Source organism: Cibotium barometz, chromosome 7 (assembly GCF_041138505.1).
Source record: "Cibotium barometz isolate CiBa-2024 chromosome 7, ASM4113850v1, whole genome shotgun sequence".
Lineage (NCBI taxonomy): Eukaryota > Viridiplantae > Streptophyta > Polypodiopsida > Cyatheales > Cibotiaceae > Cibotium > Cibotium barometz.
This window is the reverse complement of record NC_141052.1, coordinates 56,865,467-57,009,645: the sequence shown is the minus strand read 5'-3', so window position 1 is coordinate 57,009,645 and position 144,179 is coordinate 56,865,467. Positions and strand designations below refer to the sequence as shown.

General features: G+C 44.4%; 2 protein-coding genes and 3 pseudogenes across 2 annotated transcripts; 2 read left to right on the top strand and 3 right to left on the bottom strand.

Annotated features, from left to right (window-relative positions):
• Positions 1-12,684: 12,684 nt before the first annotated feature.
• Positions 12,685-15,472, bottom strand: DMC1 (DNA repair (Rad51) family protein). Its single transcript, XM_086801028.1, has 14 exons — positions 15,345-15,472; positions 15,145-15,215; positions 14,963-15,054; positions 14,757-14,828; positions 14,633-14,671; positions 14,462-14,519; positions 14,296-14,341; positions 14,163-14,208; positions 13,943-14,004; positions 13,651-13,717; positions 13,464-13,556; positions 13,310-13,378; positions 13,095-13,173; positions 12,685-12,911 (listed from the first exon to the last, which is right to left on the bottom strand). Exons 1-14 carry the CDS (start codon positions 15,362-15,364, stop codon positions 12,685-12,687), a joined length of 1,041 nt encoding a protein of 346 aa, XP_086657154.1. The 5' UTR covers positions 15,365-15,472.
• A 15,784-nt stretch (positions 15,473-31,256) lies between these two features.
• Positions 31,257-39,463, bottom strand: LOC147637232 (uncharacterized; annotated as a pseudogene).
• Positions 39,464-54,793: 15,330 nt separating this feature from the next.
• Positions 54,794-140,068, bottom strand: LOC147637229 (SNF1-related protein kinase catalytic subunit alpha KIN10-like). Its single transcript, XM_086800845.1, has 11 exons — positions 139,812-140,068; positions 138,628-138,994; positions 137,353-137,537; positions 113,381-113,563; positions 113,132-113,263; positions 82,743-82,928; positions 82,534-82,623; positions 82,364-82,447; positions 55,801-55,929; positions 55,264-55,530; positions 54,794-55,167 (listed from the first exon to the last, which is right to left on the bottom strand). Exons 2-11 carry the CDS (start codon positions 138,833-138,835, stop codon positions 55,054-55,056), a joined length of 1,578 nt encoding a protein of 525 aa, XP_086656971.1. The 5' UTR covers positions 138,836-138,994; positions 139,812-140,068; the 3' UTR covers positions 54,794-55,053.
• LOC147637230 (uncharacterized) lies at positions 117,292-125,822 on the top strand (annotated as a pseudogene).
• LOC147637231 (uncharacterized) lies at positions 121,945-123,699 on the top strand (annotated as a pseudogene).
• Positions 140,069-144,179: the final 4,111 nt, after the last annotated feature.

The following is a 144,179-nucleotide window of genomic DNA, read 5'->3' as shown; positions in this document are numbered from 1 at the left end:
GGATCCGCTTTAAAGACAACCTGCTCACAATGCTCTCGGCGCACAAAAGTATCTTGCTGATCAGTCCATACCTTTGTGGAGTCTACTTGGATGAGGCCACTCTTGTCTCTACGTACAGTTGCATGTGGCCCATTCGTGATTACCTTGAACCACTTCACATCAAAGATAAACAACTCAAAACTTCTGAAGCCAACCTTTAATATATCTTGGATGGTTCCAAAGTAATCAAGCATTCCAGTAATTGTGTTATCATCACTTGCACTTGCACGACTTTCTTGAACAAACTGTGCTGTGACACCACAATCAAAGGTTGCTCTTCTTTGGTCTATTCGTTCTACTCGAAAATGACGTCCATGTGACCAAAACGCCCCATATTTGTGATACTACAAATAACACATAAATATTGTTGATGGAGAATCAAACACTGAGACATGTAGAGAAAAAAAAGAGAGACATGTAGAACTTAAACACTTACATGCCAATCGCATCCTTTTGTAAGCTCCTCCTCCTCCTCTGTTATAGTTAAACCAGCACGTTTGGCTTCTTAAATTGTAGCTTCTAGCCATCTACCTGTGGGAAAGTCCGGAAGAGCTTGCATACCTTCTGGATATGGGAGATTTCTTGTAGTGCGATTCTTCTTGTAGTGCGATTCCTTCTGAAACTTAAACGATCTTGTACTCGCTGTCGCTTGAGAGCTTCACATGTCTCAATCCACTTCTCCATTACATGAGAGTTCAAGATGCAAAATTTGTTGATTTTTTTCCTCAAATTGTTATCCATCTTTCTCTTAATGCCTTGGCCTTGAGGTTCCTCACCAATGACTCGCCTGTTAGACTCTTGAGACCATAGTCGAGGTATCTCTGGATCTGAGGAACTTAAATATTCAGTGATGTAAACAAGGGACTCTTGTATCAGCCACCCTTCTGACATACTACCCTCTGGGCGAGCCATTTGGCGAACAAATCCCTTCAATGTCTTTATAAACCTCTCCAAAAAGAACATCCATCTTGAATGGACTGTTCCAGCAACTGCAACCTCATCTACAACATGAACTAGCAGATGCATCTGGATTGTTAATAAACTTGTAGGGAAAAACTTCTCTACCATGCAGACTGCCTCTATGGAGTTTAAACGCGCTGTCTCCAAAGTGTCTCTCTTTATCTCTTTTGAAGAAATCCAGCGCACCAATGTGCCAATCTTATAGATAGTAGCTCTAATGTCTTCAGTGAGGCAATCTTTTATTGCTATGGGTAGCACAAATTGTAGAAACTTGTGCCAATCATGACTCTTGAGACCACTAAGATCATCATCCTTTGTAAATGCACTTTTCAAGCAATGCATATAACCTGTAGGAGTCCGAAACTCTGAAATTTTCCTCTTGACTTGTTGTTCCTCCATCTTACTAAAAACCCATGGGGCTCTTGGAAGTAGCACCTTTCCATTGGGTCTAGTGCGAGCCCACAACTCTTGCATGCAACCAATCTCTTCCAAGTCATCCCTTTGACCTTTAGTCTCCTTTTTTCCTGTCATGGTCTTCCACAGAATGTCAGCTACATTCTTGAAAATATGCATCGGGTCAAGCAAATGGTTTATAAGGAGATCACCCCAATAGGGGAGTTGGTGAAAGATAGAGAGCCTCTTCATCCTAGGACATGCCAACTTGCCACATTCCTCCCATTTGATCTTCCAATCGCTTGCCTTCAATGCACTTGGAGGAGGTCTTCCTAGATTACCATCCCGCAATTCATGATTTTCTGGAAGATACCTAACATGTCCTTGGTAGACATTCTTTCGTAATGCTTTTGAGTATCTTGAATCAAGTCGAGGACCACATACAGGACATGCATTGTAACCCGATATAGACAAACCTGAGCATTCTCCATAGCCAGGCCAATCATGCATTGTCCACATGAGAATACCTTGCACAGTTGTAAGTCTTTGGCTACTCTGCTGCTTTGACATGTCCTTCACTTCAATTCCGTTCCACAAGGTGTGTAACTCATCAATAAGTGGTGCCAAATATACATCCATGTTCTTCACCTTGTACTTTCCTGGAACTATTAATGAGAGCAACAAATGACCTTTCTTTATTGCTAACCATGGCGGAAGATTATAATTCACAAGGCAAACAGGCCATGTGCTCCATGAAGAGCTCCTTAAACCAAAAGGGTTTACACCATCCATTGCTAGGCCAAGACGGAGGTTTCGAGGTTCTTCCTTAAAAGCCGGCCATTTCTCTTCAATGTGTCTCCATGCGGGTGAATCAGCAGGCACACGCATCACTTCATCTGTAGCATGCCATGTCATCAAGCTTGCTATAGATTTGCACCTGAACATGCTTTTTATTCTTGGGATGATTGGAAAGTGCCTGAGAACCTTTATCGGGACAGCTTTCCCCTGAACATCTTCTCTATATCTGTTAGAGCCACAATGGGGACATTCTTGCAAATGCTCATATTCATGGCGGAAGAGGCAACAATCATTGCGACAAGCATGAATATTATTGTAATCCATGCCTATGGATTTCAATAACTTCTTGGCATCTGCACGAGATGGAGGCATCTCGTTGCCAGGGGGCAATATCTGGTCTTTCAAAAGCATGCAAGTATGGCAATATCTGATCGTTACTATTAAGATTTTCTCAAATACAAGTTGATAATTTATCATTTCAACAGTAGGTGTAATCTCCAAAAAAAGTCCTTACTTGAATAGTTCAGTGACACTTGTATTAGACCATCCAAAAATTGACTGCAAATTTAGCATCGTAAGAGATACACGCAATACAGATATGTTGGCACCATTGTATAATGGAAGGCGTGCAAGTTTACGCATGGCCTCTTCCTCTGGTTCATAATTTGACCGTTGAGAATGTCGTGGTTGATGATCTTCATGTTCATGCTCCTCGAAGAGAGCTTCTTGTTGCTCGATGAAGGCATCCAACATTTCTTCCATTGGACCTTCTTCCATTTCCTGACCTTCTTCCATTCCCTCAGGTGCTGTTAATTGAGCTCCATCTGTCACTCCCTCCTGCGATATCCTCATCCTTTGTTGGGGACGAGAATTCACAGGCGCAATGTTATCAAGATGCCGCTGCACACTTGCTTGGTTGTACGATTGAAACCGTAAATTTTGCAAGCGCTCCATTGGAAATATGCCAGCATCATGAACATGCTGGTTGCAAATCCTTCGTTTTCGAAAGATTTGGTACTTACATCGCATGCATGGACACGCTATTCTCTCTTCAAGATTGAGAGGCTCCATCTAGCAGGATAACATGTATATGCAGCTCATTAAATACAAATCATTATGCATTACACAAAGCATTATGTAAACCATAAAACAGGGCTTCTTTTCCCCAGCCGTGAGGGAGATTTTAAAAAATAACATTTAAAGCGTCAAACGGGCTTCTTTTCCCCAGCCGTTGAGGAAGACTTTAAAAATATAAAAAAAAGCGTCAAACGGGCTTCTTTTCCCCAGCCGTTTGAGGGAGATTTTAAAAATAACTTATACATTAGCTTATCTTCTCTCCATACAAAATTAAGAAGGTAATTAGAACAAGGATGGAGAGAGAAGCTATCTCTATTCATAAATAGCTATTTATAAAGGCCTTATGCAAAAATCTATATGCATAGATTCTGTAAATAGAGCCTACACATTGAGCTCTATGCATAGAAGCCTATACCTAAAGCTAGCTGAACGCATAGAGTCTTATGCATAAAGCCTATGGCACATAATGATCTATACATAAGCTTATGTGTAATGCTCTATACGTAAGTCTTATGCAAGCTTTATGAATAAGGTTTATGCAATCGTATGCATAGTAAAGCTTGTAAGCCTTAAGTATAAGCTTGCATAATAAGGTTGCAAGACTTATGCATAAGCTCTATGCATAAGCCATATGCATAAGTCTTATGCATAAGCTCTATGCATAAGCTCTATGCATAAGCCATATGCATAAGTCTTATGCATAAGCTCTATGCATAAGTCTTATGCATACGCTCTATGCATTAGCCATATGCATGTCTTATGCATAAGCTCTATGCAAGACTTATGCATAAGCTCTATGCATAAGTCTTATGCATAAGCTCTATGCTATAAGCCTTATGCACTATGCTAACCCTTAATCCCATCACCCAATGGTGTAATAAACATGATCTTGTTTTACATGGATAAGAGATCTTACCTTGATAACATATATAAACTCTATGAATAAAGAGAATACCTTATGCATAGAAAAACAGAGCATAAGAAATATATGTTATATGTATAAGAAAGTATAAACATTCAAAAAGCTTATGCTCTCCATCCATGCAAGGCACTCTACATCAAAAAAAGCTTTATGCATAAAAACATAATGCATGTGAAGCCTTATGCATAAAGCTCATCCATAAGATTTATACATAAAACATTATGTATTAAGCTTTATGCATAGATCTTAATTCATGCATTCAGCTAGATTCATATAGCTCTATGCATAAACTCTATGTATAGAGCTTGCATAAGCTTACAAGCCCTATGTATAGAGCTTTCATAATCTTACAACCTCTATGTATAAAGCCTATACATAGAGCATATGCATTGAGCTTTTACAAGAAGGCTATGCATAGAGCTCTTCTCTGCAACGCTGCGGAAAACAGAGAAAATACGCTCTCGACTGTAAAAAACTTACGAGCGTCGGTATATGCTTCGGAATATACGTCGGTATATGCTTCGGAATATCCATCGGTATATGCTTCGGAATAAGCGTCGGTATGTGCTTCTGTATACGCGTCGGTATTCGAAAATTTCAAATTACCCCGCCTGACTTGTCTCCTCCAACATTACGACGGGCATACCGACGTTCGACATTTGCGTCGGTATTTTAACGTCGGTATGCCCTCAAGCTCTAGTAGTGTTGCCTATCTGTCGAGCTTGAGCATAGCTCAAGAGCTCCACCGTAGCTGCTCGTCATCGCCATCCTCCCGTACTCATTATCACACCGAGGCGGTTGCTCTAATCCAACGGGTAATGTAAGCTATCTCATGAAGATCTTGTGGGATCTCCGCGAAGAGGATCGCGTTGGTTAGCCTAATCACTCAAGAAAGAGAGAGAGAGGAAGCAAGAGGGAACATGTGATTAGCACTAATCACTCCCAAACTCTAGCCCTAAGCACACCACACATGCTAGATTAGAGTTACATTAGAGAGGGAGAGAGAGAACACTCCACTTCTATTGCACAAATGGGAGAATAAGTTACAAACAAGAGAAATTGGTTTTTATAGTTCCAAGCCTTTTCCCACTAGGCCACCCGGGAGTAAGTGACCTAGGGCATCCAAAACATAGTTACAAGGCTTTTCACTATGGTTTGGCCAACTAACCAAGATTCTCTTGTTTGTTGTCCATCGAAGCTCAATACTTAGGAGCATCTTTAGGGAATTTCCCTCATCAAATGATAGGATTTAAAATATAGCACGGGCACCCATTACATAAGTGTGCGGACATAGTTATTTTAGGAATGTGTTAACCAATATGTGGTTAACACATACATGCATCACCACGTGTCGTAGTCCATGTTGCACTCATGCATTACCAAATTGGCCTTTATTACCATAAAATGGAGCGGCCTTTCTTTAATAATTATGTAACTCACGTCGCCGCCCTATTCTTTTGAATAGAGTGCGCCTTCATCATTATTGTCATTATCATAAAATCATGGGTAAATATTATTCCATTTAGATTATCATTACCATGGTTTAACATTCTTATTATCTATTCTTCATCTTTCGCCTATAATCTTTTATCAGAGTTGTTACCTTTTTGGCTATCTTCATGTTCGCTTTTCTCTCCGCTCTCTTTCCCATTAGTTACCTTCACAACCTTCGTCGCTTTCATAGCCTACTCTATTATCCACACTCAGCAGAGCAACCACGGTAGAATTTGAGAGGCTAACAGCAACCATGGACATCAATGTTAAGAGAAACATGGCATGGTTGGAGAAAGTGGGTCTATTACAGTTTACATCCATGCCATGAAATAAGATTCCACTTGGCCTTGAAGTTTGTAGTCAGTTTGTTGGAGGTGCATTCGGTTTCATGCACAGGGAAGATAAGCGCAGTAAGAAGAATCAATTACAAGGAAATACCACTGTAGAAGAAATACAGGAGGAGCAACAACATACAACTGTCAACCAAGACGCTCTTCTAGATCCAGTTGGTCAATAACAGGGCTCTGTAGAAATCTCTTTTCTAGATACAATAGATGTTATCAATTTGAAAAATATTCAGGGTGCTTGCAAATATGTCTCCCTATGTGCAGACAAAGCTGTTTCTCTTTAGTAGTAGGAAGTAGATGATATCATAGAAGAGCTCTCAAAAAAGAAGGAAGAGTTGCAAATACTTACAACAATCAAACAAAGAGTGCAACTCCTTGAAGTGGAGCAAATACATTTTAGAAGTATTATTGATATGCAAGCCAGGAAGATCTCTCAAATTAAACAGGAAAAATTCCATATGTAGAAGGAGATCAGGATCCTGCACAAAAGAAGTGTATAGAATGTTGAGCTTCAAAGTGACTATCTATTAAGCCAACGTATGCTTTCCATAGAGCAACATGAAGCTTAGGCAAGGGAAGATAGAGCAACTCTGTAGGTGTTACAAAGTAGAATCAGTGCTTTGGAAGCACAAGATAATGCAGAAGTGTACGAGCTATGTGTGAGTGAATTCGATACATATGAAGCTTGCATTTGTGAGCTTATGGATATTCTCTACGTGGGGTACATTCAATAATTCAAGAAGACTATTCAACTGACATGCCATTCACATGTACTCCAACAACAGAACGATGATGAATCCAGAGCAAGCGAATTCGAAGGAGGAGCGGGACCTTCCAGACAAGTTGGACAGAATCAATAGACAGCCTGAGAGACCACTTAAACAACTCAAGAGCAGTTTGTAGGAAAAGGTAAAGGTGATCAAGCTAGTCCATCAGAAGATCCAGCATTGAATGAGCTTAGAATGCAGTATGTTTTGATTCAAGAGCAAGCAAGAGCCTTTCACCATAATGCGGAGCAGTTCAAGAATGAAGCTGAAGCATTAAAGCTGGCGAATCAACAAACTGGAGGAGCATAATGCCCAACTGAAAGATTTGGCAGCTCAAGATTCGACCAAAATTAATAAATTGAAGCAAAAAAATTGCAGGCAATAAGGATACAATGAAAAGAATGGAAGAATACAAGTTAAATCTTCAAAGACTGTAGGATGAGCACAACAAATATGCAAAAGCAAGTGAAGAAAAGATAGGGAGCTCCAGAGATCCATATAGGTGCTAGAGAAGGAGTTACAGAAGTGCTCAATATGCATACTGGAGAGGCAGTGGAAACATTGCAATCTAGTGATTTACCTCTTCCCTCAAATTGGTGGTTGTTGGTGTACAAGAAATAGTGGCACACTTCAGCAAACTTATACAGCCGCCGTTAAGCCAGCAACCACCGGATGACTAGAGCAGAGAAAAAGTGCAGAACGATTTGGAAGATTTAAAGAATTTGCATAGAGGGCTCAGGGACAATCTTTCAAAGGAGCTGTCGTGCGCAACACCAAGGTGCCATTACCTGACTATATGGTCAGAGTAACCAGCCAGAAGCAGAAGAGCAGTCAGAAGATGGAGAGGCGAATCTAGATAATCTGGAACATTCTTTCTTAGATTACTTACAATCTCAATTTCATTCTCATAGGCAAGCACATATTCCATCAGCCCATATTATAGATATAGATTTTAGAAATCCTTTAGGTAGAATCGGATTAGGTTTTCAGGAAGATTTCTTTGAAGAAGTGATAGAATTTGGTTTCACTTTTATTTATCCTCGACATTAAGTGGGTTCAACTTTTGCCAGCAGGGCCCAAATAAGCCATTAGAATTCAACCAACGTACTGAATATATGTGTCGTTTTGTACCACACCTATTAACATCTTAAGGTGCAAAGTGCATTGTTATGTTTTTGCTTATTCATTCATTCAGAGCAGCAGCAATATATGCAGTCTCACTAATGGTTTGCCAATTACCTATTCTTTATTTCTTTGATTGATTGTACTATTATCTTTTAATGTTATGTATCTATTATGCTTTAATATGCATAATTTGCTTATTCATCATTCATTCAGAGCAGCAGTAATATATGTAGATCACTGATGGTTTGCCAATTACATGTTCTTTATTTCTTTGATTGATTGTACGGTTATCTTTTAATGTTATGCATCTATTATGATGTAATATGCGTAATTTTATACGTTGGCTTTTCCGCCAACACTCCTTGTGCGAGGCTTTTGTGACGAAATGATCATGCATGCATTTACACATGTTTATAGTGTTCGTGGTGGGGTTCACATGACTCTACATAGTTGACACATTTTCTAGTGCATCTTAGCTGTTCACACGATTGTAAAAGACTATGCATTTTCCTATGATGGAGATAATGAGAGTGACATGGCACATAGTGATTATGTCCATGTGGATGCTATTGATATAGGTGCCTACAATGATGATGCAAATGGTACTATGATTCCTACAATGATGATGCAGATGTTACTATGATGGATCATCTATGTATAGATGATGTGGATTGTGTTTATGACAACCATCATAGGGTGATGATACTCCTATTGACCTTCCTAGTGATGTCTGTGATGCTTTGATTGCCCATGATTATTTGACAGATAATATGAGCCACGAGGAGAACATGCCAGAGTTGCCTATGCTAGTACATGCTACTCTTCTAGGGATCGTGCATGTTTAGGTAGTCAAGATTTGTCCATGATCACTCATTCTCGCAAGTTCCTTGATGGTATTCACCATGGTGTCATTTATGTATTCAGAGATAGGCCAAGTATCTTACGCGGGAATGGAGATGATTTCACGAAGGTCAAACCTTGTTAGAGAGGTAAGGGTACTCGTTGGAGAGGCAAGGCTACTTATCACGAGGATGATATCACATCTACCTATGTCCTTAATGATGGTGTTAGGGATTTATTTGATGATGTGGACTATAGTTATGTCCGTAGTGATGTTATCAGCAAGGATGTATTTGATGATGTGGACTATGATCATGTACATATTGAGGATGACACACATGTTACTTATATTACTGATGACATTGGTGATTATAGTAGTGCATGTGGTTGATGATGCAGATTATGCTTCTATAGATATGCATGCTTTTGATCATGTTTATGTGGATTTATGAGTGATGAGAACCATGCCTTGATCGAGTCATAGGATGGTTCATGTGTTGATAGTATGGGTTTACCCATGGTTTTGCATGATTTAGATTGTTATGAGGCATTCTTCTTTGATGCCCATATATGTTCTTATGATGATGATCATGTGTATGAGGTATTTGTGTTTGTTCATGGTGGATGCTATTTAGATTAGTTTCGGCTAAATGATGAGGCATGCCATCATAATACATCAGTTTTGATCTAGGCATTAACTTGGATTATGAGGCATTCTTTTGTGATGCTCGTAGATACTTATGCATTGACACAGATATCGTTCGTGGGGCATTTACTTTTGGCATTGGAGGCCATTTGGCGAGTATTATGCTTATTGAATGAAGCACACCATCATGACACATTCATCTTTGATCCGAGCAAATATTCACGTCATGATCTTGGTGGCATGTTTTGGGGATTTTTGCTGGATCGTGGCATCCTTGGTGAGTACCTTTTGATGGTGGGGTGGCGACACTTTGTGTTTGATGTGAGTGGCCATACATTTGTGGCTTAGGGTGCTATGATTTACCCTTTTAATACGTGTGGCATGAGATCTATGGTTATGGTCAAGTGATTACTTGGCTTTCCATTTGATCCGAGAGGAATTTTCTTCATTTGGATTTTGTATACAGCCCCTTATATGCTTTTGTATGCATGACCACCCTTTGAATTTGAGAACAAAATCAATATAGTAGGGGATGGTTTGAAACGTGGTTGTTGATACCACTAGCACATGCACTTACTAGAAGGGAATAGGCACATGGCATGGGCTAGTGGGAATGAGTCCTTAGCATAAGTGACTATATAAGTCATTGATGGTAGGACTATTGTACCTTTTGGACATTTTGGACATATTATACACATTTAGCTTTTGGAGCTATAAGCTTCTTGTAGTACAAGCTTTCATGGCTTTCTTTATGAATCTATGGCAACCAGATAGGCATTGAGGTGCATTGAGGAATCCATCCAATGAGTTCTAGCCTACCCCATGCTACCTTTCTTGCATCACTATATCATTAAGTGTCGTAGTAGTGAGGAAAGGCATGCCTAGTGCTCCAAAAATTTAACCCTCATTGACTCAGCTTCATACATGACATGGACATGATGTTGTGGCATAGAAACATATAAAAGGACTGAACCCCACGCAGGCAACATCATCTAGCCCATCCCAAGGATAATAATTAATGATAATTCTCAAGCTGCTAAGTGTATAATACAAGGTCCATAAGTGAGGAACAAATACTCTTGAACAAGGGACACACAACAAGGAAAATGTTAAGGAAAGTATTACAAGTTCTTCTACATAAGAAAACCCTAAAAGAAAAGAAGGAAGAATGAAAAGGAATAACCATAACAAAGGGAAGGCACATGCATTGCCAAATAAGTCTATAATAGAACCACTCGAACCAAGAACTTCCCAAGATTCTAAGATGGTAAACGAGATCAAAGGGAAAGACCCTACCCGATTATTTTGAGATTGAGGATATTCTAGATTCCTTCACTCAAATTACCTTAGAAGAAGTGTAAGATCCCGAGTCCCTAACCCCTCAACAAGTATAGCCAAATTCTTGTAATATCATTCAATTTTGTAGAGACAGTAATAACTTAGAGAGGAAAAAAAGATTTTTTAATAACTATATGAATTGAAAGTTTCCCTTTTTTGATCCCCAAAAATTCAAAAGGGAAGCAGATTGTAGAACTAGGGCTGAATCAATATCTTTGAAGATTGTGGTGTAAAACAAGTACCACCGATAAGCGGGATTTGATTAGACTAAGCAGATTTGAAATTTTGTAAGCTATTAAACTCTTTGTCAATATAATTAAGAAATGTTTGAGGCTTCCAAACAAAAATATTATATCTACCCTGTAAATAAACTAGGGAGAGAAAAATATTCTAGAGAGAGAATGTGAGTTTTGACAATATGCCTAAACAAGATTCTTTTGTAATTAAGTTTGCAAGTAATAATATTGATTACTCTCCACTTCTTTCTGCAATTTAGTGCTTTGTATATTATATTGATCCTGCTTCAGCTATTGTGTATTCTTAGAGCCCACCCACGTTTGTAAGAGGAAGAAGAAAACTTTAGAACCCAAATTTAATGGAATAGAGTCGCTTGACTACAACATTCTCTATGTAATTGCGCAACTCTAATAAATACATGAAGTAGATGAATCATATGCCTCTTACACTTTACTCAAAGTTTATAAGGATTTCATCAGATGTAATCGGATGAAATGAGGGAGGAAGAAAAACTACGTGAAGTTTCTTTTTCAACAACTCCACATTACTGATGTAATATATTTGCTAACTCTTATTATGGTTGAATGGTTCTGAAATTTTGGAATTCTTAATGATTTGAGTTATGAAAACCATCATAATTCAGTGGAAACTTTCTATACTCATACAAAGATAAAGACGTTTAGAGGATAAAGACGTTTGCAATAATAAGGGAACAATATTGTATTCTTTCTTATGTGTGAGTGGTGGCATTTGGTGTGGTAAATTGGTAATAACCATATGTTGTATGTGCTCGGGGGTTTTGAGAGATTGATCAAGCAAGTTATTAGAGCCTTTCCCACTACCCCTAACATTGATAAATATTTTTGTTGTTGTACCGATGACATTTTCGTGCAGTGGTAGAGAGTCCCAAAGTAATGGGTTTCCGGTCCTCCAGCCAACTCAAAAAAAAAAGTAAAAAAAGTTGTATTCCCATACTAAATAGTTGAGGTAACCTTGAAGAGTATATACTAGAATTGGGTTTCGAGTCCTCCAGCCAACTCAAAAAAAAAGTTGTATTCCCATATTAAATAGTTGAGGTAACCTTGAAGTAGTAAGTATACTAGAATTGAGATGACGAAATTGCATTTAGTGCAAATGGCCTGCCTGTGAGAAAATGGCCTTAGACCTTAGATGTGTACACGTGTCTAGCAAGTCAGATACTACGTCCAATATGCACAGAGAAAACGAAAGCGTGCGATAAACATTATATTTGTATTTGTGTACACATGGAGCGATGCCGAACATAAGAAATCCAGTAATACTGAGCTACACGTTAAGACAGATTAGCTGTCAACCGGCTGAATGAAAGAGGGCATAAAGCCCTGTTTCGCTAAACGAAGCTCTATAGGAAACTTTCACTTGAAAATGTTAGAAAAGCTAGTCGTTTAAGACGTTTAGTGGAGCTCATGTTTTTCACAATGGATGGTTGAAACAGACGGTGGTGCTTAGAAACCGCGGTTGCCGAGGACTCAATCTTTAACATCCATCACGCCTCCTGCTGCAATCTGGAAGACGTGTCCAGCAGAATCAAGGTTTCCAACGTAAAAGGAAAACGGACTGCATTGTTTCATTTGAAGGGGAAAAACATTGCTTTTGTCCTACCTTAATCAACAATGGATGGAAAAACAATACTCTGTCATTAAATCATTCAATTTTCTACACTTATGGAGAAACATTATTCTGATCTAGTGCTCCAACATTTAAACACATATGGAAGGATATTGCCTCTGACTCGGGTAAGTTTGGAGAATCAAAGATTTTGCAGATCCTCTGCTCCCCTTTGCCTTTTCTAAGCATCAGCCTTATAGTGGAAGCATGAGCCAGAACATGACCACCTGCTGGCTTCTTGGGATCGGCCAGAAATGTACCACCTCCAGGATCAGCAATCACTGCGCGGTAATTATGAGCAAACGATTATGTAACGCTTAATTTGTCCCAATATCATGGTCAGTGAACCTTAAGAATGCATGTTTGCCGCCTCTCATGCTGCTGTGATCTTACCAAACCCCCTCAAACCTTGCTGCTGTGATCTTATTCCAGACTCATAAATCCCCTCAAACCTTAATGCATACCTTGATTTGTCATGTACACTGCAACATTGAATTCCTCGGCAATCTTTGTGATCCTCGACAACACTTGACCTAATTTTTGCTGCAAAAGAAGAGATCAAATACAGACATACTTCTGTGAGCATTCCCCGTAAGTGACTGCATTTTCTTCAAGTTAACAGAATCATGAGAACTAATAGCCATTGATCGCGTCCGAGTATTCGCACTCAGCAACATACCTGGCGCTCGGCCAGTTCTCCGCGACCGGTGAAATCTACTCTAAACAAGGCAGTGATGGAATCTATAATCTGCATAAGTTATAGGAAATCCGTCTGTTGATGACCTTTTGGCAAACTTGCGCCGGAAATGAGATTAAGGGGACCAGTGAGATACCAGAAGCCTAAACGGTTCTTCTGACATCTTAGCAGCAAGACCGAGCAGAAGATTGAACTGGTGCTCATGAGTGTATGCGCGTGCGTAAATAATCTGTTGCAAAGGCCACGGCTTAAAGACCAGAGTGAAATCTTTGAATAGCATATAGGGTGAATTTAAAATTCAAAAATCATCTTGCCTAACATACATTATCAAGAACCGCCACCGGATCAAGGCCGAACCTTTCCGCAATGGGAAATATGCGATCTGGTCGGCTGAGTGTAATTTCTTGTCAAGGCCAGATCAAGTCATTGAAATACAGCTAGTAACCCAATACGCAATTCCACAAAATGATATATACACACACACAGCTATTCGACATTTGCCGCCGATGAAGAAAGAAAACATCTGGCGGCGATGGCCATTTTAGAGTTGACGTTAGAAGTCGTTCTGCTGCAAACGTATCAATTAAGAACAAAGCGTGAAAATTAGAAGGATACAAGGTGCCCTCCGTATCGATGTAAGCCACCTTTCCGTTGCCCCCGTGCATAGCTAGAGGAAGCTGCAATGGAATTAAAACTGTCTAGAGTCAAAAAGTGATCTGATTTTGTGAGCCCTGAAGCTGGAAAATGCGAGTCACGGGTACGTTTGAGAAGGAAAGCAGCCTTCATAAGAACACATTAATAAGGAACAGCACCACTAAATATTGACGGAAATAACCTGTGTTGAGACACACAATGTATGAGCCAGTTGCGTTTTCCCCGTCCTGCAAATGATCGCCAGCCAGATCAAAATGCCGAATTGGAAAACCAAAACAAACAGCTTTTGCCAACAACATATCACCGCAGCACACCTGAATTCTCCAAAAGCTTCTGTCAGTGCAAGGGTTTCTATTCCACCTTCATACGCCAAATGCTTTATTTCAGTGAGCATAAAGGCGAAGCAAAGGATGCTTGATTTGGAAAACCGTGCATTATAGAGACAAATTTCCCAAAAAATATATTATAGTTGAATCCTACCACCAAGAACCTCATCCAAAGCTTGGGAACCAGTAGTTATGTGCACAACGGATTTGCGCTGCGAATCAACAGAACATTAGAAGTCGTCATTTTCCTTTCAATCTTTCAGAGAACCAGCAACCTTTGACGTCTTTTAACAGTTCGGCAACGAATTTTAATTAGCACACTTACCCTGTTAAGGATCTCGTTTCCAGTAACATAGCCGAAATGCTGCACATCAAAAATGAAGTTAGCTTAACGCCACTAGCAGCCTCAGATTCTTTTACCATTTAGCAAACAAATCTCGATCACGTACCACCAGCTTCTCTGTTGCTTCCAATATTTTGTCCACTTTGGCTTCGGATAATCCTTTTATGGCGGTAAGGCTCTGCAACTCGAGCTCATAAAGAGTCAAATAGGATGAAGCAAAGCTGGCGCGGATCTTGTGACGGCGCCTTGAAAAGGAGAACCTACGGACAGAAATGGTACAGCAAAAGGCGTTCCTTTTAACTTCAAAGTTACCTTCTTAGTTTGCATTAGCAGTCCGTTGCAGGTGTAAATTCCTGCATCTTGCAGTTTCTTGATGTCGCCTGCGTTGATGCCCTGCGCAGTGACTTTTGAAAGGCCGCAAGTCGTCTGAGTAATGTAAAACGATCCTTTACATCGATTGTGCGTTGCTAAAAGAAAACTGTTATTAAGCTTACGTTTTTCAATTAGCTCGAAGGAGTCCTCCTCCTCATCGGCGTCTAAAGTATCCACCAAGGCGTGGTCGTCTCTGCGCCAAGCAGCACAGCACGATCAGAGCACCATGGATTCATTCGCAGAAAAGAAGCGTGATTATATATCTAGCTATGGAAATTAAAAAGCGCAGCTTTTGATTGCTGAGAAACCACAGAAGCCTTACTTGAACTCCACGAGGTCCATAGCTTATAAAGGCGAAGGATGATTGAAAGCGCAGAAACGAGTTTAGCAAATCTCTCTCACAGAATTGTTAAACCAGATACCAACAGATAGGTGCAAAAATCCAATGCTCTACAAAATTTTGACAAAGTTAGCGAAAGGTAAACTGAATTCCTATGTATCACCATACAAAACTAAACAGAAATTCCGCCATCACCATGCAGCACACTTTAGCCAAAGTCTAAACTGAATTTCTATGTTTTTGTGGAAACGCCATCGTCATACACAAATTGGACAAATGAAGTGAAAGGCGCTAAACTGCGAGTTGCTGTGTTGTTTGAAAGAGGAGATTGAAAGCTGAACTTTCGAATTTCTCTAAGTTAACGCATGCATTTCGCAGAACACACAATCGGAATGGAACATACTCTCAAGAATCGCGCTCTGCAGCAGACGCGGAGTCGTCTCAAACGACTTGCAGAATGCAGAAGGAATGTACTTGAAAGCAGTGAAACTTTGAAATAGTAGATAACGTTCCCTCCAAAAAGAAACACGTGGAAAAGTTTGTTAAAATCAATTTAATGATTTGCCATGCAACTTTAGGCATTTTGGCTTTTTCCAACAATTTAGAACCTGAAAGGATGACAACCTGAAAGGATGACCTGGGAGATGAAAAAATTGGGGAGTAATAACTGAACTCACTACTAGAGGTTTAGGGCATACCGACGCTAGAACACCGACGCAAATGTCGAGTGTCGGTATGTACGTCCTAAACTTGGAGGCAAAAAGTCGGGCGGGTAATTTTCAAAAGTGTGTATACCGACGCATATACCGACGCGTATACCGATGCATATTTCGATGCATATTTCGGCGAATATTCCGACGTAGATACTGACGAATATTTCGACGGATATTCCGACGCAGATACTGACGGATATTCTGACGCAGATACCGACGCCCGTAACTTTTTTACAGCCGAGAACCTATTATTCTCTGTTTTGCAAGGCGTCGAATGTCCAGACAAGGTATGCGTGCATCTCCCTCAAGCGTTGGACGACTTAGAAGAGATAGGTTGCATGCAAGAGTTGTGGGCTCGCACTAGACCCAATGGAAAGGTGCTACTTCCAAGAGCCCCATGGGTTTTTAGTAAGATGGAGGAACAACAAGTGACGAGGACAATTTCAGAGTTTCGGACTCCTACAGGTTGTATGCATTGCTTGAAAAGTGCATTTACAAAGGATGATGATCTTAGTGGCCTCAAGAGTCATGATTGGCACAAGTTTTTACAATTTGTGCTCCCCATAGCAATAAAGGATTGCCTCACTGAAGACATTAGAGCTACTATCTATAAGATTAGCACATTGGTGCATTGGATTTCTTCAAAAGAGATAAAGAGAGACACTTTGGAGACAGTGCATTTAAACTCCATAGAGGCACTCTGCATGGTAGAGAAGTTTTTCCCTACAAGTTTATTAACAATCCAGATGCATCTGCTAGTTTATGTTGTAGATGAGGTTGTAGTTGCTGGAACAGTCCATTCAAGATGGATGTTCTTTTTGGAGAGGTTTATGAAGACATTAAAGGGATTGTAGTTTATGTTGTAGATGAGGTTGTAGTTGCTGGAACAGTCCATTCAAGATGGATGTTCTTTTTGGAGAGGTTTATGAAGACATTAAAGGGATTTGTTCGCCAAATGGCTCGCTCTGAGGGAAGTATGTCAGAAGGGTGGCTGATACAAGAGTCCCTTGTTTACATCACTAAATATTTAAGTTCATCAGATCCAGAGATACCTCGACTATGGTCTCAAGAGTCTAACAGGCGAGTCATTGGTGAGGAACCTCAAGGCCAAGGCATTAAGAGAAAGATGGATAACAATTTGCGAAAAAAATTTAACAAATTTTGCATCTTGAACTCGCATGTAATGGAGAAGTGGATTGAGACATATGAAGCTCTCAAGCGACAGCGAGTACAAGATCATTTAAGTTTAAGAAGGAATCGCACTACAAGAAATCTCCCATATCCAGAAGGTCTGTAAGCTCTTCCGGACTTTCCCACAGGTAGGTGGCTAGAAGCTACAATTTTAGAAGCCAAACGTGCTGGTTTAACTATAACAGAGGAGGAGGAGGAGCTTACAAAAGGATGCGATTGGCATGTAAGTGTTTAAGTTCTACATGTCTCTCTTTTTTTTCTCTACATGTCTCAGTTATTATTTGTCCATCAACAATCTTTATGTGCTATTTGTAGTATCACAAATATGGGGCGTTTTGGTCACATGGACGTCATTTTCGAATAGAACGAATAGACCAAAGAAGAGCAACCTTTGATTGTGGTGTCACAGCACAATTTGTTCACGAAAGTTGAGCAAGTGCAAGTGATGATAACACAATTAGTGGAATGCTTGATTACTTTGGAACCATTCAAGACATATTAAAGGTTGGCTTTAGAAGTTTTGAGTTGTTTATCTTTGATGTGAAGTGGTTCAAGTAATCACAAATGGGCCACATGCAACTGTACGTAGAGACAAGAGTGGCTTCATCCCAAGTGGACTCCACAAAGGTATGGACCGATCAGCAAGATACTTTTGTGCGCCCAGAGCATTGTGAGCAGGTTGTCTTTAAAGCGGATCCAAAAGATCCACGTTGGCTATTTGTGGTTCAAGTCACCCCCCGCAGTAAGCAAATTTGTGAAGAATTAGAGCTACAACAGGGTGATGTGGATTCACAGGGTGGTGGGGAGCAACAAGAATAAGCCGATATCAACAATGAAGAGGAGCAAGCAAATGAAGAGGAGCAACTAGAGCAAGATCCAAATTGCAAACCAATGAAGCTGGAAAACCTCTTGAGGAAGAAGACATAGATGATGAGGACAGCCTTCATCAAGGGACTTTTAATGATAAGGATGCTGAAATGTACATAGAAATAGATCTCTTTGTGGCTACTGATCTTAATTAGGATGATAGAATAGATAATGATTTTTAAAATGATGTATCTTAATGATTATGCAAATAGTTATGACATATTTGTAATGATTTTATGACATTGAAGGTGCAAAGTGATATGGTTTACCATTGTTGTTTAGGGAAGTTAATGTTTGTCATATGGTCCTTTCATTGTTTACCATTGTTAATGTTTACCGTCATAAACACTAGTGCAGGTGCAAAGTGATATGGTTTACCATTGTTGTTTATCATTGTTAATGTTTGTCATATGGTTCTTTCATTGTTTACCATGTAATTTTCATTTCGCACAAGTTTGTCATATGGTTTTTTGTCCAACAGGCCATGGGTGATGACTCACCGCTGCTTAACTACAGTCTTGATTTCTCATTTAACCCTACACCTCAGGGCATGAGTCCCGAGCAGTTATATGGTTTTTTCTCGTCCATGACTCTAGAGCAGAGAGCCATGGTTCAGACTTATTGGGGTTCTGGAGGGTGGTTGTTGCAGGATTCAGGGTGCCCAGTTTTGTCCACTCAAGCACCCTATAAATAGTAAAAAAATAGGTATTTGTTTACCTTTAGTAGTTAATCTCTCCTAGCTAACAAAGGAATTTCCTTTCAAGTTCTTTTGTTGAACATCACATGCAAAGTTTGGAATAAAGTTGCATAATTTGATGAAGCATTAAATAGTCAAAAGTCCTCATTTCTTTAAGTACAACGTCAATGTATACACCCTGTCCCAAATTTGGACGAATTCCATAAAATGCTAATATCTTTTACATACAAACTCATATGAGATTCCCACTTTGGACATTAGATCTTCACATAATATAGAGCTTAACTTGATTTTTTGAGAAAAATTTAAGCTATTTGTCTATTTTCTTTAAATATTTCAAGGTCTTTAAAGTGTTATAATATATGCCACTTTTTGTACCCACAATAACTACCACTTAAAATGCTCAATCTTGTAGATCAAAAGAGTGTTAGATAGTGAGACATTAGTAGAATGTGGTGGCTAGTCAAAATTGCAAATCCAATGGTTAGATTTTTAATGATCTCTTTTCCAAAAGTCTTCCAAGCTATCAGAAGGCTTGTAAATATTAATAATCTATTAATAAAATTACATTTTTGATGTAAATCATCTAAAACTTATAGGGACTAGTGTACTTGTAATGGTGCATCTATGGAAAAAAAATTGGATCACTCTAAGTATGAAAAGATGAAATTTTTATCATTTCAATATATTTTTGATTAATTTTTATTAATTAGACTAATGTATATTAATTTAAGTTATATTGGGTCAATTTGAGTGCATGCGTATGTTCTATTAGTTTCTTGATCTCATTTGAAGTACCCTACCTCTCCAAATTTGCTCTCCAAGCATTGTCCCAGTCCAGCATAAACTGGGCAAAACTGGACACTCTGATCTTGCAACAACCCTGGAGCAGGGACATTTGCCTCACCATCTGGCTTCACGACGGCAATTCCCACACCTGTAGGTATGACAACAGTTCCCACACCTCATACCACACAGCCTTCCACTCCTCTTACAGCTCGATCTACCACCTCTTCACATAGACGTCGCTCACGTAGGGGGAGGTTGTTGTGGTGGTAGTGCCACAGATGCTGTGACACCACCACCACCACGTGAGCGTCGTCCTTCGCTCTCATGTGATGATAGCACACCCATGGGTTCACCTTCCACTCCTTGGGGTGCACATGACCATGACAACAACAAGATATACACAATTAGGGATGGGGCACCTATAATGAATAGTGCAGGGAAGGCAATGAAGACACGAATTCGACAATTGTGCACTATACAGTTTCACAACTCTGTTATGACTTTATGGGATCAGCAAGATAAGGAGAAGAAAAATTATATAAATACAAAGATAAAGTAAGAGTTTCAGCCATCTGACACTATGAATGTCGTCTCTAATGAGTGGATACAATATACAGCTCGCATTTTGATGGGGCATCGTAGGTCTCAGAGGCGAGGGATGCATTTAGAGAGGGGAAAGAGAAACCTATTTGGCTAGATGATAGGGAGTGGGAAGCCATAGCTCAGGAGCTCACAGAGACACCAGAGAGGTTTCAACAACAAAGAGAGGCGGCAAGGATGAGACTCCAAATAGTAGGGGCTTCTTATCTTGGGAGTGGTGGTTACGAAACCATGCGCCATGAATTTGTAAGTATTTGTAGCAATTTTGTTTATCTAAATGTATGTATGTGGGCTAGATGTTGATTTCTAAAAGTTATAATTGTTAATCATTTATGTAGGAGTTGGCCATGAATCGCCCACCAAGTAGGCGAGAAGAGAAGTACGCTCACAAATATGGCCTTGTGGCCTTATTTGAGATGCTTGAAGCAGAAGGAGAGGCCATGAATCGCCCAAGTAGGCGAGAAGAGAAGTACGCTCACAAATATGGCCTTGTGGCCTTATTTGAGATGCTTGAAGCAGAAGGAGAGACTATCAATTGGGAGGTATTACCATAATGTAAGTCCTCTAAACTATTAGAAGGCGAGAAGAGAAGTACGCTTGAAGCAGAAGGAGAGACCATCAATTGGGAGGCATTACCATAATGTAAGTCCTCTAAACTATTAGTATATGATCAAAAGATTAATGATGAGTAATGTTTCTTGTTTATCTGAAAAATAAAAAAACGAGCAGAATGGTGTTGTCTGTTTACTGCTATTGAGTCCTGTTGACCTGCAGACAGCAGGCAGCCTGGCAACACCATTCTGTCCAAAAAAAATTACTGCTATGGTCGTCGGTATATCCGTGTATGCATGCTGGTATATGCACCGGTATACGCGCTGGTATATCTGCCGGTATGTGTGCTGGTATATGCACCGGTATGAGCGTCGGTATGCGCGCCGGTATGAGCGCCCGACGCGAATACCGACGTCGTAGTTTCGGCACAGATACCGGGGTTTATACCGATGACGGGGCCTTTTTAGACCCCGTTTAATGACGTCGGTATAAGCGCCGGTATTAGGCTATCATGTAGTAGTGACTGAGCCTACGTGGATTGTGTACCTCAACATTAGGCGGGACAACTCTCTCAGTTTAGGGTTGCAGGTACCCTTGCAGTGGAGGACATCACGGGCGAGAATGGCAAGGTGAGGCCCCTGAAAAGGCACACCACCCCGTTTGATAGTGGTTATTACTTGCAAACAATACAAATGGAAGGTGCGAACAAGCAAACGTATGCTGACACTGCAGCCCAGGGGAGTAAATCAAGGCCTTGCTTCAAAAGGAGGTCTTCCAAGAGGTAGGGAAAATGGCCTCTAAAATCACAAAAGGTAAGAAAATTTTTAAAACAGGCAGGGAATTATCACTGGGAAAGACTCTTTTTGACATGCATAAAGCCCTCACATGTGGGCTCTTCTTCTATTTCATGGAGAAGCCTCCTACAAATGAAGTATTCATCAGATGGTTTCAAGAGATCTATGGCATAGAATCTAGGCTGGTCAAATTCTACTTTTGCAGGGAAACGCTTCTTTCAAGCCATGGTGGAAACAGAGCAACATAGAGATTACATACTCAATACTGTGGCTGGGTGGATGCATGGTAAGGTGGTACACTTTGGACTAGTAGAAATATGGTTTTTGGGGTGTGGTTTGCAACTAGGAAATGAACTTTGAATTGGAAAAAAAATGAAAATAATTTGAAAAATAAGAAAAGATAATGTACATAACTGAAAAGAGTGGGGGATAACTGAAAGTAGTGGGTAAATTTTTTTTTTTCGCGTGCATTCTCTACGTGCATTGTCTCATTCGAAAAACTCAAGAGTGAGCAGATCTCGTCTCTCTTCCTCTCCCCCACTGATAGCTGCTTGAGAAAATGTCTGCATCTTCAGCGATGGCTAACTTGAAGGGCAGCACCGAAGATACAAAGGTGGCCCTTCTCTCTCTCTCTCTCTCTCTCTCTCTCTCTCTCTCTCTCAAATCGTTCCATCAGCTTGCTAATCGAGCTCAATATATGAGAGAGAAGGAGAGTGTTTTTGCTTGTCTAACCAATGTTTTCTACATGCCAGAAGCAGGTTCCCACCAAGTTTCGCCACGCAAAGTTAGAGACAAAGCCATTGAAAGAATTTTGTAGGACTTCAGAGGATTTTGCCAGAGTGTATGGTCTCAATCGTGAGGGGGAGGATGCAAGGCGTCTAACTCCCAGTGAGGTTCCACCAAAGCATTGGCTAAGAGTGTTTTCAGAGCTCCTCGAGAAAGACAAGAAGGTGATGTTGCGAACGGCAAAGCGTGAGCACTACCTACCCTTGTATACATTATATAATAAGGTTTACCAAACTACACCATCAAACTATTTTGTGGGCCTTTAATTTGCCCAAGGCTACGTCTATGAGGTTTGCACCGGTCCTGTGAAGTGGGCCGTATTTGCTGAGCAGGTTGTTAAGAATACAGGTTGTTAAGAATACAAGTGTCGATGGTAATTGCACAAAAAAAAGAACTCAGTGGATGTGCGAGGCAAGTGTACAGTCGATGTCATCTATGAGCTATGATGTAACACTATCTCAGGACGCATGCATTTCGATGGCACAAGGTAGCCTATATGAGACAGAGGTGGAGGTCTCAAGTCACAGGTGCAAACATTGGTGTAGATGACATTCTACTGAATACCGAGTGCAGCACAAAGAAGCTGCATTGCTGGCTCTTCATACAACGACAATGAAGGTAGAGGATCTTGGATCGCATTGAAGGTGCAATTGAATACCACACCATGATGTGTGGACCCATGAAATAACATGCTCCCTAAAGCACAAGAACAAGCAGAGTGACAGCTTCAAGATAAACTTTGCGTCACTAGAGAAGCTCTAGAAAAAGCAAAGGTATGTATATGTGTTTTCTACATATGAAGAAAGTCCATGCCATGTTCATTACCTCTTTGTCTGTTATTATAGGCTGATTTAGACTATAAGAATGAGGCTGTGGAGAAAGCAGGTGCTAGCAGAGATTTCATGATGGGTGTGAAGTTAGAGAATGCTAGCACGATGATCATTCCACAACCGCGATTCTTCTGCATGAGGATAGTATGCTGATTGTGATGAAAAGTTTCCCATCTTGGGGTCTCGGGTTTGAAGCAGACCAATCTATTGTTGGCTTGTTTATATTACCTTGCAAGCATGTGTACCATGCATTTTTCTACTCTTATGTATGTGTCAAAGGGCAAGTGCATTGCAGTTGGTTGTAGCCAGGCCATACCCAAAGAAGCAAAAAAAAAAGGTGGTAAGGAAACCACTTAGTCATGCCATGCTTGAAAAGAAAGGTAGCAACCTATACTCTTTAATTGGTTTTATTTGATTAGCACTGTAACTGGCATTTGTTAATACCACCTTTAAGCACTTGCTATATGCTAGCCCATTTGAAACCGGTTGAAACCCATTTGCAGTGCTTCCAAGCTATTATAGTGGGTGTCAATCTAGTGATTGAAAACCTCTTGTTATGCTCCAAACATATAAACTGGTTGTCAGCGGACTCAAACCAATAGTCCAAAACCCTTTCAAGTGTCCCATTCTCTTATAAACTTGTCTTCAACTAGTTGCCATTTGTCATACTCTCTCAATCTATAAATCGGCGGTTGTCAACAAGTTGGTAGCCAATTGTTGCCATTTGTCATACTCTCTCAATCTATAAATCGGCGGTTGTCAACAAGTTGGTAGCCAATTGTTGCCATTTGTCATGCTCTCAATTTATAAACTGGTTGTCAACCAGTGGTGGTTATAAACCCTTCCAACCCATAAATTGGTTTCAAAGGGATTCAAGAAAACAAGGTTAAAAACCATTAAAGTGGCCCAATTTATAAATTGGTTTAAAACCAGTTTATAAGTTAACTACCAATGTTTATATAACTAGTTGTCAACTTATAAACTGGTTTTAACCATTGGGTTATAAATCCTCACAACCTATTATATGGTTATCAACCGGTTGGAAACCTGTGGGGTAAAAAACCCTAAGGGGTGCCCCAACTTATAAACTCGGGATCCACCAGTTGGACAACTGGTTGCAAAGCTTTGTGATGTAAATCACATGCTTTGCTCCCAACCTCGAAATTCATAGATGAATTACCATTTGTTGAAGCGATTTGTGTATGTCTTCTTCTAATGATTTGAAAGATGTGCTGCTACTAATGAATTTCAAAATGTGCAGGCTACACTTCAGCACCGTCTTTTAGTAGGCAAGGAGGGACATAAGTAAGACATGAACATGTTGATCTGAGTGAGGTTGTGGAGCATAGGCTTCTCCTTCCTGCAGTAGAGGAAACCCCAGAGCAAATGTCTTGTGTGGAAAGAACGCCTAGTGAGTGTTTTTTGACCTCCATCATCATGTTTTCACATGATGAGACCACGCTATTGATTTAATAAGTGTTATCATTGTTGGCTTGGAAGAAGGGGAGGGTGATGTCAACAAGGAACCAAAGAGCACCACTCGGAGAACTAAGTTGAGTGCGGGAGAGTTGTCACCCGTGAGCCATGATGGAAGAATCTCTCCAAGTGGGCACAATCACACTATCAGCACATAATTGGGGCAAGCATGTACTAATCGCGTGGCTCATTCTAGGACACCAAAGAAAAAGGGTTTTGATGAGTAGGGTGAGCTAAATGTTCAATTGTCACCCGTGAAGCAAGAAGGAAGCTCTCCAAATGGGCAAGCTTGTACTAACCGTGTGACGCATTCTGGGACACCAAAAAGGGAGAGTTCTGATGATCAAGGTGAGCGTTATTTATGAGTCATCTGAAAAGACCTAACCACTATCCCTAATGTTGGCCACTTATATTTTGTTGTTCTTGTAGTTGATGAAGAAGCTTTACCAGATGTGACCTTGCACCAACTAGCAAAGAGGAAGAAGAAGAAGAGAAAGACTAATGTTTTGCTACCCTCAAGGGGTGTGCACGAGTCAAAAGAAGATATTCTGTTGCACGAGAAATCAGCAGCAACTGCAACATCTAGGTCTGTAGAGGGTGAGAAAAGAGAATTCATAGTTAGAGATGAGAAAGCATCATGTGAGAATGATAACAATTTAGTTGGTTGAACCTCAAAACCTAAAGGGCGCAAGCTAAGGCTTGTAGCCATCTGTAATAGAACACTCCTCTTTTTTACTCTGATGATCTCCCAACGATTAATATATTTCAAGGTTCATTTTGCTAGTATCTCTCTACAGTCCTCTTTTGTTATCATCGCTACTCTTTTATAATTCTATCTGTGCGTTGTTTCCTTCTTGTATCCATGTCTATGTTTGTTATGTTGCTCATGAAATTTAGTGCTTTGGGACTATGTATCATGTAGCTTTGATGATTCATTTCTCATGAATATTTGATTGGATGCACGTAAACCTTGTCAAAATGAAGATTTTGATGATTTGAGGTAGTTATGTATGGAAGCTTTAATGATTCATCTACCAAAAAGAATTTTACACCCGTGGGGGTTTGTTAAAAAAACATCCTTACTAATCGTGCTAATTCTCTTTTGAACTCGCTATTCTTAAAAATGGCGACAGAGAACACCTTCTTTGCAAATGAGAACATTAATCCTAAATTGGGGATTCCAATTAACACAACATCGACACATGGAGACACTCAAGTACTCAGTAAAAATAGTAGAAATGACGCACAAGAAGAAGAAGAAGACTTAAAAGAATCTCAATACTTCGAGTCTAATTTATACATACATCTGGTTTTGTTCTGTTTATGATTGTAGCATATACTATATAATCATACACCATACTTTACAATTGATTAGGGTTGGGAGGAAGTGGGCTTGATGAGGAGGTGGGCTTCATCTTCTTTGGTGGTCTTTCTTCTTCTTCGTCTTCTTCTTCAACATCATATGTTGGGAGATCTATTCTTGGCAGTTGCACCTTTAGAGGCAACTGTCCTGGAAGAATACACCGGCTCTTTCTTGTCCTCATTAGATATCTTTTGCCATAAGGAGGAAATGTGTTTGGTTCATTAATTCCTATCGCAAGAGCCTGGGCTGTGTATGACAAGTAGTAGGGGCATCTTAGCACTTGACATCCATGCCCCTGATCAAACACCCACAATGCAAACTGTTTCTCCACCAGAACCACTTTCTCAGCATTCAAAGGCACATCATATCCACCACAAAACCTAGAGAGTACTTTCAATGTGAATAAAGGAAATGTTGCATTGTCTTTTGAGAACTCTTTATGAAATATAATGATCTACGCATCAAAATTGTAATCATCGTGATTTAAGTCAACTTACTATCAATTATGCCATAAAGTGTACGTACCGTTTTGATGATTCAAATGTCTTATATATTCAGCGAGACCAGTATCCTTTCGATGACCTGTTGATTTTAAACTGCTACCACCGGATGATCTTGAGCCTCCTACTCTCTTCAGGAAATCATCATCATATACAAAAACCTACAAAGCAATGTAATATGTTTAATCGACAAAATATACGTAAAACAAATACTAATAGCTTAAGAAATTTTTGATACTGTTACATGTTGATTTTCATCACCCTCAAGCATTTTGCTTGTCCACAAAGGGATCGCAAACTTACTATCTTCATGTACGATAATTGCTATATATTTGCCCATATCTGCCAAACCAAGATGGTCTGTAATTACTCTCCAGCCTCCTCCTCAGAAGGCAATTGGGTTTCATATGTCCTAGCTTCATTGAACATGTCCTTTAATATCTCCTTGTTGCCAGGAAAATACTCGGAGTCCTGGACTGCAGAATCAACTAGGAGGTGTTTATCAATTCCTTGCTCTACCCACCCCATGTCTGCTTCACTATAATTTGCTAAAGCAACCAAGCAGTGGTCTTCACGAATATTAAAATGATGCATATTTCCCATTAATGATACATAATCACATTGGTCTGCCATAGTAAAGCTAGGCAAAGAAGGAAGAGACAAGTCCCCTTGTTCATTCTCATTAGGTAGACTGGCTTCCAATGGCATTATACTCATGGGTGCTGCTGCATCGACACCGACAAGGGATGTACTAGCGAGAAAGGTTTCCTTTTCGGCCTCTGCCCTCTTCACTATTGGATCGATAACCACTTCTTCTTCAACTCCATCATTCTCGATCAGCACTTGATTGCTTGGTGTCTGGGGCTCATAGTCTTCAGTAAAAGGAGATGCAAAAAACAAAGAAATCCATAATTTACTGTATTGGAGAAGGCGACACTTCTTTAAGTGTAATGGGCATTTCTCCTCTATTCTACTGCCACAGTTGGGGATCTTTTCAAGACAATGGTTGAGCCTTCTTTTCATGACTTTGTCTGTTGCAAAATCAGTTGGATGAACATATCGTTCACCATTAGACGTCACGATGTCGCCAAAAATTATCTGTTCATAATCCTGCTCCCAATCACCGAGAACAATCCTAGAAATCTTGACAATGTTCTTAAAAAAAGGAAATTCTGAATTGAACATTAAAGATAATTTAGGAGCATGGTGGTGCGCATTTTTTTTGACATATACAACTTTTCTACACAAGACTCTTCCGCCTCCTCACTCGATTTCAAGAGAATGTCTAACTCAAGAGCCAACAGATGAGTAAAGAAACATTTCAGTCGATTAGGACAAGCACACTTAATATACAAGGGGTCAGTACCAAGCGATAAGGAGTTTAGGTAATGCATGCGAGCATCGTTTTACTTAGTACTGACCACAAAACAAAAGAATACAAAAGGGGGTCAGTATCAAGCGATTAGAGGCTTACGCGATGCCTGCGAGTTCCCTACCGCTTGGTACTGATCCCTTGTGTATAAAAGGATAGACATGGGGGTAAATATAAGGCCATATGGATCATGGGGTCAGTACCAAGCAGTAGGGAGCTTACATGATGTCCACGAGCCCCTTACCCGAACCAGATAACAAAATGAAAGACCCCAAAACAAAAGAAAATAAAAGGGAGTCAGTATCAAGCGATTAGGGGCTTACGCGATGCCTGCGAGTTCCCTACTGCTTGGTACTGACCCCTTGTGTATAAAAGGAGAGATGTGGGGGTAAATACGAGGCCATATGGATCACGGACTCAGTACCAAGTGGTAAGGGGCTTGTGCGATGTCCGCGAGCCCCTTACCACTTCATAGTAACCTAGATAACAAAATGAAAGACCCCAAAACAAAAGAAAACAAAAGGGGGTCAGTATCAAGCGATTAGGGGCTTATGTGATGCATGCGAGTTCCCTACCGCTTGATACTAACCACTTGTGTATAAAAGGAGAGACATGGGGGTAAATACGAGGCCATATGGATCATGGGATCAGTACCAAGCGGTAGGGGGATTACGCGATGTCCACGAGCCCCTTACCACTTCGTACTGGACCAGATAACAAAATGAAAGACCCAAAAACAAAAGAAAACAAAAGAAAACAAAAGAAAACAAAATCAAAGCGATTAGGGGCTTACGCAATGCTTGCGAGTTCCCTACTGCTTGGTAATGACCCCTTGTGTATAAAAGGAGAGACATGGAGGTAAATATGAGACCATATGGATCACAGGGTCAATACCAAGTGGTAGGGGGCCTACGCGATGTCCACGAGCCCCTTATCGCTTCGTACTAACCCATATAACAAAATTAAAGAAAAGGGGGTCAGTAAGAACAAGCTATAAGGCACTACAAGGAAACCTGTTTTAGCAATGGCGATGACAACAGGGGAGCTCAATTCCACGACAATGGCAACAGGGGAGCTCAATTCCACGACAATGGCAAGGCACATGTTATATGATGGCGATGGCGATGGAGATGGCGATGCTGTAGAGGGATGACAAGAAGTTCAGAGAGATCGATGCTAAGGGTTTAGGATGGGCAGAAAGCTCGATGTCCCCAAGGAGATTCGGGCCGTTTTAGACCCACGTGGTGGTCTTAAGGGGTCACACGTGTGGTGTGTCCTATTCATAAGTGGCATTATAAGGTCTCACGCATTTATAAGCCATTTTACCCTTCATATATGGCCAACGAAAAATTGAAGGGTGAATTTTTCAAAATCCCCTTGTAATGCCGAGGTAATGCTTAGGGAAAAAACGGCATAATAGAATTAACCCTCATTAGGAATTTTTTGGACCCAAAAAGGGCCTCCTAAGGATTCCTAATTTTAAGGGATTAGAGCTTAAAAAGCTAGGCTTAAGGGAGACAAAGGCTATGATGACCCCTATTTTTTGCCTTGCCACATCAGCCATACCCCCCTAGTTTCACTTTTTAAAGGGAATATTCTCATACTCTTTCTCTTACTTTTTGACTTTTCTCATACTTTCTCTCTTACTTTTTGAAATTTTTACCTTCACTCTCTACAAATTGAATCTTTCTTGTCAGTTTGAAATCTCCTTTCTCATTAACTCCCACCATATCTCCCTTCAACATCAGCAAAACATTCTCGTATTTAGGTGGGCCCCAAAAAGCGATTTTTTTTTATTTTTTATTTTTTTACATTTTGAGGTGGAAAAAGCACCACCCAACCAATATGTATGATGAAAATAAAATTTTCCCTCCAAAAAGCTTGTAATTCAAGGGTCACGTCAGAAGCTTGTCAAGAGCCCTTGTCAAGAGCCAGTACATCCATAACTAACTGTCAGGTCCCCACAACCCCATAAACATAACTAACTGTCTACATCCATGAGATCCCGAAATTGTGGGGACCCCAAAAATTATTATTTTTTAATTTTTCTCATAAATGTAATTTATTGATGAAAAACTCCATGTTAGTATATTTGTATATCAAAAATATCATTTTCTACTTAGAAAAACGGATTTGTGTTAAACCTGCAAACAGCAAAGTTTTACAGTCTCTCTCACTCACTCCCTCTCTCTCTCTCTCTCTCTCTCTCTCTCTCTCCCTATGAGGTTCTCTCTACTTTAGAGAGTAAGTCCCTATTGACATTTCCCTCTTCCACAATCATATAGATATATTTATTAAAGTAGGATAAACTAATGCTTGTTTTGTTGACCTTTCAGATGTCCTCGAAAGTTTGCATTGGTTGTGAAACACCTATTGTTAGAGCCAAATCTTATTCAGGCCATGAGATATCAAAGGATAAAGGTGCCAATCCAGCGTGCAGATGTCAGCTGTGGATGGAGGACATGCCTTAACGCATTTCTGTTGCTAAATTTTTTTTTAAATATTCCTGATGTAAGTGAAGTTTATAATCTACATCTTCATCATCTAACGTAGCTATGAGGTTTCTGATAAAATATTTTCCTTTGTGTACAGGAACTTAATCTGCACAAACATAAACAATTGCATGTTAAACAATTTAGGATAAAAGTTGTACAAAGAATTATTTTGGTGGTGCATGATCGTGCAGAAAAGGAGATAAGATAGGAGGAGATTCCGCAAGGGAAGCCGAAGAGCGTAGGTGTTAGCAAGAAGAACAATACCAAAGGGAAGTTCAAGCCCACCAAGCTGCTATCGCGAGATGAATATGAGAGGTGCACAGCTAAGGTGGATGAATGGGTAGTATCCAGGAGATAGGTTGAGCTGGAGGCCTAGAGGCAAGAATAAGAGGCTAGCAGGCAAGGAGAGGAAAGATTGCGGGAAGAAATGTCAAGAGCGGGAGAGAGCCTTCATCTAAGGCCAACCCAATCACATACACATTTACATTCATCACAGACACCTCGCCATTGCCCTTGAAATTATCCCATGTATATATACACAAAGTGACAAACATGTAAATTTTTTGGAATATATGCATACATAAGCTGAAATTCCATTGATATTGAATATTTTTATCTCTTTTTTTTTTCATCAGAAACATGTCAAGTATGAACACAAAAATTGAATGGCATACTATTGTACACAGCTTCATGTACCTCAGAGGATAGGACAAACAGATTTTTGTTAAACTGGTTGGGTGTGGGTCCATTGGAAATTTGATTGCTCGTACAAGATGCATCGCTTTCAAGGTCTCCGACTTGTCATCCCACAACTCGTAGGTTTGCTCGTCTTTAGGTGCATAGAAGAACCCTTTCACAATAAAACAACCTCATGCAATGGCATTCCCCCATCCGTCCTTCGTAGGTCCCTTGCAGAGTTCTTTCGTCTTTGTGCATTTCAAGATGTAGAAATCCACATTCTCTGGATTTCCTTTTTCAACTGTCACTGCGAAATTGTCTCCTACAAGAAGGACATCACTAAGGGTATCATGGTGCCCTTCGTAGGTGGCCTCCTCAATGTTTGCGATGTTAACATCAATGTCAACATTGTCTTCTTCTTCAGTGCCATCTACCAATGGTTCAAGGGCAATGTAGTCCCAGCTATGAATATGCATCTACGCCATAAGTGTTCCATACAATTACTATAGTAACATGATAACCGACGCACCCTCAATGCTATTGGATTGTGCTGAGAGTATGCAGAGACTAAATGTAGGGATCTTGTGTTTGTTACAGCCTTGACATTCCATGCCTCATCTCTATCTATATCACCCAACTTTATCTCCCAAAAGACTACTAACGTACCGAGCTTGTGATGCATATGTGGACTCGGCTCCAGTGGGTGAGCATTTCTTGCAAAAACTTTACGACATAGCACCATTAGGCTTGAGTTGTTCATGAGTTAGTGCTCTCTTCAATCACCACAACCCCTGCATCGTCGTGCTCTCCCTTTCCATGACCAGAGCCAAAGAAATTCCAAGTCATTTGCAACCCTGTGATGGTAGTATACCTGGAAACAAAGTAGAAAGGCCTTTTTGCTTTGAATTGAGACGAAGCACCATCAGACCAAGCCAATGACATTGTAGGGGAATACCAAAGGGTAATACCCAATTACAATGTAGCATGAAACAATGTTGCACAAAATGGGTATCATGCTTCTCATCATCAGAGATATAAAAGTGTATCGTTTTGTGGATGTCACCTACAATGCGAAAGTATGTAATATGCACAAATATGGACACTTGGCTTGAATACCAGTGCATTGACTATATCTCATTTTGCTTCTTAAAAGAGTAATTCTCAGAAAAGTCTACAATAGATATTACCACATCTTTGAGAAAATTGGACAAGCATTCTTTGTATTGCTCAGCTTGCCACCTGTACACAAAATTATGTTTGATATGTTAAAAGTACAGCAATGTGATGAGCTATGGTGGATCAAATGCTAGAATCAACATCATTAACAAAGAGATTAGATAATGATTAAGATGTGAGCAATTAACTGATAGCTTAATGAAGGCATGGATAATAAAAACCCAGCAAGTTCTCATTAGGCCAATGCCTCAATTTATAGAGTTTACATCCAAGCATCTAATCCCACTGATTTCTCCTTGATTCTCTCCACCTCTCCTAGAATATCTCCACACTTCCTAAATCTTCTCATGCTACTCTTTATCCTCTCTCAGTAGATTCTTCTCACCTTTTCACAGGTTCTCTCACATTTATAGATTCTCTTTTATAGCCTCTAGTTAAGGGCTTGTTCCTGCACACACCCTATTCACTTGTATATTTCAACACCTCCCCTCAAGTGAATAATCCTAGCACACCTGGACCCTATACCAAGTTTCCCTCTTACTTGATAGTCCACAACCAGTGCCTAGCACACCTCCCCTCAAGTGAACAATTCTAGCACACCTGGACCCTATACCAAGTTTCTCTCTTACTTGATAGTTCGCGACCAGTGCCTCAAGTCCCTAAACTCATAGTCCTTGACACTCTCTCTCTCTATGTGTCCAAGGCTACTACAAGTGCCCGCCGCGACCTTGACTAAAGTGCTCACACATACATCTACCACATGGCTCGGTGGCTCAGAGGTGGTTTTAGGGCAGGTTACATTAGGTTGTGGGGTCTCTCTCTCCCTCTCTCTCTCTCTCTCTCTCAGAGATTTTCACATGGCTCCTCACTCTTTGGAGCCTCACATCTTCTCTTGTCTTCAGTCTTCTTGTCGTGTGGCAGCTTCTCTTCACGCGTCCATGTCTTCCTCTTCTTTCAGTCTTCTTGTTGTGGCAGCTTCTCTTCTCATGTCCATGTCTTCCTTCAATGCTTCCTCTAGCTTTTCTTCTTGGTGTGGATCTTTCTCTTGGAGAGAGATGTTCTTCTTCTTTCATGGCTGGGGCCATGAGCTTGTCTGTTAGTTCTTGCTCCATGTGAGCAACATGTTTTAATGTTTTGTTGACAGTTCTTTTGGGATTTTGATGTTTATCTTGTATCATTATACAATGCAAACCCAAATCTATGCGGGAGGTCTTACCTCTTGCCTTATTTTGGACAAGGACAGTGTCTGATCCCATTTTTACACTGATGTAATGTGCCCAATACATAATGCATATAGCATTCATTCTTGTGCACATTCCCAAATGCAACTCTGGTTGTGAATAATATTGAATTTGAGTGTGATTTGTAGGCACTAACCAAGGGGTGAATGCAAAATGATGATTACCACAAATTTATCAGCATAATTTTATCAGAAATTACATTAAATCAAGGGTAACCAATTTGTACGAAATGGTTGGAGTATCAAACCATCTCCGATTTTCAATCTAAAGTTATAGGGATCTGTATCAGATACTTAATGGTTAATTTGAACCCTTAATTGTACTTAAAAATAGTGATTAGCATTGATTAATCATTGATTAGTAAATTAATCCTTTATTTTGGTGCAAAAAATAGAGTATACGGGGAGCCCAGATCTGAGGCCTTAGAGTTCAAATGAGCTCAAATGATTTCAAGGCCATCAATAGGAATTAGTCTAGTAGAGGATTAAGCCATGAAACACAAGATTTGACCAAATATTGAATGCTTAATCTCTATTTTACCAAAGTCACCTGCTGTTGCAGATTTGATGAAGAGCTTGGATCTCACTGTAGACTTGATCAAATCAAATTCTGACTTCACCACCTTGTAGAGCATGCTTGAAAACCCCTGGAGCCAAGAGGAATTAGATCAATTTGATTTGATGAAGTAGAACTCTCATATTTTCTCCAAAAAAATGGTGCCTGCAAATCAGCGTGGAACTACTGCATTTCTTGGTGGTTTGCGCTTCTGATTAGCTTGGTTGGAGCACCACTGAAGTAGCTATATATGGCTAGAGAGGCTTGAGCTAATGTGGCTCCTGGAGGGAGATCAAGCCCCTCCACTCGCTGGGGGTACATAAGGCTTCTTGAAAATAACTAAAAATTGATTATTTTTTAATTATCTACTAATCCTAATTAACTAGATAATGGGCTCATAAACTTGATGGATTCTAGGCTAGGCTCTGATACCATGTTAAAATTACACCAATGTGATGAGCTATGGTGGATCAAATGCTAGAATCAACATCATTAACAAAGAGATTAGACAATAAGATATAATTGAGCAATTAATTGATAGCTTAATGTAGGCATGGATAATCAAAAACCAGCAAGTTCTCATTAGGCCAATGCCTCAATTTATAGAGTTTACATCCAAGCATCTAATCCCACTGATTTCTCCTTGATTCTCTCCACCTCTCCTAGAATATCTCCACACTTCCTAAATCTTCTCATGCTACCCTTTATTCTCTCTCAGTAGATTCTTCTCACCTTTTCACAGGTTCTCTCACATTTACAGATTCTCTTTTACAGCCTCTAGTTAAGGGCTTGTTCCCGCACACACCCTATTCACTTGTATATTTCAACATGATAAACTTTTCGAGTTGGTCGTTGAACATTTGATTCAATGCCTTGCATGACATTTACTTGTGTATTAACTCTTTCCTCTTCTTTGTCTTGCCATCATCAGTGGTTCCACATTCTATGTCCTGAAAGATCTTCACGACAAGCTGACCAACATATGTAGATTTCGCTAGACAAACTGCTATGTTTTGAGGAACACAGAAAATGCAACTCCCCATCAGACACTTCAAATCATGGACAATAGTACCTTCAACTTTGGGACATAGGATGGACTCCCATGCGCTTGTGATTTTCTTATAGGACTTTTTTGCAACCTTGCACCCACCTGGCTGAGAACCCACATTACAAATGACACAATCACATTGATATGCTTTGCCATGCAACCCAAAAGTAGATCCTCTAATTTGGTTCAAGGCATCTTTTAAGAATGACATCTGAACATGTGTTATACAGCAACAAGTGTATCGATCCTTAAGCTTGTGCACAAATTATGGCTTTAATTTCTCGAAAGCTCATTGATGAACTGGTGCCTATGGATGCATCTCCTTAAACAACAAATATAGTTCAACTTGCAATACAAAACCATCATAGTAGCAAGTTAAACATTTGGTTTGAAAGTAGTTTGTAGTTATAGGTTCCTAGGTGTATGCAGTATGTTCACCAAAACCGGCATCTTATTGGTTTAACACCAATATCATATTATTTCAAAAATGGTGTTGTCTAAAGCAAAGCTGATCTTTACCTTATATCTAATGCATGTTGCATAGAGCTAATGTTCCAAACGGTATACCCGATACAAAAAACTAGTATCATATGGCCACCCCAAGTTCTTCTTCCGGTCTTTACTCGGTATCACACCATTGTTTAACCGATATAATACCGATTGAAAAATTTGCTAAATACAAAGTACATTAGAGGAGACCATGCTCTTAAGCAAGTATGATAGTAGTGTTTAACTGACAGAGTGGTATTTTCCCTATCAATAATGTTAGTTGTATACAGCTATCATTCCACAACTAGTATAATATTGGTTTGGGAGCGGTATGATACTGGTGAAAAGCCTGCTAAGCTTGTTTTTGCTCTAGCCTGTGTATACAACTTGTTTTTGATTAGGTATCTTACTAGTTTAACACCAATATCTTACTAGTTTTACACCAATTTTCTTGGTTTTGTTTATTTCTGCCCCAAGTTGAAAACCGTTTAGAACCATGCCTTGCCTTGTGAGGAAAGATGGTTTCTTTTTATTTGATAGATTTTCTAGTCCTAAAATTCCCCAAGTAGTCCAAGAGCTATAGGTTGACTGACGAAAAATCTGACAGTCAGAGACATAATACACAGACACATGATAAAAGAAGAAAACAACGCACATACGAGGATGATAGAATCATAGAAGAGTAGAGAATTTGGCATTTGTTTGTATACCGGTTGGAAACATCTAATCTAGTATTTGAATCTATATTGAAGGAATATGTAATGTATAAAACCACACCAAATCAGCACAGGTGTTGTAGCATGGGTTGTTTCTGTTACCTAAGATTAATCGAGAAGGTGTATCGAACGACATAAGATTTTCTACGAAGGCGCTTACGACATACATCCTTTTTTTGGGTGAAACACAAGTATGGCTTAACCAAAAATTGAAAACAAGCTCTTTCATCTCATCTCATTGATTATGCCTACTGTATGGGCTTGCCGATGGCATGAAGATAATGGCAAAATACCATCAGCAGAGGTTTGCAAACGCTCTCTAGCTGCATAGAAATTACATGTGTATGTTCAACTGCCTTAAAGCATCTGCAATATTAAGAGAGGATATATTTGTGCCGATGCCATTCATAAGAATAATTAGAATAGACCTTTTAAGAAATAGCTCCTCGGAGTTTCTAGGCACTTTCACTGCTTCAAGTGTATTTCATATGCCCTCTATTAGACTTGTCTGGTTCCATATTGAAAAACTGTTGGAAATTTCCTTCATGGAGCGATGTTGGAGAACCTGAGATAATATATCAAACCTCGTCTTCTCGTCTAGACCCTTGGTCTGCTGATTAAAGTATTGAACAACGTCGTTGCATATTTTTGACGCTTCTGCCCGTTTGCACCATGACTTGCATTGTGCTCCTGTTCTTCTTGTACCTTAGACTTCATCCTTGTGCATTTTTCTTGCTTCCTCTGTGCATGATAATCCTTGATTGCATTGGCAGAAAACTTTATGCATGACTTACAACCCTCTACACAGGCTGAACTTTTACATATGCCTCTAAATGTTTGGGAATCTATGATGGGTGCAAGGTCCATGCGTATGTGTGTGTGTCGGTGTGAAACAATAGTAAGGGGCCTACAATAGGCATAGAGAGAGAGAGAGAGAGAGAGAGAGAGGTAAACAACAAGGCAGCAAAAGGTTTAGGGTACAGAGGAGATGGAAAGAGACATAGTGGGTAAGCGAAGAGAGAGAGAGAGAGAGAGAGAGAGAGAGAGAGAGAGAGAGAGAGAGAGAGAGAGAGATGGGAGAGGTGGCGAAATGAGTGCACCACGAGCTGCTTGTAACTGTTTCTTGTTTTCAAGCTTTTCAAACGTACAAAATGTGGGAGAAAATGAGGGAAAATGGCTTTTCCAAATGTCTAAAAACCAGTTTAAAAGCCATGTCTAGGACATAGGTTTCAAGTCCGCTGCCTTCAACAGTAATGTTATTTTTGTTCTTCCTTGCCACTTGGTCCCCAGGTTTCAAACCTGATGATGTTCTCCAATACTAGTGCCCTGTGTGGGTGGACTTCCCAAGCGTGCCCTACTTTTTTTGGGATCAAACAAAAGATATTGTAGCAGCGTTGGGCAGGGTTTTGCATGTTCCCAAACATGGTGTCCATGAAGGTAGAGCCTCTAGGAAAGCATGTATTCTCTAGGATAGAAGATAGGAATTTGATCTGCATGGATGCCCTGTGGTTATTGAAGTTCACTTCCATCCTTTCCCCCCAGACTCCTATTACAAGTGTAGAGACCTTGGGCATTTTGCTAAGGATTGCCAGGCTGATCGAACCTAAACAGATGGCTGAGAAAAGCCTGGGTAGTGACCCTAACCACAAAAAATCAGGCCTCGATGAAGGCAATAAGCAAATCCCTACTAAATAATAAGGACAACACCTTATAGAAGATCCCTAATGCCCAAGCAGAAGCCTGAGAGAGTTGGTGAGGGTTCCAGCAACTCTGCCAAACATAGAGGCAAAGAATCAGATGATTGGAAGACTCCCACTGAAAAGAGGGCTGAGAAAGGGAAGATTCTGGCACAAAGGGACCCCCTGTAAGAAAGCACTGGAGAAGATGGGATCAAAGAGCAATATCAAAAAGGAAGCTAGGAACAAGGCCAAAGAGTTTGTTGTCCAGTTGGAGGGAGGGAATCAAGACATTATCAAACAACTAGATGGGAACCATTGTTGATGCGTTCTCACAAACCATTAGGGTGGCCTCATGATGGAATATAAGAGGTCTATGCTCTTCTAATAGATAGATGTATGTAAGAAACTTTATCAGAGGAGAGAACCTAGACATCCTCATGCTCCAGGAGACCAAACTGGGAGAAGAGCCTCTAAATATTAGAGGTTATGATTGCATCTCTCTAGCAATTCTAGTAGGGGATTTGGTGGCTGCATGCTACTGGTCAGGAACAAATTCAAAGTGCAAGACATCCACAGGAATCTCTCAGGCAAGCTATTGAAATGCCAGATCAGTTTTGATAACACCCAATTGGTTATGGTATGTGTATATTCCCCCAATCAGAGGCTGAAAGGAGACTTCTGTGGGAAGATATCTCTGCATTAGAATCTGACACACCTTTGCTTTTTGGTGGAGATTGGAATTGTGTAGGTGTAGTTGACAACCCCCATAATGGTACTAGAAATGGAGCTCTATCTAGGAGACTGGACATAATGTATGTGTCAGATCAAGGCTCCTGGCTAGGACATGACACTGAAGGCAGAGTGATGTATGGTCATGTAGTCTCATACCACTTTCCAATCCTTGCAAGCTTTAGATGTAAGGTAGTGAGAAGAACCTGTAGAGGACCCCTAGCCTTGAAATTTAATGTCTCTTTTTTGTAGGACAAGAAATTTTGTGAAAAGATGAAGGAGGTGTGGCTACGTGCTAAGGATGCTTTCCTCTGACCCATATGTGGTCTGGCAGTCAGGTATGCAACAAGCAGTAATTGCTCTTGCTAGAGCAAGAAGGTAAGAAGAGGGATAGAGACAAAAGATATGATGTAAGGCAGAATATGCTCTCAAATGTGCCAGACATATATGCTTTGAAAACAAGCAAGATTGCATCATGATGCAAACTATGAAGGATCTGGAGGATTACATAAAAAGAACAAAACTTCAGAAAGCTAAAGCAACAAGGATACAAACTGGTCTGTATTGGCTTAAACTGGGTGACACTCTTAGTAAGATCTTCTTCAGAGCTCTATGAACCAAGAAGGACCTAGACTTCATAGCAGCAGTTAAAACCCCTGAGGGTAGAGTGACAACCTCAGAAGCAGTTAAAACCCCTGAGGAGGGTAGAGTGACAACCTCAGAAGAAGAGATCAGGAACTCTTTTGTGAACAATCTATCAAGCATAGTGGGCAGCGCTCATACAGTTGGGACTGATTATGAGAGTAAGCTCCATAAGTTTCTAGAGCCTGTGGATAACTCCATTATAGAAGACAAGAGATTGGTGCTTGGTAGACCCTTCTCAGTCAATGAGATTGAGTATGCATAGCTCCCTTAAGCATGTTGAGTGAAATCTAACTAAGCTAAGAACCTCTATAATAAAACAAGGCACTTCCTCTATACAATAATGCTTCGAAAACTAGAATCACACAAAGAAGATATAGCAATAATAATGTAAAACCAAAGGAGTCAGAAAAATTATGTTTGATCCAATGAAAGGCAAAAATAAGCTCACACACTTAACATTAAGGAGGCTAAATAAAGTAAAAGAAAATGTGGAGTGGGAAGGCAAGGTTCAAGAGGCTCAAGTCGTGAAATTCATAAACAAAAAGATATATGATATGTGCCAAGCAATTTCAAGGATTAATTTATCAAAGGAGTCACAAAATTTATGTTTGATCCAATAAAAAGCAAACATAAGCTCACACACTAAACATTAAGGAGGCTAAATAAAGTAAAAGAAAATGTGGAGTGGGAAGCCAAGATTCAAGAGGCTCAAGTCGTGAAATTCATAAACAAAAAGATATATGATATGTGCCAAGCAATTTCAAGGATTACTTTATCAATTATTTATATATATAGCTTATGAAGAACAAGTCTACTACATAGTAGAGGAAAAACTAGGAGTATCCTATGAGATAGACCTCCTAAGGTGGAGGAGGTAAAACTTCATAAACTAGACAAAATCACAAGTCCAATTTTCATTACAAAAGACGAACCTAGGAGAAGAAAAGTTTCTATTGGAGTTATTGCACAAGTACCAAGACTTCTTTTCATGAAAGCACACAACATATAAGGGGTGCCACTTGAAGTTATTAAATATACCACGAATGCATTGCATGAAAGTACACAAGTACCAAGGCTATTTTGCATGAAAGTACACATAAATATAAGGGGTGCCACTTGAAGTTATTAAATATACAATTCTTCTCATAAATGGTGTACAACCATATGACCATTCAAAAGTATGCACAATTTAGAAAGGAAAGAGATTTAAAATCTAATAGATGGTAGATTCATTTATGACATAGAACATACAAAGTGGGTTTTGCATCATAGTGAAAAACAATGGCAAGAGATAAGGGTATGCATTAAGTTGGAAAACATTTATAACCACCAATACAAACACTACCCTCCCCTTGCATAGCAAATGTCTTGGAGAGGGTGGCTAACAAGGAGGTGTACAACTTCCTTAATGGATTTTTTGGGGATGTAATCAAGTACTCATTGATCCCTCATATTAACATAAAATAGACTTTTCCACTAAGTGGGGCATCTATGCACACAAGGTCATGCACTTTGGCTTAACCAATGTCCGCATAACCCTCCAAAAGACTGAAGAGTATGTTTAAGGGTTACCATCAATATTTCCTTGAGGTTTTCCTTGATGATTTATGTATCAATTTGATGAGAAAGTCAAAAAAGATCTAGCAAGCATGAAAATCTTACAAGCCCTCAATTATAATATTTCATGTGCATATTGATGGATCAAGCTATGCTAACAGATGCATGTTGGCACAACCCAAAAAGAACTTTCTTAAAAATTTTGCTAGCTTTTGTAGAAATTGAAGAAATTTTCACAGAGGTAGAGCATTCTACAACACTTGTTGGTTTGTGGATCATCGACAATGGAGCATCTTGACACATGACCAATAAAAAGGGCTAAAATAGATCCCTATACATCCAATAGGGGAGTTTATCCAGTTAGAATGATGCCAAATGCATAGGTACTATTTCTTTTATATCGAGTACCATCAAAAGACATATGTACTATTTATTTTATGTTGAGTAACTATGATACTAATAAGTTATCATCATATGTCCTCTATGTACCGGCTATCAAGCCTAATCTACTCTCCATTGTGACAATAATAGACTATGACCTTAGGAACCACTTAGATTGGGCTAGTGTAGTCACTTGGATGATGCTAGCAACAATGTCATTGGGAGAGATACATAACACAACAATCTATATGAATTGTCAGTCTTTTTTGTCCAAGTCGATTCATGCACTAGCAAGCTATGGCATGAGACATTTGGACACTTGGGTGTGTGGTCTTGAAAGACATGCAAAATTTTAGGATTGTGGCACACATCTATCAACATTTTTAGAGATGCCAAATGCATATAAAGCTTGTATGATGAGGAAGCATCATCAACAAACCCTTTTTGCAGCAAGAGAGTAACAACATAACAAAGTCTTCTCTAGAGTTTGTACTAAAGAGAATTCAAAAGGGGAGAGGGAGAGCTTGAGTTCCTTGTAAGCAAACACACACACAAGAGAGATAGATGTCTAAATTTTCTTCTATCTTCTTCTCTTCTCTATAACTATAAACTAAAGAGATAAGAGTACACTCTATAAAGAAAAGTACTCCTCTACTATAACATAAAATGGTTGGTCCATAGTGTGAACCCAATTATATGAGCTGGCATTATAACTATGCCATACTCTAGTAATCCAAATGTAGTTGTCACATAGCCTATTATCCACTGGTGGCATATCACCCATAACCTCACCAACCATGCCAATGGCATAACTGAGGGAACTATTACCTAGGTAGGTCATTAATGTCCACAGTGTAGTCATTTATATGGTAGTGATGTGTGGACATAGGCTAATAATGGGCTAGGCCACTTTTCCCTCTTTAGGAGGTTTCTCCCGTTGAGCGTATGTACACACTCTTATGAGTGTGTGTAAGTGACCTTATCATGTCACTTCACTTGTACTTCACTCTCATTCTTATCAAATCTACTTTGAGTTTTATGCTTCCATCTATCTCTTCTTGCTTTTTGCATCTGTGTGTGTTACTACTTTGATCTCCACTCCAGCAATTGGTATCAGAACAGGTTCTCTTGGCTCTCACCCCCTTCTCATCTTCTTCTTGAGCTGCTCTTTTGTTTGTCTCAAATTGAACTATCCTCTTAGTTGGAGAAGGTATACCCTATTGTGTGTTTACAACATTTTTGCATATTTTGGACACATTTCAAGGGTTGCTCGCCTGCTTTAAGGGTTTCGCAGGTATCTCAAGGCAGTGCTAATTCAGAGTATTTTTGTTTGATTTTGGGTATTCTTCACAGTAGAAGCAACATTTGGTATGAAAATAGGGCCGTTGTTATCTTCGAGATTATCTTCAACAACTTCAACAACTTCAACATCATCAACATTATCAACGATTTTTGCATTCCTGCTAAGTATCATTTCCACACTCTAAACTCTGCACTCTGTAACTTTTTGTACACTTTACAGGTTTCCTTCCTTATCTCATCAGTGATCTACTAATAGCAACCAATATCGGTTACATTTAGTGGGCATTAATAGTATGTGTAAGCAGTTGGGATATTTGCATTTTGTGTCAGCAGAGTTAGTGTTTTATAAGCTGAATGGCAGGAAGTGATGTATTTGGGATGATTTTCATCTCGCTGAGGATAAGCTTGACATGACCAACTACCCGTTGTGGTTCTATATGATGTTCCAAAGGGATTTGGAATGTTATTATTGGCATTGAGGCATGGAGTGTCTTAACTATCACAATAGCATAGTACAATTACTTTGAATGGTGATATGAGTTCTAATGTAATTGTGGCATTCACCTCTACATCTCCCATAGCGGAACAAGCCACAGGTGGGATGGCAAGGATGCACATACACATGCATTAGTGGCATTTTTAGTGAAAAGGACCATTATTCCTCATATTCACTCATGTAAAACTACAAAGCATACCTGGGATGTGCTTGTTGCACTTTGTTAAGTGCATGACGAGGAACAAAAGGCCTACTTATGCAAGCAACAGTTAGAGTCTGAGCATATGAATGAGGGAGATTTAATGGATTAGTCCCTCACAAGAATTAAAGATCTTAGGGAGTACTTAATCTTGTATTGATGAGGCATATATGAATAGTTATTTGGTGTCTACTATTCTCATAGCTCTATTGGATTCATACCAAGATTTTGCATCTACTTTTGATGAGTTAGTTTGTAGAACTCTTGCAAGAAGAGCAATCTCGGCAAAACTGAACTAGTATGCATGTAAGAGATTAGGCTTTTGCTGCCTATGTCAAATTGATGAATCCAATAATGCAAAGTAGAAGGATTAAGCTTACTATCATACTTCCTGACGAATGTCACCTTCTCGGAGACTATTGTTTCTTTGTACTGATATACACGATAGGTAACATGACATTAATGTCATGGCTTTCAAAATAATGTCCTAGCTGGTTCATGGGGTCTTTTGGCTATCCTTGGGTTTTGGGTATGGAAGGAAAGCACTCAATTTGGCATGGATCATCTTCCTCCTCTACAAGTTCAACTATATGGGCTCTTAGATTCCTGTTCATATAGCTTGATATGTCTCTCACCAAAGTTGACAATTTCCTTGCAAAAAAAGATCTTATCGAGATGACTTGAGGATAAGAACAGTTGTGAGGCCTATTATGTCCTATAGAAAATATTCACACTCACTTAGAACTGGGCTTGGACTTGCAATCATGTAAGGAACGTGCACATTAACTGTTCCTCAGATGTGGTGCCACTTATATGACCAAAATGAACTCATCTCGCTAATCACCTCGGAGAAAATGTTTTGATGACCCATGGAAGGACAACTCTTACCTCTCCTAGTGATTCCTCTATCACTTAATCTAGCATTGTGGGGTCTCGTTGGATTGGTTCTTAAGGCAGAGGATCCCACCTAGATTTTTCTATGATCTCTCACATATTTGATCAGGGCCTTTGGCACACTCTAAGGTTCCCTCACAGTTTTATGATTGGCACTAGAGTAAGGTCTAGGATATGCTTAGGTGTGGACTCAGTGGTTTGTACTTGACCCCACCACTTACTTAAGGATAGACTCTAATTCATCCAACACACCTTCCTTACAAGATCTTGGGTGCTCCTCCTCCCATTCGAGGTTAGGGTTTTATTAGGAAGATTTGTGAAGTCTATGGGCTTCTTTTGTTTGTTGGGAAGAGCTAGTATGAGTAGGAGATCGCTTGATGTTTCTGCAAGGGAGGTAGCTTTGGAACTCTTTTCCGAACCACTTTCAATGGTCATGACGTCGTCATCCTTGACACAACCAATCGTGCATTATTCTTCTGCATACTCATTGATGTTTTCTTCCATTGGACCTCTAGTTTTGGGCCTCTAGTTTTGTGGCTAATACAACCTTTGGATCTTACACCTTTGAGGTGGGAGATTGGTCTTTCTGCTTATTTATAGCCTTTGATGTTCCCTTGGCTATTGCCTTCATCTTGTATCTCATCTTGGCTTACAGCCTTGTGCTGGCATTAAGGGGGATTGTATGAATGAGTCATACTCAACAAGTTTAAGGCTTTGTAAAGGTGGCTAGTAATGCTTCTTATACAACTAGGGGGATTGTTACTTTGTTGGGGAATAGTCACAATCATTATAAGCATGATAATGCTAATAATCCTTATAAGCATGATAATGCTAATAATCCTTATAAGCATGATTGAATCCATGAGCCTCCATAAGGAATGATATTGGGAGTTGGAGTGCCTTGAGGACTCAAAGGATTTGGAGCAAGGTCCTTGTGAGAAGACTCCACAATATGGTATGGGACTTTGCATCAAAAGTGATGCATTAATGGCCTATGTACTATATTATTGAGATCTCTCACTCTTTATTACACCATGGATTCAAACAAGGAGGGATAGTATATGGCTAGAGCTTATTCTAAGTACCCATAGGGATCATCTTGATGCTATTAGTATGGGTCATCTTGTTGCTCATAAGACTTATAACTCTCTTATTCATGGATTTAGGTTTCTGCAGACCAGGCAACAGGTAGAGTCATCCAGTACTGCTACAATTCTTGGAGGAATCAGTTGAGGTTGTAGAATTGGAGGTGGATATGACAAATGTGGGAGTCTATACATATGACAACTATGGTAGCCTACTAGAGGAAGGTATTGGATCTTATGCCGACTGAGGAGTGGCTGGTGAGACTGGTAAAACTAATATTTGTTGTGGTGCAGTAGAGTCTAACCTGTCAAGTTCCCTTGGTACCAATAACGATTTATGTCATGATTCCAATGGAACTGGCCGTGAGCATAATATTGTTACTAAGACTTAGCAACAACAGACACCCCGTGCTTATATGGTTTCAATAAATTTCACACCAAACCATCTCTCTCTATGGGAATAAGTATGGGTGTCCATCTTTAGGAACTGGCTAAGGCTAAGGTTGCCCTTGGTATTTAGCCATGATTATATGGTTTCAACAAATTTCACACCAAACCATCTCTCTCTATGGGAATAAGTATGGGTGTCCGGATCACACCTAGCTAGGCTCATGAATTTTTTTATATGAAATAGGCTCACAGATTTTGATTTTTATAAATAGGCTTACTTAAGTTATGGATTCCAAGTAATGCATGGGACTCTAAACCTATTGGGTAATAATTATACTTAATACTCCAATAGCAAAGGACACAATTTTCCTTATAATTTATTCCTTATACAAATTATATAATAAGAAAATATTTATAGGGCATGAGTAGGTGTGTCCTTATATAAGTCTACAAGGCAGTTTTAATTGGTTAGTGCAATATTAGGTTTACTTACATCTAGACTCATCGCTCACCTCTCTAGACTCACAGCTCTTGTGTGCAAATTCACAGCTCACCTCTCTAGATTTATAGCTCATGTATGCAGATTCACCGATCACACCTACCTCTAGAATCAACTCACAAATGTAGACTCGTGGGTGGCTCATGTCTTCTGGTGGCTCATAGTTCATATCTATTGACTCATGGGTCATCTCTACAGTCTCATGGCTCACGTCTACACACTCACATCTACTAAACTCATGCATGTTTTTCACTTGACTGTGGACTCATGTCTCCCAACCCAAGAGATGGTGTGGCCTAAGTTTTAGATTTTTTCGGTGATTTTTTGGCTTGATTGGAGTGATTAAAGTTCATAATTCTAATTAATAGTATTTGTGTGTTTTTTTATTTATTTTGGTTGATTTTATAAAGCTACTAATTCTGAAAATTACAAAATCCATCAACAAAAATCAACTTTCTCACTCCAAATGGAGCTCAAAGCTTGTGTTTTATGCTAAGCTATTTCTTGACTCAATGAAATAAGATTAAAGCCTTGTGGGCTTTAAAATCATGAAAGTCACCAAGAAAATAAGGGTTTTTTCTTCCAAGATATATAATTAGAATGACCTAATGTATACAAGCTTCAAAACAAAATCAAAAGCAACAAAACTAACACATCCAAAGCTCCAAAACCATATATTTTTTGGAATATGAACTCATAATTAACACCAAGAAATATTAGGTGATCAAAATACTTTGGAATGGATGTAAAAATGGAGCTAATCCCTAGGATAGTCCCCGTCGGTGGTGCTAAATATGTTTAAGAAAAAAGCTTACCTTAGCCTTTGCTGAATAATCAAGTGTTGTTTGGTCTTTGTCTTAAGAGCCAGAAATGTAACTTCCTATACTGGGTGCGCTAGCTCGTCCTTCATGTCCTCACTTTGTTGTCACATGAAAATTCTTTCTTTGCTAAGGGGGTGAGAAAAGAGCTTCAATTACCTTGTTGGACATGAGGAGAAGCTCAAGAGAAGGTTACCCACACTATGGATCAACCACACAAGAGGTGGATAGAGAGAGGAAGAACATGTAGAGAAGGTTACCCACACTATGGATCAATCACACAAGAGGTGGATAGAGAGGAGAAGCACATGTAGAGAAGGTTGCCCACACTATGGATCGATCATACAAGAGGTGGATAGAGAGGACATGAGGAGAAGCTCAGGAGAAGGTTACCCACACTATGGATCAACCACACAAGGGGTGGATAGAGGGGAAGAACATGTAGAGAAGGTTACCCGCACTATGGATCAATCACACAAGAGGTGGATAGAGAGGAGAAGCACATGTAGAGAAGGTTGCCCACACTATGGATCGATCATACAAGAGGTGGATAGAGAGGAGAAGCGCATGTAAGAGAGGTCCTACAATCAAACCTATCTAAGCAAGTATCCATTTAATAGAACATAAATGTAAGCAAGAGTAGATAAGTATTCTATTGTAAGGAAATGAATGCGTATTGCTTAATGTCAAAATTGACTTACATACAAATGATTGGCTTTCTCACTAGTTTGGATAAAACTTAAAAATAGTCTATTGGCACTAGTTCTAGTCTTAGGAAAAAATGTAAATAAAGTTTATCATTTCCCCATTTAGCATTAAGCTCAGGATAAGGCTGCTTTATAAAGTCTAATAGTATCTTACAAAAGATGGGTTTCAATTATACGCAAGTAAGATGGAAAAACTCCTTCAAATACGTGAAACCATATGGACCTGCGAAGTTTAATAGTGGTTCTCTCTCATACGAGGTGGGTAGAGAAGAAGCTAATGAGAGGGAGAAATCTACACTCAAACATATTCAAAAGCAATAAAACCATCAAGCATGCCAACAAAACACAAGCAAGCAAGAGCATAGAAGAGGGAGAGCTCACAAGTATTCTACTACAAGGGAATGAATGTGTATTGCTTAGTGTTAAAATTGACTTATATACAACAACAAATGACTAGCTTTCACACTAGGTCAGATAAAACTTTAAATAGTCCCGAACCACTAGTTATAGTCCTAAGCAAGTATGTACACAAAGTTAGTGACTTCCCTATTTGGCATTAAGCTCAAGATAAAGCCTCTTTATAAAGTCTTAACATCATCTTACAAAAAAGATGGGCTTGGGTGTAAGATGGGCTTGGGTGTAAGATGGCAAAGCGTCTTACAATAGAGGTTAGGTGGGTCAAACCATGTTAACTTATAAAGTGATTTAACATACCCCCTTTCCTGATGGTCCATGTCCTCACATCACCAAGCTTGGGTGGTGAAGATGTTGTCGAGCCTTGAAGCCTTGAAGAGGTGGATGGTCAAAGATATAGTTGGTGAAGAGACCGATCCACATGCTTTGACATGGATTTTGGTTGGCCCAAAGTATGTAGAGACTATAATGTGGGAGTGGAAATGATGCAAGGCCTCATCTTTGAGGTTGTGAGTTGGTTGGGTATGTATAAGGAAAATGGCCCGTGTCTTTGCTTTGCGAAATCATATGCCACACAACCACCTTCATTTGATTGGAAATGTTTGATGGTGGTTAGAATTATTTGGTATGGCACGGTATGATTCCCAAATCTCATGGTGGTATCAGATATTGGGCTACTATGGTGTTGCTTGTGGCATCTTTAGTGGTGAGGTTTTTGTTATGATGGTGAAGATAGTCGAGGAAGAGGTAAATAGTCCAACGAAGACTGTAAGGATTTGTTTACTTCGAAGATATTTGGAGGTCTTGCACAATTGAAGAGAATCTAAGTGATGGGTCATACCATAGACTAGGCTTTCTCCCACCATGCCCCCCCTCCATCCATAGATGTACCTAGACGGATTTTGAGAAGGTATCATGTACATGCTACCTATTGTGAGTTCTTATGTATGCAAGATGTGCCTCTGAAGTGTGAAGCCCTTTTGAGTAATTCGTGCATGGGCTCTGAGGGAAAAAGGTGTGTCCATGTGTGTTCTCCTCCACTAGAAAAATCCAACTCTCTTTTTTTAATTATTTTTTTCACTTTTCTCAACATTTTTTCACTTTGGTTGAGAAAAGATTGAGGAATGTATATGTGAAGATGTTGTCATTTAAGGGTTTGGTTACCAAATAGAGTGGGAATGCAATACCACTTGTGCGTGCATCTTTCAAGGGAATACCACGATCCCCCCATCTAGAGATGTACCTAAGATGGCTGTTGGAGACAAGGCTTGTTGGTGCAATCACACTTTGCACTACTTCGGCTTCAAGCGTGGTACAATGATCTTTGGTTAGTCTCATAGTCTTGGTAAATTGATCAAGGAAAACCATTGTGTACTTCTTTGAAGTGTGTTTGGTTGAGAGGTTGACATTAGTGGTGTATCTGAGCTTGGCGAGACGGATGGCGAGGCATATTCACGTGGCAAGGCTAACTTGGAAAAAAGTTTGGATCAAAGTCATTACCATTGTGTGCCAAATGCAGAGCACTCTTTTGTCACACAAGGCTCCATATTTTGTTAAGCTTTTGTCATCTTCCTTTTTGTTTGATTTTTCCTTGTCTTATTATCTGTATCAGATTCTACGTCAGATGTACCTACTGCACCTGGTTGCACTACCACTGACCACATTCCAAAGGTCTTTAGCAACCAGTACATGCCTCATCATATAGGACCACAATGGGTAGTTAGTCCCACATCAAGTTTGTCCTCAGCACAGCAGACAATATGTTGAATACACACTACTGTCAGCCATGACTTTCTACCAAATGCAAAATCTTTCAACACACTGCAAGTACTCAGTATTCACTGGATGCAATCCTGGATGGCTGCCAAACTGTCTGAATCACCTGCAAAGTGTATGAAAAATAACACAGAGTAGAGAATAGAGTGTTAATGGCAAAAGTATGATGGTCGATGTTGTTGAAGACACTGTAGATGCTGCTGCACACCAAATCTTTGCTGCTACACAGCCCAAACACCCAAAATCAAGCAGAACCAATCCAAAATGACGCCTCTCCAGAACGTCTACAGAAACCTTGCGGTGACCAAAACGCGACCGAAACGCGCTTCAATCACATCGTAGACCTCGAAAATGTTGTATACTTTGTATACAGCACACTACAATATACACCATCTCCTAATAAGAGGGTATCTCAATGGGAGACAGAAAAATAGGGTCGTGAGAGGAGGGAGGCAAACTACTAGATCAAGTGTCAAGGAAGCTAGCTCTGATACCAATTGTTGAAATTAGGGTTAGGTTTCAACAATGCACACACAAGATAGAGAAGCCTGAGAGTACACAAACTCACTAGAATAGAATGAACAAATGTGTGACAGGTACAAAAGATAAGTACACACCCTAAAATGAGTAGATAAGAGGGTGTACATACGTACGGGAAAAAAAACCTCCTAGCGAGGGAAAAAATGCCCCTGCGCTCCTAAGTGTGTTCACACACATCACTACCATATAATGCTACACGCATGAAGTTTAAGGCTTCCGGTTTAGCTTGTGGACTTAATGAGCAAAGCCAAAATCTGCTTGTCCGTCCACGGCAAAAGCTATGACACCACCTATGCCGGCTTCAATGGTGCTTGATTAAACTTTGGCCTTCCAGCTTGTGAGTTAGTGTTGCAGTGTGGCGCATGGGGACGTTGTAGGATCATGGTGGATCCCTTGAGCCACAAAGTTTGTGAGTAGCTCTCTTGGGGGTTTGACACCATAGGTGGCTCATCTTTGATAGGAACAAAGTTAGGTATGACCACTTCACGCGAGCCTGGTGATTCCTCATGTTGCTTGGTGTCCATGAACTCTTTTGAATCCTTCGGAGGTGGTGCGACACATGAGTTAAGGTGGAAGCCACTTCTTCCACATTGACTCATTCCTGCTTAATTTTTAGGGATGGCATCGCAAGCATGGCTTTAGGTCGCCACTCCATCTTTGCTTTGGCATTGGTGGATGGCATGGTTGGCATTGTTGGATGACTTGGTTGTAGACGCTTGTAGTGCATGTTCTTTCAACCTTGGAAATTACATGTAGGGGTTCCCTTCTTCTAGGAGCTCGGATCCAGCAAGGTGTTGACTACTAGGATCAAACTGTGGTTTGGGATTGTCACTTGACTCTCTTTGGTTTAGGAGATCGTGGTACAGCCTTGAGCTTCTAGCATCTTGACGGGGATCCACGGTTGTGGGTAAAACTTTGTTGTTTGAGGCTCGCTTAGCAAATTTCTACAATTAGGCTTCTAGCTAAATGGTCTTTGCTTAACATAGTACCTTCCTTGGCTAGCCAAGGTACTCTTGGGTATCCAGTTCTACATGGTGACCTCCTTAAAGGGGTGTGGTTCTCCGTCTCTGTCATCAAGGTTTTGGGGGTGACCCATGTGTCTTAGCAAGAGGAGTGTTGAGTGTTAGGTGATACCAAAGGTGATGGCCTATAAGACAAGTCTTGGGCTGTTGAAAGGTGCTAATAGGTGTGCTCACCCACCAAAGGTATAGTAATAATCACATCCATTCCCACCTAAGGATGATGCTTTCTTTCATTGTATCTACAAGGGTAACATAAAAACTTGTAAGACACATAATTAGTTCCAATGTAAAATTCTACTTCAAAACAAGTAATGGGTTATAGATTACAAGTTGTTTATTCCAACGAGGGTAGTTGTAGATCGTATGAGGGTGGGCGGCCTAATGAGATCCACGTCTCCCAAAACAATACGTTGTTGTGACTAGCCTCGATGTCAATACAATGCAAGCAACGTAGCTAGGTTGTCTTTCTGGGGGAACTTTAGCTCAAGACAAGGAGATTCCACTATTTTTTTCCCCTATTTCAGCTGCACTGTGAAGGTCAACTTTGTGTACAAGGATTTGTACGCTTGGGGTTCTACGACCTCTTCGAATCCCTTTTTGTTAGTGGACAAATGCCTTGAGGCATGCCCTCTATTTTGCATTGTCTACCTCTCTTTTCTCCTCCTTTTTCTTGTGGATTTGATAGAGCATATTGTGGATGTAAGAGGTTCATAGTAGTATTTCAACTTTCTACCATTGAAATAACCCTGCATCTCAACCCTATCTAAGGTCTCTATCTAAGGAGAAATTTATGTGGCTCGGTAGGGACCTTGGCCTGTGTACTTGGAGTTTCTGTTTAGTGTTCTTGGCATTGTACACGAGTACTATTTCTTCCAATAAGTTGGTCGTCAAACCACTGTGGTGCACCGTAGTTTTTCAAACATCGATAAATCCATAGTTTTATTTCACTTAGTTTCTCTAAGGCAACTAGCCTCTTTGTGAGAGATTTTAAGATTCTCTCACTGCAATTCCAAGGCTTGAAACCAAGTGTTCCATTGCCATGACCGCATCAAGCCGAAATTCAATTTAAAAAAGACATCGAGGCGATGCCAAAGTGCAACTTATGCTCCCATCGCTTCTAGATGTCTCTACTACCTTTGTGAGAACGCTTGACAATGTCTTGTTTGTACTCTTGGCTTAGCCATTCACTTGAGGGTAGTATGCACCACAATGAATTCTGAGCAAAAACTCCACTTCATAAAAAAAAATGTGTCACTATATCTAGCGATGAATACCCAAAGAGAGTAGTCACATTCTCATAAAGGAACTTGGCTCGCATCAGCTTTGTGTAACTTTGGTCTCAGTCTATTTGGCGAAGTAGTTGGTGGCAACTATGATAAAGTGCATGTGGATTCCCTTCACACCTAGGCTAATGGGCCCCACAAAGTCTAAGCCCATTTTTAAAATCGTTGTTCTAAAATTATGGGAGTTAAGAATATACGATCCTTTTCTTAAACCATGACATTCATTGCAGTGCCTACCAAATTATGTTGCATCTTCAAAGAGTGTAGGCCACCATAGTCCGACCAAGAAAACCTTACAAGTTGTCATGTTCCCGACAAAGTGTCCTCTACCGATGCCAGAGTGGGCTTTTGCTCAAGAATAGCAACAAAGCCATCTTCATGGATGGCGCTTCTCATGGTGCCTTCTTGACTCTTCTTGTAAATCATTCCCGCTACTATCGCTTGATAGGGCCACCTTCTTAATGAGATATTTGGTTCTTCCCTTCTTGATGGGACAATTTATTGGAAATCCATTAGCCAAGAAATGGACGATGTCTTCACTTCATTCTAGTACATGGTCAATGTGGAACAATGGAGCATCGAGAAAATCATCTCAATTCCTATATGAAAAGGTGATCAACATGAACATGCATGGACCCCTTTCTCACGACCGATGGTGAAGTCGAACTCCAAAAGAATTGCCGAGTGGTGATGCATCCCATGGTGCAAGGCTTCTTCACTAAATAAAGCAAGGCTTGATGGCAACAGAGAAAACAAATTTTGTAGCCAAGAGATAGCATTTATATTTCTTTACAGCGTACACCGTGGCTAAACCCTCCCTCTTAGTGGTGGTGTAATTACATTCAACATCATTGAGTTGACAGCTAGCAAAGTTCACAAGGAAACCCATGTTATGCTCCCATGGTTGTGGTAACACACATCCAATAACAAATGCTAAAGTATCAATATATACACATGAAAAATCAAATCCCAATTGACAGCTAGCAAAGTCATAGTGAAACCCATGTTATGCTCCATGGTTGTGCTAACATGAACAAATGCTAAAGCATGGATATGCACACAAAAAATCAAATCCTGATTGGGGATCTCAAGATGGGTACGCTTACTAGCCTTCTTTGGCTTTTCGTACACCCGTTGACATTCATCTGTCTATTCAAAGACAATAAGGAGCTTATACAAGGTATACAAGAACATAGATCTTATGTAATACCCTACGTGTCCCATGAATGAAGCTTTTTCTTCGGAGGCTCTCTAACATGCTGCCAGTGTAAGGCAAAGGATAGTGATTGCAAACTGTAGTGACATTAACTTTTTTTAGGTTAATTCAATCTCTAAGCTTGCTATTCTTCTTGGAAACGATCACTATTAGTGACAACCACTCGATGTTCTCAATCTCATACACAAACTCCCGCATCGATGATCTCATCTAGCTATTCTTTGAACATTTTTCCGTACCTGGAACTCATGCGGTACGCTCTCTATTTTCATGGTTTTGCATCTAAAGTTAGAGGGATGGTGTGCCCCACCACTTTCGGAGGAATTCCTTTCATGTCAGTGTACTCCCAAGCAAAAACATCCTAAATTTCTCGGAGAAAGGCTATCAATTCTCCTTGTTGCTCAGGGGTGAGGTCTTTGGCAATGAATACTAACTTAGGTTCTTCACTAGAGCCAAGGACGTTTACTTCTTCGACCTAAGGGGGAGTTTTCTTGCCGAGCTTTTTGGTAGAATGTTCACTCCAAATCCTCCATCCAAGATAACTTGAGATACTACCTACCGCCTTAGCGCTGGGCTTCACCAGGCACCCCAACAATCCTTATCGAGGCCAAGAGTTTGAACCTTGATATCTAATACAATTATATATTACTCTTAAAAAAAACACCTTCAATGAGCTCTAACCCGGGTAGTTGCAAGGCAAGTCCCATGTTCCCTAGCATCATAAGATAGGAATACGAATACCACACCCAAAAAAAAGCACATACGTTAAATGTTTTTTTAAAGACCAAGGAGCAAAATCCGACTGCATGAGTCGTGTTGTTTCAACTAACCTGTGTACATACTCTATTGGGCAATACTGGTAGAACAAAATGATATGTAAAGACATCTCCATATTATGTATGCATGGTCAGAGCATATAAATTGCCTATATGCCACACAGAGCACTTCCGATAGTACACTTTGTGGTTCTCTTTCAAATAAGGGCAATTAAGGGGCACACAAGGCCAAATAAGGGCAACAGATTTACTGCGCATATAAACATTCAAAAAGCAACCAACACGGCTGCCTAGTGATATCATTGGGACAAGACGATTAGCTATTAAGGAATAATCTTTCAACAAGCCATGGTTGTTAGAGTACACGAAGCTCAGCAAGAAAAGATGCACAAAGGTCCAGAAAGAGGAAGTGTGATCCTTCAATCCTTTGCAAGTCAAGCAAGTACTTGTCCTCCTTGGTTTTGTACAGCTGCAGAACCACAAATTTTACACAGCATGTAAAGCCTTTCAATAAGATGTTTTCAAAGCTAAAAAATGAGGCTTTGTCGGGATTTCTCATATATACCTGAACCTCAAACTTGACCACCTCACCATCATCTCTCCTTTTGCCATGATCCATTCCTGCACCCACAAAGTGGTTTCCCTGCAATGCTCTTGGGCCCATTTGAGTGTCTGTAGCACCTTGAAGAGCAAACTGGTCTCGCTTGTCCTTGGGAGGAGGGGGGAGCCAACGGCATTTCATATTGTAATGTCCAATCTTTTTCCAGCAGACAGTCAGCTCTTGCAAGGCCTTCAAAACCTCTGCCATGATCTCCCTTGGATGTGCATGTGACTGGTGAGAGAAAAAAAAAGTCAATACCAGGGTTCAAAGAACTGTTGATAATGATCCACCCACACATAATGGGCATCCTTCCAACATTCTGCATAGATGTGATCAAATTGTCATTTAACCATTGAATGGATCCTAATGTTGGAGTCTCCTCTTTATAATTGGTGTAGATAGTCACAATAAAGCTGCTTATTTCTTACTAATAAAGACTCTAGTAGAAGCACATTTCGGAGCCATCAGCAAAAAGTGGTGCATTATGCTTATAGCTTTTACCTGAAGGCCCAAGGCCCATTTTCTCTCAGCCTGGAATCGAGGTAACCTGTTGCCGATCCAACCACTGTCATGCATTCTCATGGAAATAGAGCCCACCTGATCTACAGCCCTCAATTGTGACCTGTCCACCTGCAAAGAATTGTGATATTCATTATATGACTGTGATTTTCATTATATGACTAAACAAGAGGATATATTCTCTAGAAGGGCCTGCCTTTGTTTTCTTTTTTGTGTTGGGGGGTGGGGCAGGAGACATTAACGTCTACAAAAGACCCGAAGGACCTATGAGACCATGAATAGTACAATAGTACCATGGGTATACAATGCCATGGAAAACCTTAAAAAAGGACGTAAAAACTGAAAACTGAAACATGACTCGTCACTCTACAAGCCTCCTGATGGTAGATGTGGGTATGGTGAGGGCATGTCATGTCATCTGAAAATCTCATGGATCTGTCTCTGTGTGGTGGAGATCCTCGTTGCTCTAGGTCAGGGATGCCTGGCACGTAGGATGGAGTAGGCCTGCCCACTTAGGGCTCCTCTAGGACGCGAATATGGCCCCTGTGTGCAGCTGGTATGAGCTGATGTCGATGCAGCGGTGTCAGCATGGGTGGCTGATGTGGATGCTCATGCCACGAAGAAATCAGTCTCTGCATGTCCTCTTAATACTCCGTTCCTATGTCATCTAAGCTTTATCAGATACATCCCAGAGACATCTCTGGTCCTCATATTGCAACACTCGTGCTAGTGGCCCGAACCCCTCCCGAACGAGGCAATGAAATCTCCCCCGTATCTCATAATACACTAGGCATCTGAACATATAGTGGGCCTCACCCTCTACCTCGATGGTCCCATGAGTAAGGAATGCCTAGCTTCTTTTGGTCACGCCCTTCCAATGGGGTATCAGCTGAGGCAAGGGTTTCCAACTTATGGATTTCAGTGTGAGCTTGGGTGATGAGGACTTCTCAGTGGTGGAGGAGATCTTGATAGGCTACTTCTCAAGTGGCTCCTTTGGTCATGGCTTACTAGTACTCAAGGAATTTGCTGAGGGATTTCATTGCCTCTTCGGTTGCAGCAAGGCACACTCCTTAGGCTGTTGCCAAAGGCATATGGGTGGTTGAAGGTTTCTCCATAGTTGGCCTTAGGGAGGAATGGAAGGGTTGTGGGATGTCTCCCGCTTTTGCCTCTTCGGGGGAGGTTGGGGCTTGGGGTTGTCGAAGAGACATTGTGCATAAGTTGGCAACGAGCTGGGCGAGGCACAAGGGGTGGAAGCTCTATGCCAATGGCATGACAAAGGATCTTTGTGAGCATGTGGATGCAGTGTACCTTGACCGCCGGGTTCTTGCTTGAGCTTTGGAGTTCATTGGTAAAGACTTCGGCCCAATTTGCCGATTAGACAGAAAGCAACTTGACTAAGATAGTGAGGAAAACCCTGTTGTGTCAGCCCCTAACCTTCTGGTGAGTGAGGAAAGTGAGCACATGGGCCCGGGACACCCATTCGGGGACTATGATGCCGTCAAATTTAGCCCCATTAGGATTGAGACTGTCTTTGGTGATCAAGTGCCGAGCCTCGGCCATGGATCCCTTCTCGCTGTGGAATTTCGATGCGGTGGGCTGGGAGATGTAGGGCTTGGTGAGAGGGATCTAGCAATGCGTCCCATCCCACATCTCGACCTCCAAATTGTCCATATTGTGGTAGGACTCAATGTAGTGCAGGGTGAGGGGGAGATCCCGGCTCCATGGTGACTGGTTGCACAAGGCCGTGAGGCCAACCTTGTCAAGGTAAGGGGTTACATCGGGTAGGTAGAAAACAGCATTACACTCTACTGACGGATAAGCGACCCTAAAGAGGTTTTCAAGGGGAGGTTTAACTCGGGCATGAATGAGGATTCCTTGCACTTTGCGAAGCATGTCAGGATCCACGGAGCATGGATCATCCCTAATGGTGAGTGTCATTTCAGTGACTGGATCAGGGAGATCCAGAGGTCGCTTTCTAGGCTACCTATGCAGTGGTGATGATGCGGCTGTGGCTCTGGCAGCCACAGTTTTTGCATGAATGTTCCTTGTGCAAGGGATTAAATCCTTAGTGAGTAAGTGCACAATCATTCTGTGGGAAGTGCCAGGTTAGCCGGGTCGGTGGTGAAATGGCTTTTGTGGGTTAGTTAGGTTCGGGATGGGATTTGGACTCGTCAGGTGGAAGCTCTTGGACTTTCCAGGTGTGCTATTGGAGTAGGTACCTGCAAGCAAATCCAACTATACCATCTCTAGCCTTTGTGGGGAGCACTGTACCCACTTAGTGGGAAAAAGGAGGGTTGAGAAACTTTCTACCTTACTTACCAGTTGTCAGGAAGAGAATAGGACATCTGCATTGCCGCAAGCGGCGCTTGGCGGAATGCTAGTGCTTCCCAGTTGCTTCTCCTCTTGTTTCCGGTTTCTTGCCGATGGCGGTTTACCATGGTGCGAGGGTGTGCAAAGGCAGTGAGAGAGAGAGATGATGAAGCTCAGAGTGTTGCATGACTCAATGATGATTAGATTAATAATGTTGTTGTGAATCCTTCACCAAGTAAAATGCTTTTATAGGCTTATATATAGCCTAATCTTACGACTCAATCACACACCGTAACGAAACATGGCACATGTGCTGATACCACTGCTTCCTACATACAAATGCATAATATCTATAGCCTTTAGAGACTGTTCACAAACATAGGCACACTTACACATGCTACAGGGTGGTTCACACACACAAAGCTCCAAATCCCAACAAAACCCCCTGTCGGAGAAAATGTGGAGAACTGCTTGAGAAAGCCTTTAGTAACAACAGTAATGATGGCCTCCAGACTGCACACTACTAGTGCCAACACCCCAACCTTAGGTCAACAAGGCATGATGAAGGAGCTCCACCACAACTGTAAAACCAAGACCTCTACGTGGAAATAATCCCCCCCATCCTCGTAACTTGCTAGGTGCAATAGCTTGCACTCATGCAAGAGGTGAGAGTATGATATGGAAATGAAACTTTTTATATGATCAAGGCCCTTTTACACACACAGCAAACACACACAAAAATCCGACACAGACTGGATTATTACATCTCATTTTGTGGGACAACCCACGTAGAGAACCCTTGACCCACACAAACTGATTAGAAGCACAATCATAGTCTTTCTGATCAATAGAAAGACCATGTACTGCTACGGTGACTACCATTTCTTGTTCAATCTCTTCTAATTCTTATGCTGGGTTATCTTCTGCCACAAGATGCGCATGATGCTTTTCTTGTTCCTGTTCCATTTTCTAGAAGCATTGAGCTTCTTAATGCTCAAGTCTCTTGCAGTAGTGACACCGTATCTTGCTTAGAGCTTTGTCAAGGTCAGGAACGATATCACTGTTGTTATCTTCTTCCTTCAATCTTCTATCTTTTCTTTGATAAGAACAGCCACTATATCTTCATAAGATGTATTATGGGCTAGTCGAAGAACATATAAATCTGAGAAAAATGTGATACCTTGTGTATGTCTTAAGAAGCACATCTATCTTGTCATTGTCATCAACAACTCCTAAGCTGGAGAGGAGTTGTGTGACTGATCCAATATTTCCCTCATCACTCTCATGCATCTTTAGATAAAAGAATTCTTGCTTTAAAAGTACTTTAAGTTGACAATCTAGATTTTCCATTTTTAGCAGTCACAGAGACAAAATTTTTCTAGACCCTCAGTTTCAGGCTTCCTGACAATGTTCCACAGCCCATCCTTCATAAGCATGCCTTCATAAGCATGAGTTGCATCTTTGTCTGCCATGTCAGGAAGGTGTAGGTGGCTGGCCGATGTGACCAGGAGGGAAAGAAGAGAAAGCCCCACTTCAAGCTGAGAGCAACGCTGCACAATTAGATCGAAAAAAAGCCAAAGCTAGCAACTGCAGCCGAGGCTCAAGAAAGGAGGCCAAATTGAGAGCTGGAGAAGATGATGGTCGGCAAGTAGGGCACAGTTGTACGCGTCTGGCAGACGATCAGAGATGGCAGCGTGGTGGTAGCTTTGATACCAAATGCTGCGTTTAGAGTTAGGGTTTACACAGGCTAAGGTGAATGAAAGACAACCATGGTGCAAGTGTGTGCAAAGGCAATGAGAGAGAGATGACGAAGCTCAGAGTGTTGCACAACTCAATGATGATTAGATTAATAATGATGTTGTGAATCCTTCACCAAGTACAATGCTTTTATAGGCTTACAGCCTTATGTTATGATTCAATCTCACACACTGTAACAGCCACACATGGCACATGTGCTGATATCACTGCTGAAGGAGAGCTACGGGGGCTTCTGGATCACAACCATGGTGATGGTGATGAAGAGAGAGAAATGTAAATTATAGAGAGAGAAAGAGAGAGTACTTGAAACGCTAAAGACGACCAAGACTCGAGATGATTTGATTAATTGATATATCCAAATGAAGTACAAGGCCTTTCCCCATATATAGCCCTTCCAATATGCCAAACCCTTTGACCCTTATTAAATGCAAGCTCATCCACCTATAAGAGATGGTTCACACGTGAATACTCTAAAGCATACTTACAGCCATTAAAGGGGTTGCTCACACACATACAGGCTCCGATATATCCCAACAATCCCCCTTCGGAGAGAATGTGGTGAGACCCGAAAGCAAAAGAAGTTGCTACCACCTACCCCATCCACCCTACCTCACCATCTGCACCTCCCATGCCATGGTAGTAAAGGTAAGACCGAGGTAGCAAGGCTCACACTTAGTCACCCCCTGGCCCCTAACTGGGATAGAGAAAGAAAAAGAAGCAAACACACATAGATACAATCAGAGTTTAGGGGGACTACCCAGGGCAGAGAACCCTTATTTGACACACACATTGATAAAGGCAGTTAGAATGCCCACTCATCGTCTTACCTCATGGAGGGAGACTTGGGGCGTTGAGTCTCCATTAAGAAAAGCCGTCTTAACATCCATTTGATGTATTTCCAAATCAAACTGAGTTGCAAAAGCTAGTAGTACTCGAATGCTTGTACTACGAACTACGGGTGAAAGAATGTCATGATAGTCAATCCCTGCAATTTGTGAGTATCCCTTTGCAACTAAACGAGCTTTGAATTTATCAAAGGTTCCATCTGCCTTTGTTTTAGTCTTGTAAACCCACTTACATTTGATAGGAGTACAATCAGAAGGTAGATTGCAAAGATCCTCATGTGAGGACAGTTATGGAAAGCAAAAGGATTATGGAGTCCTGTGCTACAGATGTTTTCCTAGACTTGGCATCAATGTTGGAAATGAATCCTAGGAAATTGGCTTTTCACTATCTTCTTCAGGAAGGGGATATTGCCCTTTGATGCACAGGGCAAGTATCAAGTAAAGCCGGATCTGGGGTTGGCCGAACCTCATCAGTCATTGGTTGCTAAGGAAGCTTCCATATATTCTTCCCGAAAGAGAAAGATGGCTCCAGGCCCCTGTTCCGGAACTGCCTATTGTTCGAGGTAGAGACATGCATTCTTTTAGGGAGGCGATGGCTCAGAGGCTGTCTTGGAAGGAGCACAATGAACGGAAGATGCAAGATCCGCTGATGGAAGATGGACCTACGGGTTGTTCCAAGCCCGATTGTTTTGGGAGACAATGTTCCTGCCACTAAAAGAACGAACTTTTGGAGGAAATTTAGACACTATTTTGAGTGTCGTGAATTTTGGGTTTTTCTCCTAGATATTTATGGGATTTTGTCCCACAAATTTTGATTGTATATAAATATATTGGCGACAGGCTTTTTATCGAGATAAGTATTTATGTTTAATGCTTTTCTTTTGCCAATATTTGAAATTTTGTACATGTTGAACTCCCTTGCTGACGCAAGTAGAGAGTGTTTCTCATGTCTATCTTGAGATGTGTTTCAAGAAAGTTCTTTTTTGAAAGGAGTTTTCGTTGGAAAACATTCTGATTCTGGAAAAGGCTTCTCTATGGTTTTGATGAATAGTTTATGGTTTTGGTCTTGTGTATTGGAGGCTCCTAGCAATATGGGATGCTACAATTGTCGCCTACACAAGGATCTCATATGGGTAGTATTCTACTGGTATGGGACACTAGAATATGTTGCATATGCGGTTACAAAACTATGAATTATTTATTAGTATCATGGATTGGCTGATTCTAGTCTATGAGCTGTTTTGAAGCCAACATGGCAGGTATTCTGCGCTTGTATGGTTGGTCGAAGATATGCAGGGCTCTCTTGGACAATAGTGTGTCGGTTGAGCTTCCCTAGCTTTTTATGTGAACATGTGCTTCTTTTGGCAATTTTTCGGAGTAGGACTTCTCACATCGAGCAGGCCATGGCACATTCCTATTGCATGTATGTGGATGAATCCCCAGGAAAGACCCTGGTGCTCACTTTGTACTCATGTAAGTTTTCGGAAGGATTGAGGATCCTTGAACATCTAGAAAAGCGGCAACTCTGTCGAGTATTCTATGGTTACAGTGGATTTGGAATTATGGTTTTAATAATCAGATTATGGCAGTCCATTTGCAATACTTGAAGGGTATTTTTCCACTCGTACCAAGTTTATACAGTTGCGGACAACTGTCTTATAAGACGGCGGGGATGGAACCGATCCCGTCAAGTGGGAAGACTCCGTTGGACACCCACACGCTTAATAGCACAACTTTAAAACCACAATTTGAAATGGACAACTTAATTCAACTTGAAATTGAAATGAAAATGAAATGGAAAGATGGACACCAGCACTGGGGCCGGAACGGGCCCACCCCCCCCTCAATATATGATATATTTATTGGGAGTATTTAACAAATACAATGCTCCATGGGTTCTAAGAACCAGATGATGTCCATGTACATATGAAAACAGTACCAAACAAATATGCTCGAAGTCGACGTTCCAAGTAGATACTCCAAGCAGAATGACCACTAGCGTGGTCCAGTCTCTACGGTCCTGTGCTTTCACTCGACTCCGCGGAGAGCGCCTCACTGGTGTTCCGAGACCACGCACAAACAGGCGCTCTCGTACTAACGCCTGGCTCTCCCGATCTCAGCACCTTTGGACCGAGGTTCTCCAATAGAGCTTGGACAACCCGGCACTGAACGGGTGTTGGCCGTATAGGGAGTCGGGAATCCCTTACCAGATTTAAACACAAAATACTTTACTTAAATCTGAAATTCACTTACTTGTGGATGGCTGATAGAGAACCAATACCCATGGTATTTGTGTAGAAGATGTAGCCACCCAGGAGATGTGAAATCCTCTTGTAGTCGCCAGTAGAGAAAATGTGCAACCTCTTTCAAAGTAGGGAAAAGAGAGATAGCCTTAGGAGAGATAACAGCTTGTTGAAGTAGCAGTCGCCTCGTGTGGTGAACCATCAAGACAAGTACCACCGCAAAAGACCACAGCCGCCTGCTGTGAAAGGAGGAGTACCCACTTGCAAGGAGAAGATACCTGGCTGCAGCGTGGGAAGAAGATGGCGTGGAGGAGCAGCCTATTATGAAAGGAGTGGACACACACACAGCTGCCAGCTAGAGAAAAGGGGCAGCCTGCTGGAGAGCAAGTGCAGCCACCTTGTATGGAGAAGGGATACTTGGCTGCAGCCGCCTGTGGGGAGGAGGCACAGCCGCCTGCAGAATAGGTGCAGTCGCCTGTATGGGAGGAGAAGCAGCCGCCTGCAGGAGAGGAGGATGAGGAGGCGCAACCTGAGGAACAGTAATTGCCTGGCTGCAGCCGCCTGGTGATGCAGTCGATAGGGCAGCCAGCCGCCTGGGAAAAGCAAACGTAGGAGGTGGTCGCCGTCTTTGTTTTTACGAAAGAAGCTGGAAGCGGTTCATGCCCACGCTTGAAAGAGAAGGTTTTCTTTTATAAAATTAAAGTGGGGTTCAACCTTAGTGATTTCCACGCTTGTTGCATGTGGGTGATCAGTGTGGGTAGGTGACCATGCCCACCCCTCACACTCACTTAAGTGGGGCTCCCCACCTTGGCCCCTAAGTGGGTGCCCAAAGGGGGTGCCCACTTTTAAATGAATGTGAACACTTAACCTTATAAAACAAAAGGTTAGAAATAAAGTATTAAAAACAACATGTGCGATATACTTACCACCTGTTCACATGCGCCAAAACTCGTCAGAATACAGAGCAGACTTCACGACTCACTGGCAGGCGTCCCCGCTCACTAAGTAACACGTCAAACAGGCAAACACAAAAATACATGTCATGCGAAAACAGTTTCAAACATGCAAATCATGTGTGCATGTGCAAATAGTAACATGGACATATCTCCCGTTCACACAAAAATACATGTCATGCGAAAACAGTTTCAAACATGCAAATCATGTGTGCATGTGCAAATAGTAACATGGACATATCTCCCGTTCATGGAACAAGTACAAAATATCTGTCGGCACAAAACTGGCACGACGTAAAACATAAAAACCTGGTCTTTCTATGGAGTGACAGTCCCATAGGTAAGACAGTTTTCCAGGCACGAGCCTCCCTATGGTGTGACAGTCCCATAGGCAAGACACGGCACGAATACTGGCTCTTCCATGGCGTGACAATCCCATGGGTCGAACACAGTCCAGGTCATACACGGGTGGCACTAGTCTGGCTCCCGTCCATACGACACCATCCTGCTAACACACGGGTGGCACCAGTCTGGCTCCCGTCCATGTCAGCAAAATACTGGCCTCTTCACACGAGACACCGGCCTGGCCTCAAGTGAACGAGACACAAAAACTGGAGATGGACCAAATGGTCTTCAATTGGTGACATCCCCCCGGGCTTCTAAAGAGTTGACCTCAACTGAAAAGCCTCAAGATATGCCTGCAACAACTGCGGGTAATCAACAAAATAATCCTCATTTACCCACTTGGCATCAATAGGCAGATAATTCTTAAACTTCACAAGGTATCTCCGGGAAAGCTTTCCTGCAGGTAGCTTTCGCTCCTTGTGAAAAACAATCTGTTCTGGCTGGAGGATCTCGTCAAGCTCTTCAATCTCTGGCGGATCTTCTATGACAGGCTCATCAGGATCTGGCCCCACATATTTCCGAAATAGACTCACATGAAAAGCATTGTGAATCTTCCATGACTAGGTAAAGCAAGCCTGTAGGACACTTCATTGATCTTGTGAATCACCTTGAAGGGTCCATAATAGCGAGGAGAAAGCTTAGGATATGATCCTTCTCGTCCTGGCCGCTTCCGAAGCCGAGCCTTCTCAAATTTCAGCAATACCCAATCACCTTCTTTGACTTCCATGTCCCTTCTATGCTTGTCAGCAGCCATTTTATGCTTATCCTGAGATCTTGCTATGGCTGTCCGCACCTGACCAAAGGCAACATCTAAGTCACGAACATATTCATCAGCTGCAAAAATCTCATCCTTTGTTCGAAGGATGGGTGGCAATACCACTCTGCCATAGATAATCTCAAACGGAGCCTTGCCCGTGGAAGCATGGATCGTATTGTTGTAGGCAAACTCAACAAGTGGAAGATACTTCTCCCATGCAATCTTTTGATTTGCCACATAACATTTCAACAAATCCAACACGGCTGAATTTGCAGCTTCACTTTGGCCATCCGTTTGGGGATGATAAGCTGATGAAAACTCAAGCTTAGTACCCATATTATCAAATAAAGCCCTCCAAAAGAGGCTTGTAATCCTGGGATCTCTATCCCCAACAATGGATTTAGGCATACCATGATGCTTGAAAATATTAGCAAGAAAAAGCTTTACCATATGATCAGCTTTAATGGTTTTCTTGACGGGCAAGAAATGAGCTTGCTTGCTAAACCTGTCCACAATGGTCCGAATAGCATCATTCCCATGCTGGGATCTAGGCAAATCCATAATAAAATCCATAGTAATGCTTTCCCAAGGTTGCGAGGGAATACGCAATGGCTGAAACAAACCTGGAGGTTTTTGCCTATCAAATTTCACCTTTTGGCAAGTAATACATGCATGCACATAAGCCTCAATGTCTTTACGCATGCTCGGCCAAAAGAAATATCTCTGAATCATGCGAGTAGTGGGCATAATACCTCTATGAGCAGCATATGGTGGAGCGTGACATTCGTCCATAACCTTTGGACGCAAATCCTTCACCACACATAGGCAATTATCCTTCATAAGATAACCCTCGTTGATAACATAAGAGGCATGTGAATGACCAGCCATCAAATCAGTCCATATATGGCAAAAATCAGCATCCAAATGATACAAATCACGCATAGCAAATAAGTCTCCATGAGAGGCCACTGAGACTGCAGCAACATCAGGCCTCCTGGATAGTGCATCGGCCACTACATTTTTCTTTCCTGGAGTATGCACAATCTGAAAATGAAACATGGAAAGAAAGTTTGCCATTCTCATCTGCTTCTCTGAAAGCTTTGTTTGAGATAGAAAGTATCTCAAGCTTTGATGATCTCTCTTGAGTACAAATTCAGCCCCAAGAAGATAATGTTTCCATATCTTTAAGGCGTGAATTACAGCCAAAAGCTCTTTCTCATAGATATCCATATGAAGCTCAGCATCATGCAAACGACGGCTCTCGTATGCAACTGAATGCCCTTCTTGATTTAGGACAGCTCCTATGCAATCACCACAAGCATCACATTCAACCACGAATGACTTGTGCAAGTCAGGGACAATCAAAACGGGTCCACATATGATAGCATGCTTGAGCTGCAAGAAAGCATCCTGTTTCTTTGAAGTCCATTTGAAAGCAGTTTTCTTCTTCGTGAGATCATGTAGAGGAGTGGCAATCATAGCAAAATGCCTTATGAAACGCCTATAGTACGAACATAATCCCAGAAAACTACGTACTTGATGTACGTTTTCCAATTACGAATGGTCTCTATCTTTGTAGGATCCATTGTAACTCCATTCTTAGATACAATGTGTCCCAGATAATGAATCTCTGAAAGGAAAAACTCACTTTTCTTGGCATTGATGAAAAGTTTATGCTTGCGCAACTCTTCGAACACTGTGACCAAATGAGTTCTGTGTTCCTGCTCATTCTTGGAGAAAACCAAGATATCATCAAAGAAGACTCCTGTGAACTTGCGATGGGGTCGGAATATCCTATCCATCATACGATTAAAAGTAGCAGGAGCATTGGTGAGACCAAAAGGCATTACCAAAAATTCATATAATCCGAAGGCTGTCCTGAATGCAGTCTTATGGACATCTTGTGACACCACGCGTATCTGGTGATAACCACTCTTCAAATCAAGTCTGCTAAAGCAAGCCGAACCATCAAGCTTATCCAAAATATCATCAATACGTGGAATTGGGAATCTGTTCTTGATGGTAAGCTTGTTTAAAGCTCTATAGTCCACACACATGCGGAATGATCCGTCCTTCTTTTGAACAAGAAGCACAGGAGAGCAGTAAGGTGAGGAACTGGGCTGAACCAAACCTTTCTCTAAAAGCTCGTTTACCTGCTTCATGATTTCTTCTTGTTGTGCAGCACTCACTCGGTATGCGGGTTTGTTAGGTGGAGAACTACCTGGCACAAGATCTATGCGGTGATCTTCGGGCCTTTGGGGAGGTAATTCACCTGGCAATGAATCAGCAAAACAGTCGTTGAATGCATGAAGAAAATTCAGCCTATCATTAGACATAGCATCCACATTTTGATGATTTGGTACAAGGCTATCACGAACAAAAACCAAGTACGCAGAAAGACTCTTTTTCATTGCTTTATTAATTTGGATGTGTGATACAAGTGGGATGGAATCCCCTTCTTTGCCAGCATCAATAAAATGCATGCGGCCTTTATGCATAAAAGAAATCATATTGGACTTGTAGTCTTTGCGGGGCTCAAGCCTATGGTGCCATGGCTTGCCCAACAATACATCACATCCATTGAGTGGAGCAACTAGAAAATGCTCATTATCAAGGTAGCCCTGGATATGGATGCGCAACTTCCCTATCAATGGGATAACCTGCACCTCTTTACCAATAAATGCAGCTTCGGCTTCAATCTGAGGTCCCATGTTCTCAACCTCAATACCCAATGCAGCTGCCATTTGCATAGAGATGAAGTTATCAGTGGCATAGTCATCAAACATGAATAAGGCGGGCTGATCCTTGATTTGTCCCCAAGCCTTGCAAACCATTCGCTCTTTTGCATCATGACCTGTATTTCCTTGCACATCAGGAACTGCATGTACATTAGCCTTGGTCTGCTTGTCCTCGTGCTTTGGTTTGCGATCTGGGCATTGTCGAAACATGTGGTCTTTGCTACCACAAGAAAAGCATTTTCCATCCTTGGCATATTGCTCTCTTTGCTCCGGGGTTAAGCCGAATTTGTTCTTCCTTGGGCCTTGATCTTTAGATGTGTTATTTTCAACTTTACCACCCTTGTAGGTGTCCCGGAAGTTCTTTTTAGGTGGCTGTCCACCCTTTTGCAGATTTGGGACAGCCTTGTCCTTCCCCTTTGAACCTCCTTGTTCCTGTTTAATCTTGAGCACCAATTGCTCCGTAGCAAGAGCAGAAGCTGTGAGCTGTTGCAAAGTATGTTTCGGTGCAATTCAATGCCCGAACGATATGCTGGTTGTAGTCCAGAGCGAAACTTTCTTTTTCTTTCATCCTCAATGATTTGCATAAAGGGAGTCACTTCCAGCAACACTTTCCAGAACTTGTTAACATACTGTTGCACGCTTTCATTATCTCTTTGCTCCAGCCTGTCCCACTTTTGAGTGAGAGTTTGCTCCGCATTTGGTGGCAAAAACTGAGCATAGAATCTGTCTTTAAATTCCTTCCAAGTGGAAATGGGATCCTTGGTGATCTTTTCAGTGATCCACCAATGAGCAGCAGTCCCTTTCAAAAACATGCTAGCATGGCGTACCTTTGACTTTTCAGTAAAGTCCTCATCGCTAAAAGCAATGTTGAACTGTGCCACAAATGCTAACACTTTAGAAGCATCATGTTCACCATGAAAGACATCAAACTTGACAGATTTGTCACCTGCTTTGAATTCCTTGAGCTTTCTGGCATGAGGCTCATGGCTCTTTTTCTTTTCCCCTTGTCCAACGGGGCAGCCCTATCTGCATGGGCTCCATGGGCCGTCATAGAAGTTTCATGAGGCACGGTGGCATGTGCTCCACGAACTTGATACTCAGATGCATGTGACTTACCTGCATAAGGCAGTGTCTCTCCATGAGACAACTCAGAAGGCAAAATTTTTCTGGAAGCAGACCTGTCACCCTTACCATGAGATACATGTCTTGCATGCACGTGACTTTCATGCCCTCCATGAGCACTGGCATACATATATCTGTCAGGCTTTGTGCCTTGTGGAGAAGATGCATGTCGACTGTCACCTCTTCCTTTTGCATAAAAGATTTCAGCCTTTGAGATGTGGGATCTCCATGCTTTAGACGAGGTGGATTTCTGAATTTCAGCTCTCCGTCATCCCCCTCTTTGATATCACCTTTGCGGAGGAGGTAGGCAAGTGCCAACTCCCTTGGTTTCTTGCCCACTTCCCGTGCCACGGACTCAAAAGTTACATCTACCATTGCATCAGCCTTCCTGGCTTCAATAGCACTTTGCACATGGGGATCTTCATGTAGAAACTTTAACTCTTGCTCTTGAGCCTGCAAAAGTTTTCTCATATGTTCCATTTCGGCCCTTATAGCATCAGGCTCTTGTTCAAGCATAACTGTCTTTCCTGGAGACAGTTGACCCTTTGATTCACTATCATTAACCCTTTCAAGGGGCTTGTGTCTTCCTCGCAGGGCATCAGACCCATGAGAGGCACTAGATGGACCCCTCGAATTAGGCACTTCCAAAGGGTTGCCTTGGCTGTCCATTGTGTTTAAAGTGTGCTAAAAGCGGGATGTCCAGTACACAGGTCGTTTCCCCACTAGGCAGAGGGAAACAACCGTGCTCTGATACCAATGAAACCGATCCCGTCAAGTGGGAAGACTCCGTTGGACACCCACACGCTTAATAGCACAACTTTAAAACCACAATTTGAAATGGACAACTTAATTCAACTTGAAATTGAAATGAAAATGAAATGGAAAGATGGACACCAGCACTGGGGCCGGAACGGGCCCACCCCCCCCTCAATATATGATATATTTATTGGGAGTATTTAACAAATACAATGCTCCATGGGTTCTAAGAACCAGATGATGTCCATGTACATATGAAAACAGTACCAAACAAATATGCTCGAAGTCGACGTTCCAAGTAGATGCTCGAAGCAGAATGACCACTAGCGTGGTCCAGTCTCTACGGTCCTGTGCTTTCACTGGACTCCGCGGAGAGCGCCTCACTGGTGTTCCGAGACCACGCACAAACAGGCGCTCTCGTACTAACGCCTGGCTCTCCCGATCTCAGCACCTTTGGACCGAGGTTCTCCAATAGAGCTTGGACAACCCGGCACCGAACGGGTGTTGGCCGTATAGGGAGTCGGGAATCCCTTACCAGATTTAAACATAAAATACTTTACTTAAATCTGAAATTCACTTACTTGTGGATGGCTGATAGAGAACCAATACCCATGGTATTTGTGTAGAAGATGTAGCCACCCAGGAGATGTGAAATCCTCTTGTAGTCGCCAGTAGAGAAAATGTGCAACCTCTTTCAAAGTAGGGAAAAGAGAGGTAGCCTTAGGAGAGATAACAGCTTGTTGAAGTAGCAGTCGCCTCGTGGTGAACCATCAAGACAAGTACCACCGCAAAAGACCACAGCCGCCTGCTGTGAAAGGAGGAGTACCCACTTGCAAGGAGAAGATACCTGGCTGCAGCGTGGGAAGAAGATGGCGTGGAGGAGCAGCCTGTTATGAAAGGAGTGGAGACACACACAGCTGCCAGCTAGAGAAAAGGGGCAGCCTGCTGGAGAGCAAGTGCAGCCACCTTGTATGGAGAAGGGATACTTGGCTGCAGCCGCCTGTGGGGAGGAGGCACAGCCGCCTGCAGAATAGGTGCAGTCGCCTGTATGGGAGGAGAAGCAGCCGCCTGCAGGAGAGGAGGATGAGGAGGCGCAACCTGAGGAACAGTAATTGCCTGGCTGCAGCCGCCTGGTGATGCAGTCGATAGGGCAGCCAGCCGCCTGGGAAAAGCAAACGTAGGAGGTGGTCGCCGTCTTTGTTTTTACGAAAGAAGCTGGAAGCGGTTCATGCCCACGCTTGAAAGAGAAGGTTTTCTTTTATAAAATTAAAGTGGGGTTCAACCTTAGTGATTTCCACGCTTGTTGCATGTGGGTGATCAGTGTGGGTAGGTGACCATGCCCACCCCTCACACTCACTTAAGTGGGGCTCCCCACCTTGGCCCCTAAGTGGGTGCCCAAAGGGGGTGCCCACTTTTAAATGAATGTGAACACTTAACCTTATAAAACAAAAGATTAGAAATAAAGTATTAAAAACAACATGTGCGATATACTTACCACCTGTTCACATGCGCCAAAACTCGTCAGAATACAGAGCAGACTTCACGACTCACTGGCAGGCGTCCCCGCTCACTAAGTAACACGTCAAACAGGCAAACACAAAAATACATGTCATGCGAAAACAGTTTCAAACATGCAAATCATGTGTGCATGTGCAAATAGTAACATGGACATATCTCCCGTTCATGGAACAAGTACAAAATATCTGTTGGCACAAAACTGGCACGACGTAAAACATAAAAACCTGGTCTTTCTATGGAGTGACAGTCCCATAGGTAAGACACAGTTCCAGGCACGAGCCTCCCTATGGTGTGACAGTCCCATAGGCAAGACACGGCACGAATACTGGCTCTTCCATGGCGTGACAATCCCATGGGTCGAACACAGTCCAGGTCATACACGGGTGGCACCAGTCTGGCTCCCGTCCATGTCAGCAAAATACTGGCCTCTTCACACGAGACACCGGCCTGGCCTCAAGTGAACGAGACGCAAAAACTGGAGATGGACCAAATGGTCGGCCAATTGGTGACAGATGTCACCCTTTGGTCCCTTTCAGTCTTGACCAGTGTTTTGTACACTGGTTGGAGCCAAGGTGTGAACCTGGATTTTCCACAGAAGCAGGGAAGTCACAAGATGGAAAACGCTTGTGTAAAGCCAAGACTTGTTGCAAAACCTGTGTGAAGGTTTATCTGGCATGTCTCTATCTGAAGGCGACTACCAGGACATGAGTTTATAGGATTTTACTCACTCATATGGTTTATAAGGATACTTGTTCACACTTATTTATAAGTGGGTGGACATATGGGAGGGGTGGGGGTGGGGGAGAGGGGGTTGGGACAAGGAGCATATACATGAGGTGGACCTGAATTTTTAAGCCATGTGTGATCACTTCAAGTAAGCGTCCACCTTTGCATGGATCATGCAAGTTTTTATATATATATATGTGTGTGTGTGTGTGTGTGTGTGTGTAGTAGCATACAGCTGGCCAGTAACCCAATATACCATGCTAGAACGAAGCACATTGAGGTGCATCATCACTTTGTGAGGGAGAAGGTTCTAGCAGGTGATGTAGATCTCGGGAGCTTCACCTAAAAATATGTAAGTGCAGCACATGAGTTCATCAGGAGGGGTATATTAATTTAAAAAAGTTACGGAATTACATTTATAGGAGGGGGTTTTTAAGCCAATTTTTTTAAAAAAAAACCGTAAGTGTATATATATATATATATATATATATATATATATATATATATATATATATATATATATATATATAGTAGCATATAGTTGGCCAATAACCCAGTATACCATGCTAGAATGAAGCACATTGATGCATCATCACTTTGTGAGGGAGAAGGTTCTAGCAGGTGATGTAGATCTCGGGGGTTTCACCTAAAAATATGTAAGTGTAGCACGTGAGTTCATCAGGAGGGGTGTATTAATTTAACAAAGTTACAGAATTACATTTATAGGAGGGGGTTTTTAAACCAATTTTGAAAAAAAAACCGTAAGTGTGTGTGTGTGTGTATATAGGCTGTTTAACTCCCAAAAAGAGGAGTTTTATGGTATTTATGGAGGCCACCACTTTTAGCGATGGAAAACAAATGCTTGATATAGAGGAGGTTAACTCTTTTAGGGGTGGCAAGGGGTGGCGGGTAGCAGTGGACAAGCACTGTCCGTATAGCAAGGCAAGAGAGATATTGGGGACTGTTTTGAGAGCTCCTCTGGGGCAGATTTGAGGCTTCGTTATGGGAGCTGTTTTGGCACGGAATTCGGGGCTGGATTTGGCACTGAACCGGGCTGTTGTTCGAGGCTGATTTGCACTGGTTTATGGTGATGATTAGTACCAGATCTTTGAGCAAGTTTTTGCTGAGCTTTGTGGAAAATTCGGTGCAGGACTGCACCCGCATCTTGGTCTGTTTGTATTAGTTTATTTATTGGAATAAAAAAATTCCTAGCTGGGGAAGGCCATTCCGGCTCAGCGATGTGTTCTTTTCACTGTTGTTCATGGTTCTTCCGTTGCGTCCTAAGGATTGTTTCAGTACTGTGTTGTCTATCGGTGTCTCGAGTTTTCCGGGGTATGTTATCATAGGTCTGGATTGGTTTTAGGAGGCCTCTAATGATGCAACAGTCATAGCGAGGAGTTGAAGGTCTGCTTCAGACGCGCTCTAGATTGAGCCCACTTGGCATTATACACAACCTGTGTAGTTGTTTCCCCCTCCCCCTATTGTACAAGATAGCCTTCTCCTCCTAGAGCGGCGAGCCGGAGGAGAAGAGCATCCTCCCCTATAAGCATCTTGAGTCTCGTTTCCCATTTGAGGACGAGTTTGTATGTAGCCATCTTCGTTGTTTTTCTTGGTAACTAAAGAAGGATCTTTTTCCCACAAAAAAAAAGAAGAAGACTCGAGACAGCATCATGAGGAAATGCGTTCATGAAAATGACTTTTTCGTTGTTCTTGAGCAAGCCCAATTTGGCATAGGTGGAGGACACTTTGTCGGGGACACACTGCCCACAAGGTTCTTGAGGCCGGCCTGTGGTGGCAAGCGGTTCTGTGTCTTCTCTCATTGAGGCCGCACGGGAAGCCATAAACCGTGACTCTCAAGTGTACAATAACATTTACCGGGAATGTTTAAAAACCTAAAAACCCAAAACAAAACTAGAAACAACAACAAACGAAAAACACGCACATGCACACTGTCCTACACTTACTTGCACCCACTCTTGCACACTATCCCTTCACATACGCTCGTGCACACCACACTTACGTGTGCACAAACTCTAATACACGGCCGCACGCGCACCCATCACCACACACACACCCACGTCCGCACTTGCACACTCTCTACACGCATACATCCATCACCACATACACAACCATGCCCTCACGTGCACACTATGTACACGCGTGCATCCATAATCACCTGTATCCTCCTCCTGGCACGCACTCACACATGCATATATGCACATGCAAAATCATTGCACAACCCACATATGTGCACACTCTACACACGTGCATTCCTTAAAAAGTCAAAACCTTGGCGTACGCAGAAAACAAAAATACACGCAGCCCCCGCCTCTGGTGCACATGCACGCACACAAAAAAATTACCCCCCTCCCCCTCTTTAAACCCAAAAATCCCCCCTCCTTTTTTAATGTTTACTGCCTTCTTCTTAAAAGTTACCCCCCCATCTTAACGACTTTATTTTATTTTATTTTTTCTAGTTATTTTATCTATATTTTTTATTATTTCTTTTTTCTTCTTTTGCTTTTTTCTTTTTGATTTATTTATATTTACTTTTGGGTTTATATATATATATGTGTGTGTGTGTGTGTGTGTGTGTGTGTGTGTGTGTGTGTGTACACACACACACATATATATACATATAGCCCCCCCTATTTATATATATATTTTTTAAAATTATGAAAAAAAACTCTCTATGGCCACGTGGCCACATGGCTTGGGACTCACCCCGGCCACAAGGGAGCTCCTCCCCCTAGGTGTGGCCCTCTCTAGCCACACAGCCCCCCCCCTTGGGCGACCCCCGCCTCCTTGCCCTGTAGCGCCGTGCACCCGCCTCCACGCCTTGCAGCCACACAATCCCCACCTCCTCACGTCACCCTATCGCCACTTCACGTGCCGCCCCACAGGATCTAATCTGTTACGCCCTTGTCTGATTTGTTGTGCTGCCGCCATATCTACTGTGGCCAAGCTATATATATATGTATATGTAATATATATATATATATATATATATATGTATGTATGTATGTATGTATGTATGTATGTATGTGCAAGAGAGAGAGAGAGAGAGAGAGAGAGAGAGAGAGAAATGAAATGATATATTAACGTCTCTAAAAGGCCATGATGGCCTATGAGACCAATATTGAGAGTACATCTGAAGTTGGTGTCTCATCTAAGAGAACAACCAAATGAAACTGAAAAGTACAATAAACTAACTATCTTACAGTTATAAGAACTATAAGTAAGACTCCTAGATGATACTGAGTAGAAAATACTGGAAAATGCATATCAAGTAGATCCATGTAGGCTGATCAGTTGAAGTGCTGCCCTCTGCTCAAAGCAATTATCTCCGGCATGGTGAAACCGGCCTTCAGAAATTCGACGGGCGGTGAAACAAACACTCGCACAAAAAACACTTCATCACCCATGGGGACCTAGAAAAGGAAACAAACAGGGGGAGCTAGATTACTCCTGCAAATAGTACACGGACACCGATTGGCCCCAAAACGTAGTGGCGCCCCTTGCGGTATTTCTTTATTTGATTACATTTGAGTACAAAGTACAACTCGTCGAATCCTCTACCAACAGGATCCCTCGAAGCTTTCACCCAGGACTTCCAAATAAGACTCTCGCTATTACAGCAAAGCATTCCATAGAGAAGGCACACCTGTACGACACCTCCCTGCTTGAAAAGGTCTTCTCCATCGCTACCATGGATCCCTCAAACCCTTTCCCAAGCAGCAGTAGGGCTGTACCAAACCACATGTCCTTCCTATAGTCACAGCTTGCATGTAACCTCCAGAAAACTAGAACCTGTCCACATGAATTCCAAAGACATGTTTTCCACATGAAACCAAAGACCTGTATCTGATAAACCATAGACCTGTATCCATAAACCACAGGCCTATTTCCTCGATACCAAAGTCCTGTTTCCTCTCGAAAACCAATGTCTTGTTTCCATGACAGATATACCATCCAAGCATGGTTGCCAAAACCTAGAGAGAGAAAGATACATGTCAAGCCATCCCGCAAATTCACATAAGTCCAAGACGAAGAGCAACAACACATCTCTTCCAAGAACATCATCCTGTGCATCTTAGCCTGATCCTCTGTATCCCAATCCCGTAAAACTAGGCCTGCAATCCACTATGAGAGAGAACAAAATCCACGCACCAGGGCCTATAATCCATTGAGAGAGAGAGAGAGAGAGAGAAAGAGAAACTGATCTCTAGTCTCCACCCTTGCTTCCATCTTCGGTCGTGCGCTCCTCTACTCGCAAGAGAAGATGAAAGAGAAGACTACACTCTGAATTTGGCGCCACCTGCAGTCCCTCTTACTCGCCCAGAGAGAGAGAGAGAGAGAGAGAGAGAGAGAGAGAGAGAGAGAAACCTCTCGGCTGTTAGCCCCTCGGTGCCTCCTTCGGCTCACCTCCTTCCAAAAACCAAATGTTCTGTGGCCGCCCTTCCAAAAGAGAGAGAGAGAGACCTGCGCTGGCTGTAGCCCATATGCGCAACCCGTCTGGCGCCCTCTGCTGGCTGCAACCCGCCTGGCTGTAGTCCATGCACAGCCTGCCTAGTGCTCCTTGCTGGCTGCAGCCCGCCTGGCTGTAGACCATGCGCAGCCTGCCTAGCGCCCTCTGCTGGCTGTAGCCCATGAGCAGCAACGCCCACCTGTACCACACGTATGCGCAGCCGCCTGTACCACACATACATGCAGCCGCCTGTACCACACGTTCGCAGCAGCGCCCAGTCACCCATACAGCCGCCTGGTTCAAGGTGATTCACCCGTTTATTTTCCACGTGCGTGTGATCGCTCAAGGTGATGCACCCCCCAAACGCCATGCGCCACCCTTCGCCTTTTTAAAGATGTGATTCCACTTTCTCAAAAATGCCAAAAGCAACTTAGCGGCCTTCAAAAATAATAATATTTTTATCATCAAAGGTTTTAAGACCTTAAAAACTTTAAAATCCTTCTTGTCCCCTTTCACACTTGTGTTGGCCACACATATGGGTTTCCTTTTCATATCCAAACTGCTGCCTGTTCACACTGACCATCCCGTGCCCGTGCCCGTGCCCGTGCCCGTGCCCACCTGCTTGTTCTCCAGAGGGAAAAACATAGGGTCGTAACACATGGGGCTGTCTAGAATGGAGAGGTCACAGAAGTGAGGTAGGCGCCTCCGATGCCGGGCAATAATGGCTTTGATCTGGCGATGGTGAGGATGCCATGGTCGGGATCCTAGTGGGTGTGGTCGACGAGCACCACATAAGACAACAGCTCTATCAATGATGACTCCCTGGGAGCATGGCTGGTGTCTTGATGGCCCGATGGACGAGGTATCGGAGGCGTGTGGGCTGGGTTGCTGGTGCTGGTGCTAGTGCGAAGAAATCTGTCAGGATCCTCTGTCTAGGTACGTCATGGCTTGGTCTCCTATCTGCCAAGAGGGTCTCTCTGTGTCTCCTGAATTCAAGTAGGAACAATCCCAGGCATCTCTGATCCTCAAACTCCATGACCCTGCATAACGGCCCAAAACCCTCCTGGAAGAGGCAGTGATATCTAACGGCCCAAAACCCTCCTGGAAGAGGCAGTGATATCTCCCTTGGATCTCATAATAGACTGTACATCGGCAAATGTAGTGCTCCTCTGACTCTGTCTCCTGGTGGCATAGCTAACAAATGCGGTCATCCGAGATCTGATGCACACATCGCCCAGTCTCAATCCACAGTTGGTGTGATCAGGTCCGGATCTGTCCAATGGCACAACGTATCCCATGTGATAGGTGTACATCCATGTACGCCGGGCAAGTGATAAAACCATCTGGTGAGAGGTGCAAAAAATGGGTCTTGTAATGAGCCATTTTCGTGCCTAAGGGCTCAAGGGGACTAGTCCATGTCCTCTCTGTGTCCACTCTGACGATATCCATCCTAATCGCGCGGTTCTGCTCTGAGCGGGTGAGATCCAAAAATGGACAATCCAAGCTGTACTAAAAGGGTGGGAGTGTCTCTATCCACAAACCATGTTGGTCAAACCATGATCTCATCTGAGCATACCAGCAATGAGTATCTCCATCCTCTGTAAACTGTATGGATGAGGTCAATGCCAATCGGGAGTACCTCTGTTGGGAGAGCTCCCATAGCTGCTATAAAAAGGTAACTGCCTGGAATAGGGCCTCGGCCACTATTGGTGCGGCACCCAGCTCAGCCCGAACAATCTCATGTGGTACCGATGATTTGATCCGAATCATGCACGCAATCATCATAATCAGTTGTCTCTCCATATGTCCATCCCGCATCCGTCCCTCTCTGAGATCTGTGATGTATGTTGGGCCCCCAAATTGGAGCTCCGTGCAGGAGGGTCGGTGTGACAAGTGTATCAAATAGCCACAATTTGAGGCACGGCTCTTGAAACTGTATGTGTGCACACTGCCTCTCAAGTGCCCCCAAGGATGCATGCCCTCCAGCTAATCTAGCTGCTGCTTCCTCCTTGAGAGAGAAAGAAAGAAAGAAAGATATATTAAGCGTCTACTAAAGACCCAATGGGCCTATGAGACCAAAGTGATACAATAATGTCCATGGCATATCTCATCATGGAATGGAAAATAAAACAGAAAGAAAACATAAACATAGCTATCTCACTTGGGTGATACAAAACTGTCCATGGAAACTCATCATGGAAATACTAAGAACATAGAAACATAAGAGCAGCATCAGCTCCGAGTAGATGGTATACCACTCTCCAAAATATCAAGCATGCGGCTAATGAGTATGGCCGAGAGGTCTCCCTCAGCTATGTCACGTGGAAAGGTAGCTCGATGGCGGTGGAGCATGTCTTGGATCTAGAGCTGATGAAGTGATCGTGGCCGACGGGGGGGCCGGGGGGGCCTCCCAACTACCACCATCAAGATGGCAAAGACCGTCATTCCTTTGTACACGACAAGAAACCTGGCATTCATTTCTTCGCTTTCAAAATAGTGCCCTAGCTTGTTCATGGGAGCTTTTGGCTATCCTTTGGTTTTGGTTATGGAGGGAGGGTGCTCAATTCAGGTTAACCTATGTGGGCTTTTAGGTTCCATCGAGTCGGATAAGTCTCTCCATAGTTGGACTTTCTTGCAAAAGTGAACTTATTAGAACTCAGACTTCTGAGGACAAGAAGGTTATGAGGCCTGCTATGTTCCGCAAGCCATATTCGCACTCGCTTGGTTTATTCTCACTCTAGGGTGGATAGCACGTTAAGGCTCCTTGAAGTGGCAATAGATGCTTCTGCCATGGGGACAATTGTCACTCTGTTGGGACAATCCTTGTAAGCATGGTCGAATCCACACTTGTAACATGTGCCTCCATAAGGAATTACGTTAGAGTTTGACATGCGATTCAAAGTGTTTGGAGCACTTAGGGGATTTGGTGCATGGTCTTTATGAGGACACTCCGCAATACAGTGTGGGCCTTTGCATGGGAAGCATTACATTGGTGGCCTACGTACCATATTGTTGAGGTCTCTCGCTCTTTGTTGCACCATGGCTTTGAACAGAGAGGCATAGTCGATGGGTGAAGCATCATTAGGATACACATAGGGATCATACTGTTACTGCTCATATGGGTCTTATTGTTCATAAGACTCATAGCGCTCTTGTCTCTATGGATAGTCACCGAGTACTGTTGTACTGGTGTGGTTCTTGGAGGAACTAGTTGTGGTGGTAGTTGGGTATTGCAACTATGGCAATCTATACATACCTCTTGGTAAGGGGTTTTGAAAGGTAGGCACTAGAGCTTGTGCCTGCTGAAGAGTGACTCGTGGGTCTATGGTCATGGTCAGCTTGGGATAAACCCAACTCAGGATCGGCACCAAAGGTTTAAAACATTAAGGCATCTGGCATGGTTTGACCACTTCTTGAGGGAGCAAACCTTGAAGTTCTCGGTCCTGCTCTCCCGCTCCTTCATTGGAGCTTTGTCCAAAGATAGGGTGGTTTAATGCCCTTTTCATGAAGTTTATGGTGCTCTTTTTGGAGCCAATTGGTGAATATGGAGCTCAGAGAAACGTGGCGGCGGCTCTTTTTTCCAAGTGTTCCTTTGTTCCTCTGCCTTGCTCACGTCTACATTTAGTTGGCTCATTTCTTTCCAAAGCTCCTCACTTTAGGTGGATCCGAAGGAGTTTAGCCTTCTTAATAGAGGAGCACTCTACTGAGTGCAGATCATTTGCTAGGACTGAGGAAGTGTGGTTTGATGCGCCACAGTCAACTTTATTGTTGTTTCCAACAATTGTCCAAATCAAAGGTCTCTAGTGCTCTTGAAGCAGATTTGAAACTGATTTCAGACGTGTCTGTTCTGCTCAAACTATTAAAAAAATTAAGTTTTTTTTGGCGAGGATCGTACCTCTAGACTCACGTGTCCAAGTTCACGTCTACAAGTTCATGTGTCTAGGCTCACATCTATAGGCTCACTTATGAAGGCTCACGCACGGAGGTTCACGCCTTTTTTGTATAAACTAGGCTCGCAGATTTCTGTCCCAATAATTACAAAGGACAAAAAATTTCCTTGGAATTTGTAGTTGGTACAGATTGTATAACAAGAAAATCCTTAAAGGACATGAGTAGGTATGTCCTTACAAGTCTTAAAGGCAGTAATGATTGATTGGTACAATATTACGTATACTTCTCTAGACTCACGTCTCCAAACACATGGCTCACGTGTCCAAGCTCACGGCTCACAACTCACGTGTATTGACTCACATCTTTATTTGTGAAGGCCTATGGACTCATGTCTCCCAACCCGAGAGCGAGTTTGGCCTGGTTTTTGGAGTTTTTTAGGTTTTTTTGGACTTATGGGGAGTGATTAAGGATTTTTACCCTAGTTAATGGTGGTTATGCTAGTATTAAGTTGGTTTATTTTGCATGCTTCTAAGCTACCATTTGAAATAATGCATGAACACAATTTAACTATTCCACTCTACTCCACACCTAATGGAACTTAATGCTTATGTTTTTGGAGTGAAATCCACTCCTCATCACAATTGATAAGCTATTGCTTGATTCAATGCAATGAAATCTAAGCCTTTTGGGCTTCAAAATCATGCAAATCACCAAGAAACCACAGTTTTGCCCTTCCAAGATATGAAACTAGAGGCCTATGAGACCCAAAAATGTTACATAAGAAAACTGAACTTTGAAAAGAAAAGAAAAGCCAGCGTACTACGCTGACCTGCATGTGTACAATGGAGTCGGCATAAAGACCTCATCATGTGTACAATGGAGTCGGCATAAAGACCTCATCATGTGTCGTTCTCCACAGTGATATCATTCAAGGAGGTAATGTACACCACCTAGGTAGGTGGTGTCTTGTGGCGCTCTTTGTGGCATTGAAATATCTCGAGCTCGAAAGATGATGGATGGCATCTCGAGGGGCGAAGGCGCATAGATCCTTGAAGGGATTGTGCCCAATCCCTAGTGACCCGCGAAGAAAGAAAGAAAGTTTACATTAAGGACGTCAAAAGACCCCGAGCGTCTATAAGACTAAAGAGTAATACAATAGCTCCGTGAGATGTTGATCCATAGTATAAATAAATAAAAGACCGAAAAAGAAACTAGCTACTTGTGCTATGAGCAGGTGTCAAAGTAGTGCCGGTAGCTATGTGGCTAACATAAACTGCCAGTATGTACAATGGGGTGGGAAGAATTTATGCCTCGACCAATAATAGTAGCATCCTCCTCCATAACCGAGTGTAGAGCTGTGATGAAGTTTTCATGTGCATCAGTTAATCCCGATGTTCATGGACATGATTATCCTCATTAGCAGGTGTATGGGAAGGTTTGGACCTGATTTTGTAGCCCTGCACCCGCCCAAAAGTGTCCAGAACATGCATTCATGGATGGGATATCTTTTAGGGATAAATCGGAGGCCAAATATGACTTTTTGGACATTATTATGTCGCTCAAAAAGGGGAAACTGACTTGATTATGTTACGACTTCCCACTTGTAGCTTATGTAAGGAGGTTTCAGCCCTCATTCAAGCATCTCACAGGTGTTGGCAAGAACCCTGGCATAGAGGCAGCCCGAGGAAGCTCTAGGCAGGAACGCAAGCATTTGGAGAGCATGACCAAGGTGTGGATCCAGCCGGAATCTTTTGTATGCATCATAGTTCAGCATGCACGAATCGGATCTAAGTTTAGATCCAAGACCATCATTGTACATATTAATAAGTGATACAACAATATACCGAGCCATGTAAAAAGTAATTTGAGAGAAAATAAAAAACGACTATCACTAGTGTGTGTGTATGTGTGTGTGTGTGTGTGTGTGTGTGAGAGAGAGAGAGAGGGAGAGAGAGAGAGAGAGAGAGAGAGTGTGCATTTGCAGACGGTAAAAGTATCTTCTTCTGGGAGAATTCATTTGCAGACAAGAGATTAAAGTAAAAGTAAATGACTTACCCCTGCTTCTACCAAATCACCTGCCAAATAGCCATTGGAAGCGCGGCGCCGATTGTCCAGGATCAGATAGTATGTGACTGTTGCCTGTACACAGTAAGAGAGGTAGTTAGAGGCAATCACGTTGCCATAGGTATTGTTTGACTCCATTGGAATGACCTGTAGCAATTTACCTTATTTTGCACTCTATTTTGCAAGGAGTTCACGAGCTGGTTTCTGTCAAACCCAAGATTTACAACTTCATGTAGAATGTCTTCGTCTATCTGTAAGGATGTTCAAACAGGAGAGAAGCTAAGACCTCAAACTGCCAAGGCAAAGCATGGTTCACAAACTCGTGACAAGAGATGGCAAACCAAGACAAGGGAAGATGATAACAACGAACCCTCTTTGCTTGTTGAGTTGTATCTAGAGGAGGAACAGCAAGGTAGCGGGGAAGATGAAACTGGAACCAAGGATGCTGCTTTATTTCAGGAATTGTGTATCGTTTCATAGGATCCACAAGAAGCATTCGAGGGATCAAATCCCTTGCACCAGCAGACAAGTGGCTTGGAAGGGTGTATATGCCACCCTGAAAAAGAAGATACAATGACAATAAAAAGTTCAGTATTTGAACTGATTTGCAAAAACACTTGTTTATACTCGTACTAAAGTCCCCCACTACCATTTCCCCTCCCGAGCCCCACCGCCCCCCACCCCCCCCCAAAAAAACCCACGCCCCCCTTTTTTTCATGTCTGTCCCTGAGCCTCCTCCCCCCTTGCAAGCTTCTTTCTGCCAACTGTCTCCTCTTGCGCAGTCCCCATCCTGCTCTTTCACAGCCCATTTGCCCCTTCTCAATGCCTTCACCCTTTGCTCCCTCTCCCGCAGGGCTGTATTTTTTGCTTCTCACGTCCTCACCTTTCCCCTTTTTTTCCCGCCCTTTGTAGCTTTGCCACCACCTTTGTTCTTTGAGGGTGGACTTCCCCTCCCCCCCTCTCTCATTATACACTAGTGATAGTCATTTTTCCTTTTCTCTCAGTTACTTTTTCCATGGCTCAATACATCTATCTATGGTATCATTGTATCATTTATGGCCTCCTAGACCCTTGAGGTCTTTTATAGACATTAATATTACTTTCTTTCTTTCTCACTTACTGTCTCCTTCAGCCCCTCCTTGTCACCTCCCACCTGCTGTTTCGCCATTGCTAGTGGTGTTTCTCAATTCAATATTTGCAAGAAGCCCCTGGTCCCTTGTACCAGCAGACAACTGGATTTGGAAGGGTGTATATTCCACCCTCAAAAAGAAGATCCAATGACAAAAAAAGGTCAGTATCTGAACTGATTTGCAAAAGCACTCGTTTATACTCCTACAGACGGTACGAGCTGAAGTGCCCCTCTACAGTTCCCACCTTCTGTTGTTTCATCATTGTTATTTGCATTTCTGAATTTAATACTTGCATGAAGCCCCTTGTCACCATTTGGTCCCTCACCCGTCTCGACCAGTGTTTTATACACTAGGTGGAACCAAGGTGTGAACGGGGATTTTTCCACAGAAGCAGCAAAGCCACAGGATGGAAAACGCCTGTGTAAAGCCAAGTCTGGTCGTACAACGTGTGTGTAGGCTTATTTGGCATATTTCTGTTTGAAGGCGGTTTACAGGACATGAGTTTACAGGATTTTACTCACTTTTATGGTTTATAAGGATACATGTTCACACTTATAAGTGGGTGGACATGTGGGGTTTTGGTCAAGGAAAATATATATATATGAGGTGGACCTAATCTTTTAAACCAAGTGTGAACACTTTAAGTGGGCACCTATTTTTTTAACTCCCAAAAAGTGTGAACACTTTAAGTGGGCACCTATTTTTTTAACTCCCAAAAAGAGAAGTTTTTGGTATTTTTGGAGGGGCTGCCGGGGTTGGACTTTATGAAAGGGGAAGTGATGAGCAGATAAGTGGAGGAGGCAACTAGCTCTATTGGGTTCTCTCCCTCTCCTTCTCTCCTGAGCGTTGTCCGTACATCAAGGCGGGCAGCAGTTCCTTCTCTCCTAGGCGAGAGTAGACGGGCAGGCTTTCCTCTAGTTTCGTTGAACATACAGGACCTTTACCAGCAGATGCGCTGGCCGTACAGGTTCTGTTTGCTCCCTCTTCACCCAGTCTTCAGCAGGGGGGCAGCATGCAGACTCTCTTCTCTTTTGCTGGCCGTACACAGCAGAAGGGGCTGCAAGTGACACAACATACTCTCTCCTCTCCCTCTACACTGGTCGTACAGAGATTCAGCCGCTGACAGGGCCTGTCCGTACAGTCATACAGGGACAGTACAGGTCACACGTGTGGAGCTTAACCGGCCAGCCTTGAGGGCAGATTTGGACCAGATTTTGAGGACAATTTTTGAGGGCTGTTTTTGAACTATCTTTGCACAGATCTTGGGAGATCTTTGTGGACCGTGGACTTGTCAAAGTACTGTGTCAGGCCGTACAGTGGTATAGTGGCCAGGCGGGACTTCTCTCCCTTTTTACTCAGGTTGTACAGTGGTACAGCATCTGGGCCAAATCAGGGACTATTTTTGGAGAGACAAGCTAGCTGTTTGAGAGCCTCTTCAAGGCTGATTTGGCACAGAGTTCGGCCTTGGGTTTGACACCAACCCGGGCTGTTGATTCGTATTGGCTCTTGGAGCAGATTGTGCTTTCATTCCTGTGCAAGTGTTTGCTGAGGAAACTTGTGGAAAGATCTAGTGTTGTTCACACCCGCACCTTGGTATTTTTTTTTTCGAGAAAAGATCCTTTCATTAGTTATATAAAAACGCCCGTAGGGCTACAAAAGATCTCTCCTGCTCATAAGAGAAACAGAGCAGTGAATACAGCAAGGCAGCCCGGGAGACTCTCCCTAGGTGCTGCAAAATACAAGCATCAGTACTAAGGACTGAGGGGCTAAATCATACAATAGGGGCGGGGAATAGCCAAACAGGTGGCCTATAATGCCAACGGGGGGATCCCGTGTGTAAGGTGTAGAAGGGGCCGCTGCGCCAAGTGGTGTGAAAGGCCTGGCGCCGCAAAATCGCCTCGTCCGAGTCGCCCCTAATGCGGTCGTACTGTCCTCGCAGGGTGTGGATCAACTCCTGCCAAACCCCCCGTACAGTCTCTGCTGGTGGCTCCAGTCTCCCCTCAAAGGCCGTGAAACACCGGGCCCTCCAGGTGAACCAGATGGTGAGGCTGCTGAGGAGCTCCCATCGTAAATCCCTCTCCTGTGTCCAGCTGGCGGACGAGAAATCCGGTGCCGGAACCAGGCGAGGCTGGCCCCTAATGAATCTGATGGCCTGACTGTCCTGCTCCATCTCATAGCCCATAGCAGGCCCTGACGAAGTCGACCAAGCAGCGGCACCCCACGTAAACATAGAGGGGGGCCAGAATACGCAGCATCCGCAGCCAAATCTGCCGCGCCTGAGGGCAATCCCAAGGGCAATGTCTCTGTGTCTCCATAGGGTGGCCGCCTCGGACGCAGGCCGCCGGAAGACTGCTGTAAACAAGCCAGGTGCCAATTGCTGAGCCCCTGTGGGCGACCAGCCACTGGAAAGTCGAGATCCTGCGGGCTTGTCGACTAGCCCAGAGCCGAGCCCAGAAATCCTCCAAGAACTCCTGTGAGAGTCCCTGTAGCCGCCAATGCCCCGCTGCAGCTGGAGAGACCATCCTCCTCGCCGTCAAAATATGCCTCCCCAGCCGAACAGTATACTGGAAAAAGGTGATCTCTGTGGCCTCAAGGGATGCATAAGGATCATGCCACTCGTACTCCCCCGGGTCCCACTGTAACCGGGCCAAGGGGCGCGCTGCATATGCCCATATGCGCCAATCCGGGAGCACATCAGCAGGGTCAGGGTCAATATGCCACTTCCGAGAAGCGGCGGCCACTACCCGTATCCTCTGAAAGGTGCACTCTGCAACCAAAGGCGACTCCACCTCCACTCTCTGAAGTATGCCCTCATCCTGAATCTCATAGTAGAGGCATCTGCCATCCTCAGTGCAAGCTCTGACAGCAATCAGGATCTCCAACTGAGTAAAGGCTCCCATCCACCGTGGGGCCACTGGCTCGAAAGGCGTGAACCACTCCTCTGTGAGTGCCTCCTGAATATCATCCCTCATAATCAACCCCCCTCTGAAGTGACTCAGCCTCTCCACCTGGATCTCCTCTGGGAGACTGCAGAAGGCCTGCCAGTCTCCAAAACTGCGTGCTGGGCCTGCCGCTAAAGGTCCCCAGGCTAGACGAGGCCGAGAACCCAGCATATGACCCTGCTCTGTGCGAACCGCTGGGCTCCAGATGAGCGGCTGTCTGGCCCGCTCCTCAACACAAGGAGGAGGTCGCTGAGAGAGCCCCGGTCTCAGCAGCTCCCAAGCTCTCAGGATACTCAAAGCAAATCTGTCCTCCCATCCTCTACTGAGGCCTGTCCTCCTCATCTCTATGAAGATCCAGCGAATCTCTGGTGCCCAAGTGTCCCCTGCTGGGGGAGCCCGAGCCTGCAGCCGCTACAAGAGAAGCTCTTTCCAAGGCTCAGCGCCTCGAAGCAGCCCCCGAACAATAAGCTTCCCCAATAAGGCTCTACTCTGATCGACTGGATCTATAATGCCCAAGCCTCCCTGAGCCAGCGGAAGTGTAATAACTGCCCATGCAACCTTTGCCCGGGCTGGCTGACCGTCCCGCCCAGACCAAAGAAAGTTCCTGATCAGCCTCTGTACCTGGCTGATGCAAGAGCTCGAGAAGATCCAGCAAGACGTAATGTACCACATGGTCGCTAACAGCACCTGATTTGCCACCACCACCCTCCTAGCCAAGGATAGTCGGGCTGTACTCCAATACAAAAGCTTCTTCCGAATGCTCAGAAGAAGCGGGGCAATCTGCTGCTCAGGTGACAAATCTAGTCCAATCTGGCATCCCAAATACCGCACTGCTGTGCCAGGAGGAATCCATCTAAAACCGGGGTCCGGGCTCCATGCCGGAGTGGGAGCACTACTGATCCAAAAGGCCACTGTCTTGCGCCAATTGATCAATGCTCCCGAAGCTGCACTAAAAACCTGGAGCGACTGCTCTGCCCGAAGAAGATTGGCCTCATGGCCATGCAAAAATAAGCCCGTGTCGTCTGCAAACTCAGCATCAAGCAGGTCCTCCCCCCGGACTGGGAGCTGGAGTCCTCTCAAACCAACCTCCTCTGCCATCAAATACATGCTCATAGCCTCCGCAAAGAAGAGAAAAAGAAAAGGGGCGAGGGGACACCCCTGTCGGACTGATCTGGTCAGCTCAAAACTCGGCCCCCGTCCTCCTGCAATCAACACCTGGCTACGAGCTGTGGAGTATAGAGCCGCCACCCCTCTGATCCATCCTGGCTCAAAGCCCAGGCGAAGCATAGTGCCCTCTAAGAAACCCCAATCAACTCTATCGTATGCCTTCTCAAAATCGAGAAGCATCACGACCAAGTCTTCGCCAAGAAATCTAGCTCGGGCCGTCGCCTCCCAGAAAGTAAAGATGTTGTCAAGGATACTGTGCTCCTTGACGAATCCTGTCTGGGTAGCATGAATCAACTCCCCCAAAAAGGGCTAGATCCTCAAACTCAAGGCCTTTGCTAAGACCTTGTAGACAGTGTTGAGAATCGTAATAGGCCTCCAATGCCGAATATCATCTGATACTCCCTCCCCCTTGGGGATAAGAAAGATCAAGCCCTCTGAAAAGCTCTGTGGCATCACCCCAGTGTCCAAAACATACTGAAAGCCCCTGCGGAGGCCTGGCCCCAAAAGGTCCCAATAGCGCATAAAAAAGGCCGGCGTCAGTCCGTCCTCCCCTGGGCAACTATGTTGTGGCAGGACCCTCAAGGCCTCGGCAAGCTCAATCTCTGAAAGAGGCGCACCAAGAACTGTACGCATACGATCTGTGACCCGCCTCTGCACATGGGCCCACACAGTCTGTCTGCAAGCATCTCTATCCTCAGTGGCTGGCTCCGCTGAAAGCAGGTCTCTATAAAATGCAGTGGCAATGGCTCTGATCTCCCCGGGCTCAGTAGCTACCGATCCATCCGGTCTACCAAGCTGACGGACTCCTGCCCGAGCATGGCAGGGTCCAGTGATCTCAACAAACTCCCCAGTCACTCTATCACCAAGCTGCGTCCACTGAGAGGCCTGACGACGATAGTAAAACTCATGTCTCTGCTCCTCTGCCTCTCTAACCTCCTGGCGTGCCTGGCTCAGCTGTGACGCCAACCACTCACATGCAGGCTGCTGCTCCTGAAGGCGCTGTAGCGAAGCAAGGCTGCGTCTCAGCCGATGCTCCCGCTCGCGAATCTCTCCCAGCCGTGTCAAAGCTGCAGCGTGCAGAAAACAGCTAAGCTCGATGAGTCCCTGGGCACACTGGCCTGCTGCATCCTGGTCAGAGCACTGACTATCATGCCAGATTCTCTCAATGTCCTCAGCGAGACTGGGATCTGTAAGTACCCTCTTTGGGATCCTCAACTGCAAGCTGGGCTCCCGTGTCCTCTCCTCCAATGTCAGGATAACTGGCGCATGATCTGAAAATGAGGTGCCAGCGAGAATGCCGACGGAGCCCCCTCGCTCCCCTAACCAGTCGCCCACATAAAAGCGATCAATCCGTGATAGATTAGTCCCTCCCTGTCGGCGATCCGACCGAGAGAAACTAAGACTGTCCTAAGAGCGGGAGAAGGCCCCATGCTGCCATGCATCAGTGATCCTCAGTGACATGCAAAACCGGTCCCAAGCTGCAAGCTCTGTGCCGTGCACTGTAACATGACTGCCTCCCACCCTATCGGCCGGGTCCTCAAGCATGTTGAAGTCTCCCCCGACACACCAATGTGCGGCCTCTGGCAATGCATCCGTAACCTGGGTCCAAAACTCTGCTCTAGCACTAGCATGATTAGGCGCATAGACGTTGAGCACGCCCAATAGCTCATCATGAATCCTCAGAATGACATACTGTGCTCTACCAGGCACAATGATCCCTCGATCCACAATGGCCTGCCGCCATACATCTGCAATGACCATGCATACTCCTCCCTGTCCACCCAAAGGACCAAACCCTGCAGACCAAAAGGTATCCCATCTACCAGGCATCACCGAACCATATCTCCGGATCCTGCTCTCACCCAAGTGGTGCTCCTGCATCATCAAAATATCAATGCTGCCACCAACCAGGCATCTCTGAAGCTCCTGCCTCAAGCAACCACGATAGCGTATAAAATGTGCTCCGCCCAGGCCCTGTACATTCCATGAGATGATCCTCATGGATGACCTGTTGAGGTGGATGCTGTCTCAGCCGTACGGCGGGCCTTCGCAAGCGGCTTGGATGGAGAGTAGTCCCCATCCGAGCGGCTGCGAATCTGCCCACCCGGTGTACTGCAAGAATCACGGATCAGGCGCCAGTGGCTGTGGCCCATGGCGACTGCCTCTCGCTCTGACAGAGCAACCTCGTGTATACATACATATCCAGGGTCGCGTGCTGAGTCTGCCACTATACGCACGACCAAATGACAAATCCCTGAGGCATCCACATTCCCGGGATCCAAGAAAAAATGAGCCAACTCCCATAGCCGGCCTATCACATCTGTCACCTCCAGATCGCTCACATGATGAGAAAACTCAACTGCCTGAGTCTTCAAAGTGCTAAGAGCGAGCTCTAGAGTCCACTCCCGATCGCAAGGGCCACATAGAGGGAACGAGAAGGCCACCGCTGAATCAAGTGCCTCCTCCCCGCGGGCCGGAGGTATCACTACATGAACTCGGATGGGTGCTGGCTCATGGGGGCCCTCTGCTCCAAAAAGCCGAGTGAAGGCGTAATCAAAAGCCTCCGATCGCTGTCTAACACCGAGGCGACTCAGCCGACTGCGGATAGATGATATCCGTGAAGCCCGAATCGGCATGGTAGGTCTCCTCTGTGGTGCTCGATCGAGGTCGGTGCTCAGCGCCCTCCGGACTGCGGGCGAACGCCAGGGGACTGCCAGGGCCTCCCGGGAAGGCGAGGCGGGTGGGGGGGGAGGAGGGGGGGGCGAGGGGGGTGGAGAGGGAGCCGCTGCCGAAACCAGAGCGGGGACGGGAGGAGGCGAAGGTGGAAGCGAGGCGGTGGGAGGGGACGGGGGTGGGGGTGGTGAAGGAGGGGGTGCTGGCATCTCCTGGTCCTCAGCCGTCGCCGCAGGGGTCTCCTCCTGGAGGGGAGCAAAGCTGTTCCTCACGGGAACCCAGTGAGGCTAAGACTGTGGCTGCTGCTGCACAGCGGTCTCTGGGCGTGCTGCTGTGGCTGTCTCCCTCGGCGGCGCCCCTGTCCAGGCTGCCACTCCGAGGTCTCTGTGGCCTGAGCAGGTGTCCCGGAGGCAGCCTGCCGTGCCGCATCTGTGGGCGGGCCATCAGGGGCCTGCTGCTGTGGTGAGGGTCGAGGTCTCCTGCGAGGGCAGGCCTTGGCCAGATGACCGACCTGCCTGCAAATGAAGCATTGGTTCGGGAGCCCCGAGAACTCCACTCTCTGATCAATTCATCCCCCCCCTATCCTAGGTAGCTGAATGACCTTAGGAAGGGAGGAGATGTCAGACACCAAAACTCTGACGGAAGGTAGCCCAGCTGCTCTGGCCACCACTGAAGCTGCTGTGGGGCCAGTCTCTAGTACCGAGCCCACCAATGCTCCTAGCCGAGAGAGGAGCGGAAGATACTCCCGGCGGAGTCCAGGGAAGCAAACTGTAACATGAAAAAGGCGTTCTCCCTACTCAACCGCTGCTGGGTCAAAGCCATGCTGCCAAGGTCTGAAGAAAGCCCGAGCACCCCTGATGTCAAGGGGACTCATGGCAAGGACCTTGGCCACGCTCTGGGCGGTCTCGAACTCGATCTGATAATGTCCACGGCCCAGTAGCTGTACGTCCAGGATCTTGCCCACATCTACAAGAAGGCGGGCCTGGAGAAGATCCCGGATCTCCCCTCTGCTGGGGCGAGTGCCGACTATACGGCAGATGGTGGAATGAGCCTGGAGGCGTTCCACCTCTGCGGTGAGGCTCGCTTCCTCTTCCGGCGAAAGAGAAATCCTGATGGGGGTGTCCTCAGGGGCGGGCGAGGGGGCTGCGGATGAGTCCCTCTGAGGCGGGGCGGGAGGAGCCTCCATCAGAGTCTGAAGCTAAGGCGAAGGCGAGGCGAAAGCGGAGATCCTGCAAGAAACGAGCTGCACACAGAGAGGCGGAAGACGAAGGCCGGAGAACCCCCTGGGGGCGGAAGTCAGCAAGAAAGGGGAGGGGGGGGGGGTGAAGTGGCGAAGGAGAAGCCCTAGGGGGGGGGGGGGGGGGGGCGGAAGCTGCGCGCAAGAGGGGCGGGGAGGAGAAATGCTGGCGGAGGGGGGGGTCGGGGCGCTGCAGAGGGGAGGTGGGCGCGAAGAAGGGGGGGGGCGCTGCAGAGGGGAGGTGGGTGCGAAGAAGGGGGGGGCGCGAAGGCGAGGAGGGGCGGCGGGCAATGCAGCGAGGGAGGGGGGCGCAGCAGCGAAAGCAGGCGGAGGGGGCAAAAGGAGGGGCGGCGGGCAGAGCAGCGTGGGAGGGGGGCGTAGAAGCGACAGCAGGCGGGGGGGGCAAGAGAAGGCGCGAGGAACGAGGGGGGCGTGGGGGACAAGCAGGCAGGTAGGCGGGGGGCGCAGGTGTGCAGGAAGCGCAAGCAGGGATGGGCGGGAGCTTCCCGCACCTTGGTATTTTGTAAAGCTTCTCAATCAATAAAGAAGTTCCTATGGGGGGGCAGCCGTTCCGGCTCAGTGTTGTGTTCCTTTTAGCATAGTATATGGTTATTTCCACTACGTTTTCACATCTTTGTTTGGTATTTGAAGTGTTTGACCATCGCACCAGGTTCCCGTCCGGTTTCACCCCTGGTCTCCCTGTTGCCGCCATCTCCTTGGAGGATTCCATGGCAGCCTCTCCATCTTCCCCTACCAAGGCAGTCCTCAATTGCCCTTTTATAGAAGGGGACGTTCAGCTCTTGAGATTCAGTTGCCTCTTTGGAGACTACCACTCTTATCTACAGGTTCATCAATAGCAAAGCTGCTTGAGGAGGCCACACTAAAAGGTGAGCAAAGCTGGATCTCCAACATCTAGTTCCTCAACAACAGGTACAGGGTAGACTTCGACTCACCGCTCTTGCCAACAAAGTACTGAAGCCCCATCACAATATGCAGTGCAGCACGTGCATACTTCACTAGATGGAACCATGGCTTTTCACACGACTCTAAGCTATTCGCTTCTATGGTTGGCTTTTCGAGTGACCATTTGACTCCAAGGCCTCCCAAAGGAATACTTGGAGATTCTCTCAATGATTGGGTGGCATCTTGGACAATTGAGACCCCTTAGATGACGTTAGTCATTGTGGCACCGCCTGTTCGACTCCCATCCCCTTGGCTCATCATTCCCTCACTAAAGAACCTCTCTCAACACCTTTTGATTCATCCCCTCAATTGGTCCCAAGTGCGTTCTTGGTCCCAATGCTGCTCCATCGGCGGGCCTGAGCCTTAGTGTAAATAATGGCCGCATGGCAAGTGGTTGGCAGCGTTATGGCTCACCCTAACCCCCCTTGAAACACATCCAACAAGAGATTACCCGGTGAACCGCAACTGTGGTGAGCATCTTTCCAATGGTCGGGCTCGTAACCCTTGAGGTCTCCAAGCTCTACAACTCCTTCAGAAGCAATTCCACCGCACCTCCCGTGAGCGTTGTCACACCGTCGTGTTGCACTACAGGTACTCGTCCCTCCTCTCACCTCACATCACTCACACACACTGAAACCGGCCTCTGGTAGAAACCAAAGTGCGGTAGACTAGCAGTCACCTATCCAATTGTAGTCCAGACAATTAAACAAATAAACCAGAGCTAGAGTGCTCCAAAACAAAAAGGAGAACGACACCTGTTGGCCCCAAAGCTTGGCGCCCCTTTCGGTATTTCTTATTAAATTTCAATGGAAAAGCTTAACAGAGTACAACAAAGCCAGTCAAGGAAAAGAAACCTGCATGTCCAATCTGCCTCAAGACCTCTTAGCATAGAGGATACACATACAGATCTGTGTCCCACAAAAGCAACACACTGTTGTCTCCTCTAATCAACCAAGACAATGCAACAAGGAAGCCTTGAGCACGCATCTGGCTGTTCCATGATCGTAGCCTCAAACTCAGCCAAAGAACAAATCCACCATCTAACTCTGTTTCCACCCTTCAAACTGCCACACCCCTCCTCTCACAAAGGGCCAAAAGAAACAACTCTGAAGCAGTCGTAAGCCAGTGGAGAGAGAGAGAGAGAGAGAGAGAGAGAAAGATATTTAGCGGGTACACTGCTGTCCCTCAGTCCAATCCTCCTCAAAAACACCAGCCCTGAGAGTATAGAGTATGCTGTCCTGAATTGCAGCCACCCGCCTTTGCCCTCCAGAGCTCACACGAGGGGAAGAGAAAGAAGAGAGAAAGAAGAGAGAGAAAGAAAGAAAGATTTTATTAACGTCTTCCAAAAGACCGAACTCGGCCTATGAGACAAATCAGTGTACCTGTGTGGGGTATCCTTTGTCATCCCAACAAAATGAAAAAGTACTGAACTAAAAAGCTGAATCTGGGTGTGCAATAAGTACAATGAGTGGGGGGGGAGGGGATGGAGCTCTACTACTAGGAGAATGCAAAGCTATATGCATGGAGTATACAATCATGATATGCAACCTAGCTAGCTCCATCCTGTACCATATTGGGGGTATAAAATGGTATACATCAATGAAGGGGGTGTCCACAGCCCCCTGATAAACATGCCTGGATCTGCTCTGAAGCGAGTCAATCCCTCCGCACCCTCTCTGTGAAACTGAGCTCTGATCTCTGTCATCTCTCTCTGGTATAAACGTGGTGTCCGAAAGCCAGGTGTCCAGCCTCTCCCTAAACTTATCCATAAGAAAGTTTTAAGTCCCTAAGGCCCTTTTAAGTTTATTAAAACTTATCCCTAGGGGCCACTTATGCTTAGGGACCACCCAAGGTTAAAACATTATAAATATTAAATCCCTTGGTCCCCCTTCACACTTGGGAATGTCCACACATGTTACCATTTGTCAAGGCACCCAAGTATGAATCGTGAAATATTTATCTTGCTCACCGACCACCATGCCCACACTTGTGCTGTACCAATTTCACAGGGTCAAGACATACCCCCCTCTTGAAAAATGGCAAGCGTCCTCGATTGCAATCTAGTAATACAACAAGACATCCAAAGTGAAAAGTACAATATGGCAAGATCAACGTCCCAATCTCTCTAAGCCATGCATATGTAGCAACATTCACTGCAAACCCATGGTGGAGTAATAGTCCAAGTTGTATACCACTATGAACCACAACATCCAATGTGACTAGTACACATATATCATAGAAGTCCCATAAAAAGATGTACTGTCAGCCATCAGTACCTTCGGGTGAGACAAAAGCTGCACCAAGCGACCTCTAGATGTCATCTGAGCCTCTCTGTATCAAGGGAGCGGAGGTGCTACCCCCCTCTTGAGCATCAGGCAATGCTCCAGACCCATGCCTGGATCTTATCCTTTGTGTGCAAAATAGGTGGTACCTTCTTCCCTCCTTCCACAATCTCAAAAGGTGCCTTGCCCGTCGAGGTATGAACGGTGTTGTTATAAGCAAACTCCACCAAAGGAAGATACTTTTCCCATTGTTGCTTATGTTCTGACACATAACACTTAAGAAGATCTAACACTGTGGAATTAGCCTCTTCCGATTGACCATCTGTTTGTGGATGAAACGATGATGAAAACTTGAGAGTTGAACCCATGTTGTCAAACAACCCTCTCCAAAATAATCTCGTCATCCATGGATCACGGTTACTAATGATAGACGAAGGCATGCCATGATACTTGAAGATGTTCACCATGAACAACTTCACCATGTGATCAACTTTGATCGTCTTATGCACGGGAATGAAATGAGCCTGCTTACTGAACCTGCATATGATAGTCCAAATGCCATCATTCCCCGTTTGCTTCCTTGGAAGATCAAATATAAAATCCATAGCAATGCTCTCCCATGGTCTATCTGGAATAGGTAAAGGCTGAAGTAACCCTCGTGTCTTCTGACGGTCAAACTTCACCTTCTGACATACGATGCATTGCCTAACAAAAGCATCAACATCTCTTCTCAAGGTTGGCCAATAAAAGAAAGCCTCAACTGCCTTTACCGTGGCGTCAATACCTCTATGACCTGCATACGGTGGAGCATGACTTTCAATCATAACCTTGAGTCGTAATTGCCTGGTAACACAAAGTCTACCATGCATCGACAAAAAGCCATCCCTGAGAGTATAATGATCATGCCGCTCACCCTCAGACATCTAATCATAGACCCTTCCAAAATCCTCATCCTGGGCATACTGCTCTTTCATCTCATCAAGCTCATGATGATAAGCAAGTGAAACTGCTGAGACCTGTGGCTTGCGTAACAAAGTATCTGCCACAACATTCTTTTTGCCTTCCACATGTACAATCTGAAAGTGGAACATAGACAAAAAGTTGGCCCATCTCATATGCTTCTCAAAAAGTTTAGTTTGCATGAGGAAATAACGCAAGGTCTGATGATCTGTCTGCACAGTGAAATCAGCCCCAAGCAAATAGTGTTTCCATGTAGAAAGAGCATGAATTATAGCCAACATCTCTTTCTCATAAACCTGTAAATGCTTCTCGGCATTTTGTAATATACGACTCTCATAGGCTATCACATGTCCTTCCTGCATGAGAACTGCCCCTATGTTGTTCCCACATGCATCGCACTGGACAACAAAAGCCTTTCGGAGATCTGGTAATACCAATACGGGATCTAAAGTAAGCTTTTCTTTAAGCTTTTTAAAGGCTGCAATTTCTCGATCAGCCCATCGAAACGGAGTTCCCTTCTTAGTTAAAGCATGAAGGGGCGAAGCAATCTCAGCAAAATACCATATGTACCATATTTGGTGGGGTACTCCCTGGAATTAGATCAATAGCATGATCTTCTGGCCTTTCCGGAGAAAGTTCTCCTGGCAATGACTCGGAAAAACAATCCTGGAACTCACGTAAGAAATCAGTCCTGTCTTTATCTAACATAGACAAGTTAGATTTAGACTCATCATCTTTTGCATCCTTTACAAAAACCAAGTACGCGGAAAGATGCTTTTTCATTACTGATGAAATGGCCGAAGCTGATACAATAGGAACAGATTCCCCTTTAAGCTTTACATCCAAAATATGCTTTTTTCCTCTATGAGTCAAACTAATCTTCCTGTTGTACGTATCCACCACCGCATGTACTCTATGATGGCACCATGGAATACCCAACAAAACATCACACCCATCAAGTGGCATGATAAAGAACTCCTCACTGTCCACATAACCCTGCACATGAAGCCTGAGCTTCCCAATAATAGGGATAACGGGTTCTGCATACCCACGACAAGCCATATTAGCCTCATACAAAGGCCCCATCTCCTCTGCGCGGATCCCCAATCGGCCAGCCAAATCCGGTGAGATAAAGTTGGCTCTAGAACCTGTGTCAAAGAAAATCAAGGCATTCTGATCTCTCACTTTGCCCCATGCCCTGCACAACTCAGTCTCTTCACCACCTGGCTATTCCCCAACAAGATCAGGAACTATTCCTGTAGAAGGCTTTGGTTTAGTTCTTTTGGGACTTACGCTTGGGACACTTAAGACATATGTCCCTCCTCAGTACAGAAAAAGCACTTCCTAGCATCCATCAAAGCCTGTCTCTCCTCAGGAGTTCTTTTGGGCATCGGTAACTTCTTATACCGCTTCTCTGTAGACCCTTTTGCATCACGCGAAGCATGCCCTGACTTTTCAGATTTCTTGCTTGAGCTTTTACTTCCTTTAAATCTAGATGAGACTCCATTGAGTAACGCATTTGCCGTCATAGCATTCTCTATCATCTGCGACATATTTGTTACTCGAGTCTTTATGCAATAGTCACGCACTTCCTTGGGCAGGCCACAACCATACTTCTCGACCTGCTCAGACAAAGGCACTGCACGATAAGAAGTAACTGGGAGTAAAGCTTCCCAAAACTTCTTATTATAATCCTCAAGATTTTCACACTTCGATGCATCCAACTTGTGCCATGCTGTCATTACATCCACCTCAAAAGTAGATGTGAGCCACATGGAAGAGAACACCTGTTTAAACTATATCCAAGTAGATGGTGCTATGCCCTACAAAAGAAGAGTGGACCACCACTGCAATGCATTGCCCTTGAGAAAAGTCACAGCTTTTCTCACCTTAGAGGATTCCGTGTAATTTCCACCAAAAAAGTAGCATCAAACTGCTGTAAAAAGGTAAGTGCCTTTAGCTTGTCTTTGGCCCCGCTGAACGTGTCAAATTTCACTACAGCTCCCCCTTCCTTATAATCCTTCGCCTTACCCATAGGCGTTAGATTATCGTAAGGAAGTGGCTTCACAAGATTGCTACCCCCAGCATTCATGCCCATCATAGGGTCAACATTGCCAATTCCCACACCTGGCATACCATACATTCCTGCTGATCCCCCCATGTTTCCAAACATACCACTATGCAAACCGGGCTGCATGCCCCCATACATGTTTCCTTGCATTCTGGGGTGCATACCACCATACATATTCACCTGCATACCAAGCTGAAAATTAGCTCCAAAATTCCCTTGCATTCCCATGCCTCCCTGAGGGTATCCCCCAGTCATTGATTGGAACACGAAACCACCGCCAAAATAGCCTGGATGCATAGACTGTTGCGGAATAGGTGGCTGTCCGAAAAAGGAACTCTGTGGGTTCGCACCAAAAGTGTTCTGCATGTTGGGAAACAGTCCAAAAGCAGGATCCTGTGGGAAGGCACCACTATTAACCTGAGGTGGGTTCCTAGAATGTTCATTCTTCTTCTTCTTCTTAGGTTCAGAAGGGGCTCTCATAAATTCAGCAAACTTCTCACTTTGTGTGAGCTGCATAAACACATCCACTACGCCTGCCAAGCGAGCTTTAAACTGGGCATCATCTTCCTCTTGACTTGGCATGTCTTCTGGCTGCGTTACATCCTCATAACGTGCATCTTCTGCAGCCTATTCTCTTGCAAGAATATCCTCAGATTCATTTCTCTTCGCAGAGGTCTCTTGCTCTTCCTCTTCATCATAAAAATAGTCATCTTCTGAGTCTGACATGTTGCTGAAATTTTCAGCAATGGCTTTCCTCGAGACAACCACGAGCTCACCCCCTTAAAGAAAGTTGATGATGGGTCCCGGCAACGGAACCTTGAAACCGGCCTCTGGTAGAAACCAAAGTGTGGTAGACTAGCAGTCACCTATCCAATTGTAGTCCAGACAATTAAACAAATAAACCAAAGCTAGAGTGCTCCAAAACAAAAAGGAGAACCACACCTGTTGGCCCCAAAGCTTGGCACCCCTTTCAGTATTTCTTTATTCAATTTCAATGGAAAAGCTTAACTAAGTACAACAAAGCCAGTCAAGGAAAAGAAACCTGCATGTCCAATCTGGCAACCCTCAAGACCTCTTAGCATAGAGGATACACATACAGATTTGTGTCCCACAAAAGCAACGCATTGCTGTCTCGTCTAATCAACCAAGACAATGCAACAAGGAAGCCTTGAGCACGCATCTGGCTATTCCATGATCGTAGCCTCAAACTCAGCCAAAGAACAAATCCACCATCTAACTCTGTTTCCACCCTTCAAATTGCCACACCCCTCCTCTCACAAAGGGCCAAAAGAAACAACTCTGAAGCAGTCATAAGCCAGTGGAGAGAGAGAGAGAGAAATGAAATGAAATGAAATGTTATATTAACGTCTTCAAAAGGCCATAATGACCTATGAGAGAGAGAAAGGTATTCAGCGGGTACACTCCTGTCCCTCAGTCCAATCCTCCTCAAAAACACCAGCCCTGAAGGCTGAGAGTATAGAGTATGCTGTCCTGAATTGCAGCCACCCGCCTTTGCCCTCCAGAGCTCACACGAGGGGAAGAGAAAGAAGACAGACAGAGAGAGAGAAAGATTCAAATTGCGCCTGCTGACCTGTCAACCGCCTCTCTCTTGTCTTTGTACCCACTGTCCTGTAGCCGCTTGTACCAGTTGCCTTGCACCAGCTGTCCTGCACAGACTTGCACCAGCCAACTTGCGCCAGCTGTCCTGTACAGACCTGCACCAGCCGACCTGTACAGACCTGCACCAGCCGACCTGCGCCAGCTACCCTGTAGAACCGACCTGTACCAGTTGCCCTGCAGCCGCCTGCGCCAAATAACCTGCAGGCAGCCGCCTGTATGAATCGCCGCCTGTACCAGCTGGCCTGCACCGACCTGCACCAGCTGTCTTGTACCAGCCGACCTGTACCAATCCCTTCAGGCGACCTCATGCTTCCTCTCCACGCAGCCAGCCGCCTTCCCCTTTCCCAAAAGCAAGAGAGAGAAGGGGAGAGAGGCGTGTACCTCCAAAAATGGAGTAGCCTCTCCCCAAACTTATCCATAAGAAATTTTTAAGGCCCTTTTAAGTTTATTAAAACTTATCCCTAGAGGCCACTTATACCTAGGTACCACCCAAGGTTAAAACATTATAAATATTAAATCCCTTGGTCCCCCTTCACACTTGGGAATGTCCACACATGTTACCATTTGTCCGGGCATGCAAGTATGAATCGTGAAATATTTATCTTGCTCACCGACCACCATGCCCACACTTGTGTTGTACCAATTTCACAGGGTCATGACACACACTGACTAGCATGAATTAGAGAGAGAGATTAGCAAGAGGATTAGCAAGAGCAAGACTCAATTCCACAATGGGAGAGTATGTTGTATTATGAGAGAAATTCACTTATATACATGGCCATAAGTGTTCACACGCACTTAAACTATGGCCGACCGGGCACTTTAGGCTCATAAGAGGCCTAATGCTATTACAATGACCTGCTGTCTATCTTCAGGGAGGTGAGGAGAACCTCCGCCGCTTCGCCTTAGCCATGGACAGGTTTTGCAGAGCTTCGGGCGCTTTGATCAACTGGCACAAGTCGTGTGGGCTGTGGGTCAGCTCTATGCCCCCCCCGACTTGGAGGCCAGTTGACGGTTTTCAGTGGCTGCCCCCTGGCACTACAGTGCGTTATTTGGGATGTTATGTGGGCATTGACATATCTCCGGAGCAGCAGATAGCCCCCCTTCTTCTGAGCATTCGGAAGAAGCTTCTGTATTGGAGTACCGCTCGTTTATCTCTGGCTGGCCGAGTAGTTGTGGCCAACCAGGTTTTGCTTGCTACTATGTGGTACATCACTTCCTGCTGGGCCTTCTCTCAGGCATGCATTGGCCAGGTGCAACGGCTCATCAGGAACTTTCTTTGGTCCGGTGGCGACGGGCGGCCCGCCAGGGCCAAGGTGGCATGGGCGGTGATCACTCAGCCGAGGGAGAGAGGCGGCCTGGGCATTGTTGATCCTATTTGCCAAAGCCGAGCATTGCTTGGCAAGTTGGTAGTTCGTGGCCTCCTGCCAGGCGCTGAGCCGTGGAAGGAGTTTCTTGTTTCCAGGATGCTCAGCCGCACCCCCTCTCTTAGCGGCCCCTGGACCCCCAGCATTAGGTGGATCTTTACAGAGCAGCGATCCAGAGGAGTGGGCCTTGGCTTCGAGGAGCGTTTTGCAGCTAGCCTTCTGAGGGCCTGGTCGCATCTGAGGCCGTCACTCTTTCAGACTCCTCCGGGCACCGATGAGGAGCGCCTGAGGCAGCCATTGATCTGGAACCCCTTGATTCGACTTCCCAGTGGCCATATGGTTGGATCGCGGTCTCACGTGTCGTGGGGCCCTTTGAGCTCCGGCCCAGCCCAGTCCCTGGACGACTGGATATGTTTTCAGCAGGCTGCCTCTAGAGGCCCAGGAGAGGAGACTCAGTGGGATGAGGGGCAGAGAGTTGATGAGACAGGACATTGAGGCGGCCATCCCCCGGGAGTGGCGGACCCCATTACAGGACCCTCCACCTCCACAGTGGATGGGTGTCTTTACTCGGCATGAGATCCTTCTAGCGGTCTGCGGCACAGCGGAGAGAGTCGCCCCACTCACTTTCGAGGTGGGAGAGGGTGGCCAGCTTCAGAGGACACGACTAGATTTGGATGGGCTCCAGGGTTGTATTCTTCAGAGGGTGCGGGTGGTCGGCTTTCATCAGAGACAGTGGCATGTAGACCCCTCACCGGCCTCGATAGGAGAGGACTGTTCTTGGAGATTATGGGCTTGGGACAGCAGGCCTCTTATTCGCCTTCAGTGGGATCCAGGTGAGTGGTTTTGGCGAGATCCCTACTTGGCCCCTACCAGCCCAGGCATCCCCTTTTTTCAGTACACAGCGAGGCTGGGGCGGCGGATTCAGAGGCACAGGATAGCGAGCACCCCGCCGGCGGCCGAGCATTGGCGGCGACAGGGGCTCTCCCCTGCCTTTCTTAGGGACTTCTGGCAGCGCCTGTGGGCCAGCTTCCGGCCCCGGAAGGTGACGCTTTTTCTCTGGCTCACAGCGCATAGAGGACTGGCTGTGGGGGCATGGCTAGCTTTTGGCAGACACCCAGCGTCCTGCCCTCGGTGCGGCCATGCACAGGAGTCGCAGCGGCACTGCTTATGGGATTGCCCACAGGCTCAGCAGGTCTGGCAGCGCGCTCTCAGGATGGTTTTTGCAGGCTCACCAGGTGAGATGCTGGTGACGTGGGGTGCGGTGGCTTGGGCCACGGACAGCGGCCCGGCCCTTGGATATGAGGACGTCCCTGGCAGCGCGACCATCCAGGTCTCTGACAGGGCGATGGTGGTGGTTCCGACGCCAGACTTCTCATCGGCAGCCCCTCAGGAGGGGGTCGGGCACAGATGGGAGGTGATCAGCAGCATGACGGCTTGGCACATATGGAGAGCCCGATGCAGGGAGGCCATTGACCGCCAGGCGACTCCACCGGCGGAGGTCATACAGGCCCTCTGGGTGGACATCATTCACACCTTGAGAGGACACTGGGGGAAACTCCAGGGCGACTCGGATCGCATGAGAGGGCGCCGCAAGGCTTTCCTCCGCACTTGGCACCCTGGCCCTTTCCTCACCGCGAGGGGCGAGGATGTCACTTGGCACTACAGGCCTCCAGTCTGGCTTTTCTCACCTCCTACATGTACTACTAGGTAGCCCCCCCCAGAGAGCGGCCAGCCACGGGGGTGGAGCTCAGGAGTTCACTGTGTTTTATCCCTCCTTGCGAGGTGAGCTTTGTAGCCTTATGGCGTTTTCTCATTAACTAATAGAAGGATCTTTTTCCCGGAAAAAAAAAAATGCTATTACAATGACTACTCTCATAATATATCCATGAAGTACATCACTTGGGACTTCATCCTATATGCTACCACGTGCTCTTGAAGCGAGAATTGCCATAAATACTCCGTCACACCATTACGTGCTCTCGTCCAAATTGTAGATTTGGACACCATTGCTTCATATCTTGAATGTATGACCCTTTGGTGTATCTACCTTGACTCCTTGATGTAACATAATGGTGGTAGTTCTTGTTAACCCTAGGAATGGGTTAACAGCAAGGGGTTGTGTAACTCCGAGTGAGCAGACCCCTTAAACACTTTACCATCACTGCAACTAAATACTTAAATTGACCACAACCTTAAACATATGACACTTAATTCCACAAAACTGTAACAGAGACGTGCACATCTGACACCACAGAGGCCGGAATGGGTCGACCAGCCCCTTGGAGTATTTTATTACCCAATGAGAAAATATTATGTACAAGCTTTGCGGGAGCACACGCTCCAGTGATAATTTTATCCACATACAACCATGAATAATTTATAAACATGGCCTGTCATCAAAATGGCCCATGAAAATGCCAAGAACATGTATATTCTGTGTGGATACCAGCCAACATGGCTGTCCAAAAACCGATATGGTTGAATCATAAGCCCATAAAGTTGTCTATAAGCCAATATTGCTGAGATACAATACCCCATGGCAATAGCAAGTGCCCAATCGCTCAAATACATGCCCAATTGCTATAGCAAGTGCCCAATGGATATCCATATATGTATGTCGAGCACGTTTGGTTCTCTAATATTTAGTTAAGTGGAAGGATAGACTAGAAGAAAGCTCAACTTGGGAGAAGATAAGCAAGTCAATGAAGAGATTCTCTAATATTGTTTCCGAGGACATAAACGTTTCTTAGGGGAAGAAAGTGTTACATGTCTTGAATTGACGGGATTCCCCTAGGGACCGGGGCATAATTAGGAGTCTAGAGGGCTTAGCCAACGTTTTAGGTGGCCACTGTGAAGATGAAAGACTTCGAGAATGCCCAAAGGCATTAATTGAATACTAATGATGAAAGGCCCAAAACGGGTGGTTTAATCCTTACCACATGGCAAGTGTTGGGCAACGAAGTGTAGAAGTCATGATTCAAGGAAATAGCAATTCGTGCTTTAAGAGAGAATTATGCAACCAAGAAAGGAGCATACTATGGTTGGGTGGATAAGCTAAAGCAAGCCTTTTGTAGAATTCAAGGATTTTCCCCTTTGTGTTCTTTCCATGAGATTATGTTAATTACTAAAAGTAGGGTTGTGGATCATCATATCTAGTCGAGATGATTTATATTGTCTGAATTGGCTCAATCCCTTGATTCTTGGCTTCATTTCTCCAAGCTGCCCCTGCCATTACAGTCAGAGCGCCTTCCTGGTCTTCAAATGGCGGCAAACCTCATCAACAACATCGACTCTTACATTCCCCAAGAGTGGCAAACCCCTCTAGTCTAGCCTCCCTCCCCTACTATGTGTGGCAATCGTCTCCTGCTATGACATCCCTGTTAGCACATTCACCCCCACTTTCTGCCCATTTCTGGTGTCCTTTTTGTCCCTTTTGCATGGCCCTTGATTGTGGGCTGGCCACACCTATTTTATATATTTTTTTTGGGATTTTTCCCAACCCATTTGGTATTTTACCAGTCGGCCAGCTTCTTTGCTCCAGTCGGCCAGCATATTCAGCTCCAATCGGCCAGCCCTCCTCACCTATAAATAGGTGGGGCTGGCCTCACTTTTCATTCAGTTTTGTACATATTTTGCTCCCTCACTTATCAGACTATCTGTGTCTCTTGCTTGGGACTGTTTTGCTTCAGTATATTCAGCATAGTTGCTCCATATCTCTCTCTCTCTTGCACTCTCTATTCAGCACACTCTAGTGCCCTTTTGCTTCCGCTCTGTCCACTCTTTCATGGCATCATCACTCCCGGTTCAGCGACTCCTCTGCTGCCCCAGATTCAACCCTATTTTCAGTACCCTCTCCTCCGCCTTTTTCTCCGATTTGCAGCCTCTTTGTTGCTGCGTTTTCTGGACAGCACCTGCTGATCACTTCTTCTTCAGATTGGCTTCATTGCTTGCAGCCATCAGGTAATTTTCTGATCAGCGTTTCATTCCACGTGGAGTTTGGACATAGGCGGCCTGTTTTTTCAGGACAGCAGCCCTTTTTTGGCTGCATTTTCCTATCCATTGGTCATTCCCTTTTGCAGAGGGGGTTTGTGGTGTTTTGGGCTTTGGTGGCACCCTTGGTACCTGTGGAGGTCACTTCTTCTTCAGAGATTGTGCGTTTTTTTGAGGAGAGCCCAAGCTATTGTCCTTGTTGATGCCTTTCCCTCTTGCACCCTCTTACAGCATATTCCCAAGCCTTCTGTGGCTGCCTTTTCTCTCTGTATCAAATCCGCATTTTTTGCTCCCCTCTTCTGGTGACCTCAAGGTTGGAGGTACAGTCGACAGAAGCTTCTGCGTTTTTTTGCTACAGGAGGATTTTCAGGTGCTGTCCAGCCTCTTAGGGCTGCGTTTTGGTGGGAGGAAGGGCCCTATATCAGCGTTTTCTGATTTGGACAGTTTTAGGTTATGAGGGTTGGTCCTATTGATTGGATCAATGATGACAACTTCAGATTTGGCTCCCGTACCACACTCTAGTTATTTCCTTGATGAGGCAGACAAGTTGGATGGTGGTAACTTTCAGTCATGGAAGTTGCACGTTACTTCTATTCTCAGGGAGTATGGTTTGATGGAGTCTCTCTCCTACAAGAATCGGTGCTTGCCGGACCTTGCCTCTGCGGAGGATGTGTCGGTGGAGGAAGACTGACGGACAGATCTATGGCTTTCTCCTCCTGAATTGTCAGGATTTGGTTCTTCGACACTTCATCTATGCTCCTGATGATGTGTCTACTTTCTCTGTGTGGCAGTTGCTTTGTGACCTGTATGGTGATGCCAGTGATCGACTGATGGTTTCTACTTCTGGGTGCTTTGCAGCCAGTGATCTTGTGGATACCTCTTTTGGAGATGTTCCTGCAGTGAAGGATAGTGGGCTAGTTTTGCTCACTGCATCTGAGGAGTTTGTTTCTCCTATTGCCTTGCCTTCAGTTTCTGTGCACGGTCTTACGATGGGCAATACCAGGCAACCTTAAAACTTGCAATATATATGTGTGTGTGTGTGTGTGTGTGTGTGTGTGTGTGTGTGTGTGTGCACACACACACACACTTCTTTTTTGTGAAACCACTGCTTCATCATAAAGAGAATGTGGGGGAGAGGAAGAGCTTCAAACCCTAGCAAGCAAACACACACACACAAGAGAGAGCAAGACACAAGAGAGAGATGGATAGCTGATTTTTTTTTCTTTCTTCTTCTTCTCTACTCAACCAACATAACATAAGATAAGAGTACACACTATATGGGTTAGTACTCAACTACAACATACAAGGGTCGGTCCATAATGTGAACCCGACTAAATGAACTGGCGCTATAACTATGCCAGTCTTTAGTAATCCAAAATGGTTGTCACACAGCCTGTCATCCCACTGGCCGCATATCACCCATAATCTCACCAACCATGCCAGTGGTGTAGATGCGGAAGCTATCACCCAGGCGGGTCATCAATGTCCACTGTAGCACTAGTTGAGCTCGATATCTCAACACTCCCCCTCGAGATCAACTCCACACACTCAAGTAAGCTCCTAAACCTGTGGAGCTTCTCTGTGCCCAATGCCTTCGTGAAGATGTCAGCCACCTGATCCTCTCTGCTGACATATACCAGATCTACATCTCCTACTAGAATCTTCTCCCTCACAAAGTGATAATGCACCTCAATGTGCTTCGTTCTAGCATGATATACTGGGTTACTGGCCAATTGTATAGTGCTCATGTTGTCACAATATATGACAACTGCCCTATCCACGAGCTCTCCCATGTCACCAAGTAGCTTCTGAAACCAAGCTACCTCACAAGCTACCATAGCAGCAACCCTATACTCTATCTCTGTACTTGACAAGGCAATTATTGGCTACTGCTGCTCCAACTCACAGTAGCACTCCCAAATGAGAACATAAAACCACTGGTAGATGTCCTGTCTGCAATACTACCAGCCCAATCAGCATCTGTGTACCCATGCAACTGTATCTCTGTACCAGCCTCATAGAAAAGTCCATAATCAATTGTGGACTTTATGTACCTGAGGATCCATTTAGCTGCATCCAAGTGTGGCTTCCTAGGGGCCAGCATAAACTGGCTCACAAGTCCAACATCATAGCTCAAGTCTGGCCTTGTAATGGTCATGTAGATCAACCTACCCACTATTGGCCTGTATGTAGTGGGGTCCTCCAAAAGCTCACCTGTATCTGCGGAAAGCTTTGTGTTCTACTCCAATGGCACCGAAATAAGCTTACAGCCTGTCATACCATACTTGGACAACATGTCCAAGCCATACTGCCTCTGCAATAGCAAAATGCCATGAGGTGATCTCACCACCTCTATGCCCAAGAAATACCGCAGCTCACCCAAATCCTTCATCTCAAACTTCTGCTTCAAAAGCATCCTGACATCATGTATGTCTGCATCACTATCACCAGTGATAATCAAGTCATCCACATAGATGACTAATAGCATGATCCCTCTGTGTCTTTTTCACATATAGTGAAAAATCTGCATTGGATATCTGAAATCCAATGGTGACAAGATATTCCCCGATCTTGTTTAACCATGCTCTGGGTGCCTGCTTCAAGCCATACAAGGCTTTGCGTAACCTGCACACAAAATCTAGATATGCATCACTCTCATAACCTGGTGGCTACATCATGTACACTTCTTCTTGTAAATCACCATGCAAGAAAGCATTCTTTACATCCATTTGATGTAAAGGCCAACCCTTCGCTGCAGCCATAGCAATGACAGCTCTCACGGTTGCCATTCTTGCAACCGGACTGAATGTCTCCTCATAGTCTATGCCATAAGTCTGCTCATAGCCCTTGGCAACCAATCTTGCCTTGTACCTGCTCGCTAAACCATCAGCATTGTGCTTGACTTTATACACCCACTTATATCCAATTGCCTTCTTTTCCTTAGGCAAATGCACTAACTCCCATGTTGCATTTGCATCAAATGTTGCCATCTCCTCATCCATGGCATCTTCCCATTTCTTATTTCCAAATGCCTGCTCAAAGCAAGTGGGCTCAACCTCTTGTATTGCTTTTACTATGTAAGCATAATGTTGGACTGTATATCCATCATATCTCAACCTGTCAACAGGGTATCTAACCCTCATAGACTGAGCAAAAACAGCTCTACCAGAACTTCCAGAAAATTACCGAAAATACCCTGCAGTGACGAAACGAGGCCCGTAACGCCCCCGATACGCGAATCTGGTTGAAAAATTTTTGTCCAACAAGACAATACACCCCTACCCTGTAGCTCCGCTCCCACGAAGACAGCTCCTCAATCGGAGATATGTAGCTCCCAGAGCTACTGAGGGGGTGTTGTACCTAAACCAAGAAGGGGAAAGAGATGATGGTGCTCTTACCCGTGTAGTACTGCTTCCTTCCTTGCTTGTTCTTGCCTCCTCAGCTCTCACACGAACCATGCTCTAATACCATAAAGAGAATGTGGGGGAGAGGGAGAGCTTCAAATCCTAGCAAACACACACAAACACACACAAGAGAGGGATGGATAGCTGAATTTTCTTCTATCTTCTTCTTCTCTACTCAACCAACATAACATAAAGATAAGAGTACACACTATATGGGTTAGTACTCAACTACAACATACAAGGGTCGGTCCATAATGCGAACCCAAATAAATGAGCTGGCGCTATAACTATGCCAGTCTCTAGTAATCCAAAATGGCTGTCACACAGCCTGTCATCCCACTGGCCGCATATCACCCATAATCTCACCAACCATGCCAGTGGTGTAGATGCGGAAGCTATCACCCAGGCGGGTCCTCAATGTCCGCCGTAGCACTAGTTGAGCTCGATATCTCAACACATCAAGGATTGTAGGGTACATTCATAGCTGTCCCAAGTTGGGACAGCTACTCCTCATATATCAGAAACACTGGAAAAATACTTCCAGTTATTAAGAGGAAAGATCTCTGGGATCAAAAGAATCTCAGAGTGAAAGGTAAAGAGACCTCCTAAAAAAAGGAGAGCATATGATCTCCTCATGACTGAAAATGAGCTGATTTCGTGCATGGTAGGTCGTCCACAAAGGCACAGTATCTGGTTCAAGAAAGAAAAAGAGTGTAATCCCGCAAAGGTGAAGAAAGGCGGCCAAATATCCAGAAGGATTTCCCGAAGTTGCTGTTGGGAAATCGCAATCTCAAGTGCCCTGACAGTCTGTCCAAGAGAGCACGAGAAGAGGGGCATCCCCATAACAAATGAATAATTGTCTCTCAATAATGAGAACCTCTCTTACAGGAGGCAAGTGCAATATTTCTCTTGGCTAAGAAGGTGCCAACCGGGAATGTACCCACAATGCATCTCCACAAGAAAAGTCTAATGCATCTCCACAAGAAAAGTCTATGTTTGAGAGGCAATTTTCTTTTCCAAATTGCAATCAAAGAGGCCTTCCACCATCAAAGAGGTTTGTTTACATGCACTAATTTGCATGTGATTGTATCCAAGGTGGAGGGAGCAAAATTTTATAGGCTCTAGCTGCCGTGAGGTGATGGAATGAAAAAGGAGTAACTTGGAAGTTGCTTGTCAAATTTCCAGTCTCTTAATCTTTCCTCATCCTCAAGTGGAAGCACCGGCTGAAAATCTTGCAATATAGAGCTTATTTCATGCCATACATGCATGTGATGCATACCTAGATTATATCTTTCTGACAGCTTGTGGAAAGGAGAATACATTGCCGTGATCATCAACATCATCATCAACTAAGCATACATCAAAGTTGGAGAGAAAGTATGCTTTTCTGGGTTGTAATGCAGCCAAAGAATGCTGAAAAGCCCTACTCCAATGAATACTTTCTTTTCGCAAGGAATTGCCTCTATCTGGAGGTTTGCCCAACCAAGAAAGATGACAAAATTGCCAATCATGTATAAGCTTAGTGGAATAAGGGCAGCTCACAATCCAACCTTCAAATTTTCCAAATATGGCATCTTGGTGAGAAACTATCCAATCCCCAAAAGCTTTTGTTTTCATAGTCACAATCAAATGTGCCAACATTAAAGTCCAAGGTTGCTTTTGGTGAAGGAATTCAAGAAGTAAAGTTGCCTTTCTTGCAATGACATGGCAGTGAATATTGAGTATATTCAGGCCTCCATGCATTTTGGGAGTGCATACAAGTTCTTTTTTGATCTGACAGCCTTTCTATCTGTTTTTGTCCGCCACAAACATTCTAAAGCTTTGGACATGAAACTATCAATATCCTTATTTGACCACGGCATAAGAGGCAAGTGGAATTAAGACATGATGATGGATCGGACAATACACAGCCATACATGTATTGGCCATGTCAACTTCCAATACTCAATTTTATGATTCAACTTATCTATGACCCATTGTCTTTCTTGCTTGAGAGACACTTTCCATCTGATAGGATATCCAAGATGCCGTACAATATGATGTGGAGGTAATATGAAACTTGGCCAAAGAACGGAATGCCAATCACATTCTTTAAGAGGCAATAGCTTGGGCTTAGTAAAATTAACCTTCAATCCCACAGCTAGTCCATATAGCTTCAAAGCATTCATGATTGCATTGACATCATGTTGTGTGTTTCTCGGAAAAAAGAAGGAATCATCTGCATACGCTTGACTAACAAATTGGCTAGCTCCTGTAGTGTCAATACCATGCAGCTTCCCTTCTACAATCAAATTATCCATATACAAGAGCAATGGATGAGTCGCTATCGCATAAAGCAAGGCACTTAATGGACATCCCTGTCTCCATGGAGCAGAGAGTTCATTTTCAATAATACATTGGATTGTGCCTTCCTCATACAGCCAGTATATCATATTCCTCATTTTTGGACGAAAACCCATTTTGACCATCACTTGAGCTATGAATTGCTATTGAACACTGTCAAAAGCCTTTTTAATATCTATTTGCATCATGAGTACATCCTAATTCGTATATTTAGCATATTCAATGCCTATATAGGAATTCACAATATTGTCCATGATTTGTCGCCTAGGCACAAAACCATATTGCACAGGATGCAGCCCATCATGAAGGACATCTTTCAATCTATTGACCAGCATTTTAACAACTAGCTTGTAAATAATAGGCATAAGAGTGATAGGTCTCCAATTTGTCAATTTATCACATAGCTGTTTTTTAGGGAGCAAACACACTAGTCCTTGCTTGCAAGAAGCTGGCAGCACACCAGAGTGCCAACAAATACACACACACACACACACACACACACACACACACGCACGCACGCACACGCACACGCACATATATATGTATATGTGTATGTATGTATACATGCAAACATGTATGTATGTGTGTGTGTGTATGTGTGTGTGTGTGTAGAATGGCATCATTTCTTGTGGCCGGGCCTCTTGCTCCCTCTTGATTATGTGGTACGGCATTTGGGATACTCCATTGGTTGGCACATTTCCTTGGCATAGGAGAGACAGTGGGTGCTTCAAAAGCTTTACCATAAGCTGGACTACTGGATACTTTCCACTTGGCCACTTCATGTTCGCCTTAGGATTGTCCAGTCCATCATTATGGCTTATGTGCAATTTCATCTGCTACTCATTCCTTGGTCCTCTACGAACATTTAGCAATTTTTGTCCAGAGCAATAGAATGTCTTTGGCATACCAAAACTGACTGTAAAGCGGTGCGTCTTCTCAAATGCAGTTATATTTGCACGCCAAAGATGCATGGGGGCTTTAACATCCTCAACATACATGTTCATGTGCTTGCTCGCAAGGCCATGCTCTTGCCTACTTTCTTGGAACAACGTCAGCCCTGGACACTCATGCTTTCTCACTTGTTTGCCTCTCTCAGGACAGCAGCATTTGGGCACTGGACACCGGCTATCCCAGATGTTATTTTCGGGCATTTTCAAGGCCGCATTCCAGGCTGTCCTTTTTCTACCCGTTTGCTTTTTGATTGGCAGCAGCTTTTGGCACATTTATCTTGGTCTGGCCGCCCTCCATCAGTAGAGTCTACACTGGAGTCGGGTCTTTGATTCCCCTTTGGCACTTTCTCAGCCTTGTAAGGCTTATTTTTTGCATCGCTTGGGCATTTCTCTCGTGGATGATGTAGTGGATGACAGTGGCTGCACACACTCTTTTCTTCACAGGCCCGGACACGGTTTCATCTAGGGATGCATCACCGGCCCATATGGCATTCTATCGCTGAGTTGCTACAGCCTTTCCAGTCGGTGCCTCGCCTATTTTCTCCTCTTCCACTGCTTGATTGGGCGTTTGATCGAGGAATACCAAGTTATTCCACTTACTCTTTTGCCGATCAGTCTGCCAAAAAAGCCTATCGTCTTCTTCTTCCGCAACCATGGATTAAGGAGCATGGCAATCAATTCTAGCATTTGGATAGGCCGCTTTGGTGGTGGAAAACATGTCATCATCGTATATGGAAAAGTAAGCTTCCCCTCAAGCAGCAGGTCTTTCTGTGGCGATGTCTGGTGGGAGCCCTCCCAATGGGTGTCCTTCTGGATGCCCGACATATTGTTTCCTCGGTTTGCCCTACTTGTTCGCATCCGCGCGAGACGGTCCTGCATCTTCTCTGGGCTTGTCTTGCCACTCAAGATTTCCTGGCTCATTTGACAACTCTTCTCCATGCCCGGTTTCCCAGCCTTTCCTTTGGCAAGCACTTTTGGCTGTTTGGTAGATATCCCTCTACCCCGTGGTGCCGTTATTGGGCCTTATGGAGTTTATACCATGCCCGCAACACTCAATTGTTTGGGCACACTTCGGTGGATGTCTTCGCCTTTTTCAGATTCTCCTTGCTCCGGTCTCTCCAAGATGCCCACTTTCTTGGAGACCTTTCCATGGCCCAGTTGGACGTGTTTTATCACTGTTTCTAGTTTTCCGTAGTAGCTGCTCCATGTTGGGGCAGCTATGAATGTACATTGCATTTATAATGAAATAGTGGTTTTCACCCAAAAAAAAAAAAAAAAAAAAGAGTGTATATGTATATGTATATGTTTATGTATGTAACATACATATACATATATATGTATATGTATATGTATATGTGTACACACACACACCCACACATATATATGTGTATAATTTTCAAAACGTTCTGTCATTACATGTCGAATTCCCGAGTGTATACAAAGATGCTATGATTGTCAACGGGCTATATATATATACACATATAATTTTCAAAATGTTCTGTCATCACATGTCAAATTCCCGAGTGTATACAAAGATGCTATGACTGTCAACGGGCTCTTGCCTGAGTGGCATGGGATGGGTATGAATTGGAACCCTGACACCTGAATACATACATTAAAGAAGAAAACAGATGCTATGATGGGATATGACTGTCTTTACCTTGATTTTTTTAAAAAGATTGGAAATATTCTCATCATCAAAGGGCAAGCTTCCACAAAGAAGAGCATATAATATAACACCACAGCTCCAAACATCAACTTCCGGACCCGCATATAATTTTCCAGAGATTACCTGAAAGTAACTTGTCAACAAACCAAACCCCCACACCAGGTGTTATTAATCCAGATAAGGTCAAAATGTAAACATCAATAATCATCTGATTAAAACTGTCAGGGAAACAAATCTCACCTCCGGAGCAGCATAGTTGGGGCTTCCACAACTGGTTTTCAAGAAATGGCCATCACGCATTACATTACTGAGACCAAAATCCGCAATCTTCACATTGAACTTGGAGTCCAATAAGAGATTCTCTGGCTTTAGATCACGATGAACCACCATGTTTCTATGACAGTACTCAACTCCAGAAATGATCTACATGAAGGCCATCAAGATGTTGAGATGTTTACCTGAGCGGTTAGCCCACCACCCACACTACTACACAAGAGTACAAACCCCAAAACCTCTTTTTGCGGAGGGGGGATGGATAAATTTCACTAAGCAGAAAAGTTTGTCAGAACTTGAGTCCACTTGTAAGACCTTCCATCACAAACACATTGTTTTATGTTGGCGTCAACTGGAACAAGCATGCAACCAGAGAAAAGATGGACGCGATCGCTGCTCTAAGGCCAAGTTAAAAGCTCATTTCTCCATGGCATATGACATCCTAAGTATGGAAACAACATCCAAGAGTTTTTCTCCTTGTTGTCTGGGACTCCAGAGAGTAGGCTTCATTAAGGGCGCAATAGCAGTAGGTGCAATAATACAACCTCTCAGTGAGAGCTACTATTCCAAAGAGTGGGCTGCATCAAGGGGACTTATCGCAGAAGGTGTCATGAGGCCCCTTACTGTACAAATGACCAAGCCTAAGAGAGAAGGTTCCTCACTGGAGCCAACGAGAGAGGACACCTAAGTGACAGCAGTTGACAATGGTGCCAACTGCCTCATACAAGAGAGAAGTCTCTCCATTTCGAGTGAGGGGACAACAAAACAGCTTGCACATTTCAGTGATAAAGATATGAAGGTCTACTTTCACAAGAGGGGAATGACAGTCACAAGATGGATGCAAGAGGCATCAAATGCACCAAACTGGGCTTGAGTAACCTTTGGGTGGCCACCTTCTGCATTACAAACAAGACTTTTAAAGGCTTTCCCTCAGAGACACCTTGGCACAGCCGTTATGATTGCCTACTTATGTTTTGACTATTGTGACAACCAAACACCTGTCAATAATTACGCAACATTACCTAAAAAGAAGTAAAAGGGGATCCTCAACAATCATCCATTCTCTCTATCTCTCTCTCTCTCTCTCTCTCTCACACGGGCAGAGATTACCAGACTTATCAGGCAGGACTTGATTCAGCTGGACACTAGGAGGACATGGATACAGCCGACACAGGAGCTTGGTACGAAGATGGCTTTCTATAGAGATCATCTTCTCCAGCTCACGCAGGATGGGTTTGTGATTAGACCCAGCTACATGGATACTCATCTTTCTCATGGGGTACGGTGTGCTATTGGTCAGATGCGCACATCCTCACACCAGCTAGAGATTGAGACTGGCAGATTCAGAGGAGTACCAGCTGAGGCCAAGATTTGTCAGCTGTGCCAGATGGAGCCAGAGATAGAGTTACATTACATATGTCACTGTCCAGTATATTATGAGATACGAGGCCGTTTTCACTGCCTGTTTAGAGAGGGTTTCGGACCACTTTCTAGAGTCATGAGATACCAGGATCAGAGATGCCTCGGATTATACTTGCTGGAGCTTCGTAGACATAGAGAGGGTCTCTTGAGAGGGAGGGGATCAGAGAGGGAGAGACACTTACAGAGGCAGATTACAGACTTCTTTCGACCAGAGATTGAGCAGTCAGGCCAGCAGGCATTGCAGCTAGCCCCAGAGTATAGCCGCACTAGAGGTACACTGATTGATCGGGCTATAGAGCTGGGGCGGTCCAGGCGCCCCAAGATGAGAGGCCCATCTCGACACCGGCGAAGACTACAACAGAGGATCAGGACCATACTAGCACGGCATGGGAGACGTCCAGTGAGAGTACTCACCATGGAGGACATTGAGGATATCCGCCATCGACCGATGAGAGACATCTTTGGATAGTGATGTGTATGATGCTTACCTTTGTTGCTGGAGTTTTCCTCCCAGATGTTATCCATTAGGAGCTCCTAGTACCGTACTTTTCCTCATAGTTGTTTCAGTTTCAGTTAGTTGTTTAGTTGTTTTTAGCTTTCTTTACACAGACATTGTATCAGATCCACCTATTGTTGTAACCTTTTTGGTCTCATAGGTCATTTTGGCCTTCTGAAGACGTTAATATATCATTTCAGTTCTCACCTGTGCGCCCTCTTGCCCACTCTCCACTCTCGCCCAGCCCCTCCCTCGCCCTTGCCTACTCTCCGCCCCTCCCCTCCCACCCACCCACCCACTCACCCGCCAAGCACTCCTACCTCGCCTACCTGCCTGCGCTCTCTCGCGCTGCCTGCCCTTCGCCCCCCCTCCTGCTGCCTACCTGCGCCCCCCCCTCACGTTGCCTGCCCTTCGCTCTCTCTCTGCCCTCCCCCCGTCTCTCTCCTGTGCATCTCTCCCTCCCCTCCCTCCCACCTGTGCGCCCTCTTGCCCGCCTGCACCCCGCCCTTTGTCCCCTCCATCTCTCTCTCTCTCTCTCTCTCTCTCTCTCCTGAAGGTCAGCACCATGTTGAGACCAACCCTGATCTGCAGAAGTAACAGTCACAGCCCACAAGGATTAACAACAGAAGAAACGTCATGGAGGCACGTATGGAAAAGCTCGAAAAGATACTGAAGGATTTGAAGAAAACCACGGACAGCAACCTCAACACTGTCCAGAAGAGCCTCCTCGATCGCATTGCTAAGCTGGAGACCGAGGCAGAAACATGGAAGAAAGAAAAGCAAACAATGCAGGAGGAGATTGCCCAGCTTAAAGGCGAAGTAGCTTCACTGCGTGAACGCCCAGAAGAAGGGGAAATCCTCGAGCCAGACAAAGAAGCCATGAAGGAGGAACTCACCCAGACGATTACCAAAACCCTGGAGGGCAAGATGGAAGCAGTAAGAGAAGGATGGGTGGAGGTGGTCAAGAAAAACATTAAGAAAGAAGTACAAGAGGACACGCACATGGTCCAATCCACACTAGATGAAGAGAAGATGAGGAGAATCCGTCGCCTGAACATACGCGTGACAGGTAGAGGGGTGCACCCCTGAGGCGGACGGCCGAAACTTATGCATAAAATTAGGCCATGCGGAGGATGCACCACTTCCATTCACCAAGATATGGAGGACAGCCCCACCCAAGGACCCCACCCAAAGTAAAGCCCTAGTGCTACAGTTCACAGACGAAGTGAGCAGGCAAACCTTCATGAGACAGAGTTATATTCTGAGAAACCTACCAGGGGACCCCATCTACTTTGATGATGACCTAACTTGGATGCAGAGACAACATAGGAAATCATGCATGCCACAAATTAAAGCAGCACGTGCTGAAGGGAAAAGGGCACATTACAAAGACGGCCATGTATACATAGAGGGCAAGATGGTGGCATAGCGCCATATGGCCTATGGGACACAGGAAATTATCAAGAAGCACAAGGAGATATATGCAGCAGTTTGGAACTGCAATGGGGCTCTATGGACACATCCAGGCAGACTAGAGGAGGTTATGGAGAACCGGGACATCATGTTTCTGACAGAGACACATGAAAGCCCAGAGAGAGGCTTACCACGGGTAGCAGGGTACCAGTGGGAATCAGTGTATAGACAAGGGATGCGACAGGGCACTTCCAGAGGCTCAGGTGGGATCGCTATACTATTCAGACGAGCACACCACCACCGTATCAGGGTGGTGTCGAGAGACCCAGAGGCACCCTACATGTGGATTAGCCTACAGCTCTCAGAGGTGAGAACAGTTTACTTGGCAATATGCTACTTCACGCCAAAGGGGTCGAGATTCAACACTGGTCACATGGAGGACCCGATTGGAGGAGGAGAGGAGAGAGGGGCCCTTCCTAGTGAGTCTCCATACGCCACTCTATCCGCAGATATCCTACACTATTCGACCATGGGGGAGGTTCTCCTGATGGGGGACTTCAATGCACGCACACAGAATCGATAGTGTGAATCATTCGACTTCACAGATCCCCTCATCCTACAGGCACTAGACGATGTAGATGCAGGGACCACGAGGATGTCAGAGGACAGTGGGCCAGACAGTACAGGTTATGGGCAACACCTTCTGGACCTGGGAGCTAGACACCATCTCGTTATTTATAACGGGATGTCACAATGGCCAGAATCGGGAAGACTCACATGTTTCCCATCATCAGGAGGCAGCAGCACTGTGGACTACATATTGGGCTCGCGGGAGAGCACAGACCTGATAGACTCTTTCACTATCCCTACATGCCCCATTGGTGCGGACCATACTTATTTGGCTTTTTCTCTTAGGAGCTCTCTTGATCTGCCACCCCCGACCACTCAGGCATCTCGTACCATCTTCCACTTTACCCGAGAGCTTGCAGACGTTTATGATTCAAAAGTACATGATGGCCTCTTTGGTATGGACCCTACAGCACCCATCGATGTACTGACGGCCCAGCTTTCACACATACTGCACACAGCAGCTAGCCACAGCTTTCCACACCATCTCCAAACAGGGAAGCCACCTAGATCCGGGGACATGCCCCAGAATAGATGGTATGATAATGAGTGCAGAGAGCTTCATCGACATCTCCGAGCCCAGATAGCGAAAGGGGAAATAACACAGCAGCAGGCCAGTAGACAGATGCGGTCTCTTACACGCCGTAAGCGACGTACATATGAGAAGGCTCAATACTGGGACATCTACCACATGCTCATGAGCAAAGATGCAGCCACTGCTTGGCGACGACTCAGAGAGCCACGCCCCCCCACCCCGATTACTGATCCTCAACGCTGGCAGAGTTATGCAGAAGGGCTTTATGATGTTCCGCACCAGCCACTCATCCCTCGCCCCACCGAGACTCCACCGACCTCATCGGTTTTCTTTACTACTGATATGGTATCTCGAGCTATACATAGATTCCAACATGGGAGAGCTGAGGATCACACCGGCTTACAGGGTGAGCATTTCATTTATGCAACTGACACACTCTCTCCTTTTATTGCTTACCTCTTTAACAGGGCTCTGGTAGAAGGTTTCCCGGCTGAGTGGACGATGCACACTATTGTACCAATCCACAAAGCTGGGGACATGTTGGACCCCGGTAATTACAGGACTATCATGATTGGTCATACCTTGGCCAAACTCTATGGGGCTATCCTGGAGGCAGAATAGAGCGCACACGCTGAGAGGGAGGGGCTTCGTGCCCCTGGTCAGGCAGGTTTTCGGCGAGCCTTCTCTACTATTGATCACATTTTCACCCTGAGATGCCTGATTGACCAAACTCGGGCACGGAGACAGAGACTCTATTGCTGTTTTGTGGATTTCCGCAAAGCCTTCGACACAGTCCCGAGAGAGCGCCTCTTCCACCGCTTACAGACACTGGGCATACCCCCCAACATTATGTGGGGGATTTACAGATTATATGAGCAAGTGTTTGGACGAGTTAGATGCCCAGGGGGACTATCAGATATGATTGCCAGCACCATTGGTGTGAAGCAGGGCTGCCCTCTCTCCCCGACACTCTTTGGCTTATACATCGACGAGGTAGCAGACTACATCATACACGGAGGAGGCTCTGGGATTGACATCTCAGGTACGACTGTACACATTCTATTATATGCTGATGATATCATTCTTGTGTCAGATACTCCGATAGGGCTACAAAGGCATCTACAGGCCCTGGATACTTTCTGTGCGGAGCGAGGACTCACAATGAACCTTGGGAAAACCAAGGTTATGGTCTTTCATACATCAGCAGCAGTCAGATGCCAGACTATCCTTACACTAGCCCGGGGACAGGTAGAGGTGGTGGGCTCATATGTATACCTTGGGGTCACATTTACCAGCTCATCAGGGAGATTCTCTATGGCACAGGCAGCTAGAGACAGAGTGACACGAGGGTACGCAGCACTAGCAATTTTGGAACGCCAGTGTCACCAGGCACACTTCCAGGAGCCCCGTACTAAGGGGTGGCTATTTGATACACTAGTTACTCCAGCATTGATGTATGCAGCAGCAGTATGGGCACCAGGTTTGGCTACATCCTCATGGACACAGATAGAGCGCCCTCAGATTTTGATGCTCTCATGGATGATCCGCAGCAAACCTTCAGTACCACATGATATCCTTCGAGCGGAGTTTGCTGTACCACCTATGTTAGTAGAGGCCATGTTCCAGACTATATCTTTTATACACAGGATGCGGGAGCTCCCACTAAATCGGGTATCTCGGGCTGCTTTTGAGGCATCCAGACAGCTTGCTGAGGAGGGACATACCTGGTCATGGTACTCCCAAGTGGTACAGTGGATATCATCACACAGGATTGATATTGACAGATTACCACCCTTACAGTATGACCTAGCTGCACCACACAGATGCCTCTCTCAAACAGAGAGGAACAGAGTCATGAGACATGACATTTGGCAGGGCCACATACAAGAGACTTGGCTATCTCCCAGTCAGCCACTCCCAACGAAGATGCTCTACTACAAAGACCACTTCTTGAGCACCTCCACAGACGGCTTCATCCAGTGACCACGATACTTGGAGGTCCACTTATCACATGGAGCCAGAGTAGCCATTGGGCGACTAAGGGTCTCATCACACCAACTAGAGATCGAGACTGGGAGAGCAGCACGCATCCCTCAAGCAGAGCGCATTTGCAGATTATGCCAGACGGGGGTAGAGACAGAGGAGCATTTTGTTTGCCAGTGTGGTGCTTTGCAGGAGATCGGGGCATGCTATCCTGAGGTTTTTAGAGGGACCACATCACTTAGACAGATCTGGGAGAGATCGGAGCAGAGACAGCTAGGCAGACTACTACTAGCACTACAGAGACACAGGGAGATCTTACTTCAGACACCCGCACATCATAGCGGAGGAAGACAGTCCCAGTTGACTGACTTCTTCCACAGATTGGCACCAGTAGCCTAGCCACACACATTGGGAGTGACATCTCAACGAGCAAAGGAGATTCGAGCTAGGCAACGACCCAGACTAGCCGGCTACCAGACACCACGGCTACACCACAGAGAGATCGCAGCCATCCATTCTCGACACCAGCAGGAGGTCGAGCAGCAGCTGGCACATTTTCGCTCTGATCCAGGACGCATGTTCCAGACATTTGCGGCATCCTCAGATCAGATGTATGGCATATTGTACCCAGACTATGGGACTGCATGGAGTTAGGAGTAGATAACATATCATACTTGTATCACCCCTTCAGCATATAGAGATGCATTAGTAGCCCTAGTACTCCATCCACACCCTCTCGTTTGTACACCACCATTGAGTCCCCTATGGTCGTGTTGTCATACTTGTACATTTTATTCTCACTCCACATTTTCCTCTTGATGATTGGAGGAACATCATTGTACTACTTGTTTGTCTCATAGGCCAATTTTGGCCTTTTGCAGACGTTAATATATCTTTCTTTCTTTCTTTCTTTCTTTCTCCGCTAGGCCCCCAAGGCAGCAACATAACTCTCTCTCTCTCTCTCTCTCTCTCTCTCTCTCTCTCTCTCTCTCCTCCCTGCCTGTGGGAAGGACTGCAAAGTAATATGGAGGAATGGCCCCGAGTCTCCAAGAGAAACTCGAGGCCCTCGAGACGGCAATGAAGGCACTAATCAAGGAGAACAAGAAGACATCCGATTCCAACCTCAATGAGGTGGAGAACAAACTACACCGGCACATCATGGCCCTCGAAGCACAGGCCACGGACCTTGAACAAGAGAACTCGAGACGGCAATGAAGGCACTAATCAAGGAGAACAAGAAGACATCCGATTCCAACCTCAATGAGGTGGAGAACAAACTACACCGGCACATCATGGCCCTCGAAGCACAGGCCACGGACCTTGAACAAGAGAACACAGCACGCAAGGAGGAGGTGAGTGCATTGAAAGTGGAACTGGTAGCCGTCAAGAACACCGAGAAAGGAAGAAGCGGAGATCAATGACAACACTCTCACGGCCATCAAAGAAGAGATCTCCAAGGAGATCACAAAGGACATGGAGGGAAAACTCGAAGCCAAGCAGTCAGGATGGGTTGAGGTGGTGAAGAAGAACATCCGTAAAGAAGTGAGGGAGGAGACTCAAAGGGAAGAACATCAAATCATTCACACCACCATAGAGGAGGAGAAGATGAGGCATGCCCGCCGCCTAAACATTCGAGTCACAGGTATAGCCGAGACACCCAACTCCACTCCCGAGAAAGATGGACAGATTCTATGCATGAAGCTAGGCTACAGGGAAGAGGACCCTCTCCCCTTCAACAAAGCATGGAGAGTCACGAAAGACTCAACACGCAAGCGAGCCCTCATCCTACAGTTTGCAGGAGAGACAGAGAGGGTCACCTTCATGAGGAAGAGGGTCATACTACGAGGCTTAGAGGGAGCTCCTATTTTCTTGGATGATGATCTCACGAGGATGCAGCTTGAGCATAGGAGAGCTTGCATGCCACGAGTCTTACACGCGAGGACAGAAGGCAAGAAGGCCTTCTATCGAGATGGTCGGGTCATCATTGATGGCCGGCCTATGGATTAGCGGTTTGGGGCCTATGGGACACAGACCAAACCACTGACAGACATACACATGGCAGTATGGAACTGTAATGGTTCACTATGGGTGCAGCCTAGACGACTAGAGCATGTTATTGTGGGGAGAGACATCATACTTCTAACAGAGACACATTAGAGCCCAGAGAGAGGGCTACCTCAAGTAGAGGGATTCCAGTGGGAGTCAGCATACAGGAGGACCACACACCAGGGTACCTCGAGAGGGTCGGGGGGAGTAGCAGTTCTATTCAGACGGGAGCTACAGGGGAGACTGAGAGTGGTAGCACAGGATCCAGAGGCCAGATACATGTGGATCAGCTTACAGCTCTCACAGGATAGGGTTATACACATAGCCCTATGTTACTTTCCTCCATAAGGCTCCTCCTATGTCATTACAGAGGACATGCCACAGGAGGAGGAGACAGGAGCCTCGCCATACACTTGTCTGTCAGAGGAGATTATGCATTATTCTACACTAGGGGAAGTATTTCTTACGGGCGACTTCAATGCCCACACACAGAGCAGACACTGTGAGGTGTATGACTATGATGACATGGAGATCCTCCACCCTGTGGATCCAGAGGAGATAGGGGCTAGTCGGGCATCAGAGGACACTGGACCAGACAGAGGACATTATGGGGACCACTTACTAGAGTTGAGAGCCAGGCATCGTCTCGTTATTTATAACAGGATGCTACAGTGGCCGGGATCAGGAGGGCTAACATGCTTCCCACATGGGAGTCATACACGGACCGGAGGCACGGTGGTAGACTACATTATGGGGTCTTTGGAGGCATCACAGCTTGTCACCTCATTCTCCATTCCACCTCATCCTATTGGGGCAGATCATACATACTTGGCATTTTCACTAGCCGGATCACCAGTATCACCAGCCCCCCACATACCGACGCCACACACTACCATCTACTTCACACATGACATGGCAGACATATACACTGGCAGAGTAGAGGATGGGCTCCTACTTATGGATCCCCTGGCACCTATGGATACCATTAAAGCCCAGCTGGCATCACTTCTACACACGGCTGCATTACAGAGCTTCCCACATCGTGTCCACTCAGAGAGCCTGCGAGATCTGGGACTATGCCCCAGAACAGATGGTATGATGACGAGTGCAGAGCCCTATACTCACCGCTCCGCATATAGAGAGCCTTGGGAGCCATCACAGAGCAGGAGTCGAGGAGAGAGATGAGGAGACTTACTCGCCGCAAAAGGCGGGCCTTCGCAGAGATACAGGAGCTAGAGATCTTTCATTTCTTCATGAGTAGAGATAGCCCTATCTCATGGCGGCACTTCAGAGAGCCCCGGACACCGACACCTATTGCAGACCCACAGACATGGCACACATATGCAAAGGGCCTATACCGCACCCCAGAGCAGCCCCCTATACCTCAGCCACAGGAGCCTCGACCTACCACAGCTAGCTTTTTTACCCACTCGATGGTAAAGGAAGCTATCCACCGCCTACAGCATGGACGGGCCGCCGACCATATGGGCCTGCAAGGTGAGCATCTCATATATGCAATAGATTCTTTGGCTCCTTTTCTTCCACACCTGTTTAACATGGCACTAGCAGAGGGTTTGCCTGCGGAGTGGAGGATGCACACAATTGTGCCGATTCACAAAACAGGGGATATGCTCAATCCGAGCAACTACAAGACGGTTATGGTTGGCCACGTGTTGGCCAAACTCTATGGTGCAATGTTGGAGCAAGAGCTTAGCTTATATGCTGAGCGAGCAGGTTTACGCTCATCTGACAGGCAAGCTTTAGGAGAGCTTTCTCTACCACTGACCATGTATTCACTTTGAGATGTATGATTGATCAGGCCAGAGTTAGGAAGAGAAATCTCTATTGCTGCTTTGTGGATTTCCGCAAGGCATTTGACACAGTACCACAAGAGAGGCTCTTTCAGCGCCTGCAGTCTCTTGGCATACCAGCAGATATGACATGGGGCATCTATGCATTATATGAGTAGGTTTTTGGGCAAGTCAGATGCCCAGGAGGTATGTCCGAGACTATTGCTAGCACCATTGGTGTGAAGCAAGGATGCCCACTTTCCCCTACGCTATTTGGGTTATACATTGATGAGGTGGCTGACTTCATTACACGGGGAGGCAGAGATGGAGTTGATTTAGCAGGTACCTCAGTACATATTATGCTTTATGCTGATGATATTGTATTAGTGTCTGAGTCTCCAGGAGGTCTAAAGCAGCATCTACATGCACTCGATGATTTCTGCACACAGAGGGGTCTTACTGTGAACCTTGGGAAAACCAAGGTTATGGTCTTTCATACATCGAGACAGGGCAGGAGTCAGCTGACATTCACTCTCGCAGGACGCCAGGTGGCGGTGGTGACATCATACGTGTACCTAGGGGTTACCTTCTCTGCAGCAGCCACACGCTTCACCATGGGTTCAGCAGCCAGAGCTAGATTGACACAGGGATATGCAGCATTGGCTATGCTCGAGAGACAGTGCCACCAGGCGCATTTTCAGAAGCCCCAGACGAAGGGGTGGCTATTTGACACATTAGTCACACCGGCACTAATGTATGGAGCAGCGGTACGGGCACCAGGCCTTGCTACCCATTGGTGGACACAGATAGAGAGACCACAGGCCCTCATGATGGCACGTATGATACGCAGCAAACCGTCGGTACCTCATGACATTATCCGAGCAGAGTTTGCTGCGCCTCCTATGATGGTAGAGGCCATATTCCAGACTATATGCCTGCTAGACAGATTCAGAGAGATGCCACAGGACAAATTGTCATACAGAGGCATCTAGACAGCTGGCTGAGGCATGAGACAGAGGATCATGGTATGCACAGGTCACACATTGGTTCTCACAGCATGGCCTAGACATGGATCATCTACCACCATTCCAGTATGACAGGGATGCACCACATATCCGTCTCTCTCATAGTGAGAGGAACAAAGTATTGAGACAGGACCTATGGCAGCTCTATACACGAGAGACATGGATATCGCCTACACAGCCTCTTCCACCGAAGATGTTGTACTACAGAGATCGCTTCATGAGTATCACTAATGATGGATTTATAGAGAGGCCTAGATATATGGAGGGCTTTTTAACACACGGCTCCCGAGTAGCTATTGGTCAGCTTAGAGTCTCATCACATCGACTGGGGATTGAGACTGGCAGAGCAGCACGGATCCCCCGAGAGGAGAGGGTATGCAGATTGTGCAGAGAGGAGGTGGAGAGTGAGGAGCATTATGTATGCAGATGCAGAGCATATACAGCCATCAGAGAGATATATTCCATTTTATTCAGAGAGCCACATTCCCTATGCCAGCTCTTTGAGGCAGCAGACCAGCGCATACTGGGGAGATTCATTCTAGACATACAGCGTCACAGAGAGACATCATTACAGGCTCAGACAGCTCCAGAGGGGGAACGACAGACACAGATTACTACATTTTTCTAGAGATCCACCCCACTCCCAGCCCCTACACAGCAGGGAATTACTCTCCAGAGAGCAGAGACACTCAGAGCCCGCAAGAGACAGAGGACACCTGGCTTTGGGACACCATGCCTATACCAGAGAGAGATGACAGAGATCAGAGCTCGGTTCCACAGAGAGGGTGCGGAGCGACTGGCTCGATTCAAAGCAGACCCAAGCATGATCTTCACGGAGCTGTGGACACCCCCTTCATTGATGTATACCATTTTATACCCCGAGTATGGTACAGGATGGAGCTAGCTAGGTTGCATATCATGATTGTATACTCCATGCATATAGCTTTGCATTCTCCTAGTAGTAGAGCTCCATCCCCTCCCCCACTCATTGTACTTATTGCACACCCAGATTCAACTTTTTAGTTCAGTACCTTTTCATTTTGTTGGGATGACAGAGGATACCCCATACAGGTACACTGATTTGTCTCATAGGCCGAGTTCGGTCTTTTGGAAGACATTAATAAAATCTCTCTACGAGGAGAGAAGGCAAGAAGGCCTTCTATCGAGATGGTCGGGTCATCATTTATGGCCGGCCCATGGGGCCTATGGGACATAGACCAGGCCACTGAGAGAGATACACATGGCAGTATGGAACTGTAATGGTTCACTATGGGTGCAGCTTGGACGACTAGAGCATGTTATGGTGGGGAGAGACATCATACTTCTGACAGAGACACATCAGAGCCCAGAGAGAGGGCTACCTCGAGTAGAGGAATTCCAATGGGAGTCAGCATACAGGAGGACCACACGCCAGGGTACCTCGAGAGGGTCGGGGGGAGTAGCAGTTCTATTCAGACGGGAGCTACAGGGGAGACTGAGAGTGGTAGCACAGGATCCAGAGGCCAGATACATGTGGATCAGCTTACAGCTCTCACAGGACAGGGTTATATACATAGCCCTAAGCTACTTTCCTCCATCAGGATCCTCCTATGTCAATACCAGGCTTAGTTAGTATGAAAGGTACGATACGGTACGGTACGATAAAATACGGTACTAATTGGTACCTTAAAATTTTTTGAGGTACAGTACGATATTCGTACGTTTTTTTTTTTTAATACTTCCTAAACTTAAAAATTGTAGACAAGAAGTTACAAAATAGCAAAATCGTACCTGATCGTACGGATACGTACAGTACCATACGGTACGAATCGTACGTACGATCTGATCCGTACGACGTACGGAACTAACCCTGGTCATTACAGAGGACATGCCACAGGAGGAGGAGACAGGAGCCTCGCCATACACTTGTCTGTTAGAGGAGATTATGCATTATTCTACACTAGGGGAAGTATTTCTTACGGGCGACTTCAATGCCCACACACAGAGCAGACACTGTGAGGTGTATGACTATGATGACATGGAGATCCTCCACCCTGTGGATCCAGAGGAGATAGGGGCTAGTCGGGCATCAGAGGACACTGGACCAGACAGAGGACATTATGGGGACCACTTACTAGAGTTGGGAGCCAGGCATCGTCTCGTTATTTATAATAGGATGCTACAGTGGCCGGGATCAGGAGGGCTGACATGCTTCCCACATGGGGGTCATACACGGACCGGAGGCACGGTGGTAGACTACATTATGGGGTCTTTGGAGGCATCACAGCTTGTCACCTCATTCTCCATTCCACCTCGTCCTATTGGGGCAGATCATACATACTTGGCATTTTCACTAGCCGGATCACCAGTATCACCAGCCCCCCACATACCGATGCCACACACTACCATCTACTTCACACATGACATGGCAGACATATACACTGGCAGAGTAGAGGATGGGCTCCTACTCATGGATCCCCTGGCACCTATGGATACCATTACAGCCCATACATCGAGACAGGGCAGGCGTCAGCTGACATTCACTCTCGCAAGACGCCAGGTGGAGGTGGTGACATCATACGTGTACCTAGGGGTTACCTTCTCTGCAGCAGCCACACGCTTCACCATGGGTTCAGCAGCCAGAGCTAGATTGATAGGGGAATATGCAGGCTATGCTAGAGAGACAATGCCACCAGGCGCATTTTCAGGAGCCCCGGATGAAGGGGTGGCTATTTGACACATTAGTCACACCGGCATTGATGTATGGAGCAGCGGTATGGGCGCCAAGCCTTGCTACCCATTGGTGGACACAGATAGAGAGACTGAAACCGGCCTCTGGTAGAAACCAAAGTGCGGTAGACTAGCAGTCACCCTTCCACTTGTAGTCCAGATATACAACAAATGTGATTGGAGCTAGAGTGCCCCAAATCTGAAATAAAACCGACACCTGTTGGCCCCAAGCCAATGGAAAGAAAGACAGATGAACAAGTTCAGAGCTTACCAAGTCAGTGCGTGATTCTGCACCCGTGGCACAGTTCGTACCAGTCTGCACTTGACAACGACTGTCTGTACTCTTTCCCCTGCAATCACTTGACTTCTGCACCAACCAAGCTCTGGAAAAGCTCTGCCTGCAACTGAAGATGCTGTACCTGTCCGTACAGGTCAGTAATTCAGCACTGTACCTGTCCGTACAGCCTGTACCAGCAGTCCACGTGGCAGCTGTACCTGCCTGCGCTGCCTGAAACCGACCTGTGTACCCGACTGTACCAGCTGGTACAGTTCTGTACCTGCAGCCAGTCGCCTGTCAGCAGTCGTACAGCTGCTTGTACCTGCTGTCCGTACGACTGTACCTGCAACACAGCTTCTGTCAGAACCCACAGCACCTGTACCTGTTCAGCCTGTCAGCGCCGCCTGTACCAGCAGAAGAATCTGCAGCAGCCGTACTGCTGTACTTGCTGTACGGCCTGCACACGTAGACTGTACGGCCAACTTTGCACAGAAATCAGCAGCAAAAACCACAGCCAGCAGTCGACCAGCTTCCCCTTTTCTCTTCCACGCTTGTTTCTTGCACGACTCCCCAAAAGCTAGAGAGAGAGAGAGAGAGGTGAGAGAGGCATGCAACTCCAAAAGTGGAGTGGCCTCTCCCCAAAAATGTCCTAGGGCCCCAACTTTAATAAACATTAAAGTTCCCTAGGGGCCACTAAGGCCTAGGGGCAACCATCAATAAAACATTAAAAACATTAATGTCTTGGTCCCCCCTTTCACATCTGAAGTGTCCACACATCATTTCATTTGTCCGGGCACCCCAAATGTGAATCTTTTAATATTTTTGCTCAGCAACCACCATGCCCACACTTGTGCTGTTCCATTTTCACAGGGCCATGACATACCCCCCTCTTGAAAAATGGCAAGCGTCCTCGATTGCATTCTGGTGATACAGCAAAATATCCAAAGTGAAATATACAATATGGCAAGATCAGCGTCCCAATCTCTCTAAGCCATGCACATGTATTAACATTCACTGCAAACCAATGGCGTAGTAGTAGTCCAAGTTGTATACCACTATGAACCATACACAACCACAACATCCAATGTGACTAGTACACATATATCATAGAGGTCCCATAAACAGATGTACTGTCAGCCATCAGTACCTTCGGGTGAGATAAAAACTGCACCAAGCGACCTCTAGATGTCATCTGAGCCTGTCTGTATCAAGGGAGTGGAGGTGCACCCCCCTCTTGAGCATCAGGCAATGCTCCAAACCCATGCTCTGCTGAACCTGAATGAGCCACAACAAGAGTCGGCTCTAACTCAAAGGCATCGAGATAAAGCTGCAAAACCTGAGGTGAATCTGTTAAGTCACCTTCCTCCATCCACTTCGCATCCATCGGTGAATAGTTCTTGAACTTCACAAGATAGCGACGGGAAACTTTACCTCGTACCTTTCTTTCCTTATGTGCCAGTATCTGCTCTGGAATCAGAACCTCATCAAGTTCCTCAACTTCCGGCTGAGCCTCATCTGATACATCCTCAGGCACATCCCCACGGAAAGGTCTAAGGAGACTCACGTGAAAAGCATTGTGAATCCTCCAGTGATCTGGTAGCTTCAAATGATAGGCTACCTCACCAATCTTTTCCAATACCTGAAAAGGCCCATAATAACGCATGCTCATGTTTTCCACATACTAATCAGCCTCAAAGATCTTATCCTTTGTATGCAAAATGGTTGGTACCTTCTTCCCTCCTTCCACAATCTCAAAAGGCGCCTTGCCTGTCGAGGTATGAACAGTGTTGTTATATGCAAACTCCACCAAAGGAAGATACTTTTCCCATTGTTGCTTGTGCTCTGACACATAACACTTAAGAAGATCCAACACTGTAGAGTTAGCCTCTTCTGACTGACCATCTGTTTGTGGATGAAATGACGATGAAAACTTGAGAGTTGTACCCATGTTGTCAAACAACCCTCTCCAGAACAAACTCGTCATCCGTGGATCACGGTCACTAATGATAGACGTAGGCAAGCCATGATACTTGGTTCGCCATGAACAACTTCACCATATGATCCACTTTGATCGTCTTACGCACGGGAATGAAATGAGCCTGCTTACTGAACCTGCATATGATAGTCCAAATGCCATCATTGCCCGTTTGAGTCCGTGGAAGATCAAATATAAAATCCATGGCAATGCTCTCCCAAGGTCTATCTGGAATAGGTAAAGGCTGTAATAACCCTGGTGTCTTTTGACGGTCAAACTTTACCTTCAGACATACGATGCATTGCCTCACAAAGGCATCAACATCTCTTCTCAAGGTTGGCCAATAAAAGAAAGTCTCAACTGCTTTTACCGTAGCATCAATACCTCTATGACCTGCATACGGTGGAGCATGACTTTCAATCATAACCTTGAGGCGCAATGGCCTGGTAACACACAGTCTGCCATGCATCAATAGAAACCCATCTTTGAGAGTATAATGCTCATGCCGCTGACCTTCAGACATCTGATCATACAACCTTTCAAAGTCCTCATCATGGGCATACTGCTCTTTCATTTCATCAAGCTCATGATGATAAGCAAGTGAAACTGCTGAGACCTGTGGCTTGCGTGACAAAGCATCTGCCACTACATTCTTTTTGCCTTCCACATGCACAATCTGGAAGTGAAACATAGACAAAAAGTTTGCCCAACGCATATGCTTCTCTGAAAGCTTAGTTTGCGTGAGGAAATAACGCAAGGTCTGATGATCTGTCTGCACAGTGAAATCAGCCCCAAGCAAGTAGTGTTTCCATGTAGAAAGAGCGTGAATTACATCCAACATCTCTTTCTCATAAACCTGTAAATGCTTCTCGGCATCTTGCAATATTCTACTCTCATAGGCTATCACATGTCCCTCCTGCATGAGAACTGCCCCAATGCTACTTCCACATGCATCACACTGGACAACAAAAGCCTTTCGGAGGTCCGGTAACACCAATACTAGATCCGAAGTAAGCTTTTCTTTGAGCTTTTTGAAAGCTGTAATTTCCCGATCAGCCCATCTAAACGGAGTTGCCTTCTTTGTTAAGGCATGAAGAGGCGAAGCAATTTCAGCAAAATACCGTATGTACCGCCTGTAATAGGAACACAATCCTAGAAAGCTGCGTACATCATGCACGGTCCTCAAATCTGGCCAATTAAGAATTGCTTCCACCTTCGCTGGATCCATACGGACTCCATGCTTAGACACAATATGCCCCAAGAAATGTATCTCGTGCAAAAAGAACTCACTCTTCTTGCCATTAATAACCAGCCTATGGTTCCTGAGTTCTGCAAACACAATGGCCAAATGCCTTCTATGCTCTTCCTCAGTTTGTGAATGCACAATCATATCATCAAAGAATGTGCCCACAAACGCTCTATGAGGCCTGAAAATCTTGTCCATCATTCGGTTAAATGTGGCAGGTGCATTTGTCAAACCAAAGGGCATAACCAAGAACTCATACAACCCAAACGTGGTTCGAAATGTTGTCTAATCCACATCCTCGGGTCTAATACGTATCTGATGATACCCGCTTTTCAAGTCAATGCGACTAAAGACTGTGGAGCCCTGTAAGCGGTCCAAAATGTCATCGATCCTCGGAATGGGGAATCGATTCTTTATGGTGTTCTTGTTCAGCGCCCTGTAATCAATACACATGCGCCAAGAACCATCCTTCTTTTGCACTAAGAGTACAGGTGAGCAAAAGGTTGATGAACTAGGCTGTATCAACCCTTTATTCAAAAGCTCCTGCACCTGACTCATAATTTCTTCTCATTGGGCTGCACTAACACGGTACGGCGGTCTATTTGGTGGCCGCCTATATCAGCCTCACATCAGTGTTTTCACAACCCACGTCAGAATACACCGCCTTACAACAGGTTCATCTGCTGCGCCAACTGCTGCTGAACTGGCCGCCTATATCAGCCTCACATCAGTGTTTTCACAGCCCACTTCAGGTTCGCCTACTGCTGCTGGACTTCATCACCTACATCAGGCTCACAGCAGCGTTTGCTTCGCCTACATCAGGCTGACTTCATCGTCTACATCAGATTGTCTTCAGCGTTTGCATCAGGCTTATATCAGCGCTTTCATCAAGATCACTGCTCTGTTAACTGCGTTTTATGGGACAGCAGCTCTCTCTGCTTATTCGGAGTCTCTCATAGAGCTCCTGTACTGGACTTCATCTTTTATATTCACATCACCATTGCATGCTGTGTGTTTGACTCTGATCTTTCATATATTTGGTCCTTTGGTCTCTTTTGCCCTCACACAGGCCCCCAAGGCAGCAACTAGGGGAAAACATGTCTCAATCCTTGGAGGGAGATTAGGATGGTGAGACAACCTTTCACACCCTCACAAAGGCACCAAATGCCTACCGCAAAAGACCGAGGGAAGGGATCATGTCCCCTGGCTCACGAAGGCTTGCGAAGATGGCCCAACGAGATGAGGCCCTTTATGAGGAGATACAGCTGCACATAAGGACAAAGATGAACACCATGCGACAGGAGCTTGAAAAGGAATGGACTGAGAAGATGCATGCCCAAGGGCCAAAAGAAAGTGATATACAAAACGTTGAAGGAAGAGATATATGCCCAATTGAAGGGAGAAATGCAAGCCCAAGTACGGGTTGAGATGGAATTAGCCCAAGCCTTGATGCACACGAAAATGAAAAAAGAGATGCAGAAATGGAAGGATGACATGCTCCGGGAGATTGGCACAACGGTTGCATCGTACGAAGGCACCTTGAAGACATGTATGGCTGGCCGCGAAAAAGACATCACAGAAATGCAAAACACTTTGGAATCATGTAAGGCAAAAGTGGTTGCGGGTGAGAAGGAAATGCATTCATGGGCTGAAATTGCCAGTGCCACAAAGAAACAAATTGAGGAAGTCAGCCCATGGATTAAATTAGTAAAAAAGCAGAAGGATACACGAGTCAATAAAGTAGAGGTGATGAATGCTCTACTTTGGAAGAGGAAGCCAAGAGACGGGCACGTGCCTTACATGTACGCATAGTTGGTTGGGAAGATAAGGGAAATCCCCAGTCAATAACGTAGAGGTGATGAATGCTCTACTTTGGAAGAGGAAGCCAAGAGACGGGCACGTGCCTTACATGTACGCATAGTTGGTTGGGAAGATAAGGGAAATCCCCAAGAGGATGCAAAAGCTCTTGCAACAAAAATTGGAGCCACTGATGTACCCATTACTGGAGCATGGCGAGTAGGCAGAGATGAAACCAGGGCGAAGATATTGATCATCAGGTTTGATGACTCGGAGAAGAAGAAGACCTGCCTCTCCAAAAGGATGGCCCTTAAGGGGGGAAAAGATTTATTTGGATGAGGACCTTACACCAGCATAGATAGCACACCGGAAGGAACACATGCCACGTGTGCTTGAGGGAAGGAAAGAGGGGAAATGGGCGATATACAAAGATGGCCGAGTCATCATTATGGACAAGAAGGAAAGAGGGGAAATGGGCGATATACAAAGATGGCCGAGTCATCATTATGGACAAGAGGCCCGCCTGACGGTGCGCGGCCTATGAGACCTTGCGATTCACGGTGTGGAATTGTAATGGACCCCTTAAAATAGATGCAGGATACTTTCAGACATAGTGATATTCCTATGTATATGGAGACCCATCAGTGCACAAACAAGAGGCTTCCTGACGTGCAGGGTTATAGATGGGAGTCAGTGTTCCGCCCTCAGCCACGCACAGTGGGAGGTACTAGAGGATCTGGAGGAGTGGCAATACTTTTCAGGGAGGAGCTTCGTGACAAAATGTATGTGGTACATAGAGATGCAGATGTGAGGTACATGTGGGTCCGAGTATGCAAAGAGGGGCTCCGCGAGCTATATGTGGCAGTATGCTACTTTCCCCCAGCCCACTCCAGGTTTGCACCATCAAGAGAGTCGCCCTATACGCCACTATATGATGATATCATGAGGTTTGCCAGCATGGGAGACATATTACTATTGGGAGACTTTAATGCACGTACAGGCACAGAGCAGACAGAGCTGTATGATACTCAAGAGGCAATGTACCGGGAGATCACGGCAGAGGATGTAGGGTTGCAGAGATCAGCATAGGATGAGGAGGAGATTACAGATTATGGCAGGCATTTTCTCACACTCGGGAGTACACATGGGTTGGTCATATACAATGGCCTATCGAGATTGCAGGGCTCAGATGCTCTCACACACTGGAACTCTAAAGGGGGAGCGAGCACAGTGGACTACTTGATGGGATCTCCTTCATTGATACCTGATGTGCGGGATTTCACGATTTCCAATCGGCCCATTGGCATAACAGCCGATCATGGATACTCTCTTGCGTTTTTATCCAGTTGTTTGTGCATCAAGCATCCAGTGGGAGTGCTGCGTTTTCTTATGAGTGATGATCTGGCCACAGAGGCTTCCGCATGTGACATTGGTATCAGAGCGCCAGCACTCGGCAGGATTTCCAGTGCTCCAAGAGCAGTCCCAAGAGAAGGTGCACAGTCCGAGGCAAGGAACACAGCTAAGGGTAGATCTCCTAGGAGGATGGTCGGTGTTCAGCAAAGCCACAGGGAAAAGGCAGTCCGTGGGTGGATGCCAAAGGGCATACCGGTGAGCCCATAGGAATACTGGTTCCAAGGGATGGTAGTCATCCAAGGGTGGAGCGGAGATGCCAGAGATCAGCCTCAAGGAAGGACACCAAGACCCCGTGTTCAAGGGAAAGGGCATGAAGGCAGGGGGACTCAGTGGATCAAGATGCAAGTTCTTCAAGCAGAGCAATCGCGGAGGATAGCAATGTTTCCAGGTCAAGTCAAGTTGCCAGACGTCCAAGGATGACAGCAAGGAGACACGGCAGGGAATGAGGGATGATGACAGTCATCCAAAGAGGCAGGTTGGATCCCCGTCATCAAGTTTAGCAGGGGGGATGTCACGTGGACATGCTTCTTCTGATCTGGACAGCAGTAGGACAGGGTCAGACATCTTTTTAGGGCTGAGTGGGACCAAGAGGACTGTAGCCAGTGACCAGCAGCAGTGGATGAGAAGGCGTGGACCAGGCGGCAGCCTCACAAGGCTGTGAAGGGCAGCGTGGAGCATTTAGTAGTATAGCCGCAGTCGGTAGGCAGCCAACAGCAGCCCGACAGGAGGAAAACGCCCAGAAGTGCTGGTCGGCAGCATTAAATGCTGGTCGGCCAGGTTTGGTCCAGTCGGCCAGATTATAAGGGCCTATATAAAGAGGGCCAGGTCTCTTAGTCAATCATTCAAGTTCCCACTTGGGACTTGGGTCATAGGTAGGAGTACAAGTGACCTTTTTCAAGGGAAGCTAAGCTTCCAACATGGCATTGTAACAGACAAGTATATGAATAAGATTTTGAGTAGGTTAGGTCACTGTTTTCTCTCTTGCGTTTTTATCCAGTTGTTTGTGCATCAAGCATCCAGTGGGAGTGCTGCGTTTTCTTATGAGTGATGATCTGGCCACAGAGGCTTCCGCATGTGACATGGAGCATACCTAATCTAAGCCTAGACTAATGACTCAGCTCATGAAGGACTGAATGCCCATCAAGAAGCCAAGTGATGCCTATTTATAGGCCTCAAAAACATTTGTGAGCTGGCCGACCTTCTGCTGTCGGCCAGGTCCCTAGAAATATTCCCCATTAGCTGCACAGCCGACACAAATGTCCCTCCATAAATGCTAGCTAACAGCCTATTAGGTATTCCCACTGTCTTCCTATCCATGCCTAGCTGTTGTAACTCCAAACTCTGGTCCTAAAAGTCCACTTTATCTACTGCCCTTCAGGAAATAGCCTTGGGAATGAGAAAGTGACCTCCTCCCACGACGCAAGTAGACACATCCGACAGGCTCCAAAACCTTCTATCGCACCATGGACGGCTAGCCTCTCGCCCTCAATGCCTTCTCGCCCTCCTCCCACGGCGCGAGTAGACACATCCGGCACGGTCTGATCTCTCCTATTGCACCGTGGCTTCCTTGCAGTATGGCTCGTACAAAGCAGACTGTGAGGATAGTTTACCCAGATCCCTCTCTTCCTAAAGATTCAGTGCTAGAGAAAGAGCCAGAGTAGGAGCCAGAGGCAACCACTTCAAAGCAACCATTAGAGAAGAAACAAGTAAAGGGCAGAACATGACATCCCCCTCTGCTAAACTTGATGACGGGATTCCAACTTCTGTTCTTGGATAATTGTCATCAGCCCTTTGTCTCTTCCTGGAGTCCCAAACCTATCATCCTTCCCTTCCTGGCAACCTTTTCACTGAAAACCCTACCCGGTCTCCAAATCCAACTCCAAATCTGCTGAAGATTCATACATCTCTTCCATCCTGTCCCCTATCCCTTCATGCTCTTTCCTTGAACACTTTCTCTAGTCTTCTTTTCCCGAGTATTGAGTCTCGCACTCTCACTCAAGGATCATCCTCCCTTGGAATTGTTGCATGAAAGCCTTTCCTGGTATGCCCCAAGTCGCACCCGACTCACAGGACTGCCATTCCCCTTGGGTCTTGTGGAACACCACCAACCAACCTCCTGGGAACTTCTTCCATGTCTTGTATTACTCTCCTTGGACTATGCACCTTCATGTGGAACTGAATCAGTGTTTAGCTTTGCTGAGCCTGATGCTCTGATACCAATGTCACATGCGGAAGCTCTGGGAGTCTTCTTTCAGCCCTAAACACCATCCTGGAACAACCTGATGCAAAACGCAAGCAAGAGAGAGAGAGAGAGAGACCTGAGTTTCAGTATATTCATATAGTATGAAAAGGTGTACATGTCTTGGAAAGCCTTTAGCTGCCCCTCAAAAGGTGGAACATACCTAATCTAGAACTAGACTAATGACTCAGCTCATGAAGGGCTGCAAGGAGCCAAGCGATGCCTATTTATAGGCCTTGAAAACATTTGTGAGCTGGCCGACCTGCTGTGGGCCAGGTCCCCTGGACAAAACCCCCATTAGCTGCAGCAGCTGACACAGATGTCCCTCCATAAATGCTGGCTGACAGCCTCCTGGGTATTACCACAGTCTTCCTTAGCTCCAAACTCTGGTCCTAAAAGTCCTCTTTATCTGCTGCCCTTCAGGAAATAGCCTTGGGAATGAGCATGGACATGTCTTGCACATGACATCAATCCCACTATTCATCAAGCGCGTCCACAGTTAAAGCTACCCACCTCAATGTTCAGCCAAGAAAGCAACTGTAAGTAGTGCCTGGAGACCACTAGCGTAAGCCTGACGTGAAGAAGAGGGTCGCCCTGTACCCATAGTAAGTGACAGCACTGTTTTTTGCAGAAACTATGCCCAAGCACTAGCCCACACGTCCATATGTACAGACGGAGATGGGCGTTTCTTAAGAAAAGCCAAACTTACTAAATTAAAGCAGACTTCCATCTTTAAACCCCACTTACTTCTCTTTAAGGCATAAAATCAACTAAACATGGCCAGAATCTCTATGCCGTGATTCTGAAAATTACCACTCTCCAAGGACTAGAGAGAAGAGAGTGCAATGATGCACAAGAAAGCTAGATGTCAAAAAAATTTCTAAACTGATGATTAACAATGTCTTTTAAATAAAAATGATGAGGGGTAACATGTGCTGGTTGATACCTGCTGAAAAAAACGGCGGGCTTCATCCTCATTTAAACGACCTTTTTCGACTATGTAGTCAAACAGCTCTCCAAAGTTCACATACTCCATAAGAAAGAAGATATCTGTGTCGGTTTCTATAACTTCATAGAGCCGGATAATGTGAGGGTGCATGAATAGCCTCAGAATTTTGATCTCTCGTCTCACTAGGGCATAAGAACATGAGAACCAGAAGTCATTCTTTACGAGCTTCAATGAATGTTAATCAAGCAAAACATTTTCATTTGTATTACAGTTTATCAACCAATACACGACCAAATATCTAAGACGCAATTCATGCAGGTTAGGCTTATATTAACATGCTTCTTTAGATGCACAGTCCGACTAATTGAATACGTATAAACAGCCTCGGCCTTTAGGCTACTTATACTTGATTTTGAACACTGTTTACTCTCAATCAAGTTTCCTATACCACTAATCTGCACGAATTCAAGCCTACAAAATCTACAAGGCACAAGCAATGTGAATTGGTGCAATGGAGAAAGTGTGGAAATTCAGCAAGGGAAACTAGCATAAGTTTAAGTGATGAACCAAGGTGGAAACAAGCTAGTGCTGTTGAAAATGGGCCTCTTCATGGGTACAAGGTTGGGGCCAAGAGATTGAGCTCTAAAAAAGAGTCTGAGAAGGTCTTATAACAGCTGAAGAATGAAGCTTTACTGAGAAAGTCTCTGGATGGACATGTCGACAAAGGAATTAGTGCTGCTAAGCGCTGCCCCTTTTAGGGGCAAGTCAGTAAATTCAGATGCTGGTCAGCCAGCCTCCTCCTAAAAACATAATTGGGTCAGGAGTTGCCACCTTGGCTGCAATTTCTCTGCCAGCCTTCCCCTGTTCATGCAACCCTGCTCCTTTTTCAGCCAACCTTTTTGCATGGCCCAGGCTTGGGTAAGACATTCTATACAGACAAAACCTGTTAAGAGTACAGCATTTATCACAAAAGATGGGTGCATGTTAGGGAATCAAAGGGAATCCGAATTGCAGTCCACAAGTGCTGCCGAATCAGCTCCACAATCCCCCCAGTGTGAGCCTTTCCCAAAAGGCCAAGTTGCCCCCAGCCCTTTCCAAACAGCCAATTCAGCTATAAAAGAGGCCTAGGTGCCGTTCTTATGCAAACATCCATGCATTCAGGTCCAGGTCTGGTTTAGAAGCTATTAATAGCACAAAGAATACATTAAACATGAACTTTTATGCAAGAAAGGAGAGGACACAAAACTGAGCGAAAACTATAATCACACACACCTTTTTCCTCCATGTCCACATTCCTGCTCATCTTTCGCTTGTTCAAAATTTTAATCGCAACTTTGCAACCAGTAATCAGATGCTCTGCCAGCTTAACTTTTCCAAAGGAACCGAACCCGAGAGTCTTTCCTAGTTTGTAGCCGACTAAACACGAATCCGAACTGCCATGCATGCTGCCTCCTCCTCTCATACCACCCGGGTCATCCATTATGGAATCAAATTTCTAAAGAGTTTTTGAGCATAAAAAAGCAAGTTATAGTTGTGGCCACCTTTTGGATTGAGCTAAAACCAACAGCCTTGACACCCCGTCACACATGTGGCTCTCAACTCCACGTGATTCTGGTTTTAGCAAGTCTCCATGCGTGGTCTGATACAAAAAAAGACAAAGGCAAAGCCGATGTATGAATGAATATGTCATGCTTGACAGTATACCATGACAAGGACTTGAAAGCCTGAGTTAAATACATCACACAATTCACGTTTTGGGTTAAGAGAACATCAAAGACCACATTGCCAGTGCATTATTTCGATGAGTCACATTCAAAAATTGGAGAGCATTCAAGAGATTAACAACAAGCATAGAGAAACAGGCAAATGCAAAAGAACATAACATGATGGCATGATGATGCGATGGTAATGACATCAGTATGAAGGAATATAGCATAATGATGTTGATGTCATGAGTACGAAGGAACATACGTGGATTATGTGATGATGTCATGAGTATGAAGGAATATAGCATGATGGTGTCATGATGTCAAGAGCATGCAGGAACATACGTGGATTAATGAAGGAGCATATGATGATGAGGATGATGATGTGATAAGGAACATATCATGATGTGATGGATTAATGGTAAAATCATCATTATGATATCATGATATGATGGTAAAACCATCATGGTGATATCATGATGTGATGGTAAAAAACATCATAGGGCACAAAAAGCATGAAAACCCAAAATTGATAAGGCAAAATTTGTCCTGGATAATTTTCTTTGAGCTATCCTGTACGATCGAAGGCTCGAAAAGGTCGACCATTTGAGAGAGCAGCAAAAAATTGACCACAACCCAGTTCAGGCTTTGGAGTTGGATAACAAGCTTGATTTGAATCAAAAGCGAAATTTTAAGGCTATTTAGTGGATGCAGCTGCTGTAATAACAATTATGGTTAATCGATTTTTACCTGTTCTTGGGAGTTGGGCGAGAGGGCGAACGAGCGAGAGCGAGAGAGAGAGAGAGAGACAGAGCCCATTTTTTCTCGGAGCGCAGCGAAAGCATGGTAAAGTCCGCGATCGCCACGTCAGCTCTAACTCGCACATGCGAAAAGATCCTTTTTGCATAATTAATCAGCACTTAGGTTAAGTTCTTTGTCCCCAACATCCATACTATATTTCCTACGCTATTCCCCATACTACTGCCACGTGGCCGAGTGAGAGCTCGGTGTTGTATTTTAGATCCAAAATACCCAAAAACAGGTATGACACCCATCAAAAAGCAACCTGGTGTGTTAGGTCGAGTTGGTGTAACCCATTGGTTCCACTGTGAGAACTAGAGTTTGAACCCCAACCCTTAATATAACGGGCCCATAGAGCAACTTATATTTAATATCCGTCTCTCACCCAATAACAAAAGCAAAGGAGGACCACATGGGGTATGGATCCAAAACCAGATATGTAGACAAGTTTTGGTAAAAACTATTATTCATGTTCGCTCGAGTCACCAGGCGATCTTTGTGGCTTGTGGATCTCCGACAACTTTTGATCCCGCATGGCATCACAATCCTACCTCACAATAGGCAACGTATAATAGGGATGTCTGGTAAGAGAAACCCCCTCTATGTTTCTTTTGAAAATCTTTTTTTATTCTGAGGATCCAACCCTTACAATAGGGAATGGACAAGGGGATGTCTGGCAATAGAAACCCCCTCTATGTTCGTGGACATTTGTGAAGGGGCCTAAGTTAGGATCCGCATTGGAGAAGTTTGGCATTTTCCACCTAGATGGCTTCAATAATATCGGAAGTGGGGACATATTCACATTAGAATAATATTGGAAGCGGGGACATATTTGCATTATAAGGGCCACTTTTTTGGCTATTGACAAGTTTCAAAGTCCATGTGCAAAGAGAGGGTAATTATAAGGCCACCTTTGGGTTATTAAATTTTAAAATTATATTTTTTAACCAAGGGGGACTGCTTACTACCAAATAATCTCCACAACGCCAAGCGATTGATTACTACCAAATAATCTCCACAACAGTAATCTTGATTACTACCAAATAATCTCCACAACGCCAAGCGATTGATTATTACCAAACAATCTCCACAATGCCAAGCATAAATAATTTTGTTCAACCATTAGTTTGTTTTAAAAAAAGTATGGCTAACTTTTACTTACTTCATTCTATAAGAGCACTCCCTACCACTTGCATTAAAAAAATGGATCTTTTTGAAAGCCTTTTAAAGGTGTGTAGAGACCCCTAGTTTTTAAAAAATAAAACATCAATTCAAGTGAGACATAAGATTTAGTTTAAAGATGGGCTAAGGTTATTAAACTCAAAAGGTGGTTATTTTTGCGCGGGGGGACACAAGTTGCTTTGCCAACAAAAACATCATTTTGTTAATCAGGACAAGACATGTAGCACCATGTTAAGGTGTTCAGGATCTTTGTATAACTTCAAGAATTAATTCTTCACAACAATGTATCAATAGAACTAAACCTTTAACTCAAATTGACAAGATCAAGCATAGCATAAAGATAGAAATCAAAGTAGACATTACCATTGACAAGTATTGTGTTGAATCGCCCTCTCTCCATAAGTGGCTCCTCCTTCCTTATATGAGAGTATTTTAATAATGTATTGGCAAAAATAGCCCAAGAAGCCAGTAATAGCGTACCTTACACAAGAATAGATGGAGTAACCATAAACCTTAATACAATTAATAAACTAATGTGTGAACCCAAAATAATGACTAGCTCATATATACAATGCTAGCACATGTTTACAAAATATCGGGCACATGGCCATAGTCCAAAATAATCAAAATTGTGGTATGAACCACTTAAAATAGATGTTTAATAAATAGAGCCATGTGACACGTGCATATACCATAAATACCGACGAAAGACTAACTTGATCATGAATAGACCATCATTCACGAGAGACACACTTCAACCATTTGCTAACATTGATGGGACGCACACTACAACCATCATGTGAATACTCACCACTCATACACCTACTCATAATAAACAATAACATTAGTTGGGACACAGACATATAATCCTGTTACAAAACACAATAGTTATGCCCGCAAAAAATACAAGAATTTATTTTACCAATCATCCATATTCTATCCATGGAGAATATGTAGAAATCACCCACGTGTGGAATCATTACGTACGGTAGGTAGTACAATGGTTTCACAAGCATCCCCGATCAACCATCCCTCTTGTTTGGATTGGCAATTGTCCTCACAGTCGTGTATTTGGTTGTACCAACGGATGAGATCCAATGTGAGATCAGTCGTAGACCTCCATGAAACCTGCTATAAGAGAATAGGAAAACTCTCCACCCGACCGTTTGATATAGGAAACCTAGCCAGCTAAAATAGCCCTGGCCGTCTACACATGTCCGGACTCCCTTGAACTGCCCCTAGTCCTACCTGTGTCCTGAAACTACTTCCCCCTTTTGGAAGAGTTTTTGTCCTCGAAAACAAAGGTAGGATATCGGGTCTTGAGAGTACTAACATCCTCCCAAGCTGAACCTTCTTCCGGTCTATCCTTCCACTTAACTAGACACTGTTGTCTAATTTTATGACGAGTTCGCTTCTCTTGATAATCCAAGATGCACTTTGGCTCGTGTGGTAACATCAGAGGCTTAATTAAATCTACAAGAATACATGTATCCACCACATTGGCATCTTCGCCTAGTCGTTTTCTGGTGAAAAACTGGGTGAACCTTGGAATGTTCTGGTAGAGCTAACTTGTAGGCAACTTCACCTACACGCTTAAGTATTGTGAAAGTTCCACAATACCTCGAGACGATAACTTTGGCACTTTCCCCGTCTTCAAAGTTTCGAACTCGGGGGAACCTTGAGAAATACTTGGTCACATGTGACCACTTTGCGGTCTTCGTCCGCATAATGCTTGTAACAATCTTGGGCCCATTTAACATTTTCCTTAGCGATCTTCAACATATCATTATAATTTTGCAGAAAATCTTTCACTTTTTGAATTATTTCAGAAGCTAACCCCACAACTGCTAGAGATCGGGATTGAAACCCATACATAAGCATGAAAGGAGCTAACCCCACAACTACTGGAGATCGGGATTGAAACCCATACATAAGCATGAAAGCATGAATTATTTCAGTAGCTAACCCCACAACTACTGGAGATCGGGATTGAAACCCATACATAAGCATGAAAGGACTAACGCACTATTGTAGGCAAATTCTAAAATTGGTAAGTAATCTTCCCAATTTATTTGCCATTTACTCACATATGCTCTTAGCATATCCTCAAGTACTTGGTTAACCCTTTCTATCTAACCATCACTCTGGTCAGCAGTGCTCATACTGAAGTGACTAAACTTCTAGTCTCTATCTCACTGACTATATTAACCTTCTAGTCTCTATCACTGACTATATTAACCTTCTAGTCTCTATCAATGAACACTACTCGTCGCCAGAAGTGACTATTAAACTTCTAGTCTCTATCACTGACTATGTTGGCTGGTAGCCCATAGAGTCGATAGATATTCTCAATGAAAAGCCAAGGTAACTATAGCATTTTCACCGTGGTTTTAGTTAGAATAAACCGAGATATCTTAGTCAACCTGTCCACTACTACAACCCAAATGGCATCATGGCTTCTGCTAGATGTAGGTAGACCTACAATAAAATCCATAGAGCTGCTTTCCCACTTACCATCAAGGATCTCTAAGGGTTGTTATAGCCTGCCTATCTTAAGACGCTCGACTTTATTGACCTGGCCATTTTGACAATGCAAAACATATTCCTGGACATCCCTGTAATGTCTAGGCCAATAGAATTGCCTTCTCACTAAGGCATAGGTCTTCCTAATCCCAAGATGACCTAAACTTGGACTATCGTAACACTCATAAAGTATTTGGCGCCTAGTGTCAAAGTCCGAGGGTACACACACTCTTCCTTTGTATAACAAGTACCCATTATCGATGGAAAAATGCTTCCAAAAATTAAGCTTGTCCCTAGAAAGAGAATATCTGGGTGTGGAACTATCATCTGCAGCACTGCAGAGTGGTAGGGATCCCTACATGTAACAATTGTCCACACCTTTGCATATGGCTAATCATGTTGGCACTTGCCTTTGAGTGAATCTAAAAATTCACTTTTCAACTCTGTGAAACTCAACGAGTTAACTTGAGGCATGCAACTTGAGGCATGCAACTTAATGCACCCACCACATTGTGATACCTTCATTGAAAGTCAAATTCTTGGAGGATTTCTGCCCACACCGAGCTTTACAACCTTTCAAATCAGTTCAAGTTGCCAACCAGTTGATGCTCT

What these genes read in the sequence shown, in the direction of transcription:
- DMC1 (XM_086801028.1), bottom strand. Translation starts at nt 15,364, where the DNA reads ATGGACCTCGTGGAGTTCAA. An exon ending in CTTCGAGCTAATTGAAAAAC is followed by an intron (nt 15,055 to 15,144) that starts GTAAGCTTAATA and finishes GCCTTTCAAAAG; the next exon opens with TCACTGCGCAGGGCATCAAC. An exon ending in ATCGATACGGAGGGCACCTT is followed by an intron (nt 13,718 to 13,942) that starts GTATCCTTCTAA and finishes AATTACACTCAG; the next exon opens with CCGACCAGATCGCATATTTC.
- LOC147637229 (XM_086800845.1), bottom strand. Translation starts at nt 138,835, where the DNA reads ATGGATGACCCGGGTGGTATGAGAGGAGGAGGCAGCATGCATGGCAGT. An exon ending in AAAATAGAGTGCAAAATAAG is followed by an intron (nt 82,448 to 82,533) that starts GTAAATTGCTAC and finishes TACTGTGTACAG; the next exon opens with GCAACAGTCACATACTATCT. An exon ending in TGGTCAAGTTTGAGGTTCAG is followed by an intron (nt 55,168 to 55,263) that starts GTATATATGAGA and finishes GTGGTTCTGCAG; the next exon opens with CTGTACAAAACCAAGGAGGA.